The sequence below is a fragment of the Marmota marmota genome, unplaced genomic scaffold, assembly GCF_001458135.2.
Source record: "Marmota marmota marmota unplaced genomic scaffold, marMar, whole genome shotgun sequence".
Taxonomy (NCBI): Eukaryota; Metazoa; Chordata; class Mammalia; order Rodentia; family Sciuridae; genus Marmota; species Marmota marmota.
Window position 1 is genome coordinate 16,814,456 of NW_025999977.1, and position 136,635 is coordinate 16,951,090.

The 136,635-nt window shown below is 38.1% G+C and overlaps 3 protein-coding genes and 1 long non-coding RNA gene across 10 annotated transcripts in view; 2 read left to right on the forward strand and 2 right to left on the reverse strand.

Annotated features, from left to right (window-relative positions):
- Nucleotides 1–46,478: 46,478 nt before the first annotated feature.
- Nucleotides 46,479–116,384, forward strand: LOC125617170. The gene is made up of 3 exons (XR_007348072.1): nt 46,479–46,616; nt 47,816–47,877; nt 113,754–116,384. It is a non-coding gene; the product is annotated as an uncharacterized LOC125617170 (long non-coding RNA).
- CUNH2orf73 (chromosome unknown C2orf73 homolog) lies at nt 70,666–105,836 on the reverse strand. Its single transcript, XM_015479464.2, has 5 exons — nt 105,390–105,836; nt 101,540–101,750; nt 92,758–92,911; nt 72,314–72,429; nt 70,666–71,009 (listed from the first exon to the last, which is right to left on the reverse strand). The coding sequence occupies exons 1-5, from the start codon at nt 105,413–105,415 to the stop codon at nt 70,809–70,811; spliced, it is 708 nt and encodes a 235-aa protein (XP_015334950.1). The 5' UTR covers nt 105,416–105,836; the 3' UTR covers nt 70,666–70,808.
- On the forward strand, nt 78,530–79,267 carry LOC107137107 (uncharacterized protein KIAA1143 homolog). Its single transcript, XM_015479465.2, has one exon. The coding sequence runs from the start codon at nt 78,589–78,591 to the stop codon at nt 79,054–79,056; it is 468 nt and encodes a 155-aa protein (XP_015334951.1). The 5' UTR covers nt 78,530–78,588; the 3' UTR covers nt 79,057–79,267.
- Nucleotides 116,385–127,787: 11,403 nt separating the features above from the next.
- Acyp2 (acylphosphatase 2) overlaps nt 127,788–136,635 on the reverse strand; it is a 155,179-nt gene continuing 146,331 nt past the window's right edge. For 4 of the 7 annotated variants that reach the window (XM_048804347.1, XM_048804345.1, XM_048804349.1 and 1 more), the window contains one exon: nt 127,788–128,441. In XM_048804347.1, coding sequence (XP_048660304.1) covers nt 128,327–128,441 — 115 coding nt within the window. In that variant the 3' untranslated portion in view covers nt 127,788–128,326. The remainder of the gene's footprint in view (nt 128,442–136,635) is intronic. The other 3 variants (XR_007348070.1, XR_007348071.1, XM_048804346.1) reach the window with 1 other exon arrangement.

The window sequence follows — 136,635 nt, forward strand, 5'->3', positions numbered from 1 at the left end:
GGGAGATATAAAACAAGGGCTGTGTAAATCTGGAGTTTTAGTTCAGTAGAGAAAGAGGTACACACATGTTCTAAAGGCCAATTGATTTAATCTCTCCCTTACCATTCTGCCAGACAGGTTGAGGTCTATTGGGAATGAGCTGTGAAGGAAATGTTTATTAGGAGGATAAAGGAATTATAATTATTTTCTTATCCATCTTCCATGAGTAGTCAATCAGTTTGCTGCTTTGTCTTTTTCCTTTTTTTTTTTTCTTAAAGGAGAAAAAAGTGTTGGCTTGAATTCCTAGTGCTTTCTTATGTAACAAAAAAGTCAAGCAAAAGGCATTCTTGGTTTGGCTTGGACTCGGCAGACTGCCTGCACGATTACAAGTGCTAGGAGCTGGAGGCTCTTTGTTCCTTGAGGATTATCATGTAATTCCTCCTCAATGTTAAGCCTTTTTCCATACAGAAGGGGCCTTTCTCAGGGCAGGCCATTATGAGGGCTGCTCTATTGTTGATGTTCAGTAAGGGTTAAATAAATCTTCAGAGTTTTGTGGTAAGAGTAGTGAATGTGATGCCAAGATTTCCAAAAACCAGTTCTCCTTCCACCTGATTATGGGTATGTCACCTAGCCCATTGGGGTCCAGTTGTTCATCTGTAAAAAGATGATTGTGTGATCTTCAAGATCTCCTCCAGCTCAAACTCTCCAACTATGATTAATATAAACCATAGTTGGTATCTAGCTAATAATTGGAAATCTATGAAACCAGATAAGATATTCTAGAAATGAATGTATTGGTATTCCACAACAATCATAGAAATAATTAGAGTTTAGCCTGGATAGGAAATCAGATTCTTCTCCTATAAATAAGCAAGATTAAATGAGATAATATACATATCGGAATATCTAACATGGAGAAGCATGTTTCTAGTTCAAGAGGCACTCTTGCTGCTAGCATTTCCCAAAATATAATCTTAGAAATACTACTTTGTCACCTAGATTCACAAGAGCACTTATATCTCAATAAAGTCCTTCATAATGTCTCTTTGTGTTTGTGAATTCATAATGCAATCAAAGATCACTTATTACATTTAACTGTCTTGTCTTTTTTTAGTTTTTTTTTTTTTTTTTTGTACGAGGGATAAAACTCATGGGCGCCTTACTACCGAGCTACATCCCCAGCCCTTTTTTTGAGACATTATACTAAGTTGCTGAAGTCCTTGCTAAATTGCTGAGGTTGGCCTTGAACTTGTGATCCTCCTGCCTCAGTCTCCAGAGCCTCTGAGATTATAGATGTGCACCACTACACCTGGCTCTTTAGTTGTTTTTAATCTAGAACACTCTCCCTGACTCCTTATTTTTTTATAACGTAGATAAATTTTAATTATCTTATAGAACATCAAATAACCTGGATTTATCCAACTGTTGTTTCCTATGTTATTTCGATTTAACATGTTCAGTAAGAAAACTACATGGCAGTTATCTTAACATGGTTGTGCTGTTACTTATAAAATTATTTTGATTTTACCTTTGATATATGATCAACTATTGTAGAAATACATAGGATATAAATGGAAGATACTCTAAAATACCAACCCTCAGGAATAGTTAGTATTTTGAGACAGGGTCTTGCTAAGTTGCTTAGGGCATTGCTAAATTGCTGAGCCTGGCTTTGAACTTGCAGTCCTCCTGCCTCTGCCTCTTGAGCCACTGGGATTATGGGCATGCACCACTGTGCCTGGCTGTGATTTTTATACCTTGCTTTCTTTGCTCGCTGCTATATTTTGGAACAATTTCTGTATGTGTACATATAGTCCTACCACATTCTTTTCAATGGTTTGTTTCCAGTTTTTAGCAGTGTTAGCAACTGTTGTGTGTGTACATTTGTCTTTGTGCACTTAATTGTTTCCTTAGATTACACTCAAAGTAAATTTTAGGAGGTTGATTTTAATGGATATTACAAAATTGCCAGCATAAAACATTATACAATTAACCTCCTCACCAGCAATGCATGAGTGACTGTTTCCTCACATCCTGGTTTTCCACTCTTTTAAATCTGTGCCAACTGGAAGTGAAAACTTCTATCTCATCACCATTTGAACTTGAATTTTTAGGCTGTGAGTGAGGTGGGTTATATTTTCAAATGCCTATTTCCTGTTTTTTTGTTCCTTTCCCTGAACTGTATATATCTTTTGCCTATTTTTCTATTGGGTTGTTTATCCTTTTCTTATTGATTTGTAAGACTCATTTTCAGATTTCGGAAATTAGCCATTTCTTCCCTATCGGTGTAATAATTTTGTTGTCCAGTTAATTGGAGCCCACAATAACATTCTGTGAAACATGTTTCAAAGGCTATAAAACTCAGAGAAAAGCCATGCTCAGACCCTGCTCTTTGAATCTTCCACGTAGGAATCAGGGCCAGGGCACCTGCTGGAGTCCAAGCTCTATGTGAGCGAAAAGTATGTTGTAGTCTCATACACATATAGGTATACACTGTATGTATAACCAGAAAGTGATATTTTAAAAATGTTTTCTCACCACTTATAGTGAGCATGCTTGTAATCCCAGCTACTCAGGAGGCTGAGGCAGGAGAATCGCAAGTTCAAGGCCAGCCTCAGCAAATTAGTGAGATTCTTGTCTCAAAAATTAAAGGGGTTAAGTATATAATTCAGTGGTAGAATACTTAGTTAGCATACATGAGGCCCTGGATTTGATCCCCAGTACTGCCAAAAAAGAAAAAAAAAATCCTCTGTAGTAATTTTCTTTCAAGGAAAAAAAACCCAACCACATTAAGATAAAAGATAACTTAATGTAAGATTCTTAAGCTCCTGGGCTATGGTGGGCTATAAGGTAGAAGCAGAAATTGTTCTAAAGATGGAAACAGGTTTCAGATAGGTAATGTCCACAGGTGGATTTTCTCCCTATGGCTATTCATAATTTGGAACTCATTATTCCAGAAGTTCTCTGGAAGCTCTGATAAGAAGACCATCTTCAGAAGGGTAGGCTCTGTTCAGTTAATTTTCTCTCCTCCTGAGCTGCAGGATTCACTTGAATGGCTGCTGAGAGGCAGCCAGCAGGTTGCAATAGTAGGTGCACAATGGGCCTGAGTTCCATCTTTGGATATCTTTCCAAACAGAAAGAGTCTTTGTTTTTGTTTTGTCTGTCTTATCCTGACCACGTTGGATTCCTTCTCTCACAATGTGAGCCTTATCATTGCCTTTCATCTGAGCAAGAGAGCTGGCTCCAGAGGTTCCTATATTTAGTGATAGTGAGTTATGTTCAGCAGTTTTACAAAGTCCTTCTTAATCATTTATTCTGGTTAACTGGATGTTCTGGCTCTGTGCCTGGTACAAAAATTAAAGATTAGTTAGCTGGATGCACTAGGTATAGCACTGCTAGCTCCATTTAGGGCACATTATTAACTCTTAGCTGCTCTAAGTGCTGCCCTTACCCTCTGCCCAAAAATGATGCAGTTTTTCCTTGCTCAATATATTGATGTCTCTGTAGAAAGAAACAAGAAAAAAAGTCTTTGATTCTTGATATCCTTAGGCTGTCATTGCCAGTAAGCTCAGATACATTTAGTTTCCAATAATAAAGCATTTTCCTATTTGCTTTGAGGGAGTTGGGATATATTTTCTCAGAATTTGATCGCACATATGTTTCAAGTGATGTTTCGTGGAGGTGAAAGTAAGCTCTCTACTCCCAGCCCCCAACATTGCCAAGAAATAGGGGAGACAGAGAAATAAACTCTCACAGCCAAGAAATAGGAGATAGGAAAATAAACACTCTGAGCATTAAACTATGAAATCAATACATAATGGCACTGGGCAGAGATAATGTTTTAAAGGGGCAGAAATCAATGGTCTGTCTCAGGTCTTTAAAGTTTGACTGCTACTGGACTCAAGAATAAAATGCATATTCAAAGGAAACACAAATGTCACATGGCAACTGTTATGGTTGTTACATAAGATAGCTATATTAATTTTGTTCCACCATTGCTATTCTTCTCATCTGCATTTTTCCCCCAGTAGATAATACTCAATGGAATAAAAATCACCCCCTGCCCATTTTAAATGCTCCAATTACTAACAGTGGATCTGCCTCAAAGTGTGCTGTGATTAAGCACACTCTGACTTTGTTGGGACAGAACCCTCCTATACACAGTCCATTTGTTAAATTACAGCTGAAATATTGTGATAAGAGAAACCGGAAAGCAGCTCTGCAAACAAACAGAAGTACATTCGGAGTGGAATCAAAACTTTTCCTCCATGGGAAATAAACTAACAATATCACTGTTTACTTCTGAGCAGAGAAAAGCTGGCACAGAATATGGTTTATTGTACCGATGACACATTCATTGAAATGGGGTATCATGGGTGGAACACATGGACTATCATACCTTTTGGTTCAGCTCCTCAGCAGTTGTCCAACCAACCAGGTTTCCTAAACAGAAAGTTGAGAAAAATAGTTCTGCTGCCTCATGGACACACCCAGAGCCCAGGCTTACAAAGCTCCAGGCCATGCCCCAGAATTACAGACTCATCCTGTACTAGCCAAAAAACAGCGTTCACATACATGTTAACTTGATTGTACCACAAGGATATTCATCCTTGTCAATCATCTGTGTGCGACATCAGTTTTTTCTAAAAACGAATAACTGAAGATTTTGAATGAGTTTTAACAATCAGAAATTGGTATTTCCCTATCCCCACTAGTTATTAAAAACAAACAAACAAACAAAGGGTTGAGGTTGTGGCTCAGTGGTAGAGCACTTGCCTGGCATGTGTGAGGCACTGGGTTCAAACCTCAGCTCCACATAAAAATAAATAAAATAAAGGTATTGTGTCTCTCTACAAAAAAAAAAAACAAAAAAAAAACAAAAAAAAAACAAGCAAAAACAAAACAAACAACAACAAAAAACCCTCAACAACAAAACTACTGCACTTCTCATTTTTCTGATTTGAGTGCTTGTGCCACGATTACTTAATTTGTTTTTCAAATTTTGCAGAGGAATTTAAATAGCTCAGATATTTAACTCTTTCAAAAGTGGCTACTAATCACACATAGCAACTACTCCCTTTAACAAATGTCACAAGCAGCTCAGGAGGCTGAGGCAGTAGGATCGCAAGTTCAAAGCCAGCCTCAGGCAACCTAGCAAGGCCCAAAGCAAATTAGTGAGACCCTGTCTCAAATGAAACACACACACACACACACACACACACACAGGCTGGGGTGTGGCACAGTGCTCAAGGACCACTGGGTTCAATCCCCAGCATATACATACACATACAAAAAAAGTCAAAGGATGTTTTTAGTTTATTGTGGGGCTTGTTCAACGTAGCATGCAAAACAACAAACATATTTACATCCTGCATCAAATATGATCTTAAAAACAAATTCAAAGGTGTTATAGCTCAGTGGTAGAGCACTTGCCTCGCACATGTGAGGCACTGGGTTTGATCCTTAGCACCACATAAAAATAAATAAAATAAATAAAGATATTATTTTTATCTTAAAAGAAATCTTTAAAAAAATTCAAGGGGGGAGATGGTAGAATGAGATGGACATTATTATCCCTATGTATGGATATGATTGCAAAAATGGTGTGACTCTACATCATGTACAACCAGAGAAATGAAAAGTTGTGCTCCATTTGTGTAAAAACTAAAATAAAATTAATTAAAAATATTTTTTAAATGAAGTACTTAAAAAAAGACAAACAAACACACTAAATAAATTCAAGGCTCAAGCCAAAGTACCACCATGGTACTGTTTTTCCTCATTCCCGTATGTAAAAATGGTCCCATTTCTATGGCATATGAGTGCCCTATGTGATCAGAACCACCAAATAAAAGGTGGTCAGGGCACCATTCAGTGACCAACTCCAGAACTCAGAACTGTTGGCCATAAGGGGAAGGGAACTCTAAAGCAAGGTGCTGACAGAAACCATAGCCATGAGACATTTAGCAGTCACCGCTCATGAGCCCCTGGGGATAGCTGTACAAACAGCCCCAAGCCACAGTGATGCCATCCAATTATTGGAATTGAGCCCTAACATCATACATGAAGCCCCAGGCCACAAAACATGGAGGCTGAAAAAAACAGATTCCAAGATGAAGGGACTTTGGAAGAGGATTGTCATTCTCCAGAACCACCCCCTGACAAAAATTTCCAGCTTCTGACTATTGTCGGAAATTGTGCAGGTAGATCTACTTTCTTTAACTTAAGGCTTCCTTAAGTGTTTTAAAAATGACAATATTTAAATAGATGTAATATCATATGCTAATATTATTTTGTCTTAATTTGAATTCCTAAGATGAAATGTGCCTACAGGGAGGAGACCTGGGAAGAACCTGCTGCTGATGAGGGTCTGGGTGCTTGACGCCTAACAGTGGGCCAGTGGTCAGAACTCTGGTGTCTAAGCTGCTGTTGGTGATCCCAGACCTGGGCGACCTGGGTGCTGAACAGGAGACAGCTGCTGACTCACAGAGGCAGAGCTGTGTAGTAGAAAGAACCCGGGGTATGGCTAGGAAAGACTTCAAAGTTTCTTATGGTTTATTTGTCTTTCTGTGTGATCAAGTCTCCTCTTAGGGAGGCTCAACTCTCTCTAGATATTTACAAAATTAACATTTCAAGTTAATTTCCAAATCCCCGCCCAGGCCTGAGAGCCTGCCAAGGGCTGCAGAAACTCTTCCACAGTGAAGAATGGCAATCGGTGGATCTAAGGAGAGGGGCCAACATCCCTCCCCCATTCTTCACTCTCTGCCACCACCTTGTCTCTGCCCAGAGTAAGATGTATTTTGCACCTTTCTGAGTGGATCTCAAAGTCCTTTAGACACAAGAATGGGGGTTATCCCAGGACAGAACTCTTAGTTTGTATTCATCAGATTACACTTGGCTAAAGTAACAGTCGCAGTTGGAAGCAGGAACAGGGCTTCATGCTTCCTAAGAAGTCTGGTTGGGATTTTGTAATCACAGGATGTGTCTAGAGTATGAAGCAAATCTTAAATAAGCTCAGAAATATGGCAGAGGTGTGCCTCACTGTGACCTACATGCTGCATGTGCTGTTTCCTGTAATCCAACCAGCCAAGTGGTGGTACTGGGTTGTAGACACTAACAACAACTACCATTGACATAGCATTTACTATGGACAGACACTGTTCTAAGGTCTTTACATACATTACTTGATATACTCCATTGGGAAGATGAGAAAACTGAGTCCCAAAGAAATGAACTTGTCCAAAGGTGCACAATAATAATTAGAATTAATTACACTTTAAATGTTCACATTGTCATCCTCACTTTGCAGGTAAGGAAACTGAGGTTCAGAGGCCCAGAATACTTATCTAAGTTTGTGCAGTGTTGAAGTGGTGGGAAGGCCCTCCCCTAATATTTGGGGAGCTTGGGCAAGGCCTGTATTCCACATGAATAAATATGCAAAAGATACATATCAAGCTAACAGTTAAACAAAAAATTTCCCTCTCCTTCTAATTTGACAGGTGAATCTTTATAACAACCTAAAAGGACAGATTCAGAGGAAGAGTTTTCAGACTCTTTGGTGTGAACCACAATGAAATTGTATACCCCAGAGTCAGGCACTAGCCCCTGGCCTAGTACCATTCTGTGCCCATCCCTGAAACTTGTGCATGGATACTCCAGGGTGGACCATCTAACCCTTGTCCCATACTCTCTGCCAATAGCTGTCCCTAGGCCATCCTGAAATCTAGGAGATACACATCCTTGGGAAGATGAAATTAGGAAGAGGCTTAACAAGTACTGGAAATGGGCTCAGGGTCCCCAGAACTGCAAATTCTGAAGTCTCTACAACTGGACCATGGTCTTAAGTGGGAGATATGGACTCCAAGGGGATGTTCCTTTGACTTGGGGGACTCCTCACTTCATGGACTAAAGTGAGCATCAAGGAGGATCAGAGCAGAGCCCTGGAGAGGTTCCAACCTAGGGCGGAGCCCCTCTTGTCTGGGTTTGAGAGATACTGGTGAGAGTACCAGGCCTTTATTCACACCTAATCAAGTCCAGCGTCCTTGATGTATGGAACCCCTATTAATGTCACTCCCCACTTCTGCCCCTGCCCCCAGCTTTCATGTCACTGGAACTTGACATGAGTAAAGGAAACTCCATGGGAAGGAGAGAACCTTAGAAGAGAGGGGTGGGATGGGTGTGGGGAAGGAGCTGGAGAGATTTCGCCTCACTCCCTTTCACACTTCCCCTTTCCTACTGGGTCCTGCCTCTGACCATGGCTGCACAAACACTGTCCAGAGCAAATCCAAGTCACGTCCACACCCTTTCCTTGTTTACAGACACAAAGCAGGGAGAGAATAGGAACTGCCCTGAAAATGATTCTTTCAAAAACTGTTCATTCCTCCTAACTTGGAAGAGGAGACTTTTGAAAAAAATAAGCATATCCAGAGAAAAGCTCTTTTTCTTCCTTGAGATTAGGCCAGTGAGGGGCCTGCCAGCCCTGCCAGCCTCTGCTACTGCAGCTATGGGTACTTCCTAGCACCTGGCATGGGCTATTTACACGGACTTAGGAGAGATCCTGTCATCAATCTGTCCAGGCTTCTAAATTTAGTTTCCATACATAAATGCAATTTCCTGTGTTAGGTATCATAATTAAAATTTTCCACAAGCTTAATTTTGTATTGGTGATGTTCAAATGTCATCATCCACAGTGTCAAGCTTCCGTTTTTAAAGAGCCAAATTAACACCCTTATTCATAAGCATCTCCCAAGCCTCCAACATTCAGGGCTGAAATGCTGGAGGCACTGACCACAGATCCAGGTTGCTTTCTTTAGTCCAGTTATACTCAGTCACTACTCACCCTTTTCTCCTCCTCTTCTTCGTCCTCTTTTTTTTTTAATATTTATTTTTAGTTGTTGATGGATCTTTATTTTATTTACTTATATGTGGTGCTGAGAATCGAACCCAGTGCCTCATGCATGCTAGGCAAGCGCACTACCACTGAGCTACAACCCCAGCCCACTTTGTCCTCTTTTGATGACAACAAAGTGGTACCAGGGGAATGAATACCTGACCAAATACCAGAGCATCCAAATCCTAGGCCAGGGACCTCAGAAATCCCCCAAACTAATAAAGAAAAAAACATGGTGTTTGGGTATAAAAACCAGGGAGACTTGGTCAGAGACTGTATCAGATCTCAGAAAGCTGTGGGGAATGGAGCTTTCCTCCTACTCCCCACACCCGACCATAATAGTTTTCTATATCTTGGCTTTCTCCTTGCAGATCACTTCTTCTTGCATTTCCACTCTTTTGGGCTCTAAACGGCTACCCAGGCAGCCTTAAGTCCTCTCATTTGGACCACTGGTTTAACCTGCGGCTCAATTACAAATTGATAGCATCTTATTGGCTCAGCTTAAGTCGGGTATTCATGTCAGATCCAATCAGCTATTACTCAAGGGGATGGGTGGAGTCAGGACATTACAAATAAGCCTGCTGGGCCTATCCTTGGGGTGAGAGGGAGAATATCCTCAGCCATGTGGGAGTGCACCACTCCAAAGAAGAACCTAGTATATCTAGTTCAATATCTAGATCGTAAAAGTACTTAAAAAGTTAGACCACTATGCTTTACCTTTGTTTTAATTTTTTTTGGATGATAAGCAATCTGAGGTCAGGTTTCATATCTGTGCTTGTGCTGTTGCACACAGTGCAGCCTTATCTGTCACCATCATCATCATGACAATATCCTCACCATCCTACCTCTTATCATTAAGGCCTTTTCTGGCCTTTTATTATGGAAAACTAACAGAAGCCCAACCTAGGAAGTTGGAAGAGACATTGCTGAGAATCCATTATGATTATTACTTAGCATTGTGTTTGGCTGAAGCCTAATTGGAACAGGCATAGAAAATGGCTGTTGTCAAACTAGGTCACTTTTTAGGCCCAGGGCCCAATCACAGCTTTCGCTGCATTTTCTTCACTTGTCTAATGTAAAACAATAGCCAGTTCTACCCTCTGAAATAGCATAAACCTCTCAGTCTGTAAATCCTAGACTGGGATATCTGAGGAATTTCTGGCAGATCCACCAAGAAACATGGCCAATCTAGATGTTAGAGGAATTCCTTGAGTCTCTAGCCAACCAAGAACATTAACACTTCACCCATATTTCAGAGGAATGCAATAATTTTGTATGGTTGGATAGTCTTTAGGGAATGGGCACTTTTACTATTGTGCATTTTAAGAAATATGCATTTGATTTCCTTGATATGTATATTCATGGGGGAACAAAGCACTCATTGCAAACTTAATTTTGGGCATGGTATAATATGTGCTGCCAGATTAGTTTTCATTTTTTTAAAGAGTTTTTTCTCGCTAGAATAAGAAAAGTTCTGTATCAAAATCAAGGTGTAAACTAAATTTCATTAACCTTTTTATTTATTCACTGGCTGTTCATTGGGCATCTGCTGTGTGCTGGGAACTTCAGGAGATGCTCTTTATCTCTACATGCAGAGATGACAGATGCGATTCTCACCCTCAGACACTCTCCAGTCCAGCAGCAAAGACAGATTTGTAAACCAACAACAGTAGTGCCATATACTAAAGGTTAAAATACACATAGAATGTTAAGGGAGATCAGAGAAGAAATTCAGCCCGGCTGTGTGGAGTGAGGGAATACTTCTGGTGGAGAATGAAGTCTGAGTGGACTTTTACCCTTTAAAACACAGTTAACCAAGTAGATGAAGTGAGAAGGGAATTTAGTCCCTGGGTGGGGGATGTTGGGGCATGAAAGAGCACAAAGCATTGTAGATGTTGTCAATGGCTTGTTTTGGCTGGGGTAGGTCAGGAGTGGTAGGAATAGACCTGGAAACGTGGTCCTGGGGCCAGGTCACAAAGGGCCTTTGGATGAAGTATTAGGCCTTTATTCAAGGATGATGTACAGTCTACAGAGTCTTTATTTTTTAAAGGAAACTTTTTATTGAAGTGTAAAATATGTACAGAAACATGCACATATGATAAATATTCAGCTCAATGAATTTTCATGAACTGAACACAGCTGTGTAGTCAGAAGCCAGATCATAACAACCAGTGTCCCTGAAGCCATCCCCCCACACCCCACTTCCTTCTACTCATTACTTCCCTTTCCAAGGGTGACTGCGGGCCTGACTTCTAACACTATAAGATGTGTTTTGCCTGGTTTTGAACTTTATTTAAGTGGGATTTTAAAGTGTACCCTTTTGTGTCTGGCTTCTCAGCCTTATGTTCATGAGCTTCAGCCTTGCCACCATATAGAGGGAGATGTGGTTCATTTGGTCTCATGATTGTATAATATCCCATTGTAAGAGCATGCCATCATTTATTTATCCCCCCCATTATGTGTCAACATTTGAGTTCTTTCCAACTTAAGGCCATTATGAATAGTGCTCTTGTGAGTGATCTTGTAGTATCTTTTATTGAGTACACACATACACACACACGCACACACGCACACACACACACATATATATGAAGCATATTCTTTTTAAAATATTTTTTAGCTATAGATGGACACAATACCTTTATTTTATTTGTTTATTTTTATATGGTGCCACATTTTTATATGTGCTTCACACATGCGAGACAAGTGCTCTACCTCTGAGCCACAATCCCAGCCCCTATTATGCATATTCTTTTAAAAAGTATTTTTCAGTTGTTGATGGACCTTTATTTTTATTTATTTGTTTGTTTCTATGTGGTGCTAAGAGTTGAACCCAGTGCCTCCCATGTGCTAGGTAAGTGGTCTACCACTGAACTACAACCCCAGCCCCTACATGCAATTTCATAGGATAAAACACCTAGGAGTAGACTCTCCAGATCATAGGCTAAGCATGTATTAATCTTTGTTAGATTCTGCTAAACTAGATATTTTTTTTCTTCTCTTCCCCCCTCTCCTTTTTTGTGGTACCCAGTGCTAAACAATTTTATAAAGTAATTAAGGTTAAGGTTCCAACAGCGGTGTATAAGAGCTCCTATAATTCCAGGTTCCAACATTTGATATTGTTTGTTTTTCATTTTAGCCATTCTTTTGAGTTGTGTCCTTGGCCAACGTGTCCTTGGCCAACCCTTACTTTCAATCATTTGTTGAGTCTCTAACCTCCCGTGTGACTATGTTTGGAGGTAGGAGCTTTAAAAAAGAAATGGGGTTACCAGGGACTAACATTCTTACAAGAAGAGGAAGAGATACCTTCAAGGAAGGTAGGAAAAATGTCAGAAGTGCCCTTCCATATCTAGATGACGGTGCATTGGATGTAGGAGGGGAGTGTGAGATGAATCTAGAAGATTGTTCTTTCTTTGTACAATCCCAGAAAGATAAGATAGCTGTCTGTAAGCCTGGAAGAAACTTCAATAGACACCAATAAGAGTAAAATAAAAGTTCATTATGATAACTCACTTTAAACACAATGCAGGATCTGTCCTTTCTGTGACATTAGCTCTGGGCAGAACATGTGCACTCTGTAAACATTAGCTGTCATCATCATCACCATCATCACCACCACTACCACTACCACCACCACATTATTGTTGTGGAGGTTGCTAGGGTTATGTTTGCAATAAATTGCAACAGTGACCACACTTCTCCAATCCGCTCTGTATTCAAACTTCTTAGAATATGACTTTGAAGATTTTCCATATTTCTCCACCCCTTGACCCTGGACTGGCTTTGTGACTTCTGACCAATAGAATGCAGTATATGTGATATGGTGTGTTAATTCTGATCCTAGAACTCAAGAGGCCTTGAGTGACTTTCTCTCTTGGGACTTTGCCCATCTGTCATGTGAATGCACCAAAGCTAGCCTGTTGGAGAATGAGAGACAATATACATCCAGTCATCCTAGTTGTGCTAGCTGAGGCTCCAGGCATGGAGGCCCAGCCAAGAGAGGCTGAGTCTGGCTCAGGTCAGCAGAAATGCCCAGTTACCCTAAAGACTTATGAGCAATAATAAATGGCTGCATAGTAAGCCACTGCTTTGAGATTGATTTATTGGGCAGATACAGATAACTGCTGTGACTTCCAATCAGAGACATCCATGGAGACAGAGTATATAGGAAGGAAAATGCAGGTGGATGTGGGAGTATGATCAGCTTTGGAGTTTAAGACAGCTAAGTGATATTCTGTGGGGGTGTTATAAAGAGCAGTCTGATCAAGAAGCAAAAATTTAGGAGAATTCAGTATTAGGTAGGAGATGCAGCACCAGGAATGTGTGCCTTTTCCCAGGAAGATAGAAAAGTGGGTTAAGTACTGAACTTTGGAGAAAACCAACATTTAAGAAATGAGTAGAGGAAGATGGTGAGAAGGAAAAACCAGATATGGGAAAGGAAAACCACAAATTAGTAGTGTAATGGAAGAAAGGCATGGAAATTTAAAACTACATTATTATGGTTGAGAGGAAGGTAGGAAAAATGTCGGAAGTGCTCTTCCATGTATAGATGACGATGCATTGGATGTAGGAGGGCAGTGTGAGATGAATCTAGAAAGGGAGTAGAGAAGACAACCATGAAATATCTTAAACAACACTCCAAGGAGTCTGGATTTTATCATGAAGAATTTTTAGCATAGGGGTAACTTTAGCAAGTTTCTCATTGAAGATCACTCTGTAGGATTTCAGTGGATAGGCTGATTGCAAAGAACAAGACAGAAGTCAGAGGTACTGGTTGGGAGACTCTGCAGGTGACATAGGGTGAGGGCCTGAGCTGAGGGAATGTCTATGAGCATAAAGAGAAAAGATGGATTCAATTGGGAGATAGAACTGGCAGGACTTTGTGACTAAGTGTATGTGGAAAGTCAGAGAATACAGGTATGAGTATTAGTTTGGGGGCTTAGGTGGCTGGTTAGATTTTTAAAAATAAATAGAAGTAAGTGTGATCCAGGGCAATACCCTGGCCACACTAGCCTGTGACTACAACATATAGTTATTCTTCCTTGGTATACCCAAGTTATCACAGTACAGAGCCTGCAATGGAACTCCTTATTGGAAATCCACACTTGTTGGTGTGCTGTCAGTTGTTTCTGGAAGTGTCAGAGCATCACTCAAAAAACAAGTTCCTTGGATTTTTACCTCTAACATTCTTGCTTTGCCTCTGGGCTGCCGCTGCTGAAACCCTTGAATCTCCCTTCTGAGATTCACCACTCTGGGATCAGCTGATTTTAGAGTGACTGCTTGTTAGAGTCTGTAAACAAGTCTGGATGGCGCCTGGCAAAATGCCAGAGGGAGTGGTTTGTGAAGTAAGGCCAGCGAGCCATTAAGTGTGGAGATTTCTTATTGGTTGACTGATGTATCTAGTTTATGCTAATTAAGATAAGCTGTGTGGAATGTATAAATACCGCTCCTGTCCTGTAATAAACGGCTCCCACTCCTGCTGTATCAATGTACACAAGTTGTTCGTCACCCCCCGGTTATTTTGCTGCAGCCGGACTGCGGCAACTGCTGCCAATGGATCACCATTCCAGCCTTGGAAATAGCATATGCCCTCTGAAGCCTAACCAGGTCCATGGTTGCTGTCACAGTACAGAAATGGGCCCAGTTTGGGTCTTAATTTTTCAGCCTCCATATTGTTGCTTGGTTGGATACCTGATGTTGCCATTCACTGACTCCATGTGACAGCAGGATATATAAGGGCAGTGGAATGACTCTAGGCTTCTTTGTGTCTTCAAATCCAACTCATTTGGTCTCAGGCCCTAGATCTTCTCTCCTCCAGTTCAAAGCATGCCTATTTCCATTCCTTGTCCCAAGAGAAACCACTTCAGAGGATGATTGACAGCAGAAACATCCATTCTCTTCAGGGAAAAACTCCATCCCCACTCACCAGCATGCACTCTTGTTCCATTGCTCAAAAGATGCAATCACAAAATAGTTCAAAGTTGGTATATTTTCCAAAGGCTGGGGCACTCATTGTTGTCCCTATGGGAGAACACACTGTGTCCTGCTCTAAGTTACTCCCTGATGAGTAGAAGAGTAGTATTTGGATTATGCCTAATCCCTAGTTACTCTACTTTATAAAGTAGTAGTTTACCACCAATCACTCGATTTTGCTGAGATAGAATGCCTCTACAGATTCTGCAAGTAAATAACAGTCATCTTCCCAGCACAGCTATAAGGCATAAACTGATATATTAATTGTGCTAATAAAATGATCACCTATGGGGGCTGGGAACATGGCTTAGTGGTAGAGCACTAGCCTGACATGGGTGAGGCACAGGGTTCGATTCTCAGCACCACGTATAAATAAATAAAGATCCATTGACAACTAAAAAATATTTTTAAAAAATGATCACCTATGAACTTATGGAATTAATCAGAAGCACATGAATGCAAGGGCATAGCAATATCATAGAAAAACCAAGCACTCCAGGACACTGAAAGAAGCACCCCCCTCACTTGAGGCCCATAAAAGGAAGAGAACCCCAAGACTGGACCCAGCAGCACACCAGCCTCATCACCAGGTTACTTGTCATAAGCCTTGCCTAGAAAGATTGCCACAGTGATGAACCTCCAAATCTCTGTCTTTGGGCTTTAGCAGTGCATGATTTCTCTTGCCCACCATGCTCACACACAGCCTTCTCCAAGCAGACATCTCAAGCTGATACTCCAAAACTTCCATCCATCTGGACCCTGACAACCCTGTGCCCTGAACAATTTCTTAGACTGGTTTGGAATCTTACCTGGTCACCACCTATAATGATTCTTTGCATTCATACACTCATATCTGTGCTCTACCTTTACTCTCAGTTCAGCCTCCTGAGCCCCTATGGCTGCCTTAACCCTTTCTTAGCCTTTCTTTCATATATATATATATATATATATATATATATATATNTATATATATATATATATATATATATATATATATATATATATATATGAAATGTATATATATATAAATATATTTATTGTGTATATATATAATTATATATATAATTTTATAAAGTGTGATGTGTGACTTGAGTGTTATAGAATTAGTAGTTAAGATTGGAATTTTGTAGAAAAAACTGTTTGCCCAGTTTATGACTATCTAGTTACCCATTCATTTATTGAACTACCGCCACTGAAAGTGGTATAGACTGTGAATTTATTCTTATTTAATAAATTCTGGCATTGAGAAAAGATAACATGTTTGGTCTATGTTGCTGGCATAGCTCGCTCATGACACCATAGTCACCCTGATAAACTGGGTTTAGAGAGATGGTTCCTAGGAAGATCGTGTGTTCATTTTATCCATGATTATATTCACAATATGCAACATTCAAGTGGATACAAGTCTATAACAACAGAGGGGACAGGGATCAGCTGCAGATCAGCATGTAGATGGTAGTAGGGGTGATGGATAAAGTGGTGTGCTAGAGCTGGCTCATGTGGTTGGACCACTTTTGTGCATTTCTTCCCAACTCAAGGATCAGTGACTGGTAACTTAATGTTGGCCATACTAAGAGTATTTACACCATAGAAATCAGCATACACCATAAATCATCCCCTCCCCCCCAGCACTGTTAAATATTTACTAACACATCTTTGTGGATGGGGATGAATTATTCAAGGAGAGAAGGTACAGGAGAGAGGAAAAAGACAGGGAATGTTAAGGAAGTCACATTTAAGGAGTGAGCAGAGATAGAGGAGTTGTAAATAGAACAAACAAACAAACTAAAAGAGTCTTGGAGGCAGCAACAAAAGATTGTGCTATAGACACTAAAGGAGCAGAATTCGCAAAATAATCTTGGGATATGTGTCTCGAGATATCCATAAATAAGGCTAGAGTATGTGATGGAATCCATTTTCTCAAATATGACTATTCTTGTTTTGTACAGCTGTTTTATCTACAGTATTTTTAAAGGCAATTTTAAGTAATCAAAAGGGCTATTTCATGATCAAGCTGGTAAGCAGTAAATGTTGTAGAAATAACCAGCCAGTGATTTTTCAACCTAGTTATCTTAGTCTTTTCAACAGCTAAATTATATAACCTGTCTATTGTTGGACAATTTGTCTATTCAAACTTTCTGTTCAATCACACAGATTTAGCTATGAACATCGAATCATAATATTTTGGAAACAGAAAAGAACTTCTTGATCATTAATACCCTAATTAGCCAGATAAGGAAATGAACATTCAGAGAAGTTGAGTGACATGGCATGATCATGAAGAACACACAAATCCGCTAATGATATAGACAGTGTTGAATTCAGGTGTCTTATCTCCTCTCCCAGTCTTCCTCCCTCTTCACAGTCTCTTCCTATGAGTGAAAAGACTAACGTCTGAGATGAGTTTTGAACCAAAGTCTGGCGTATCTGTAACCTTTTTATTGAAATTCAAGCCAACCAGGGTCATCGTGCCTATTTTCTTCTGCTTGGGGATATATTTCCAATAATGCACAGGATTTAACCCACCCAGGCTCTGACTGCTGTAACCAGGGGAAACTAGAGTATCTGAAGCCATTCTGTGTTCAAGTTACTTCCAGGGTTATTGTGTTGGGCAGAAATTCTCTGGTCAAGAAAGCTTGATACTAGTCTCTTTTGCTTGTCCTGAGTAACAGGAAAAGATTTGACTGCTTGTTGCATCCAAAGATTAGGTTTTGAATCTGACTCTAAATCACAGATATTGTACAATATAAATTTAAAATAAAAATATACCTAATAGAAATAAGAACAAAGAATAACCTAGGTTATATGAGGAATTCAACTCTATTCCCTAGTATTACTTTCTTTAGAGCTCTTCAGAGGAACTGGTGTTCATCGTATCAACTTACTGAACAAACTCATTTCCTGACTGCTGTTCAGAAGCTCAGGAGATTCCTCCATGGCTTAGGGAGTGTGTGGGAGAAAATTTGACTCCCTTCCCTCATCAGAGTGGAGCAGAGGGAGGAGAGCTGCTAATTGAGTTTTCTTACTTTTTGACTTGAGTGGAGTTTTAGTTAGCTTTTTCGGTGCTGTGACTAAAGGACCTAATCAGAACAATTGTAGAGGAGGAAAAGTTTATTTGAGGGCCCACGGTTTCAGGGGTCTTAGTCCATAGAAGGTTGACTCTATATCTCAGGGCTTGAGGTGAGACTGAACATCATGGCTGAGGGAAGCAGCTCACATGATGATCAGAAAGCAGAGAGACTTCTCCACCTGCCCCTACAAATTTTTACCCCAAAGCCATGCCCCTAATGCCCACCTCCTCCAGCCACACCCTACAACTTCAATTACTGCGCAGTCAATCCCTATCAGGGGATTAATTCACCGATTGGGTCAAGACTCTTACAACCCAATCATTTCTCCTCTGAACCTTCTTGCATTGTCTCACACATGAGCTTTGGGGGGGGGACACCTCACATCCAAACCATAACAAGTGGGGATGTGGATGTCACCTGCACCGCTAGTGTTCCAAACCTGGACGATTCTGATTCCCCTTATTACTGCTGTTTATCTCTGAGCCAGACATGCAGCCCCTATTTACTGCCCTCCAGTGACACATAGATCAGCCACTCCTTCTTCTTTCAGGTACTGACTGATTAATGCCCTTTGGCCCAGAATCTTTCTCCCCTTCTTCCTTTAAAATTTTGTTTCTTTTCACTGTCATTTGCATTCTGCATATTCTCTGGGAGCAGATTTTCCTCTTTTCAAATGATGTAAGTCATCTAAGGAAATTATTCACATTTCCATTTTTCAAAATATATTCGCCTTCTCATGTGGGTGTTATTCCTGAATAAATTGGTTCGGCAGTAAGTGTGAATAATGCTTGAAGTCATCTGCCTCACTTGGTTTTGTTTCTCAGTTTCTCTAGTAGACTAAACATTTTTTTTTTCAGTTGCTTCTTATTATTTGTACCTTTTTATCTTAATCTTTAAAAAATATTTATTTTATAAACAATTCATAATAAAATAATAAGAAATTATACATGGTGTTCTATGTGACATATGTCTTGGTTATTAGTTTTAGGAGGCACAATTAATCTTTTTCACATATTAAAACTGTTGATCCATTAGTTTCTTCCTTAATGCATCTCTCTCTCTCTCTCTCTCTCTCTCTCTCTCGCACACATACACTTTTTTCAGACATTTTACCTTTTTTGTATGCTAAAATTGGTTTTATAATTGGTTAATATATGAGAAAAATTCGAAGGAACATTTCAATTCCAAGTTTCTGAGTTCACTTAAATATTAAAGTACCCCACAAGAGAGTATTTATCAGACAGCTTTAATTTGTCATAGACAATATGTTGAGAGGTAAAGATTTGGACAACTTGACAATGATTGTTCTTTGACCTTGAGTCAGGTGTCTAAGTCAGTGATTCCCCACAATGTCAGGTTGACGTTTCTAAAGGTCCATGGCACAACCAGAGAAATAATTTCAATATAAGGAGTTTTCATAAAGCAAATTCATCCAATCTAAAAAAAAAAAAAGAATCTGGGAAAGTTAATGTTTTTTCAACTTTTTGAAAGCTAAAAGTTCTTTATTTTATGACATAATGGTAATGTGACAGTAAATGATAAATTTCCCCCATAATATCTTTACTTGGCAAAACAAAAATAATAATAATCCTGCTATGTCAGTCTCCCTAAGTTTTTCTGGACACTTCAGGACTATTGGGAACTCAAAAATCTGGAAACTAAACAGTTTAATTCCCTGTGTTCATCTATTTGCTAACAATATTCCCCCCCCTCCACATCTCCAACTCTCCCCAGCATCTCAATGGAATGTACTATTTTCCAAATCAATTTAGAAATTCAAGGTCATGACTCAATTCTTATCGTCTTCCTTCCCATTTATCATGCATGCTTTTTGTGATAATTGCCCTCAGGTTTTATAGGAAAACAGATCCCAGAGATGCATTCGTGCATGCATGTATGTACTCAATAAAAATTCACCGAGTGTCTAAGTGGTGGAGAAACAGCAGTGACTAAAACAGATGAGTCTCAGCTCCCTTGAGTCTCCTTTCCTATTGGGGGAGAGGGTACATCTGTGTGTGAGGGTAAGGTTGGGGAAAGATTAATAATGAGAAAGCCATTACTTAAGTAAGCTCATTACTTAGCAACAGAATTTCATGTAGTGACATATGAGATTGTGGATCAGCTTCCCAGTTATCTTCATAACCACTGGAATGACTGCTGGTAGGTGCTGAGGAAGGAAGGAGACATTTCAAATTGAGGGTGGGATGGGTCAGGGACAGCTCTAGAAGTAGGTGGTGTTTTGAACAGAGATCTGAATAACTAAGAAAAGCTGTCCCTCAATTGATTGGGGGAAGAGTACTCCAGACCCAGAGAATGACATGTACAAAGACCCTGTAGAATTTGACTTTTGGGGGACCAAGGATGAAGAATGAGGGCACAGAATGAAACATTCTGTTTTGAATATATTAAATTTAAGTTGTTTGCTGACATCCAAGTTGACATTTTACCTATGTAGCTGGATGTATTAGTTCTGAGATTATAGGTAAAATTTGGGAAGCATCAGCATATGGATGCCATGGTGAAGAGATAGGGCCAAGAAATGAATGATCCATGTGTGAATCCAATATTTACACATTGAGGAATCGAGGATGAGCAATCAGCAAAGGAGACTGAAAAGGAGCTGCTAGAGAGACAGGAGGAAATCCAGGGAAATTTACAGATGAAAGGATTTCAAAGATGAAGAGCAACTGTGCCAAAATGCAATGTGGGTGGAGCTTTTTTAATACAAATAATTTTTTCCTACTTCATGTTGTTGTTCTTTATTATTATTATTATTATTTGAAATGGGGTCTCACTATGGTGCCCAGGCTGGTCTCTAACTTCTGGGCTGGGGTAATCCTCTTGCCTCAGCCTCCTGAGTAGCTGGGACCATAGGTGTGCATCACCATACCTGACTCTGTTTTTTTTTTTTTTAAATAAGCCTGCAGTTGTAATAAATGCAAAGGTAGCTCCTTTCGCTTGACTCAGCACTGTTAATTTAAACTAACCCTGGTTTCACACCCACCTCCATTGCTTGGCGGAGCTCAGATCTTGGTTTGCAGTTTCTGCCTTCGGACTGGGCCCCAGGACCCTGAGCTACTTTTAGTGACTTTCCCCATCTAGAACATAACAGGGAATTCAGGCCCTGACATAGAGCTCCCTCTTAATCACTCCCCAACTCCAAAGGCTTTCTTTCCTCTCAGGCAAATAAAAGAGAATATAAAGTTTTTTAACACTCTAGTCTGCTCAGATTCCAAGATAGATCCAACACTGTCTCCATCTAACTAACCAACATCGACTAAATTATTTTGCACAGAATACTTTTGAGTTCCTATTCATCAAGTTAGTGAATGATCAGATTCCTCACCCCACCCCTCTTTTAGACCATTGCTTGTTTTGAAAAAGTGTCCCCTTTTCTTCTAAGGGGATGAAAAACACATTTAGAGAAGCAGAACATTTGGGACGCAGCTTCATAGGATGCTTCTCACATTCCTCTATGATTGAGTGATGGCTGGAAACTGCTAGAGTCTGCCAGAAGAGATTTGCCTTCTGTTCTTTTGTCTGACATTCTTTATTGCTATTATACTGGGTTTTTTTTGGTATATTGTTTGGGCAGAGGCAAAAGATGGAACAGATATTGGACTAGAATTTGGGATTACTTAATTCTGCTCCTAGTTCTGGGCAAAATCTCTGTTAAGTTTCAGCGTCCCTCAAGCAAAAGGGACAGTCTACCTGTATTAGCATCTGATGTGTTTCAGTTCTCAAAAGGGCAAAGTCATCTTAGACAAATTCAATATGAATACAGGTCAAAGATTTTGTTTATTGAGGAAAATATTAAAATGTTAAAGCTGGCCCAAAGAGCATTTGAAATTATGTGTATAAAGTTTTGATAAAGAAATATAAGTTTGATGAGTTGGATACAAAACTAGTTAATGTCCAACAGGATAAAAAACTGTAATTTTTGTACTTCTCTGCTGTATTGGACAGAAATTATTTTCATCTGCATCAGAGAAAAATTTTCATATTAACTCTCTCCACATATATTTCCAATGTAATACTGGTTGACTTTCTTGAGCACTTAGCACATGCTGGGCAATGCTTAACAAGCATTATCTCTTTGGATGCTCACTGAAACCCTCTGAAGGTATACATTTTTATTAATCCCATGTTGTAAGAGAGAAGACTGAGGCCCTGAATAGTTAATACAACCATCAAAGGTCACAAAAAGCTCTTTAGTGACAGGGATGGCCATCAATCTAAAGTCTGACTCCAAAATCTTTGAGCTCTTATTATTATTAATATTATTAAAGTCAAGAGGAATAATGAATGTGAAATCAATTTACAGATTGTGACTATACTGTAAAATGTAAGGTATTATTTCTACATCTACATCACTATTAAAAAGTAAGGCAGTAAGAGTTCTTGCCATACCAGTGTGGAAGGAGAACCGTGAATCACAGGAAAGGTCTGTTAGGCTGGGGTGCCTCTGAGACTCGGTTAAATTGATCTGAACAGCTTCTACTTAACTTCAGTTTTCTTCTTTCTTCTTAGTGGATGGATTTCATTGAAGGGGTTTCTTGGCCCATTTTTTATTCATTGGTGGAGAGGTATCCATTCTGAAATCCTTCTTCATTTCCTTTTGTCTCTCTCTGTGTGTTTTCCTGGCTTAGAGTGGAAAGGGCACCATCAGTATGCCTGGGTCTGCACTCGAGCACCATGATTGACTACTGGAAGACTTTGGACAAATAACAGTTTCAAAGACAACTGCATCCAAATCCCTTGAGGGAGAGGGAAAAGGCTCATTAAATCTGCAGGGGAGGGCACTGAAGAATCTGATATGTTCTGTTCCTCATCAAAGCCATTACTGATACCTACCTCGTAGGTAGATTTGTGAATTGCTATTTAATAAGACATTAGAAATATTAGTTCTATTCCCATCTTCTTTCCAATGAAGTTCTACTAATATGCTACTCTTCTCTCCTCCTGTCCTCTCTCACTTCTGTGCCCTCCCCTCCATTCCCTTTCTCACCTCTCCTGTCCATCTGTTCCCTCCTTTCCTGTCCCTTTCCTCCCTTTCCCTTCTCCTCTCATCCCCTCCTGTGCCCTTTCCTTCTCTCCCCTTCTGTCCTTTCTCATCTCTTGTCTTCTTTCCTTTCAGCAGGACCCTGAGATCAGACATCTCCTAAACATAAGATCTTATTCTCACCTTGCTAATTTGGGAAACCATAGTATTTAAATCTGGAAGGAACTGTTGTGACTTCTTTCTATTCCAACCTTTGGTTTATTGCAGAAGGGACTGAGAACCAGAGGTTAAACCCAAACTCAGACATCCTGACTCCTGATCAGTGCTCCTCCCAACACGTCACCAATTTTCTCTGTGTCTGTGGTATCAGGACAATGCTATGGTTCATCCCCATCGTTGTTAGCTGTGTGTTGAGGGACTTGGAAATAAGCCAAGGTGAATCCTTACTGTAATTTGTTCATGAAGAGTGAAGTAAGTTCCTGTAAGCTCAGGCCACCAAAGAGAATGTTTCATGGTGCACAAAATAAAAAAGCCAGATTTCACCATCGGCTGTGCAGTGTCCTCCTTCGCTGGTCAGGAAAACACAGCAAACACAAATTGCAAGGAAAATCGTCTGTGTCTATTTCCACAGAGAACCACAGCTTTTATAGTCAATGTCCTTGAGAAAGAAATAAAACAGCGTACTGCCAGAGATAAGGCTGGTGAGGAAGAAGGATAATGAGCCTGGTGAGGGCAGCCAGAGACCTGGCCATCACACTAACAATGCCTTCTCCAAGTTCCTTAGTGGAAAAATTAAATGCAACACCAGATTTCCTTTGCGTGCTGTAGCCAAGGAAGGTAAACTTCCTGACCCTCCCCTACTGGTCCTGCTGCCTTGGCCCTAGATGTCAAGGAGTTGAGCAGGAGCCAGTAGCTCAGATGGCATTCACCTCACCTCAGGGAGGGACAGTGGGCCTTGAGAGCCCCACCAAGAAAGCTATTTATTCTGTGAGGTAGATTCTTTAGTTTAACAAGAATCCCTGCATCTTTATGGAGTAGTGTTGTGTTCAGTCAGAAGCATCAAATAGAGGGGGCGAGAGCATCAAATAGGGTGTTGCCCCTGCTCACTCAGGCCTGAGGAGGACAGCAGAGATTAGGAAGGGGAAGGGGAAAAGTAGGCAATTCTGTAGACAGAAGGAAGATTTGTGGTTTGTCAAAGACTGGGAGCAATGAGGAATGAATGCTAATAGGTTTCTTTCTGGGACAACGAAAACATTCTGAAACTGGGTCGTGGGGATGGTTGTACAATTTTGTGAATGTATTAAAACCACTGATTTATACATTTTAAATGGATGAATTTTATACTGTGTAAATTACATTTTAATAGAAGGAATTTGCAGATAAAAAGGGGAAACGGTGAGTTTTGGGGAAGTGCTCAGTGCCATCAGGTCAGGACCAGCTAATTTCCCCCAGGTATCCTGCCTGCATATCTTATATCTTTTCATAGTTTTCATTCTTGTGGTGGAATAATGTGCACAGTGTACTACGATTCATAAAGAGTCATCGCCAATGCTGACCATTTACCAGTATTCCATTTTTTTTGCTATCATAGATGACAAGGGCATTCTGCCACAAATCTTGTTTTTTCCCATAAGCTTCCTCCTACAATCTATATTCCTACAGTAATGAAATACTTGTGGTTCTGTGTTTTAACTCTGTTGCTTTCTTCCCTATAATGTCACCTTGTTCCCTTAGCAAGCTTTCCTTAACCCTGCCTGCTCTCTGCTTGCCTACTCGACTTACCTCCATCATAAAAATCCAGCTCTTCTGACTTCATCTATATTTCTACTGTAGGACCTACCATACCATTTTGTAATGTATTTATTTGTCTACCTGTCTCCTTTGCCAGGCTGTGAGTCACCCTGAGGTCAGACACAGTGTCTTATTAATTTCTGATTCCCAGTTGCCTCTGCTTGGCAGGTGGAAGGTGTAAAATATATGTTAATTGGATTTAATTGAATTGCTGAGGCTCTGAAGAGCAGTGCAGAGTGTGTCTCTGCTTCTGTTGAATTACTCCCCTTAGTGCTAATTGGAAGAACTGGAATCACTGGGCCAAAGGGCACAAATGTTTCTCTGTGCTTGCCATATTGCTTTCTCAAAGGTCGTGCTAATTTGTAGTGCCAACTGAAATGAATGAGTGAGCCAATATTGCTGTCACCTTGCCAGCTCATCATTTTAAAAAATGTTAATTTAGTAGGTGTCAAATGATATTTCAAGGTTACTTTAATTTGCATTTCTTTGATTACTACTAGGGCTGAACATTTTTCTCAGGTGTCTATTTCCTGTCTCTATTTCTCCTTGAGGGAACTGCATGGTCATATTCTTTGACCATTTATCTATCCCAGTGATAAGATATAGCTAATACATTTGAGAGGCTCCTTTTACATTTTATTTATGAGACTATCATTTGATATATTTGTATAGATTTTTCACATGCAGTTTTTCTTGTTTTTTTGCTGGTTTTCATTGCACAGAAGTTTAAAACCTGCAGACGTATTTACCATTCTTTTTCTTTCTTTACAATTTCTCAAAAAGTTTCAAGAAAAGGAAAGGTTTTCCTCATAGATGTGCTAAATCTTTTATTCTATGTTCTGTTCTTTCTTCACAATAATAATAATAATAAAAAATCTCACTCGTTAATCCATCTGGAGTATACTGAGTACTCAGCTATTTTTTAAAAAATTGCTATTACTAATTCTAATAACTCTTATCAAATATTCCTTGAATCAGTCATGAGTATTTGACTCCAGCTAACAAAAATCTAAGTGAGATGGCTCAAGCAAATAGATTTTTAATCTTCTCACTTTACAAGAAGTTCAGAGGGTATTGGTAGTTGCTGGATCATTAAATGTTTCTATGAGGTTGGTGCAGGAAACTCAGATTCTCTTGGCCTTTCCCTCAAGCTTATCACCTCACAATTCCAAGATGGCGGAATCACTGTGTTCAAAGCAGAGAGGAAAGACAATGAGAGCCACATTGGTCTCTCTTGTCAGGAAAATAAAAACTTTCTCAGAAATGTACCAGCAGATTTTTCCTGAGGTCTTATTATTGAGAACGGTGTCATTTGGTCACACTTAGCTGCAATGGTGGCTAGGAAAGAATTAGACTCTTCCTGTTTCTATAGCAGAAAACAGAAGGAAGAAGAGGGGTAGGAAAGATCACTCACTGAATCTGCCAACCAGAAGTGTCTATACACACCTTCCTTCCTCCTTATATTTTAAAAAGGTATTTTGTGATAGAGACATAGATTTTAAATACACATTTAATTTACTTATTAGCTATATTTCATTCACAAAAATACTTCATAAATTAATAGAGTTTTTAAAGTCCCTTCATTTGGTTTCACTAATCTGTGATCTTGTCAGTGCATTATTTTAATCCTCATTCTATTGTATAGTATGTTTTAATGTCTGATATTGATAGAAACTTTTCACAGTTTTTCTTTTCTACATTCTCTGTTAATGGTTTTCTCACAATTTTTACACATATATTTTAAAATGCATTTGTGGAATTAAAAATACTTATTGGGTTTTTAGATCAAAACAACATTAAACTATGAATTTAACGAAATTAAAATACTCTTCTATTTGTTAACACAGGCATTTTAATGTTATTAAGTCTCTTCATCTTGGAGTTGATTGCATTTTTCCATTTATCTGAATCATCTCTTAAACGTTCTAACAAAGTTTTGAAGTTTTTAAAATTTATCTTATTTTATTTAAGAATCACGTTATATAGTTCCCAATCATTCTAAGTTTGGAAACTGAGTGTGTGTGTATGCATGTGGGGGGAGTTGTAAATCAGATGTCTTTTCTCATTATGTTATCTAACTGGTAGTCAAGGGTATATGGAAGTTGTCAAGTACTTCATGAAAATCAGACTGCTTTGTTTAAATGTACTTCTGTGGGTGGTAGATCTGGTACTTGCCTGACCCTCTCTCAAGGTTACTGGCTACATCATTGATCAGACCTTGTTTCTTTGTTATGTTGGGTTGGATGGCAAGTAACAGCTAAAGCTACCACTTTAGATAACTGAGCTGTACAGCTTATAAGTGTTCTGTTTCTTTTTAGTTCTTCACTTTGTGGGCAACATAGCCTTCCTGTTGAGGCTGGTGGTCCTCATGGTGATCAGATTGATGGCCAATCAAATGTGTTTCTTTCCCAGACTCCCCCCTCCACCCCCGCCACCACTCCCAAAGCATCAGTGTCACTGGCTCAGCTTAGGTTCTCTATCACCATGATCCAGTAACTATGCTCGGGTGAATGAAACTGTACTAATCAGCTTAGGCTTGAACTGTGGAATCATCTCCCCCTAAAGCATGCGGGTTTATGTAGAAGGCATTAGTATACCCCACACCCACCTCCTCCACCCAATTAGGACAGTTACCAAGAGTTGAACAATGGGTTCTGAGGAAGCGACCATAACACCCACCACACTAACGATGTCACTTTTTCCTGGACACCTGCCCTGTTGCCCTAAGTCCAGTTTCAAAGTCCTTCCTTTGTAGTCTTCTAACACAGGGGATCAAACCATAGTAGAACTGCCTGTTTACTTATGAAACCAGAAGAAAAATAACTTATTTGTAATCTTCTAGTCATCTCCTAAGAGGGGATATTTTGCTAATAGGAAATTTTTTTTTTAATGCCTGAGATACAAGGCTTAGTGGTCTGCATAAAGGAGAGACATGAATGGCCTGAGAGGAGATCCTGGGCCCAGGACCTGTCTCTGGGCTGGGAAACTGAGCATAGAGTAGGGTGGGGTGAAGACATTAAGTATTGAGGTGGTGGGGAGGACACAGATGGTTATGGGGAGAGGAATCAGATGTTGTGGAGAATAAATTCTATATCCTAATAACATCCCCCTCATACATTCTTCGGTAATATATCCTTTTTTTCTTTGATCTAACAGGGCAGATTTGTTTGTTTGTTTATTTTTGTGGAGCTGAGGATGTTACCTGGGGCTTCACACATGACAGGCAAGTGCTGTACCACACAGAGCCACACCCCCAACAGCAGGGTGGATTTGAGAGGTTTGTGTTCAGGAGGCAGGGCAAGAATGGGGGCTGGCTTCGAGGCTTCGTGACAGATGGGTTTCACCTGTCTGTACCCATCTCTATACTCTAAATCCTATGAGAGCTGGGATCAGTTATATCTTGTTCTCTGTGTCTGCTGCAGTTCTGAGTACACAGGGACTTGGTAAGTATTTGGTGAATGATTGAACAAGTTTGGCAAAATCAGGGAAACCGTTGTCATCCCACGCCTGCCACTTTCTCAGCTCTGAAATAGGGGGACTGATAATCACTTTGTATACTTATCATGAGATTTAAATCTAATTTGATAAATAGTAACTATGGTTATTAGTTCTTTCCAAATTCCACCAGCTAACCTACAAATACTAACATTTACTGAACATTTTCTTTGAGCAAGACCCCTTTGCTAAGCACTTCACAGATGTTACCACCTTTGATTCTAGTCCTAACAACCACCTTGTAATTGCCCTGATGTTAGCTCTTCCTTCATGACATTCTATATGAACAGCATCTAGCAACATTTCCTTACCACACATGAGCACCAAAATCTAGATAGGGAAATGTGGATTCCTTTGCTAGTATGCTTCTTGCTACTTCATTCTCTAGAGATGCACAACTCAGTTGTTCTCACAAGATTGGACAGAACATAAGTGATGGATAATTTAAGAGCTACCCCAGAGTGAAATGCGATGGATTTGCAGTTGCTGTTGCAACCACATGACCGTAGAGTCAGGCAAAGGCTGAGCCTGTGGTCACTAGTGATGGGAAAAGTCGGGGGGTGGATTTGTGAGCACCAGGAATCAGTAGGCTTTCTTTTCTGGCAGGGTCTATTCCTGGAACAGCTGAAAATACAGAGGCTAAATTCGGACTTCTGGATAAGACTCAAAGATTGACTGGTGAGAAGGAGAGGGGAGAAAGGGACTTTGTTCCTGTTCATATAGGTCCTCTGTGCATATTTAACATTTTGGGATGTTAGTTTTCTCATTTCTAAAATAGGAATAATAATATCTGATTAGTCATCTCTCATAGGAGGATTTGGGAAGGTTTAATGAAGTGATGTTCAGAATTTCTGCATGGAAAAATACTATAGAGATTCTAATTATTTCAATAAATAAATATATATGAGCTCCATGCAGACTCTGAAGAACTTAAGGAAGGGTAACACTCATTTAAAATTAATTTATTCATAAGTTGCAGATCTGCATTATGCACTGAAAACTCCATAATAAGATCTATAATTCTATACATATAATATAAATGTATACTTATAATCATGGATGCTCTTATGTGAAGAACCAGATGCTTTTTGCTGTTTTTAACTCCTTGGATTTCTGTCCTTCCAGAAAATACCAAGTGATGAACTTGACAATATTGTAATACTATCAAATGAAATTGTCATTTGCTTTGCAAGCCAAAGGAACTTCTCAAAGTATGAAGCAACTGGTAAAGAATTAAGGTAACATGAAGAGCTTAAGTTAAGATTGCATGTTCTCTAGACTAGAATAACTCCATTGTGGAGAAGCATTTTAATCAAAAGCAGAAAGCTCTAATCAAAAGTAATAATGATTGTTATTAAGTTTGGTGGTTAAAAGGAATAAACTTCATTTAAAAAAGATCCCCTGACATGGACTGTTCAGTTTTCTACTCATGAAATTTACTGTAATTAACTCCAAAGGACTCAGCTCTGGGAGACCCAGACTCTGGTCTGAGACCTACTGCTACCATGGTGAATGACCTTGAGAAGTCCTCCAGTCTTGTTGGATCTCTGTTTTCTTATCTGCCAGCTGAAGAGAATGGAGTAATTTCTACACTCCTTTCAGTTCTAAGACGTTGTGATTACTTTAAATCATTTCCAGAAAACTCAGTGCTTATCTTTGGAATAACTGCTAAGCAACAGCCTGAAATAAGAGCTAAAAATGAAGCGAGACTCACCAGAGTAGTGACTAAAGCTTATGCCAACATCATTGTGCGATTATAGTGCCCTAGACCCTGTGCCTCACACATTGCATTTATCATCCACTTAAGCCTTCAGACAATCTCAGGCATACCCAAGTATGACAGCTAGAACATGTCTCAAACAAGGGATGACAGCAAACTGTCGAACGTCCAGGTCTCAGCCAATGGGTCCTTACTTACTTTAAAGATAGATCTAAATCCCTTCAACATCAATATGAAATAATCCAGGGAGAGATGGTTGCTGGTATCGCTGTACATGGCTTTTTTTTTTTTTTTTAAATCTTATCTCCCTGAGGCATTTGGTTGTTTACCAAGGTCCACGGCATAATTAAAGACCAATTCTTAGTCTTCCTATTACTAGACTTTTGGGCAACATTTGATATGAAACAATTGAAACAATTTCTGATCATGGGGCTCCCAGGACCCCAAACTTATCTGGCAAAGATGTGTGACCTAATGAGGAGGGTCTGAACAGGTCACCAGAACAAGAAGAGCCTAAGATAGGAATACAAAAATGAATATAAGCCAAGTCTGTTCACCTTGGTGAACTCATGCAGGCTGAAGCTTTACATACTGATGGTTCTAAAATTAAAACTTGACGCCAGATCTCTGCTCTGAACTTTAAAACAGATATGTCCAACTGCCAACTCAGTATTTTCACTTGGATACCTAATCTCAATGTGAGAATAGAACTTTTGGTTTTTTTCTCTAAACCTGCTCCTCCCCTAGTGTTCTAAAACGTAGAAAAGGCAATTATCAATCACCTAGTTGCTTGGAGGAGGGCAGGGTGGAATGATAGATCCTTAATACTTGGTGGCATCAAAGGTCACTGAAGGAACTCAAGGACAGACTGCCTCAAGACTTCTTAATAACTAAACACAAAAATGTGCTTGGGGTTTGAATCCTCTATTACATTTTCTGCTTCTTGCAGCTCAATGCAACCTTATTGATACAACCAGACAAAAATAAGACTCACTGGCACACAGAGCTGTCCAAGTATATAGAAACCACACAATGATAGGAAACATCCCAATGTGCATACAGACAATTTACAGAATATTTTACTTTTATAGAATGAAGTAATAAAGAGGTAATTCAAAAAATACTTGCTTCCAGTTTTCTTGAATTTGTTAATATTTCTTGGTAGAAAAAAATATTATTTAATATTTCTAATCAAAACAAAGCAAGGACCCAGTTACCCTCTTTGACTTGTAATCTTTTTCAAGTTTGTATGACTTGGGAAGTGGTCTATTAGTTATGATACAGTGGTTGTTTTTCTTTCTCTCTACATCCTCCACTTTCTTTTGTTAACATACAATACAACTAAATTATGTAAGATAGAGCTCCCTGGGATTGGAGGATGCACTACCTAGGAGGTAAGAGTGTGATTTGTTTATTGACCTACTATTGGGAGTCTCTTCAATTCAGCTTCTGTCTCTGCTCAATATAAATCTAGTTCTGAAGATGATAACGAGTTATTGAATTTGCTGAGAAGGGAATTGATTGCCTAAGGGCTGGAGAAGTTGGTGGGAAAATAGCTTGTTATAAATGGAATCTTTATTAAAAACACAATTCTCACCATATTTTTTTTTCAAATGGTAGATGATGGGTGATGTTAACTGACCCTTAGGTTTAAAAAGAGAGCCAGGAGAACGGACTCTGTGATTATTGTCAATGAAGTTGTGAATCCTAGGCTTGTGTAGGCAGTGAGTGGAATCTAAATAGGAGTGAAGTGATAGGAGTGCTCAGAGTGAAGACACAGGCTCTGCTGCAAGGTGCTGGGAAATGATGACAGGGAGGGGGACAGGTGGCCACAGTGTGTTTCATCTCTGTGACTTCCAGTGTTACTTTGGATGTTCTGGCTGCCTGGGCTTGGGGGTCAGGAAGCGTGAGCATCCTCCTTGATCCTTTATTGCTTCATGCAGGGTCCTCCTGAAGCTGTTTGGGGGAACCAGGGTTGGTATCAGTTCAGATTGCAAGTATCTGCAAGTAACAGAAAATCCGTCTAAAGATGTCTTATACACATGTCCTTCAATTTTGTTTTTTGACACCCCACACAACAAGAAACCCAGAATTAGGCTAATGATTGTTCAGTGCCACAAGGCATCTAGGGTTTAGTATCTGCCGTGCCATCCTTAATGTGCCAGAGTTTGCCTTCATCTTTGACTACCCATGATTGCAAGACGACTAGAACTCCATCATTTCTAATTCAAGGCAGGAGGAGGGGAATAGGAAGGGAAGACACTACCATTATTTTTTAAAATCTGGAAATCAAAATATTCTACAGAAAATCTCAGGAAACCTCTGTTTATGTGTCATTATTTCAAATTGTGTTCCATGGTCATCCCTTGGTGGGGAGGGAAGCTAGGAAAGAAAATATTTACCTTGGTACTTTGATAAATGTTTTATAATTAATATTTAGCTTGAGTAAAATTGTTAGCAAAATACTGCCATAAAAATATAAGATAAAATTAATGAAACCTCTTTACTGCTTTGCCAAAGATCACTCTTAGTTCCTTGAAGTCTCCAGAGCTCCAGAGCCACTGTTGGTCCTGGCAGGAGACAGCAGCAGAGACCAGGAAGGGCAGCAGAAACTAAATGCAGGAACTGCCCTACTCTTTTACCCATGAGAGGAAGAGTAACTTCCCTGATAGGGTATTTTGGAAGAAGGAACAAGGCTTTCTCAGCTCCCTCCCTCCCTCTCTCCTCCCTCCCTTCCTCCCTTTCTCCCTCCCTCCCTCCTCTCCTTTGGGATCTCCTGACTCATCCATTTCTGACCATTCAGAAAGCCTACTGGGACAGACTTTGACCCTATGGACCCTATGTCCATCTGTGCCTGTAACCTGGGGCAGTATGGGTAAACTGCCTATTGTTGTTTATAGAATTAATCTCTGTTCTCTAATTTAGACTTTCTCAATAATAAAGCTGATAATTTTTATTTTTATCTGATACTTGTGTCTAGCTCGTCAATGGGCTCAGGTGGGTGAAAGATAAGTAATATGTATGAATGTCCTGGCAGCCCTACAAGTATGTGCATCTCAGTCTGGCATGACCTGGGGATACTCAAGACTCTAAAGATCCATACAGATAAATCTGATTGTGGTAGACAACATCAAAACATGTAATCTCCTTTACTTGGGTCATGCTGGTTTCCATTTCTATGACCTTTCCCTGGTAGAACTATACAGCTGATCGCTTGAAGACCTGTATGGATTGATTTGACTCTATTTGCTTGAACTATTTGCAGGGTGAATCCAGCATAATTTTGTGAAGGTTTTGAGGATAATTAAGACAGTCAGATTGCCCCCAAATTACTTCCAGGGTGGATATTTAGAGTCAAAACAAAACAAAACAAAACAAAAACAAAAAACAAGTCTTCATCCTTGGAGGAAAGAAAAACAGATTTCTGGAAATATCTTTTCCTTCTCACAGAAAGAACATTGGCAATCTCCATTGTCAAGCAGCTGTGTTTGGAAAGTGCTCTTATTTGTCTAGGTTTGGGGTTATTTAAGATCCTGTTACAAGTCATGACCTGTATATCTAAGTTTGATCCAAAAGAAACTCTTATATTAAAAAAAAAATAGGAAAGTTCAGCACTGGGAACAATATGAAGAACTTCTTAAAGTGTGTTTCAGGTCTCATCTGCATAAGCATGTATGTCACCAAAATGTATTTTTGGGGTTTCTGGACTACTCTTACAATTAAAAATATAGCCTTTAAAATCAACAGTCTCACCCACACAGAAGAGTCAAATAGATCTTATTGCTTGGCCCCCCCCAGGGGTATTATTACTTTCCCCAAGAAGGCGTCTTCTTAATGTGACTTATGACCTATGAAGAGTACCTCAGTGTGTCCTGAACTACCCAGGTCTGCTGGAAGACCAGCAGCAGGGCACTCCCAAAGGTAAAGGTTATATCTTGTCTACCCAACGTTCTGGGCTTGTTCATGTTCAAGAACCTAAAGCCATGCTGCTCAAAAAATCTTAAGCTGCTCTGAGCACGAGGCTGAAAGTCGATGGCACTGTTGGTCCTAATCCCAGGTATTTGACCCAACTAGATATTAATAATTGTGTTTGGGGGTTTTCCATCCAGATGGGGCCAAGGGACAGTTAACCCTGACCTTAACAGTTGTAGCCTAAATCCTTCTTCCTAAATTTCACAAAATGTACGCAAACAAGTAAAGCTGGTGTATCCATCATTTTTCTCCAAGAAGCAGTAGGGATTTAACTGTATGCAATCATGGGAGCTAATGATATATTCACAACCGTTTCTGTGAGGCTGTTGCTTCTGCCTCCGGTGCTGCAGCTTGAAGTCAGCAGGACAAGTAGTCAGGAAGCAAAGATGGGTTGAAACAAGGGAAGCACAGATGGAGGGAGCATGTAAGAATGAGGGGGAGACATGAGGATGGGTGAGACCTCACATTGAACTCTCACCCACCTACAAACTTTAACCTATACGATGGAGGTGTCTTGCAGAAGAAGCTGGTGCCTTCCCTCCCATGGAGAGGAGTGCCCCTGCCTCTAGAGTCACAAAAGCTGATGGAGGAGACTTGGTAGGCCCAGCTGCAGTCCCAAGCCTGGCAGTGGAGCCCCCAGATCAGCAATAGCATGTGTGAGCAGCAATAGCATCCTGTGCCCACAATGACCCTCTGAGCATAAAGGAATATGGCCATTTCATTTCTCTTCCCATGCAAGCCAATTGTGCATAAAAGAATATTCTGGAAAATGTAGTCCCAGCTTAGCTAAACTGGCACAATATGAATCCATCATAGAGAGGAAGAAGGTGGCCAAACAGGCTGCAGAAATATTAGTGTCTCATTGCTTTATGCTTCCTCATGGACAACTGAACAGGCTTTATAGTCGAATAGCCAGATCTATTAATTGAGGGTAGAAAATGTGAGCGTTTTAACTTTATGTGACAAAAGAATCTGAGATGGTGCATATAAAGCTAAAAGCCCAGTATAAATCACTCAAACTATAAGAAGATACAGAGAAAAATTAATAGACACCTTGGGCAAACTAAGAATGTTAAAGGCCTATGACCCCTCCCCAGGGAAGGAGGAAGGTTTCCTGATGGGTCTCTAGTAGCAACAGAGGTAACAGCACTAGCAGAAGGACATTTAGATCTTTGCTGACAATGTTTGAGTGGAAATCAGGGAGCTGCAGGTGAGAAAACTAGAGAGTCTGTGCTTCACAATTCCCTGTAAAGGAAAGAGATTCAGCTCCCCCAGTTAATTCTCAGTATCTCTAGAGAAGCTGCCTCTGCTCATCTACCCAAAGGGTTAAGATGAGGTGAGGTAATGTGCCAGGATCCATGATCTATCAATATCATCACATCATTAGCAAGTCAGGGGTCCCAGTGGTGGATATCTGAGTGGGTTCCTAGAATTTTTAACACATTTTCTCTTTTACATTTTTTGACTCCCATAATTTTCTCCCATGGCAAATTGGATCCTTGAGTCATATCCAGATGGATCGAATGAACCAACAACTCCCTTCTACAGAGGGACCCAGCCATTGTTTAAAGCCATCATAGTGATAACTGCTAATGACAGACATCCTGAATCTTTCAGAGTCACCTGGAAGATGTCTATTTAGCTAGAGAGGCTATGTTATTTGGAACTGTCACTTGTTCTATACATCAGTAGGCTGTGCATTCTGCTAATTGCATACGTACAATCACCCTCAAGTGCACTTATCCTTGACCTACCCATGTTATAAATATTTCAGTGCTTCTTGTCTGAGGAGATGATTGATTATTCATCCTTCCTTCTGTGGATTGCAGACCAGATTTCTCCATACAATTTAAACATCATTTATATTTTGTTTCTTTTGCTATATTTTAAAGGGAGAAGAATATTAATGAGAGTGAATGACACAAGACACAAAGAATGAATGCACATTTGAAAGGGAAATTAATATGAAATCTTAAACCAAGGGGAAAAAGTAAAGTAAATACATGATTTAACTGGCAAAAAGACAGGCATCTTGTTGACCCTATAAAAATACAAAATCTCTCCCTGGATATCCTGCATTACTCTCAAAATGTTATTTTCAATGTTTGAAGGAAGCGGAGCCTCTACATGTACAAGATGTAAGTGCTATTTAGAGTGACCAGATTTCAGTTCCGTAAGTTCCAATTGATGTGAACAGGAAACATCTCCAGAGCAAAGAACCCATTAATTTATTGAGCATCTCAGCAACATAAAAATATCCAAATTGCATTAATACATGGAATGTAGTGCCCAAAGTAGTCCATGAATTATTGCAAGATGAATACAGCTTAAATCAATTTCTGTCCAGAGATATTTGATACTGACTACAGAATTTGAGGTAAGAGTCCACAAGGAATGGAGCCTTAACTGCTTAATCTCTAAAATTGAATAGGTGTAAGATGTGGCAATTTTTATATGAAATGGAAGGTCTCTGAACTGGTCCAAAGAGCCAGCCAAACTTGACATTTGATGTGGATAATGCTGTCTTTAAAGACAGCAATCCTTCTGGGGTAGAATGCTCACAGTTTCCTTGGTAAATTAAAGCCTCCAACACCGGTCAGCCTCAGGCAGAATCACTACAAGAAGAGGCTATGAGGAGTGGACATGGTCCCTTTCTCCAGAAGTCAACTTATTTGTGAACCTTTTTCTTTAAAGAAAAAAGTTCTTTAGAGCAAGCTTGCCTTCCTTCTCCTCTGCTCGTCCTTCCTCCCTGCAGCCAGAGAGGACAAAATGGTTGTGAATGAATACTTTGGGTGCCTCCTCTTTTACCTTTAGACATTAACAACATTTCCCCTTTTCCTTCTTTCCTTACATCACCACTGAAAAGAATCTTTATGCAGTTACTGATCAAATATCCATTGGGACTCATTGACAAGTCTTTAATAGGAGAACAGATTCATCTCAGAGTAAAAGCAAGGCGACAGTGGAAGCTATACTCAATCAGGGAGAACATCCTGGTGCCTGTAGGTACTTGCACAGCAGGTGAGCCTGGAAACATGCACAGGGATATAGCACCTGCTCTCCAACAGTCTGCTCCCTACAGTGCCCTTGGCTTTGAGGAACTCACTTGGAGAACTTGCACTCTTCCTATGGATGTCTTGGGGGAGGGCAAGACATGGTATAAAACATTTCCAGCTCCCAGTTCCCAAAGTTTTCCTTGTAGGCAACCTATTTCTAATCAGCCCAGGCACCATATGGTTTCTTAGTGGTCCTGAAATTGAGAGAGGCCTCCAGTTTCAGAAAGAAACACAAGCCAGTGTGATATTGGCATCTCCACTCCCATAGCCACAGAAGCACGTCTCCTCAGTCTCCTGTTCTGTTTGCAAGCCCCCACACAATAAGGGAGCTAGGCTCTGGGAGCCAGGTCCTCACACCACACACACACACACACACACACCCTCCAAGCCAACGCTGGAGAAGGAGAGGAAAGCTTTGAATTCCTTATGAGATTAATTTGTACCAACTTTAATAACTAAAAGTGACCTGAGAGAAGTCACATCTGCTTAAAATGACACTAACATTTAGAAAGGGTGATTTGACCAAACAGGGTTGAAAGCAGTGACTCAAAGGATAGAGAGAACCACTTTCTTAGATTTCCTTCAACAAGTTGAGTCTCTTGAAATTAAGTGGTTCCCTAAAAGGCATAATAGTTTAGTTTCTGTTCATTTTAAAGGTAGTGATAAGGCAACACCACTGGGGAAAGAAATGGGTGAATAGTTTCAAGGTTTTTCAAGTTTTCTCCCCTGAGGATGTTAAATCTGTTTATAAAAAGGAACACCTTGGCAGCCTGGGGTCCCAAGCTCTCAACAGGGAGTCCAGCTGAGAACACATGGCCCAGCTCAGCCTCAGCAGCAGAGCTGTAAGTTCTGATCAAGGGCCATTCCCTCCCTCATCTCAGTTTCCTCATCCAGCAGATGTTTACTCCCCACCCCCCACCAGTTCTGGTCCCCAGCTGCTCCCAATTTCTCCTCAACTTGCTTATGTATGACTCAATCTGACTTTTTTATAGGGGCCAGAGCATTTGGAACACGTCAAATGTAGGTTAAGTACCACCCAAATAGTGATTCCACATAAAATACCAATTATACAGCAAAGAGTTTCCTTTATTCCTAGATTTGTGTGTTACTCTGGAAGTCAGCTGTTAATCCCTCATGTTCCAAGGGGAAGTTACTGAATGGATATTGAGGATGTATTAGGAGCTTGATGTAGTGGCTCTGGGATGGGTCACCTGGGATCTTGGAAGGCTGTGCTCACATCAGTAAGTGGATCCTAGCCACCAGTGACTGGCTTTTCCACTGAAGGAAAGAGACCAAAGCTGCTATAAAAGGAGACAACCATGGCTGCTTTTTCCTCCTTACAAGACTTTTAGAAGTTAATTATTAAATATTTCAAAAATAAAATAAAATATAGATAAAATATAATAGCACAAATTAATCTATACTCAGACTTTTAAATTGTTAACAATTGGCCATAATTGCTTCATATTAAAAGACAACAACAACCAAAAAAGAAAAAGAGAAAGAAAGAGAGAGAGAGAGAGAGAGAGAGAGAGAATCTTAGCTACAGTTGAAATGCCTGCCTGTTGTCAATTGAGGAGTCATTACCTCTCCCCGGAGACAATAAATCTTTTATTGTTGATGTTATTAAATATGAATTTGTCCTGCCATGTTTTTATGCTTTCTCTATATATTTATTCATATATACAACTGTTCTCATCCATTATATCTATATATTTTTGTGTGTTTTAATATTTTACACAAAGATAGCCTATCAAACATGACTTTTTCTAACTTACTCTTTTCATTCAACTATACTTTTTCTATTAAACTGTGTTTAAAGTTTAATAGAAACATTAATGATATAATGTTTTATTGTATGATTATGAAACCATAATTTCCTGTTGTACTATTGACTGACATTGGTGCTCCTCGCATGTCCACATTATAAACAAGGCTGCAATGGACACCTGGATGTGTACCTTGTCCTTTTCCTCTCTGAGCAACATATAACTGAAGGTGAAAGTTTTTCCTGGAAGGATGTGAGCATCACTGACATCAACAGATATTGCAAAATTGCTCTTCTAAATGGTCATGCAAATTTACACCCTGTCATATTGCAGACTTCCTGTTATTCAACATCCTGACTAGCCTTTGGTATTAACAGATTTTAGTCATGCTGGTAATTGTGAAATGCTACTTCACTTGTGATTATAACTGGCACTTCATGATTGATAGAGAGGGTGGGAATCTGTTCAGATGTTTATAGGTCTTTAGAGGATGCTCTTCTATTTAGTGAATATTCCTATCCTTTGCTTTTTTTCCATTGGGGTGTGGCTTTTTCTTGTTGATTTGTTGTATTTTCTTCTATTTCGATATACTAATCTTTTCTTTGTTAACATGATGAATTGCAAATATCTCCTCCTGCTGTGTCCTTTCACTTTATACATGGCATTTTTCGTCATACAATAATCTCACATTTTAATGGAGCATGAATTAATCTTTTCCTGTATGGTTGGTACATTTTCTCTGTTATTTAAGAAGCCCTTCCCAATTCATCAGACATAGAGACAGAGGCAGTTTTGTGACAGATGAGAGTCTATACTTGGAATCAGAATGCTTAGATTTGAATCTCATATTTTATTAGCACCTTGAATGATGGGGAACTTATTCTTTTCTAATTCCTGGAATCATTTGTGTTGGGTCAGGGTTATCTGTACTTTCAAGTCACCTGGGCCTTGTACATTTTGCTGTTGTTATTGTCTAAGGATTCTTTGAATAACTTTATTGCAATATTATTTATATGCCAGATAATTCACCCATTGTTAGTGTACAGTTCAATCATATTTAGTGCAACCATCACCACAATTTAATTTTAGAACATTTTTATCATCCCCTAAAGTTCCCTTGTAACCATTTTCTGTCAGTCTTAGCTCTCTCAGTGTCAGGCCATCTGCTAATAGAGATGTCATATAAATGGAGTCCTACAATACGCAGTCTTTCATGTCTTTCTCTTACATAATGATTTTGAGGGTTATTCATGTAGCATTAGTTTATTCCTTTTCATTGCTGAATAGTATTTTATTCATAGATATACCAGTGTTGTCTCATTTAGCAGTTCATGAACATTTGGATTGTTTCAAGTTTTTGGTTATTATGAGCAATGTTGATATAAACATTTGCTTACAAGCCTCGCTACTTGTTATTACTTTGTAGGTGCTTCATTATTTCTTTCTGATTTGTTTTAAGATTTTATTTTTGTTTTCTGCTATTTCATTGCAAAATTTCTAAGGGTGGATTCATTTGTATTTATCTTTCCAATACTTGCTATGCTTCTTGAGTCTGAGGTCTTCCTATAATTCAGGGAAATTCTCAGTTATTAACTCTTCTAATGTCTGATATTTTCCACTTTCTTTCTTCTCTTTCCAGAATTAACATGATATAAGACATAATTTTTCATTGTTGTCTAGAAAGTTTCTTTGCCTCTACCTTCGAGATCAAGAATTTATTTTCTCTTCTGTCAGGTTACATTTTCTGTTTAACTAGTTCATTAAATTCTTAATTTCAATGCACCATATTTTTTATTTCTGAACAATCTCTTTGGTTCACTTTCAAACCTGTCTTTCCCTCTACTCATCATGTTTTTCTCTCACTCTTCTGGTATCTGTTCCTTTAAAATGGACAAATTTTATACAAAATTACATATAAGAGGATGTGAGGGGAAAGGGAAAAAAACAAGAGAGAGAAATGAATTACAGTAGATGGGGTAGAGAGAGAAGATGGGAGGGGAGGGGAGGGGAGGGGGGNGGGGGGGGGGGGGGGGGGGGGGGGGGGGGGGGGGGGGGGGGGGGGGAGGGGGGATAGTAGGGGATAGGAAAGGCAGCAGAATACAACAGACACTAGTATGGCAGTATGTATAAACGTGGATGTGTAACCAATGTGAATCTGCAATCTGTACATGTGGTAAAAATGGGAGTTCATAACCCACTTGAATCAAATGTATGAAATATGATATGTCAAGAGCATTGTAATGTTTTGAACAACCAATAAAAAAATTAAAAGAAAGCAAGCAAACCAAAATATTCCAAAAAATGTCTAACATCCAATAAAAATTACTGTACATGTGAAATAAAATAAAATAAAATAAAATGGACAAATTTTTTACTCATTTTAAATATGTAATTTTTTAAAGTTTGTCTTATTACTTGTGTTCTAACAGTATGGTTTCTCCCATGTATGGCCTCTTCGGACTCTCCCTTTTTATGGTTTCTTATCTTGTGTGCCTTATCAACTTTTATCAGGGGACAAGTTTAGCAGGTGCTAGTTATCACATTTAAGATACTTGTGCTTCCTGGTTTGTGGAGGTATCACTTTGGGTCAGTTTTGTGTTTGTTTCTGTAAGACGAGGAGTTTGATGTACCTAATCCAGGTTTCTGGTTTTATTCTTTAGCTTGGGATCCTTAAAACATAGATAATGTAACCTAGAACTTACACCTCCATAGACTTGTGGTTTTATTTATTAGACACTTTTTGTTTGTATCCCTTATTGATATTTTTTTCCTACTCATTGCAGAGGCAGACTTCCTTTTTCCTCTCTGGCCTAGCAGATTATTTTTTGAAGCCTATTAGAAGGAAGGGGGCAGCTCTTTGAGGATTCCGGTTGTGTATTGATTCCTGGTCTTAGGCCTTGGGTTGCATCGGATCCTGCCCTCATTACCAATGCAATAAGGGTTCAGTACACCTCAGGACTACCGTAGTGTCAGCTCATGGGCCTGCATCTCCAGTTTTAGAACTTTCTTGGCTGCTAGCTTCAACTTTCTTTAGAGTTTGCCTGCACATTAAAATTTCCTTTTACCTGTATCTTATCCAGTTTTTCCATGTGTTTTGAGCTGTGTCAAGATCAGCTTCAGTTTGGTGTGCCACGGAGCTGGATGTCTTTCTCTTTCTATCCTTGAGCCTGCATGTCCTTTGGCTGTGTATCTAGCCAGAGCCATGACAGATTGGTTCCCCTCTTTGAAGAAGCCTAGGCTTCTCTTCTGTTCACTGCCTCTCCTTGGCCTCCATCTTCCTTTCTTTGGGAACCTAGAGTCTGACCTGGTTGCTTCCGTAGAGGAGTCCCATCTGTCTTCTCTTCATCTGGAATTAAGCAAAATACTTCTGGAGGAGCACCCCAGAGGACTAGTGTCCCTTTTGTCCCTTTCTATATCCTTCTCCCCACTGTCTACCTAGGAGAGGCCCAGGTCAGCACCACTCTAGGTCTTGAGAATGAGTCTCTGGTTTACCTTGTGTTTTTTCTCCCACTTCTCATTGATAAGTATGACTGTCACTCTTACTACAGTGATCAAGAGCCAGGCTTGAATTTGGAGATGGGAGTGGAGAGAAAGAACTAGCCTTTCAGCTGGTTTTGGTTTGGGTATTTAGGCACAAGCAAAGGCCTTCCTTACTAAGAAAATGTTTCTTACTTTGTTTGCTTCTCTGTGCCCCTCACAGGAAGGGGTGATTATTGAGGAAGGGATCAGGATCCCAAGGATCCTGAATCTGTTAGATCTCTGCCTCTCACATATATCTGCTCATTCAAATCACCTATGGAACTTCTAAAAGTAATATGGATAAACTTCCCTTACCCCAGAATAATCAAGTCAGAATTCCTGAGGATGGGTTCTAGGTATCGATATTTTGAAACTCTTCAGATTATTCAAATATGCAGCCAGACTAGAGGACTGTCAGACCACGGCTTCAGATACACGGCCACCACTGGATTCATGTCCCATGATTATTTCCAACACCTTGAAGTTTAAGTCAAGACTCCTGGTCTCTTTAAGAATAATAATTAGCTATGGGGGAAGGTTAAGAGAACTCTAAGTAGATATGAAATAACTGTGAGCACATGTATTTTCATAGGCCAAGAGACTGCTTACTCTGTGATACAACAAAGCTTCTGAATCACATGCTCTTGTTAAGGTCAGGGAGCCAGGGTGTTCTCTACTCCCACTCTCCACCCCCTGGATTATTTGATCTTTGTTCTGGTCTCCTTGGAAGACAAAGACGCTCAGTCTATAACATTTTTGCAGCTGGAACGGTGGTCCCTGGAGTCTGAAGCCTCCTCTTTATTCTGGGGGTTACAGTGGTGACCCCGCAGGGTTATGAATGTTTTTCTGTCCTGACTTCTTCCTTTTCCAGTTGCTGGCTAATACCTCTCCTAAGTATCTTCTCTGCTATGTTGGGCCACTTTTAGGTCCTCCAATGGACCCAGTTAGCACTGGCTACTCTGGATCTTGTTCTACAGAACAACTGTGAAGTTTCCTTGGCTTTGAGCTCTTTTTTGAATGTTGGGCCAAATTTCTCTTGCACACATTGCAGGGGAGAATATAGGTTCTTTATTCTGCATCTCAGCGGACAAACTGTTTCCAGATTTCCCTTTGAGGTTATTGAAGTCCTCTCTCCAGGGAGGAGGGACGAGATTTCCTTTTGGCGTTAGCGGAATGTTCAACCACAATCCCAAGAATTCTTAGGGTAGAGCAGAAGGTGACTGGATCATTTTCAAAGGACAAGTGACTCAATTCTTGAGAGGAAATATCTGTTGAAACGAACTCTTGGGTGCTTGCTATTTCTCTGTAACAGTGGAAACTCACTGATCAATTATGAATGGTCTGAATTTTCAAATACTTCCTTCTACCATCTCCCTAGGTCTGTATCCACTTAATAGTCCTTCACCATTCCTACCTCAACAGCATTAATTTAAAAATTCAGCTACATGTTAGCTTTTCATCACTGTAACAAAATACCTGAGAAAAAAATCAGTTTAAAAGGAGGAAAGATTTAGTTTGGCTCATAGTTTTAGGGTTTTCAGTCCCTGGTTTCTTTGCTTTGTTGCCTTTGGCCCTGTGGTGAGGCAGCTCATCATGGTGGAAGCATGTGGAGGAAGAAATGCTCACCTCATGGTGGCCAGGAAGGAGGGGGAGAGAGGAGGATGGGATCCCAATATACCCTTCAAGAGTTAAGTTCCCAATCACCTACTTCCTTCAACGAGGCTCCACCTCCTGCAGTGTCCACCACTTCCCAATAGCACCATTAACTGGGGACCAAGCCTTTAGCAGGTGGACTTTGGGGACATTTAAGATCTAAACCATAACAACCTACAGCTGTGCTACTTAACACTCTTTCCATGCTGAGGACATGAGTCTTTCCTTTATTGTGTTTTTCTCCTTCATTTCTTAATTATTTCTTTTCTTAAAAGAATGCTGTTCTTGGGCTGGGATTGTGGCTCAGAGGGAGAGCGCTTGCCTACCATGCGTGAGGCACTGGGTTCAATCCTCAGCACTACATAAAAATAAAATAAGGATATTATGTTCACCTATAACTAAAAAGTAAATATTAAAAATTTTTTTTAAAAAAGAATACCATTCTTTATCTCATTCTAATCAGTTTGCCTTGAGTTTGGTTTCTTTTTAAAACTGTTTTTTAGAACTCCCTTCAGGAGGCTTTACCCTGCATATTGGCAAATATCGGTGTTAACCTCGTGAGGGACTGGGAAGGGGACAAGATTATTCACTTTTTCTTCATAAAACTTTGTTTACTTTCTTAAAATGGGCATATATTATTTCAGCAATTAAAAATATTAAAAAATAAATTTGGTCACAGAGAAACTAAAAAGACTGTTCCCTTTATTGGGATTTATGTGACCTTTTACCATATGTACAATTTCTTTCTTTCTTTTTTGGTACCAGGGATTGAAACTAGGGGTGCTTAACCACTGAGTGATATCCCCAGCCCTTTTTGGATTCTTTGTTTTCTTCCTTCCTTCCTTCTTTTCTTTCTTTCTTTTTTGTGGTGCTGAGGAATTGAACCTAGGGCTCTCTGCATATGAGGTAAGTACTCTACCAGCTGAGCTATATCCCAAATATTTTGGTATTTTATTTGGAGATAGCTTTTCACTGAGTTGCTGAGTGCCTCGCTTTTGCTGAGGCTGGCCTTGAACTCACAATCTTCCTGCCTCAGCCTCCCAAACTTCTGGGGTTATAGGCGTGCACCACTGCGCTTGGCTATACGTACAATTTCTTATAAATGTACATGCTGCACATAAGTACCTTTACAAACACATACATACATAAGTATATTTATAAATAAATTAGCATTTATAAAGAACTTAGGATATTACCCTGCATTTAGTGAATCAGGACACAGTAAATTAAAAAAAAATGTGCTGTGATTTAACAAAACAAAGGATTTGCTTTAAATCTGTAAGTGAAAGGAAATTCTGAGTTAAGGGTGAAAATACAGCACTCAGTTGAATGTGGAGTGAAAACACTGCTGGTGGAAAACTTCTGATGTTTTTTTGTTCTCTTTGAGAAACTGGAATGAGTTAAAGTTGAGGAGCATGCTGAGGTTTAACTCATTCCATCGTTTCAGAGTGACACGAAACGTGATTTAAGGCCAGCAAGCCTGCCCAGGTTTTTAGTTCTTAGTGGAAGTTGTCTGTCTTTGATTGATTATAGAGGACCAGGGGTTCTGAACACCTATTGTGACTGACCCAAGGCTGAATACAGCCAGGGGGATGGTTTGCTGCATTCCTGTGGTTTTTCTGGTTCTAGCCAAAGCCCTTGGACTTGAGTAGCTATTGGATTGATCTGAGACTCTTGCACTGGACCCTGTATCCATCCTACGGCCTCAAGGGGTCTAGGCTATTTCCAGGTCAGACCAGGGAAACTCAAAACTCAAAAAAGGATAGTAGTTGTCTCCAAACTTGGCCAGAGTCTTTGGTTGCCTGTAGAACTGGAGGTGGGCTCTGATCTGAAAACTTGGGGAACAGGAGGCCGGGCCAACCAAAGCATTCACCACCAGGATGGCCTGAGATAGCAGCCAGAATCCTACTCAATCTCCTGCCCAACAGGGCGGCCAGGCTGCCTTGACCTTAGCTCAGAGGGTTCAGCCAGCCCTGAACCAGCTTTGCTTTTTGCCCAGATTATCCACTGGTGTCAATATGATCTTCCACCTTAAAACTTTCCTTGAAGGCACCCCCCCCCCAAAAAAAAATAAACAGAATTACATTTGCATTGTATTTTTGCAAATATATTTTTCTGATCTTAGTGCATGGTAGCTTTTTTTCTTTCTTGTTAAAAAAAAATCTTTTTGAATTATAAAAAATGCTGTTACCAAGTATTGATGTTCTTGCTAAAAAAAAAAACCAAAAAAAGTGTAACCTGCTTTTATTGGAATGGGAAATTCCACAGAGACTTATGAAAAAGTGCAGGGGCTTCTTTTGTGTTCTTAGGCACTAAGTTATAGAATTCAATTGTTCATGGATCGATAATGCTACAACTTTTAAAGCTGAGGTTTCTTTAGGTTTAAGAGGAAGTAATTTCAGGAGGAATTAAAAGTAGATTCATCACTACATAGGGAGGGAGAGGTCGGGACTTTTCTAATGACTCTATTCCAAGTTGAGGAGCCAAGTTCAGCCCCTGGAACTAAACACCAGCGTCCTTCCGGCTATTCTAGCTGTGGAGGGAAGTCCAGGAGAACCTCTTGTCCTAAGACAACTGGGTAGGGTGGAGACCAGTCAGAATTTACGAGGGTAAAGTACCAGAAGCTCTCGATATCCAGGTTATAGGTCTAAATTCTTACTTGGCTTGTTAAGCCTTTTTTAGTCCCATGAATTAGAACCCCATGAGGACCTGGCTTTGCTGAAGAGGTAAGAGTTTATTTATAATTAATGCATGACAAAATCAGTCCTCCTGGCAGTTAATTATATGCACATTTAATTTATAAGGTACCTAAGCATTTCAGTTTTATTCTCATTTCACTTCAGTTCTTCAAAGACCTATCCTGGCCAAATATTGATTGTAATATTTAGAAAAAGTCTGGCCACTTCTTTTTCTGATTACGAACAAGTCTGATCATGGTTGAAGAGCCACTTTTTTTTTTTTTTTTTGGTGAGGAGGGTGGGGAGCTACCAGGGATTGAACTCAGGGGCACTCGCCCACTGAGCCACATCCCCAGCCCTATTTTGTATTTTATTTAGAAACAGGGTCTCACTAAGCTGCTTAGTGCCTCCCTTTTACTGAGGCTGGCTTTGAAATCTTCCTGCTTCAGTCTCCCAAATCGCTGGGATTATAGGCATGCACTGCACCTGGCCAAAGAGCCACTTCTTTTAAAAGCTTTGTCTACCTGTTTGTTAGTAGAGATTTAACAAATATTTGTTAAATAAATGAAAAAAGAATCAAAGATCAATTCTATTTCACAGCATTTAGCCAATTCATTTCTGTCCAGGAAGAATGGGCATAAACACTTGTCTTCTAATGTGGCTAATCTCAGCATTACACGTGATGTGTCATCCAAACATCCAAACGAATTACCATCCCCCATTTTATTAATTAATCTGTGAGCACAACTTTAGGGTGAATTTCTATGTTGTATAATGGACCCATTATATCTATATCAGGATTTCCTAATATGGGAAATATTGAAATTTTGGACCAGATAATTCTTTGCTATGAGGGACCCGCCTGTACACTGGAGGATGTTTAGTAGCATTCTGACCTTTGTCTACTAGATACCAGGAGGAACCTCTTCCCTTGCCCCATACCCAGTTATGACAATGCAAAATGTTTTTAGATATTACCAAATGTCTTCTGCTGAGAATCATCCTCAGTTAGGAAAAACTCTTTTATATTTTATATAGAAGCATAATATGTGGGTTGGGGATATAGCTCAGTAGTAGAGCACTTACCTAACATGTGCCAAGTCCTGGGTTCAATTCCCAGTACCGCAAAAGTAAAAAAATTAAAAAAGAGTAATATGTGATTATGCCATTTTAAACAATACTAAAATTGGGGGGGGGAACAATAATCTTTGTTGTTGTTGTTTTGTTTTATTTTGTTTTCTGTTTAGAGAAGGTGTTCTGTAACATTCTGCTCCAAGGAACACATGCCGAATGGATTTTTCTCTGAGAAGTAAGGCTTTTGTTTATGGGGATAATAAGTGTTGTTTGGGAGTAGAGATTTATAGTTATGAAGGTTTACAAAAATAATATTTGATTTGATTACTTTTGGAACAGAATAAGAGGAAAACAAAGACCCAAATGGTCGTAACCCTTACCTTGATGAACTCTTAAGATATTGAAAGCAAAATTAATAAGTGCACATAGTAAAAAATTGGTACAAGAGGATAAAAATGAAAAAAGATGTCTTTCTTCTTCTGTTCCAATCCCCATTTCTCCCCAAAGTGAATTATGTTCATCATTTTTCATTTCAGAAAAAAAAAATGTTTACCGTCAGTAAAATTCAAGTTTCCCTTTGGGAGAACTGGAATAGACCTAGGTGTGATGTGACCCTGGGGTGGAAACAGGGTGGTGGCTTGAGCCTGACGCCAATTCTAAGCAAATCAGAAAGGAAGACCTGGCTTTGCTTCATTAAATGGGTGTGAGATTATTCGTTACTTATTCACCCTCCCTAGGAAGGGAGAGTCTTCTTTTTCCCAGGGTGCACTGGCCACATATTTTGGAAATTTAGCTGTTTTTAGCTTAAATCTGATAGAGTTTTAACTCATGGAGCAAGCCAGCCGGGACCATTTCTTTGGCAGAGAGCTCTGTCCCCGTCTTTGTTAAGGCTGACCTGTTGTGTCGGCCCCAGGGACTCATTTACTGCCTTTTTCCTTGGTACACAGGGCACCCACTCTTTCCCTGCATTATCATGTTGTTCTGGAGGGAACAATTCCTCTTTGTTATGCGGCTGAGGTTCCCCAGCCAGGCTCCCGTGAATGGATACAGGTTCCTAGTGAAAAAGCACCCGTGGGTACTGTCACTGTCTTGTCCTTAAAAGGTGCCTGTGGGTTCCAACAGCTTTCCTTAATGAGTCGGCTATTCAGAAAAGTTCTGAATTTGTTTGATGTCCTGAAGCATTTGAGGCTCTTGATCTAAAAAATGAAGAAATTCTCAGTATTCTGTAAGCATGCTTTTCTTCCAGTGAATGAATCTCTTTATGCGTTCTAGTCACTAACACCCTAAAGTTCAGACACATACAAATAAAAAGGGCCATTTGTATGGGGAAAGAATATTGCAGGACAACAGAATTTTTTGGTTATTTGTGAACTTTCATGACATTTCCCTTCTAAATATATTGCTGTTTGCTCATTCACTTATTCAAGCAGAAACAGACATCAATTAAGTGATAACAGTATGTAAGAGACTTTAAGGCACTGTGTGGGATATACTGGGAGGGAGCATAGCAGAGTGACTAACAGCTCAAGTCTGGGAATAAAAATATTTGTCAGTTTTGCCTCTGTGTGCTATGAGGAAGTCACTTAACCTCCAGCCCAGATTCTTCATCCAAGAATGAGAATAGTGATAGTATTGAAAGCATTAGTTGAGACATGACAAGGCATATCCTGTCAAATATCTTCTAATTACTAATTTGATGTTCATTTTTTTAAAAAAAGCAACTTTCAGATTAAAAGGACAGTTCTGGAAATAAATTAAATCATACATAGTAAAGAGAAGTAAAAAGGAAGATCTATTGCAGAAAATAAGTAGCATTAGCTGCTATAACAAGCAAGCCCCAAGTTAATGATAGGGATAGTTTTCTAGGGTATTGATACTCCTAGTGACCAAGGGATCCTGTTTCCTTCCACTGTGGCCTTCTAGAGTTTCAGAATCAGTCAATTCAAAGTTCATGAATAGGAAAAAAGAGTTTGTGTGAAATCCTGCATGGAATGTTTTGTAGGAGGGCATGGTGGCACACGCCTCTGATCCCAGCAACTTAAATCACTACAGTCTGGAAGTGATGAATATCACCTCTGTCTACATTCTACTGCTGTAAAGCAGCGGCACAGTCCAATTAAATGATTGCCCAGCTTGGAGTCTTTTAATTAGTTTTAATGTTTTATAATTATTTCTTCATTGTTTAGATTACTTTCCTGGACGTGTTCTATAATGGTGACATTATTAATGATTTTTATAAGTAAATGTCTTACTGTACTAGCACAGTTTTACTCTTCTCAATTTCTAGTGAATATTAATTCTTACAGCCCTCTGGACATTGATAATAATATTGCAATATAAAAATTGTGTTGAGCCAGGAGTGATGACCCACGCCTATAATCCCAGCAGCTCGAAAGGCTGAGGCAGAAGGATGACAGATTCGAAGTCAGCCTTAGAAACTTGGTGAGGCTCTAAACAAGTTAGCAAGACCCTGTCTGAAAATAAAAAACAAAAAGTGGGCAGGGGATATGTCTCAGTGGTTAAACACCTTTGGGTTCAATTCCTGGTACCAACAAACAAACCAAAAACCAAACCAACAACAATACCTAAATTTAATTGAATACCTAAATGGTATTTAGAGGAATAGCTAAAAGAGAAAGAAAATTATGCTTGTTGTGTTTTCAGTCAGCTCTTTCACTGCTGTGACCAAAAGACCTGAAAAGAACAATTTTAGAGAAGGAAAAGTTTCTTTGGTGTTTACCATTTCAGAGGACTTAGTCTACAGTAGCTGACTCTGTTTCTCTGGGCCAGAGGTGAGGCAGAACATCATGGCGAAAGGGTGTGGAAGAGGAAAAATGCTAAGGACGTGGCCACTAGGAAGCAGGGAGAGTTCTCGCTCACCAGGGACAAAATATAAACCCCAAAAGCACATCCCCAGTGACCCACCTCCTCTAGCCATAACCTACCTGCCCACAGTTACTTCCCAGTTAATCCTTATCAGGGTATTAATGCACTGATGGATTAAGGCTCTCGTAACCCAATCATTTCATTTCTGAAATTCCTGGCATTGTCTCACACATGAGCTTTTGGGAGATACTTCATATTTAAATCATAACAGTAGTCTTTCACAGGTTTCGATTTTTTTTTTTTAGTTGTCAATGGACCCTTATTTTATTTTATTTATATGTGGTCTGAGAATTGAATCCTGTGCCTCACACATGCTAGCAAGCTCTCTACCACTGACCACAGCCACAGTCACAGTTCCAATTTTAACAGTAGAAAATTTGTGCTTTGCGATCAGACTAGTAAATTCCGTTCAGCCATTTTTTGGAGTACGGTTTTTACCCTCTCTTGGCCTCAGCTTCCTCCACTTATAAAAATAACCACTAAAACTTACTGTGATTATGTCTTAGGAAGTAGATGAGATACCTGAAAACCACAGTTCTTGATATAGAGCCTGTGCTACATAAATGGCAGCTGCTTCTCTGTCCTTCTCTTCCTGCATTCTACAGCCTAGGACCAGCCATGACCAGCCCTGGCTTCTTTCCTTAGAGTTTAATCTGGAGGGAGCACCCACTGAAAATCACAGGAAAATATCTAATGGTCCACAAATCAGGTGGAATTCTGAGATAGGGAGATCACAGAAAAGTCATTTGAAGACTCAGAGGGCAGATGGTTTGTAAGCTGGGGGAAGCGGAAGGCAGGATAGATTATCTAAAGTCACCAATTTCAGGGTTGGAGAGGTCTTTGAAGAACAGCATGGCATGTAATTGAAAGCATGGGGTTGGACATTAGACCAAGCAGGTTCTAACTCTCTCATAGCTCTTCACTGTGTACCACTGGGCAATTCACTTAGTCTTCTCAGTCTCTGTTTTCTCATCTGGAAAATAGGAACAATAGTGTCTCCTTTAGTGGCAGTTTATTTGCAAAAATCTGTAAAATACTTAGAGCCTCAGTAAGTGAGGTCCATGGAGCCCCTGCGGGGTGAGTGAGGAAACAGGCCCAGAGAGTATTAACAGCTTGCTCCAAATCATTTAGGCAGCTAGTTAGGTACTGGATTAGAACCTTGCATTAGAACCAGTGTGAACCAAGTCAGAGAGCTTGCAAATGTCACATGGGCCTAGGACAGAGGTAGCAAAGGAGGGTTTGGGTAGAGAGAGAAGGGGTAACACCAGCCCTTGAAAGCAGAGAAGGAGCTCAATGGATGCAAAGAGGAAGGGAATATGATCCTCACTTCTTGGGCAGGGAGGTATTTCATGCAAACACATTCTGAAATTCCATTGCAAAGAGATGAATGATAGAATTAATACAATATACTTTGACTCAAGACCAGGAATACAGTCATTCAGCCACAGAACCCAGCGGAGACAGACCTACTAAAAGGCACCCAGAGGCTTTGCATCATTCTCAATCTGTAGTCAAGGAAACAGGAGGCTAAAAAAGACATTGCCACAGAAACACTGATTTGAAAATATCTACCAGAGAAAGAGGAGAACCAGTTATGTATTTTGTGCCCACGTTCCCATGGTAGCACGTGTATGTACAGAATGCCTAGTGAGGAACAGGTGTAATTGTATGTATATATGCATGCACACATGTGTGCATACATGTAGTGTGTGTGGTGTGTGTGCATGTGGGTGCATGGGTGTGTATGTGTTGGTGATGGGTGTGGAGGATACACAGCCCCAGCTCAACCTGAGACAGTTGGGAGAGAAGGAATAAGCACACAGTCTATCCATGAATGGACAAGGAATTCCCAAGAGCTTTTGAATTTTTAACTGTTGTGCCAAATGAGCAGTGGCATAGCATCTCAGAGTTCACTTGAGGTCAATAGAGAAAATTATCAGCTAAAACCTGGGTCCTTGAATGCATGCAAATGGGTAGACACTGGGTGGGAGTAGGGTGGGCGGTGTGATGTCATGGGAAGAATGGAGGCTGTGGGGTCAGATGCACTTGCTTTGGAATCCAGGCTTTGTAATAATAATTCATTGTGGAGCCCTTGGCAATTTGTTACACAAACACTCCAGTGTCTGAGACTCATCACTGAAAGAGAATAATAAAAGCTACCTTTAATGGTTTTGTGAAAATCATAGGAGGTGTTATAAACACATGTACCTAGCATATAGGAGACACTCAGCACTATTATTTTCCTCCTCACTCTTCTCTTTTAAATAAGAGAGTTTTAAACCTTAGAATAAATAAGAATCACCTGGAAGCTGCAGTCTTGCTTCACCCCCAGGAATCTGCCCTAAAAGTCTACAAAGGGGACTCAGGAATCCGTCATCTAACTAGGGTCACAGGGATCTATTGAGATGACCCAGCAACTGTATGTGAAGAAACATTGTCCTAAAAACATGAGAAACTAGAGAAAAAACAGAAGTCAAAGAATAAAATCTACAATAAGTAACAGACATCCTTTTTGGATACTTTATTTTCCCATGTGGCTGAGGAGGTATGGCAGCCAGGTCACTTCCAGAGATGTCAGTCATGGTGGCCCAAGTCAATAAACCACACTGATGGCAAAAGCCTTGTTTGTAAGTTGAATCGGGGTAGTTTCAAGACCAGGTGATGGAGCAGAGGGCCCCAGAAGTTGTGTGGCCCATCTCCATAGTTGTTTGCTCATTTGTTGCTTCACTGCTTTCTTTATCTATTCATGAGTTGAGTGCCTGCTACGTGAGGCTTACAGGACATGCTCACGGCCCTCAAAAATCAGAAGATGCTAAAATATGACACCTTAAATCTCAACCAAGGACAACAGATCAGAATGTGATGGAAGTACAAACTTAGTACTAGACATAAGTTCTACAACTATGGGGACCTAGAGATACGGGTCCAAAAAGGCTTATTGGAGCCTTTGGGAATTAGGCTGGCACTTGAAAAGGGAGTTTGAGTTTTGAATATATAGAGCCAAGGGCAGGACATTCCAGTTTTTTCCTTTCATTGAATGCTTCTTTTTATAGTCATTTTGTGGATTGTTGTATATCCTTTAGCTATTATTGTTGCTGTTCAGACTGGTGCCTCTGTACTTTGCTAATTATAACATGCTCTGTTTCCTAGGAAAGAGGAGCATTCCTGTACTTCTTTATCAGACAATCCTTTGGTTAATTTCGCCTGCATATTTCCCCAAATCTATTTTAGAACAAAATTTTGATATTCTAGAAAAAACTCCATTAACGTGTATAAAGCATATGGCTTGATCAATTAATTAGGGAAGAAATTAAAATAGCTTGCAATAGTTTTTCTGTTTAAAAATGCTGTTTCAAACTCTTTTGGAACTTGCTTAGGTGCAGGCCCAGCACCCTGCCCTTTTGTAGGCTGCAAAGCTGTGTGGCGCTGGGATAACCCCCCAGAATGACCAGCACTGGTTATCTGCCCTTGGTAACCCTGAGCAGTGTTGTCACCACTAAGCCAGGAGAGTTCTGCCTCACAATGGCAACTCTAATTGAGCGGGTTAAGCTACAGACTTTGCCAGGCACCAGAATGATAATGTTTCCCTCAGCCCAATTCTCAAATCAAGTAAAAAGGAAGGGAGAGCCAGGTCCAGCCTCCTAGGTCCCAATGCTGCTGGCTTTGTTGGTTTCTCCAAATAGTTCCTATTGATTAACTGGGGATCTATGGGACACCTGTTAAAGAGAAAAGGTACTAACAGGTATTGAGCACTGGTAATGTACATCTGCCAATCCTTAAACCTGATACTAGCTCCGTGTTTAAGTACATTCTCTACCTGCTTTATCTTTTTTTTCTTTTTTATAACAATCCCATAAGTAATAACTATTATTAAATTACTAAGTAAAGGGCCAAGTTAATTGTTAAACTATACTTGCACAGTGACATGGAACAGTCACTAGTCTATTTAACACCAACATTTATGACTTTTTTGGTATAGCACACATTGTCCAGCTGCTTAATATCCAAACTCTTTAATGGTTTTGTGAAAATCATAGGAGGTGTCATAAGCACATGTACCTAACATATAGGAAACACTCAGCCCTATTATTTCCTTCCTCACCCTTCTCTTCTAAATAAGAGAGTTTTAAACCTTACAGTATATAAGTTCAAAGAGGTATGAGTGCAGATATCTGCTGTTACCATGCAAACTACATAGGTACTGCCAAAACATAGGGAAATCTGGGTTTCCATTAAGGAAATAATAAATGTAGTTTTCCCAGGAAAACTAATATCTGTAGCATCTTGCAGTGTAGCCATCTCAGGGGTGTGCTGCAGCCAGGCTGTTTGTCATGTAAAAGCCAGTTGTTAAACTTTCAGGAATATTCTGAGTCAGTTGTTAAACCTAGCTATTAGTAGAAATTAAATTACATAACTTATGATTAAGCAGTGTTAAAAAACAAAGGTCATAATTATTCATAATCTGTCACTGCCTAACCATTATTACTACACTTTATTATTACCTCTGCTCTTGAGGTAGAAATACTATAAAATGGTACTATACACTGTGTGCATCTCTTCAAAGCAGATATTCAGAGATGTTCTGTTGATTTTGTTGAAATCAGCCATGAGAATTGTAGCTACACTATTGGCAAATACTATGAACCCAGGGTGTTCCTCCAGGGAACCAGTTGTGAAAACACCAGCATACTATAGGCAGTCTGCAGATGAGTGTTTCCTTCATAAGGAAATAAACAGTCCTAATGAATATCTTTAGTAAGCTCAAAAATGCCGTCCCATCACTAGGGTCTTGGCCGAGAGAGCAGAAATCAGGAAGACAGAAAGGGTCAAACTGTGACTGAGCACTAAAGACTCCTTACAACACAGGGATTCTGGGCCATTCGCCCAATTCTGGCATGCATGAGCTTCCCCAGGGTCCTGGAAGCCATTGCCCCAAAGGAAACCCAGGCTGAATTTATTGTGCTTCTAGTGCCCAACCAATGAAAGCCCTGGTCTGTGGCTTTTTCCAGAACACTTCTGCTTTCTGGGTCTCAGTGCAAATGGCCAAGCAGTGGCAGCCCTGGCTGGGGAGGTGTATGATCGTGACATTCACAGAAGGTGGTGGGGCTGGTACCTCATTGGCTTTCTTTCACTCTCTGTTACTCCTGTTTCTGGGCACTGCCAGCCCATTGCCCCAGTGAGTGCATAATGCTGTACCTTGGCCAACCATCCCCACAGAGTCAGATTTATCCTTGGGAGTAGGTGTCTGGAAACAAGTAAGACCGAGACATTGGGAAGAGGATCAAAAATGAAACTCATGGCAAGAGAAGAGACTATAAAGTGAAGTTGAGATTTTAAGGTAAACATGAACTTTTAGGATCCTGGAAACTTGGTGGGTGGATACTCATGACAGAAATATAGTTAAAATTTCTTTGGATGTTATTTTTTCTTTACCTCTTTTAAAAAATTTTAAATCGATGCTGGGTGTGATGTTGCATGTCTATATTTCCAGCAACTCAGGAGGCTGAGGCAGGAGGATTGAAAGTTCAAAGTCAGTCTCAGCAACTTAGTGAGGTCCTAGGTAACTTAGCAAGAACCTGTCTTGAAATAAAAAGGACTAGGGATGTGGCTAAGTCCCCCTGAGTTCAATACTAAGTTCTAAAAAAAATAATAATAATAATAATAATAATAAAATTTTAAATCAATTCATGTCACTGAAAAGTATTGAAGAGGAGAAGATCTGGCCCATGTCTTATTGCATAGTAGAAAATTACATTGTGCAGATGTGCCATAATGTATTTAAAGAGTTCTCTATTGATGAACAGTGAAGTATTTTGTTGTTGTTGTTGTTGTTTTGTGTGTGTGTGTGTGTGTATGTGTGGTGCTGGGAATCCAACCCAGGGCCTTGTGCATGTGAGGAAGTACTCTGCCAGCTGAGCTATATCCCCAGCCCCAAAGTTTCTTTTCAATTATTTCCAATTAAAATACTATAAAAAATGAATATCCTTGTAAATATATTTAGTCTACTTGTACAGTTATTTCTGTAGGAAAGATAGTAAGTGGTAAAGTTGTACAGTAAATGGTATGTGCACTTACAATTTCAATAACTTTTCAAATTGTCCTTCTAAAATATTTTACTTGTGTATACTCCTACAACATTAAAATATCTACTTTCCCCCTCATTTTTATCAACATGGTGAATGCACAATCTTTTTAATTTTGGCCCATCTCATAGCTGAAAACTTGTATCTTGTTCTTACTTTGCAATTATTTGACAGTATTTAATCTGTATTTTTCCTGTGCATAGCCTGTTTGCTAACTATCTGCTAATTTGATTGACTTTCTCTTACTGATTTCACTTTTATTGTTTTTTTTAAAAAAAACTTTTAATTTATTCTTTTTAGTTATACATGACAGTAGAATTATTTTGATATACATATATGGTTGTATGAGTTAACGTAAAACTTTTTATATCTTTATATATGAGGAATATTCATACTTTGTTATGTGTTATATTTTCTCAGTCTTCCATTTATCTTTTGTCCTTATTTAATTTACATTTTATACCATATCAACATTTTACATTTTTTCATAGATAAACCTGCTGATCTATTTTCTTCGCAGTTTCTGGGTTTGGGTCTTGTTTTGGATATTTTCAAACACTGGTAAGATGAATATAAAGCCTCAAGGAAAAAAATAAGCTTTAAAATTTTGATGAATGTCATAAAAAGAAAGCAGCATTTATTTAATAATTCATTAGATATTCTCTTATGTGTGGAAGCAAAACAAGAAGCATTTCTCCAACAAGATGAATAAATATTTTTTGCAGATCAGGGAAGAAAACTGTAGAAAGCTGTGCTGAGCCTTCTGCACACACTGGAACAGGCAGGGGATGCAGCGAGGGAGCCGGCAGGAAGACCGGAAACGTGTCTTGACATATATATTTCATTACTGGCTCTACAGGCAACGTTTAGCATTGGTTTATTCTGTCTTTATTTTGCTAAGGAGAAAATTTAAAAGAGAGAGAGAGAGAGAGAGAGAGAGAGAGAGAGGAGAGAGAGAATTACAAGTTTATCAAATGTTTGGAGTGACCATTACATTCAAGCTCAGGTTTATCCCACCCAGGTTTTTCTTTCTATCATGAATTTTAAATTATGCATATAATATTCCTCTAAAGAGACCAAGCAATTAGTTGGTAATGAAATTCATTAAGTGGGAACAAAACTATCCAGATGTTTTGGACAGAATTCATTAATCCTGAGAAACTAAGGATGCTTTTATTGGCTCATAGCATCATTTTACCTTCACTTGAGATATTAAAATTCTTATGCTCTTTTCCCCCATAGTTTTTCTTGTTACTTTAAAATATTATCAATGACTAAAGGAACTGTGGATATCTTAATAATTCAAAAAAAAATTTAAAAAAATCAGATCACTCAAATTTAATGACTCAAAATACCTTGTTTGCAAAAGGACTCCCAGTACTTTTGGCTACATAGTTGCTTGAAATAGCTCATAAAGGAATAGGAGAGAAAAAAAAAAAGTCTTCCATGTTCAGCATTTTAGGATTCCATCTGTATGAATTACAGGGTTGAACAAGAAGAAATACTCAGCTAACTGGAAAATCCGTTACTATGGAGAGTATGGTATATGAGAGAGAAAGGAGAATTGCAGGAAAGCCTGTTGCACAGTGAGATCCAGGTCAGGGTCACTGGAAAGGAGGCAAGAAACAACGGTGCTGATCTCAGGTGTCTATATGCCATTGCCTGAGCAATGGGTAATAGACAAGCAAATTTGCTATTCTAACACCCAGAAATAAATATGATCTCATGGATATGTTCCGGAGACTTGATACAGAGACTCAATGACAAGATAGAGGAATGGAAGAATAGACTTTGTCTAAGAAACATAACCTATAGGAAGATAGATATGTGAAGAATTCATCAATTGAAGATGGTGCTATGCTGGACAGTCAATGGATACAGACAGGAAAAGAGAGGTCAAGAGCAGCACAGAGCTGAGTAAGACGCTAGCTCACCTTACTTACTGAGGGGCTTCTCTGGTCTCAAGTTTCTCTTGGCCCCAAACCATTTGTGTATGTCACTGAAGTCATGCCTAAGAGTTCTGTCTTCATTGAAGGAGGAACCACCAAGAATTTCTGAGAGATAGGACTTGTTGGGGACTGAATTTTAAAGAAGACAATTTTTATTAGTGTGGCAATCACCCTCTGAATGAGGTCAATAAAACCTGGGACCCTAGAGGCATTTATAGGCCACATGGCAAACCCTGGACTAACAGAGTATAGAGACAAACAAGCACCTCAGAAATTACAGGCAAATTAGGAGACAGAAAGATGTATGTGAAGGAACATTATTTCTGCCTAGGGTTGTTGGGAGGGAGCTGCACAGAAGGTGGTATCCCAGTTAGGCCCTGGAAGCAGAATAAAAAGCTAGAGACTTGGGAGAGGCATGAGGGCATGGGCAGCCCAGGCAAAAGGAAGCCTGGCACGTTCTGGGAAGAGTGGGTAGCTCTGATGTGAGCACAGGGAAATGGGCTGGGATCATGGCTGGCTGCAGAGAGGCAACCCAATTGTGAAAGCTGGGTAAATCCTAGCAGCAATGAAGAACCATTACAGAACTTTAAACAAGGCTCAGACTGAGCAGACTGAGGTATCTCTGGAAAGACCAATTGCAGCAGTAGTGCAGAGAATGGACAGCATATGAGAGGGTAAAGGTAGAGAGATCACTCAGGAGTCCATTGCCTGTGGGCCATGGGAGCTGAGAGGTCCTGAACAGGGTAAGGCTGGGCAGTGGATATGGAAAGGAAGAAGCAGTCAGAATAGAACTCAGTGGATACTGATTGGTCAGAGTCTGAAAGTTTGATTCATTGGGTGACCTAAGACGCTATTAACTGAAAGGCAGAACTAGAGGAGCAGGGACATGGGAGGCAGAGATGACTCTGACTTGGGACATCTTAAGTATACCAGTTACCTATTGTAGTACAATAAATGACCCCAAACACAGTGGCAAAAACAACCATTTTATTATGCAGTGAGGATGGCATGCCTCTGCTCCCCACTCAAGGCCTTAACTGGAAAGACTGGGGGTGACCCAAAAAGTGGGGAACTGGAGCAGCTGTAGCTGCAGGAGCCACTTCCAAGATGACTTGGTCACTCACGTTCCTGACCCCTTGGTGGGCAAGACCAGCAGGCTGAACTCAGCCAGCACTGCCACTTGGCAGGCCACAGGGCGGTCAGACTTCTTACCTGGGCAGGAAGACCATCAAACCATCAAACAATGGCCTTGGAGGACCTGGCCTTCGAAGACTCCTGTCATCACTTCTGCCTTACTCTGTTGGTCTAAGTAGTCACAGGTCTTGCCGCTTCGAGAAGAGGAGGACACAGATTCCATCTCTCAATATAAGAGCCCAAAAGTTTGAGGCCATGTGTTAAAACTGCCATCAGAAGGATGAGATTAAACACAAGAGGACAGATGGGAGACTTTAATAGGGTTCCATGGATCTCAGAAACCAAATGAATATTAAGCTAAGGAGGAAGGAAGTCTCCAAGATGAATATTGACATTGAAATTTCCCACATTAAATATTGGTGGTAGTGATTGGGAAGGTGGGCTGGGGTTGAACACCAGCGCCACATAGTGTATTTGCAGTTTGATCATAGACAAGTTTCTTAATCTCTCTGTGCTCCACTTATCTGTTATTCCATTTTACTGGGTATAATAATTGTATAATAATAATAATTGTAAGCTACTTGTAAGAGTTGGTGAGGATTCTAGTAAAGACATGTAAAAGAAGCTAGGAGTGGTGGCACATGACAGCTTCTTTTGCATACCTTAACTAGAATCCTAATCCCAGCTATTTGGGAGGTTGAGGCAGCAGGATAGTACATTTGAAGCTAACCTGGGCCACTTAGTGAACCCTGTCACATAATAATAAAAAAAGACATAAATTTCCTAGTACAGCACCAGGCACACATTCACACTCCAACTCTTAGCTATTACTGTTTACAAAACACATGCACATGCATTATCTCATTTATTCCTCACTAGGACCATCTGATGTAACTTTTCACATTATCGTCATTTAACAGATAAAGAGCAATGACCCTGAGAGGTCAGGTAACATTTTGAAAAGTCACACAGCTGGGAAGTGACAGAGCTGCGACTCTCAAATCTGCTTTCCTGCTTCCAGAGACTCAGTTCTTCCCACGGCTGCACAGCTGCTCCCCAAACAGGAGCATGCTCGGGACCACTCCTGGGCCCACCCACACTGTGGAATTAGCTTCCTGGCAAAGCCACTGTGTTTCTAGCACTGATGCGGTCCTCCTGGGAGACGCAGCGGCACCTGCCTCTGCCTTCGCCCACCACCGGCATGTCTGAAATTTACTAGAAGCAAGATGCCGACAACTGTGACAGCAGGTGTGACGCCCGTGGGCATCCAGCCTCCCTGCCTGAGATCTTCAGACTGCTGCCTTTGCTCTGGAATGGGAGTGGGGTGGGAAGCAAGCAAGGCCAAGAAGAACTCAGGACTGGACACATCATACACAGACATTCCTTTGGGACCAGCACCAGTTCAGATGCCAGGTCCAGAAGTGCCTGCCCAAGACAGCTGTGGGAGAATGCTGAATAAGGATGGGCCTGCCTTTCCCATGACCCTTAGGGCCCCTCTCATTTCCTGGACGCCCCTATTCGGCTGAGCCATAGCTCCTCCCTATCTCACCCTGCTGCATTTTTTTTCTATCTGGGGGGCTCAAAAATCAAACAAGGAAATACTCAAAACAGTGACACATTTCCTTTGACTCCTTTAACAGTTTAAAACATGGACACATCTGTGAGAATATTAATCTTCAAACCCTGCAATAGTCCGGAAAGGAATAACAATGTCCGCTGCTTTCTGTTAAAGGTCACCCTCTAGGCTCTGAGGAATTTTTCCTGAATTACAAAAGAGGGACAGATCAAATGCCTGTCATAACACACTCAGAAAACAAGGAGCAACCAGAAGTTCCCATTCATCTAAGGAATCTTTGAAAATCCTGCCTTGGGTGGGGCAACATTTGCTAACAATAAAAAACAGTTCACTTGGCAGTCAGCCCTGGGTACAGCCAAAGCTAACCAGCCCAACTGTCCCTCCAGGACTGTGTCTCACCTCTCAAGACTTCCAGGAAGTTCCTGAGAACATCAGGAACTATGTCCCAGCTTTGGAGTGTCACAGCACATACCTTCCATCCCTGTTTCCCCTGCACCCACGTCACAAGGGAATTTTCCTCTGAAGGCCAGTGGGGCTGTTTCACCTTTCCCCACAGTTAAGCTGACCAGAGTCAGACTAGGCCAAAGTCATCAGGCAGAACTACTCGCATATTTATGTGATTCCTACTGGTTCCTTGGCTTCCTGCCTAGTGCAGATTCTGAGTGATGGGGTACTGTATGGCAAAACCAAACACATCCTATCAACCACGCAGCCACAGGGCTATTTCCAGGTGCACTCGTCTTCTTTGCATGGGTTTGTTAAAAAGCACTAAAAGAACAGTTGTCATACAACTTCAAAGTCATTTGCTAAATCCTTTTTATAATCAACATTTTGCAATTTCCACAATACTCTTGTAGAGGTGGCAGGGAATTTCATTTTCTCTTTTTTCTCTGAAAATATGATTGTGACTTAAAAAAAATTGGTGACCCTGAAATATAATCTAGGACTAAGTGGTATAGAATTACTACATGTTTTTGTTTTGGGTGATATCGCTGGCAATAGTGTTGGAAGCAAGCTGAAGAAACCTTCTGCCTGGCATTGTGTAGTGAGGACACCCTTTATACTTTCACTGAATTCTTTTAATAACTCCAGCAGCTTTGGTGTGACTGGTGTGAGGAGACATGTGAGCATGACATACAAACTACCCCGTGGCCTGGGAAGACAAATGTCACAAGTGTTAGGAAACAAACGCACTCAGTCATCGTCTTTTCCTCCCTTTGTAACAGCGTTTCTCTGTAACCAAAGAATTGTCCTAGTTATTTAAACAATCATTTTCATTTGTCTATTAAATAATCTTCCTAGGATCAAGACTTCAAAAATGAGATAAGGAAACCCTATATCTGTCAATTTACTAATTTTAAAGCACGTTCAAATCAACTGTTGTGTCTTTTCTTGGTCCATAATACCATCTGCGACTTGGGCAGAGCTGCTGTAATTGTTGTTGCTTCATGAACTGGAAAACTGATGTTTATAAAGACAACATGACCTGCTCCAAGCCCTGCCTTGGTGTTACAGATTCGCCAGCATTTGGTTGTGTTTGGTCCAAGCTGTCTTCCCAGTGATTCTTGGGATTTTTAAAATTTCCCGAGAGGGGATGACTGTTAGATGATGGGAGTCAAAACGTCTCCAAGTCCATAATCGTTTTATGTCAGACACACATTCACACCACACACACTCCACATAAATTGCTGAAATGTTTTGCCTATGCATGTTTTTGGGTTTTTTTTGCGGGGGAGAGCGGTAAACTGAGAGTATAAGTGCTTATTATAAGAGGAATATTGTTCTGTGACGTGATGCGATGGTTGAAGTTTCTTGTGGCGAGGTGTGCTTTGTGTACACAATGTACACAAACTTGATTGTGTACAATTCAAACTTGAGGCCCCCATGATCACTTTTACATTTGATTTTTTTTTTTTTTTTTTTTTTACAGTACTGGGAATAGAACCCAGGGCTTTGTGCATGCTTGGCAAATATTCTACCACTAAGCTACATCCCCAGCCTCGAATTTGATAATTTGCTAGGATTCCAGAATCACCAAATCTCTTACAGTCACTATTACAGTTTATTATAGTAAAAGGATAAGATTAAAACAGCAAAGAAGGAGGACATGGGCTGGGCCCACAAGAGTTTCAAGCAGGAACTTCCGGTTGTCTCTCCCAGTAGAATCATGGACAGCGCTAACTTCTCTCAGAAAGAATATATGACAATATGCATGGAGTGTTGCCAATCAGGGACCTGAGCCTTGACATCCAGAGTTTTAACTGTTACCTTTGTTATATAGACATGGCTGATTACCTATGTGATGATTTTAGTCCCCAGCCCCTCCTGAAGCCATGCTAACACCACGTGGCCCAAGATCCCCACCATAAACATCATATGTGTAGAATAGACTTTCTGGCATGGCCCAAGGCCCCTGGTAAATAAGACACTCTTACCAGGCAGGGAATTCCAAGATTTTAGAATTTACTTCACAGGAGCGAAGGGCAAAGACCAGCCTCTTTTACTGCACAAACATGTACTGGAGTTACAGAAGCCTAATAAAACAAAATGGAGGAAACTAGGCAGGCAAGCAGATATCTAATAGGGATTTTCCTATTGTCCTTCCGGCTCAGTGATACTTCAGAATTACTAGACACGAAACCGCATACTGGACATCATGGGCTATATAAGGGACTTTCAAGGGAATTTCAACTGTAAAGTTTGACTTTTAAAAATTATTTTCTCACTAACCCCTGTTCCCACCACAGCTAAATATATAAGCTGCTCTGCTACTACTACCAAAAAGAAAAAAAAAAGTAGGTAAACAACTCCCCCCCCCCAAATAAATTATTTTAGTAGAAGAACTAAATCTGGAAATTCAGTTTCTGTTATTGCTACAATTAATATTCTAGCCATGAAAACTGTGTTAGGTTGTAAGTTTCTTTTGCTTATGATTGTGAAACACAGAGCTAGGAATGTTGGGGACTATTTTTGGAGTGTCTCCTTCTAGTGTAAAGTTGACTCAACAATGAGGAAATTATGTGACCTGTAAGATTACTTAACAGTAAAACACAGCCTGCCCTCTGTGTCCATGGGTCTGCATCCATGAAGTCAATCAACCATGGATCAAAAATGTTTGGAAAAAAATTGCATCTATAAGGAAGAGACTTTATTTTCTTCTCATTATTCCCTAAATAATTCAGTATAATGGCTATTTACATAACACTTACCTTGTATTAGATATTATAAGCAACCTAGAGATAATTTGCATATGTTATAGGCAAATACTCTGCCGTTTTATATTAGGGACTTGAGCATCTGTAGATTTTGTTATCTGTGGGAGTTCTAGAACCAACCCCTGGTGGAAACTAGGAATGACAATTTTAGGCTTTTAAATCTACAGAACTTAAAAAAAAATAGAAGACAGAGTAATTGGAGGAAATTTTTATAATAAAGAAATTAATACAAATAAAAAGCAACATGTTTTCTCTGTCACAAAATCTATCCTTGACGTTGGTGGGTACATACCAGCACTGGGGGCTCTGTCTTCATGTTGAAATATTGCAGATCATCTTATATAATTCATCAACCAAAAGCATTCCATCTGTGAATCTTAATAAGTTGGCAATGAATTTCTGTGGTGGAAATCGGTTATTTTTTCTCCTCTCTTACATCTTGATTTATGGCATGCCCTTTGCGGGGGGTGGGGGGGGGCCATGCCCCAGCACAGCAATTCTAATGGTTTCATGTAGCCTGTCATGAACACAATTACCCAACAAAATATCCTATTACCAATAAGCATAGATTTTTGGTATGACACATTAGCAATAGATCTTGCAAATCTGCTTTAAAAAAAAAAAACCCTTTTGCACAGTAGATAGGATCAATAATTTCCAGACTTTAGGATTTCACAGACTAGATAAATTAGCATAGTTTTTGAAGGAACTGACATAGAGTTGTCAAATATTTTCTTTCGCCAAATAAAGACAATGTGAGGGGGAAAAAATCTCCTAGAACATTATCTAAAACATTTCACAAAAGAACAATTTTTCAGTTAACACTCAGGTTAATCAATTACTGATTTATTTGCCTTGTTTTTCTGTTTATATTCTACTTTTTCTGTCTAGATTTGACATCAATCTTTTAAATGACATCTTTTAGTAGTTATTTCAATGAAGATCTGTGGGTAGCTAACTCTGTTAGTCATGGAGATAGAGTAACGGAGTGAATAACCATGGACTCTGGAGCCAAATGCCTGGGCCTGAGTCCCAATTTGGCCACACGAGAGTTGTGTGACCTTGGACAAATATTTAAATACTTAACCTCCCTGTATCTTGGTTTTATTATCTCTAAGATGGTAATATTGTAGTATCTACATCAGAGGGTTGTCATGGGGATTATGAGTTAAAATATATAAAGTATGTAAAATAGTGCCTTGTATAATTGTATTATATATAAATGCTTAATATTATAATTAATCTGTGCATGTTTGAAAATGTTCATATTTTGCTTCCATTCTTGAATTATAGTTTAGTTTGTCAGGAAATTCAGTGTTGGCCATCATTATCTTCATTACTTTTGATATCACTCCATTCTCGCATCTATTTTTGTGAATAAAGAGTCTGCTATCGTGATTGTCTTTCCTTTATAAATAAGAATCTCTTTTATTTCTGATTTGTCTTAAAGGCGTTTCTCTTTACATTTGATGCTCAGTGGTTTTACTCTGTGTGTCTATGTGAGGATCTAATTTTATTTTTTTAGTTCAATATTCAGATTACTCCTGAAAGACATGAAGACTAGAAAAAATTTTTTTTCTTTGATCCTAGAAAATTCTCAGTCATTGTATAATTTAGGACTAGTTTTGACTGTAAGTGACTTTTAAAAAAGCTAAATTAGAGTGGTTTGTATGAGATAGAAGGGTTTTTTTTTACACAAATTATGTCATCCAGTGGTGTGTGATGATGATGTCAGGGGCTCAGGGAAACTTCTATTTATTTTCAGGAAGCTAGTTAAAACCTTAAATCATCACATCTGCATTTCAGCTACCAGGAAGGAAAAACTAAAGAGAGGGGTCCACCTCCTTCCTTTTAATGATGTTTCTGGATGTTGCCCCAGGACCATAATATGGTCAACCCAGCTGCAAGAGAAGCTAGGAAATGTTGTCTTTATTCTGGTTAGACAAATTTCCAGCTAAAGATAGGTAATTCTATTAATAAGGAAGAAGAGGAGACTGGCTATTGGGGAATAAGTAGTAGATCTGTCACAGCTATTTATTTTCAAATTTCTATTTCTCAAGTTCCCCTATTATGTCCTTCTGGAACTTTAGTACCATTCTATTCTTTCTTCTCCTTCTTTTTAAATTGCTTTTATTTTTTAAATACATGACAGCGGAATGCATCACAATTCTTATTACACACATAGAACACAATTTTTCATATCTCTGTATATGAAGTATGTTCACACCAATTCATGTCTTCATACATGTACTTTGGATAATTATGAGCATCACATTCCACCATCATTGCTAACCCCCTTCCTCCTCCATTCCCCTTCCACCCCTCTTCTCCTTCTTTCTCTCTTTTTGGTGGTAGTACTGGAGATAGAATCCAGAGCTTTGTGCATGCTAGAAAAGTACCTGTGGCCATCATGAGCTATGTGCATCTTCTTTTTAATATTTTATCTGCTGTATTCTGTGAGATTTCTTCATTCCTATCTCCAACTTACTGAACTCTTAATTTGTGGTTAGTCTACAGAACTGGTTTTTTTTTTAATGGTATATTTTTGTCTTTATGTACTCCCCTATGTCTATTTCTTTATGTTGTTCTGGTTTCTCTATATAGTTTTTATTCTTTTTAAATTTTTTTTAGTTGTTGATGGACCTTTATTGAATCAATTTATTTATATGTGGTGCTGAATATCGAACCCAGTGCCTCACACATACTAGGCAAGTGCTCCTCCACTGAGCTACACCCCAGACCCGTTTTTATTCTTTTATGTCATGTTATTAGGTATACTTACTTTGCAGTCTGTTTGTGTTCTTTTCTGTAATTCCTGAGGTCTGAATTTTGCTAACTCCCTTCCCTGGATAGTTTTTTCCTTGACTCTTATGTTTTTGTCCTGTTTTTGTTTTAATCCTATCATCTTGGTGTCTCATGCATTCAGGATTATACAGTGTCACTATGGGACAGCTTCATATTTGCTTGAGTTCCTTGCTGTGTTAGTCAGCTTTCTGTTACTATGACAAAATACCAGAAAAAAAAAAATAAATCCACTTAAAGGAAGGGAAGATTTATGTTGTTTCACAGTTTCAGGGATTTTATTCATGGTCATTTGGCTCTGTTCTTAGGGCCTGTGGCCATCATGGCAGGGAGTACAAGGTGGCAGAGTCTGCTCACCTTATGGCAGCCAGGCAGCAAAAAAAGGAGAAGAAAGGATCAGGATCCTAATATTCCTCTCAAGGGTGTACCCCAATGGCCTAACTTCTTTTACTGGGCCCTACCTCCTAAGGGTCCCACCTCCTCCTAATAGCACCACAGGCTGGTGACCAAGCCCTTAAGACATGTACCTCTGGGGGACACTTCAGAACCAAAGCATAGTACCTGTACTACTCATGAAAGCACTTTTGGACCCCACCCATGCACACAGCTCAGTTTGGTAGACAGGTTGCTGGGTGGTAATCAGTCAGCCTCATCCACTGATTCCCAAGGTCATGGGAGGCGATAGTCTAGGATCCTCTTCATGGCAGCAAAGCTCCTCTAGGATCCAAGCTCTATGATCGGTTCCAACTCCACAGCACATGCAGCCTCCACCCATTCCAGTTCAGGCATGAAGGTCACAGCCCCTAAATTAATCTTCTGATTCTAATTCTTCAGTTCCCTGTTCAGCTTGCTTTTAAAAACATGTTTGTTTTTTTAGTTATAGATGGACACAATACATTTATTTTGCTTATTTTTATGTGGTACTGGAAATTGAAGCCAGTGCCTCATACGTACCAGTAGAGCTCTCTACCCCATAACTCTAGCCCCTACCTTGCCTTTTTTTTTTTTTTTTTTGGTACCAGGGATTGAACTCAGGGGCACTTGACCAATGAGTCACACCCTCAGCCCTATTTTGTATTTTATTTAGAGACAGGGTCTCACTGAGTTGCTTAGCCCTTCGCCCTTGCTGAGGCTGGCTCAAGATCCTCCTATCTCAGCCTCCAGAGCCGCTGGGATTATAGGTGTGTCACTGTGCCAGGTGCCTAGACTCACTTTTTGATCAGTGTTTTTTTGTTTGTTTGTTTTTCACTTCTGACCTGAGGGATTTAATTTGTTTTAGTATTTAGCTGAATACATTTTAATGTTTTTGTTATATTTTATACAGTATTTATTTATCTGTTAGGAATGATGGGTTTTCCCCACATTCATTTAGTCCATCATAGTGATAATAAGTCCAACAGAACATTTTAAATCCCCAAAAGCAGTAAAATTAGTCTCTCAATAAAAATATTGAAATTATTTGTTTTGATACTTCTTGCATTGACCTTGTATTTTCATTTGTAATGGGCTAGCATTTTCCTGTGGGTTGACATCTGTGAGTTAATGAACTAGACTGGGCATTGAGAAACTCTGGTTCTGGTCGTAGCTCTGTTAACTATACAGTTGGAGAAATCATTTATGTTCTCTGAGCTTATTATTAGCTGTAAAATTGGAATGCTATTATTTCCCCTGCTTTATAGGATTTATTTTAAGGATCAAATGAGTTAATAAATTTGAACATAACACTTAAACCATATTGCACAAATTTTTGTTATTAACCATATTACACAAATTTTGTTATTATTAATAGCACTGTTAGGGTTGAAAAGCATTAATACATTCACTAAGGTGTTTTAAAATACTAAATTATATGGACTTGATTTGTTTTTTGTTTTTTTGATAATTCAGAAAAAATCCTATATCCTTGTAAAAGCTATCATTCTATGAAAATACTTGATGAGGGAATTACACGGAGACATTCAAATATTCTTGTGAAATTAAGAGCATTATTTGTATTGACAGGCAGTTATGACTTTAATATAGACTATGGAATTCATTTTGGACAGAAACACCCTTCACAGTTAAAAAAAAAAAAAAGAATTGAACATGGCAGTAATCACTGCATTTTGTTATTATGCATTTTCTCAAACTATGGATATTGAAAATTCAATTACTATTTTGTGAGGAGCCAGAAACATTTTTTAATATAGAAAAGATGTTCTTTGCTGCACCAATTTGCAGTCCCACCAATAGTGTATGAGTGTACCTTTTTTCCCACATCCTCGCCAACACTTATTGTTGTTTGTCTTCAAAATGGCTGCCATTCTGACTGGAGTGAGTTGAAATCTTAGAGTAGTTTTGATTTGCATTTCTCTAATTGACAGCGATGCTGAACATTTTTTCATGTAAAGTGGCATTTATACACAATGGAATATTACTCAGCAATAAAAGAGAATAAAATCATGGCATTTGCAGGTAAATAGATGGGAGTTGGAGGAGATAATGTTAAGTGAAGTTAGCCAATCCCCCAAAATAAAAATAAACACAACATATAGTGGATACACTATGGCACATCAAATACACCAAATTAGAATAGCTGGTAGAGTTCATCCTTACCAAACTCAGCCAAAAATTAAAGGCTGAATTAGTGTTAGAAATGATCTATGTAAAATAGAAAACAATTTAGGAAATATTTTTATATCCTAAGTACCCATGTAATCTATAAAGAAAGGCAGGGTGTGTTTGTATGTGTATATCTTGTACTGGCAGAAATGTTTTTAGATTGTTCACACTCTTAATTGTGAAACACATAGGAGTTCTAAGTTTAGAAAAAGGAGGAAAACTTAAATTTATAGGAAAATTTAAATTTATAATTTACATTATCCTTAAGTTGAAATTTTAATTTAGTAATAGTAATAATGTGATTACGGGACCACGTTTTGATCAACGTACATTATTATCTCATGCTCAACAATTTTAGGAAATTGCTATTTTCTTCATGTTACAGATGAGAAAACCGAAGTCTAGAGAGGTTAAGTAATTTATTCTAGGTTACACAGCTCCTATGAAGTGGAACCAATATCCAACCCCAGTTCGTTTTGATTCTAGAGCTATAACTAATGAATGTCTCATAGGGCCTCTCCTTTAACAATTTTATATTATTTAATAACATTAATTTTGTACAAAACAAAGTTTTTTTGTTTATAAATAATGTGATAGAAATAATGTCTCATAATCTGTCGCTTATGGAGTTCACTCTTAACATTTGGAGGTATTTTATCTTTTTTTTTTTTCTTTTTCCTATTTATGTAAACTATATGTTCTGAGGCACCAGGGCCTGCATGATAATTGCGAAATTTCTCTACGTTCCAGTGATTATGTTTTTATCTAAAGAAGGCAACTTATCCTGATTTTTTATTGGTGGCTTTAAAGGCTTTGGCCTGGTGAGAAGAGAATGTCTTATAGTTGCGTCTTCTCTCCTCTCAGGGCTTCTGGGGCATGCCTTGGCTGCCTGTCCGACGTCTGTTTCTGATAAGTGAGTTTTAAGTCTCTAACAGCTCTTGGGAATTTTGTTGGCAGAGACCTGGTGAGATCATTCTGCTTCCCGCTGGATTTCCTTTCTCTGTTTTTTCGGGCTGTTCTGATGAACACCGCCCCGGAGCATTCAGTAATACCTCTGTTCCCTTAGGAACTATTGGCCTACTCCCTGGTTTTATCTCTCTCTGCACAAAAGTTCCAAGTCTCTGGAAAGGAAAACAAAGTTGACATTAACAGGGGAACACAAATCACCGGAAGACGCAGCTGAGTTTGTTGGTTAGGTCAAGTCCTGGTGAGGCAGGCACTTACTTCTCTGCTTCTTCATTGGCTGTCTCCTTCGTCCAAAACTAAAGACATCACCATAATATTTATTGGCTAAACTTGTAAATAAATTACAAAATAGGGTGTGCCAGAAAATGAGCAGGAAGGAAAAAGCAGTAGAAAGTCAAAGAAGAAATATTTCATTATCTCCCATTTCTCAGCTTTTCTGTCATTTGGATTGTTTAAGGCTGTTCATATCAAATATTATTTCTTGTTGTATAGGTTACTATGGATACAACAGAAACAGTTCATAGATCTAAGAATTTATGATCATGTCCCAAATGTCTATTAGTTCCAACAAAAGGTTTACTTATAATGAAATATAAAAGCAAACATCTGTAGTTGAAAAAAATCCAACTACTCACTATTACATTTCTATCTGGATTTATAACCTGATTTGCATCCCCCTGCCCCACATGCACATTAAGAATATCAAAAATTGTTTATTAACTGCTTTGATATTATCTTAAGCAAATAATTTTAATTATTTAAATAAATTAAATTCCCAAACTATGATTCCAAATTATGACATCATTCCTTGCTTTTTACTATGCATGTGGTTGGGATTCTATCCTACTAACAACTAGGTTAGTTTGTTTAAATAACTTTTTAGAAAGATGATTATGACTTCCAAAGGCTTTATATTCTACCATAAATCTATTCTGCTTTAATGTATTGTCATGAGCTGTCCATGGGTTGCATGTGGGTCACCGCCCATGGAAGCCTAGTGAATGGAAACATCTGGTGTCTGGGAATGACCAGTGGACATTTTCTCTGGTCAATTGCTCAGGGACAGTGTGAATTTCTGTTCCACTCTGCCATGGCTCCCACGGCACCTGAGATGGGTGTGACCTGCCAAGATGTCGATCAACCTGCTGACTGCAAGACATCTCAAGGCAAAACTCCACCCTTGAAACCTTATCCTTGCCTTTAATGTACCCCCTTAAATAAACCACTGGAGCCATCTTTTGTCTGTCTAGCTCCAGAACCCATGTGGACTAGATCAATCAGGGGCTTCACTATCGTAAATATATTTCTGAATATTTGTGTTTTGTTATTCATTAAGTATTAGACTTTTAAGTTTTAGGGTGGCTTACATTCTCCTCGGCAGGAAGAAGAACCACCCAATGAGACGCTGGCCATCACACCTGTTAATGTATTAAATAACTGATTCTAAATAAAGTCTTACCTTTCCCCGGATGGGCTCATTGGGAGTTTTCCTGGAATCATATTGGTGTATAAAAGACATGTATTCTGTAAACTTGTTTTGAAGTTCTGCTGATGCATCTGGAGAGGCAAGTGGAACTAAGAAAAAGAATAGAGTTTTTTGGGAAGTCAAAATAAAAATTAGATTTGTCTATAGAATTATAATCAGTATTCATAGTATCCAAGCTTTATAAAAATGCCCACAGAATGATATATTCTCTAAGTATGCAAGGTTACTTACCCATATCTACACAATAAATATAATGGATTCACCATGATTTTTCCATGAAAAGGACCAAAGCAAAACAACCAAATTTGCCCCACATGTGAAATTATTAATTTTTACATCTAATATTAATACTAATACAGTCATATTAAAAAAACTATTGGCCTTAAAAATCTGTTAGATATGCTCTTTTACACAGAAAACAATAAGTTTTAGAGAAAACTTAAGTCTAACTTATTTGTCAAATTATTTTTTACTATTAGAAAGAGTATGAGAAATTTTATGCTGAATCTGTAGTCGGGACCAAGTGGCTAAGGTGACACACAAGGAATTCCATACTCAAGTTCCTCCCAGCTATCTTCACAGAATGCACCGGAAGACCCTGGGGCTGCTGCACTTGTAGCTGAATACACAATCCTTTTTATTTCACCCAATGACGGAGATTCTGAATATTTGCAAGAGCATAAGACACTTTAGAAATCATTTTTAAGTATCTTTAAATCAAGGTGATGAGTATATATTCATTTTGTGGGTCTCTACTTCACATATGTTTAACATTTTAAATACTTTAAAAACTCATTTTAGTTTTATTTTTAGCAGGCAAAGTTATTTAAAGAACCAGAGCAATTTCTAATGGCTGCTGACAATCACAAAAGTTTAATGTAGTAATTCTGTCAAGGAAAAAATTAATCTTTTAAAAAATATGAACTAGTATGAAATATGAGCAGCAGTTTGGGCTGGAGGATAGGAAAGGTCATATTCTGTCAAAAGAGAATAGGCTGTGAGGAAGCGTTTCTAAGAGTTTACATATATTAGCATATCTGTGGAATGATATATAAGAAACTGATATCAAAGACTACTGTAGAAGGAAGACTTGGGTTACTGAAGGACAGAAGTGGAGAGAGGTAGATTCACTTTTCACTGACCTTTGTATTCTTTGAATTCTGTACTATATGCATATATAACTATGAAAAATAAAGTAAAATCTATTTTTAATTACATCTTTACATATGAGAGAATATTATATTAGTAAATTCACATTTATTAACCATTCATGAATTCAATTTTATATTCAAATATAGACATAAGTTAATTTTACTAGCATGAATGATGAGTATTCAAATATTTACACATCAAATGTATAAATACATTACATGATATGAATGGCAATCTTTCCCCAGTTAGCAGGAAACAAAAGTTAACTGATAACATTTTCTTGATTTCTAATTGAAATCAGCTGCTCAAAACTAATTTTTTGTTTTGTTTGTTTGTTTGTTTTACTTGTTTTTTTTTTAACCTAGTCATTACCTTTCTTTTAGAACTTGCTAGCACACAAAGAACAGCAGGTGCTAAAAATTTAATAACCACAACACTGAGAAAATCCTATCCATAATTCATATTGTTTTTCTGCAAATTGAGAAAGGACTACCATTTTTTTGAATGAATAACAAGTTTCAGCTCACAGAACATTAATGTTTTCTGGGGCCTCGTTTGATAACTTCTTGAATAAAATAAGGCAATTCTAAATTTAAGCATTAATCATACAAGGTTAATGGATTAAACCATTTTTGGGTTTAATTGAACCATTTTGGTTTTGATAGAAGATTGATATATTTTCAAATTCTGGCACCACTACATTTCCTACCCATGTGACTTTGGAAAAATCATTTTGTTGAGATTCAATTTCCTCTTCTCTAAAATGGGGATAATGATAATTTGTTTTCAGAATTGTCAGGATTAAGGGCAACATTTATAAAGTCTCTAGGATGTTGGGGTCAAATTATGGGGGGTCTCAGCAAGGGTCTAGGTCTTTTCTATTCTGGGGAAAATCCAGAAGGGAAAGAAAAGCATGAATCCAATGAACTATCAAAGAAAAAAAAAAAAAAAAAGACAAAACAGCTGTGAGAAACCCAAAGGCTTCAGTAGACGGGTATGAAGGCTTTAGTGAACTGGTGTGACGGGTGAGCAGCAGCTCGAGGATAGAAAGGTTCAAATGCAGTCAAGAGAGAATAGGTTGAGAGAGACCTTTTAAATTTGCTCCAGGCCTTGCCTCACATTGCCTTGGGAAGATCATGACTTGCCCCAGAGCCACAGAAACTGGCATTCACTTATCAGCCATCTGTTGTCAACACAGTAACATCAGCCAGCACAGCAGTCCCCCCAGGATAAGAAACTGGTGGCAATGGGTGCATGCTGTCCCCTTGGGCTTCTCTGCTCAACTTTTCCTCCAGCAATTGTCAGCATCGGTGGATGTGAAACACCAAGAGAGTGCCTTCCCTCAGTGATGCCTCTTTCAAAGAGTTTAAGGGTAGCAGGAGTGGATTCCTGACTTTAGGACTGGCCTAGTACAGTGATAGCAACTGGTGATGGTCAAAACTGATTTTGTAATGTCAGAAGCTCTACAGCCTAGGTCTCGTTTTCTTTCCTTAAATTCACTGGGAGGTATGCAAACCAGAGCCTGGTCTTAACCATTTGTCCACACAAGGCCACTGATCGCCTTTGGGGAGCATGATCTAAGATAAATTACATACCCTGGAACAGAAAGAAAAGTTTAACATATACCATGGGAAGCAGTACACCAATAATTAAAAGAAGCTTAACAGATAACTTCGAATATACATAGACGTTGTCAGTAATGTGAGGCAAGAGTAAAGATCATTAAAAAATCATGCAAAATGTTAGAAATGAAAATAGAGACACCTCCACCAGCGGGGTAGACACCTGCCAGAGCCTCACCTCTGGCACAGGACCACCTCTTCTGACCAGCAGACTACCTAGGGAGGTCAAACCCTGTGGCTCAGATCCACCCACACCCACCAGAGCCCACCTTCCAGCACAGGTCTGCCTCTTCAGAACAGAAGACTACTTCAGGAATAGGTCCCACCCACATCTGTCCACACCGACTTGGGCAGGAACCATGTCCAGGGTAGGTCGGAGTTCAACCCCCTCCCACCTGGGAGCTTAAGCCTAACCCACTTCCATTTTGAGACACTGCAGTCATCGACATAGCCCTTCCCACCCCACACAGTAGCCCCTAACTTTTTGACAACAGACAGGGTCTATAAGCAGCTGCATCTCAGAGCAGGCATCCCAAAGGGAGTGTGAGGCCCACTCTTACAGCCCCATCTCTGTAAGACATAGCTTTCATCTTTGGCACCTTAACTATTATCTCGAGTTACCTCTGCTATTGCCACCACCAACCTTAGATGCAGTAGCATATACTGAGGGACACCAGCAGGGTCTGGAAGCCCAACATCAAGGTGAGGTACAGACAATCTGCATGGATACTACAAGAATATAGGGAAGAACTGTAACATCTCAGATCCACACTGCAAGAAAGGAAGACACATAGACAACATGAAAAAACAAGGGAGGAAAGTTCCCCAAACAAACCAGGACACTATACTAACAGAACCCATGGACAGCAAAATTGATGAAATGTCAGAGAATTAAAATGATCTGTGAATTAAAGAATGACCTAAATGAACAAATACAGGCAAAAAATGATCACTCCAACAAAGAGATAAGAGAACAAACACAGGTAGCAAAAGATACTTCAAGAGAGAGATAGAGACACTAAAAAAAAGTCAGAAATCCTTGAAATGAAGGATACAATAAATCAAATTAAAAACTCAATAGAAAGCATAACCAACAGACAAGATCACTTGGAAGAAAGAATGTCAGATAATGAAGACAAAGTATACAGTCTGGAAAATAAAGCAGATCACTCAGTGAAGATAGTAAGAAACCATGAACAGAACACACAAGAATTATGGGACAGCATCAAAAGACCAAATTTAGGAGTTATTTGGGTAGAGGAAGGCACAGAGTTTCAAACCAAAGGAATGCACAATCTCTTCAATGAGATAATACCAGAAAATTTCCCAAGCATGAAGAACAAATTGGAAAACCAAATACAAGAGGCTTAAAGGACACCAAATATACAAAATTACAACAGATCTACACCAAGGCACATTATAATGAAAATACCTAGCATACAGAATAAGGATAGAATCTTAAAAGCCTCAAGAGAGAGGAATCAGATCACATATAGGGGGAGACCAATTTGTATCTCAGCAGATTTTTCAACCCAGACCCTCAAAGCCAGGAGATAATGGAAAAACATATACCAAGCTCTGAAAGAAATGGATACCAACCAAGAATCTTATACCCAGAAAAACTAAGCTTTAGATGTGATGATGAAACAAAAACCTTCCATGATAAACAAAAGTTAAAAGAATTTACAACTAGAAAGCCTGCTCTACAGAACATCCTCAGCAAAATATTCCAAGAAGAGGAAATGAAAAACAATAGTGAAAATCAGCAGAGAGAGGTATTATACTAAAGTAAAATCTAATCAGAGGTGAAATCAAGTCACATTAAATACCAAAAATAAACAAATCATGTCTCAATAATAACCCTGAATGTTAGTGACCTAAACTCACTAATCAAAAGACATAGTCTAGCAGATTGGATTAAAAAAATAAAAATAAAAAAAGACCCAACAATATGCTGCCTTCAAGAGACACATCTCATAGGAAAAGATATCCACACATTGAAGGTGAAGAGTTAGGAAAAATCATCACTCCCATGGACTGTGGAAGCAAGCATGGGTTTCCACCCCCATATCAAATAAAGTAGACTTCAAACTAAAGTCAATCAAAAAGGATAAAGAAGGACACAACATACTGCTCAAGAGAACCATACACCAACAAGACTTAACAATTATAAATATGTATGCCCCCAGAAATGGAGCCTCTATGCTCATCAAACAAACTCTTCTCAAGTTCAAGTCAAATAGACCACAACACAATAATTTTGATGACTTTAACACACCTCTTTCATCACTAGATAGACTTTGCAAACAAAAGCTGAACAAAGAAACTATAGAACTCAATAATAAAATTAATAACTTGACATACGTAGAATATTTCATCCTTCAATGAGAGAATACACTTTCTTCTCAGTAGCACATGAATCCTTCTCTAAAATAGACCATATACTATGCCACAAAGCAACCCTTAGCAAATATAAAAAAAAAAATAGAGATACTACCCTGCATTCTATCAGATTATAATGGAATGAAATTAGAAATCAATGATAAAATAAGAAATAAAAGCTACTCTAACACCTGGAAACTAAATAATATGCTACTGAATGAACAATGGGTTGCAGAAGACATCAAGGAGGAGATTAAAAAATTTTTAGAGGTGAATGAGAACACAGATACAACATATCAAAATCTCTGGGACACTATGAAAGCAATTCTAAGAGGAAAGTTCATTGCATGGAGTTCATTCCTTAAAAGAAGAAAAAGTCAACAAATGAATGACGTAACATTACCTCTCAAAGCCCTAGAAAAAGAAGAACAAATCTATACCAAAAGTAGTAGAAGACAGGAAATAATTAAAATCAGAGCCGAAATCAATGAAATTGAAACAAAAGAAACAATTGAAAAAATTGACAGAACAAAAAGTAGGTTCTTTAAAAAAATTAAAAAAAATTGACAGACCTTTAGCCATGCTAATAAAGAGAAGGAAAGAGAAAACTGAAATCACTAACATGTGATGAAATAGGAAATATCACAACAGACACTACAGAAACACAGAAGATAATTAGAAATTATTTTGAAAACTTGTACTCCAATAAAACAGAAAATATTGAAGGCATCAACAAATTTCTAGAGTCATATAGACAACATGAAAAAACAAGGGAGGAGAGACTCTGTGTCTAATAGAAGAAAAAGTAGGCCCCAATCTCCATCATGTGGGATTAGGCCCCAACTTCCTTAATAAGACTCCTTTCTTTGGTGCAAGAATTAAAATCAAGAATCAATAAATGGTATGGACTCAAACTAAAAAATTTCTTCTCAACAAAAGAAACTGACTCAATTGCCCAAATTGAGTCAGGATGACATATACAACTTAAACAGATCAATTTCAAGTGACGAAATAGAAGACACCATCAGAAGTCTATCAATCACATCTGGGGACTGTCAGAGAGCCCTCGAAAGGGTTTTACCCAGATCCGCCATGAGCAAGCGGAACCAGGTGTCCTACGTGAGGCCCGCCGAACCCGCCTTCCTGTCTCGCTTTAAGGAGCGAGTCGGGTACAGGGAAGGGCCCACCATAGAGAGCAAGAGAATCCAGCCTCAGCTCCCAGATGAAGATGCTGATCACAGTGACCAAGAAGATGAACGGCCCCAAGTGGTGGTTTTAAAAAAGGGAGACTTGACAGCTGAAGAAGTCATGAAAATTAAAGCAGAAATAAAGGCTGCAAAAACAGATGAAGAACCAGCTCCAGCTGATGGAAGAATCATGTATCGAAAACCAGTCAAGCGTCCCTCAGATGAAAAATATTCAGGTTTAACAGCAAGCTCAAAAAAGAAGATAACAAGTGAAGACAAAATAAATAAGCAGGACTTAGTTAAAAAGAACTCACAAAAGCAAATAAAAAACACCAGCCTCCTTTCTTTTGACAATGAAGAGGAAAACGAATAAAGAATCACCTCACAAGGCATAATCCCAGTGACTCCGGAGGCTGAGGCAGAAGGATCACAAGTTCCAGGCCAGCCTCAGCAACTTAAGGAAACCCTATCTCAAAATGAAAAGTAAAAATGGCTGGTGGTATAGCTCAGTGGTAGAGTGCCCTGGGTTCAGTCCCCAGTATCAAAAAAACTATCACCTTTAATCGCTTATTCTTTGTTTCATTNTTAAAAAAAAAAAAAAAAAAAAAAAAAGAAGCCCAAAACTGGATGGATACACAGCCAAGTTCTACAAGACCTTTAATGAAGAATTAATACCAATACTCTTCAATTTATTTCAGGAAATAGAAAGAGAGGGAGCACTTCCAAACTCATTCTGTGAGGCTAATTCACCCTGATTCCAAAACCAGGCAAAGACACATCAAAAAAGAAAAACTTCAGACCAATATCTCTAATGAACATAGATGCAAAAATTCTCAATAAAATTCTGGCAAATCAAATACAAAAACATCAAAAAGATGGTGCACCATGATCAAGTGGGATTTATCCCAGGGATGCAAGGTTGGTTCAACATACGGAAATGTAATTCATCATATCAATAAACTTAAAGAATCCTATGATCATCTCAATAGATGCAGAAAAAGCATTTGACAAAATACAGTATCTCTTTATGTTCAAAACACTAGAAAAATGAGGGATAACAGGAACAAATCTCAACATCATAAAGGCTATCTATGCTAAGCCTCAGGCCAACAACATTCTAAATGGAGAAAAATTGAAGGCATTCCATCTAAAAACTGGAACAAGACAGGGATGCCCTCTTTCATCACTTCTATTTAACATAGTTCTTGAAACACTGGCCAGAGCAATTAGACAAAAGAAATTAAAGGGATACACATAGGAAAAGAACTCAAACTGGCACTATTTGCTGATGATATCATTCTATACCTAGAAGACCCAAAAAGTTCCACCAGAAAACTTCTAGAACTAGTAAATGAATTCAGCAAAGTAGCAGGATATAAATCAACACTCATAAATCAAAGGCATTTCTGTATATCAGTGACAAATCTTCAGAAAGGGAAACAAGGAAAAATACCCCATTTATAATAGCCTCAAAATAAATAAATAGATAGATAAATAAATAAATAAATAAATAAATAAATAGATAGATAGATAAATAAAAAAAATACTTGGGAATCAACTTAATGAAAGAGGTGAAAGATCTATATAATGAAAATTACAGAACCCTAAAGAAAGAAGCCAAAGAAGACTTTAGAAGATGGAAAGATCTACCTTGCTCTTGGAAAGGCAGAATTAATATTATCAAAATGACTATACTACCAACAGCACTATACAGATTTAATGTAATTCCAATCAAAATCCCAATGACATTCCTCATAGAAATAGAAAAAAGCATTCATGAAATTCATCTGAAAAAATAAGAGACCCAGAAGAGCTAAAGCAATCCTTAGGAGGAAGAGTGAAGCAGGTGGCATCACTATACCAGACCTTACTGCAGAACAATAGTAAAGAAAACAGCATGGTATTGGCACCAAAGCAGACTGGTAGACCAATGGTACAGAATAGAGGACACAGAGACTAACCCACAAAATTATAATTACTTATATTAGACTAAGGTGCCAAAAACAGGCATTAGAGAAAAGATAGCCTCTTCAACAAATGGCACTGGGAAAACTAGAAATCCATATGCAACAAAATGAAATTAAATCCCTATCTCTCACAAAACTCAACTCAAAATGGATCAAGGATTTAGGAATAAAACCAGAGACCCTGTGTCTAATAGAAGAAAAAGTGGGCCCCAATTTCCATCATGTGGGATTAGGCCCCAACTTCCTTAATAAGACTCCTTTGGTGCAAGAATTAAAATCAAGAATCAATAAATGGGATGGACTCAAACTAAAAAATTTCTTCTCAGCAAAAGAAACAATCTGTGAGGTGAATAGGGAACCTACATCTTGGGAGCAAATCTTTACCCCTCGTGTTATACACATCAGATAGAGCACTAATCTCTAGGGTATATAAAGAACTCAAAAAGTTAAACAGCAAAAAAAACCCAAATAACCCAATCAATAAATGGGCCAAGGATCTGAACAGACACTTCTCAGAAGAGGATATACAATCAATCAACAAATATATGAAAAAATGTTCATCATGGTTAGCAATTAGAGAAATGCAAATCAAAACTACTGTAAGATATCATCTCACTCCAGTCAGAATGGCAGCTATTAAGAAGACAAACCACAATAAGTACTGGCGAGGATGTGGGAAAAAAGGTACACTCATACACTGCTGGTGGGACTGCAAATTGGTGCAGCCAATATGGAAAGCAGTATGGAGATTTCTTGGGAAATTGGGACTGGAACCACCATTTGACCCAGCTATCCCTCTCCTCAGTCTATACCTAAAGGACTTAAAAATAGCATACTACAGGGAACACAGCCATATCAATGTTTATAGCAGCACAATTCACAATAGCTAAACTGTGGAACCAACCTAGATGCCCTTTAATAAATGAAAGGATAAAAAATTGTGGCATTTATACACAATGGAATATTACTCAGCAATAAAAGAGAATAAAATCGTGGCATTTGCAGGTAAATGGATTGAGGTGGAGGAGATAATGCCAAGTGAAGCTAGCCAATCCCAAAAAACCAAATGCTGAATGTTTTCTTTGATATAAGGAGGCTGATTCATAGTGGGGTAGGGAGTGGGAACATAGGAGGAATAGACGAACTCTAGATAGGGCAGAGGGGTGGGAGGGGAAGGGAGGGGGCATGGGGTTAGAAATGATGGTGGAACGTGATGATCATTATTATCCAAAGTACATGTATGAAGACACGAATTGGTGTGACTATACTTTGTATACAACCAGAGATATGAAAAAATGTGTTTATATGTGTAATAAGAATTGTAATGCATTCCACTGTCATATGTAGGTAAAAAAAATCAACTGTTAAAAAAAAAGAAAACAGGAACAATTGAAATGGAACAAACAACAACAAAAAAGACACAATAAACCATGAGATTCATGAACTAGAAAATTAGATTGAGAAGCTATCCCAGAATATAGGAGGAAAGAAGAAAGAAAAAACAAAATTCAAGAGACATGGAAGGTGGAAATACCAACACCAGATTTAAAAGAAAAAGAAGGAAATATCCAAAGAAATAATGAGGCTAAATACCTAACAATTTAAAGGAAGAGCACAGATCTCAGATTGCAAGAGCTCACAGAATACTAAAAAGGCAAGGGAAGTACGAGGGATGCCAGATTTAAGGAGGTACCTGCATGACCTGGGGAGCGAGTGGCTCTTTAAAGTTTGCACCGTAGGCCTCTCACTTGCTCCACTCTGCACCCTGTCCTACAGGGTGCATAAGGAAAACCTCATGTCTAAGACACTTTGTACAGAAATTTAAGGTCATCTGAGACAAAGAAAAAATTATAAATACTTTCATAGAGAAGACATACATTATCTCCAAAGGAGTAGGAAGCAGATTAGTGTTAAATATCTGAATACCAACACTGGACCAAAGATAACTGGGTAATATTTTGAAAATATTAAAAGAAAAATTAGAATGTTAAATTAAATTTTAAATTAGAATTTTAATTAAAAGGAAATTAGAAGGCTGGGTGCAGTGGTGCCCACTTGTAATCCCAGTGGTTCAGGAGGCTAAGACAGGAGGATCACCAGTTCAAAGCCAGCCTCAGCAATGGCAAGGCATCAAGCAACTCAGTGAGACTCTGTCTCTAAATAAAATACAAAATAAGGCTGGGGATGTGGCTCAGTGGTTGAGTGCCCCTGAGTTCAATCCTCAGTACCAAAATGAATAATAAATAAAAATAAAAGGAACCTAGAATTTTAATATCTAACCAAATTATCATTTAACTATAAAGCCAAAATAAAAAAAATTGGGAGGTTACAAAATCAGATTTTCCCATTTAAAAAAAATCTACTTGGAAGAACTTCTAGAAGAAGTACTCAAATAAGACTAAGTAAGAAATAAACCAAGGAGAGTACCTAAGATATATGAAGGAAAATAACAAAGCTTTTATTTCCTGAAAAAGACAAGGAGTACAGAACAGAAAAAAAAAATAGCATTATACCCATAAACACGCAGAGCATATTATCAATGAATAATATTATCAATGGGCTGGCCTTATGCTTAGCTTTAGCCAAAATAATGAGGCAGCAGTATCACTGTGTCAGTTCCAGGCAAAAATCCTTAAGAAAACCTTGCAACTTCTGCTTTTTGTTTTCTTAGAAGCCCTGAGCTGCCAGGTTAAGAAATCCATCCACTCTGCAGGAGAAACCACAGGGAGAAGACCCAGACATCTCAGTGCCCTAGCTGAACCCAGTCCTAGATACCTGTCAGCCGAACACAGCCATACAAATGACCCTCCCCAAGACCAGAACTGCCCAGCTGAACCCAGCAAAGAGTGAAGAACACTGAGCAAATCAGATGATTGTTGTTTTAAACAACTAAATTTGAGGGAGCTTGTTATACAGATAATTGAAAGAGAAATAGTTCCAAAGAAAGCCAATAAAATAAATCATCTTTTAAATGGAGATGAAGAACTTCCTAGAATCTCAAAAATAATAACATGAAAGCATTCATTTCTTTATGGAGGAACAAAAGGGAGAGGAAAGTATTCTGAGCTATGATAGAGGGGAATTCCTCACCCAGACATTACATCTATTAGACATAAATACTATGTTCATTTATGCAAACACATGAGACTTTCTTTAAAAAAGCTAACAATAGTGGGGGCTTAGGTTGTAGCTCAGTGGTAGAGCTCCTGACTCGCATGTGTGAGGCACTGGGTTCAATCCTCAGCACCATTTAAAAATAAATAAAGGTGTTATGCTCATCTACAACTAAAAAAACATTTAAAAAAAAACTTGAAATAGTGGAGATTATCTAAGTGGGACAACCTGAGAGAAGATATTCAGGTTCTTAGTGGTTTCTCTACTTAATAATTCAAATGGACCCCAGTGATTACTTAAAAGAAGTGTTATTAGATGAAAGCTACAAACATAAGGCAAAGTACATGAAAAATGTTGGAAATCCACAGTTTCTTGGAAATTTGATCTAATTAAAATAAGAATTTTCTAAACAAGTTGGTATCTAGCCATTCAAGTTTTATCAACAAAGCCAGGATTCATTCAAACCCACAATTTGCTCCTTATATAGGTGAGAACTTAGCAGTTTTACTTTGAGAAATTTTCTTAACCTTTTGTTTGTGTCTACTTAAGAAACATTGCCAGTAATATTTTCTCTTAGAAATTCTACTCAATAGTATTTATTTTGAGGGGCTGGGATTGTGGCTTAGCGGTAGAGCGCTCGCCTAGCATGCACGGGGCCCTGGGTTCAATCCTCAGCACCACATAAAAATAAATGAATGGAATAAAGGTATTGTGTCCAGCTATAACTAAAAAAAATAAATATTAAAAAAATAGTATTTATTTTGATCTGTATAAAAAAGATTGTTAATATAAAAATACTATAGATCTTCAAAAACACTTAAAAAATCCACAAACATAACTATAGCAAGAAGTCAGTCCTATGCTATACCTTGGTGCAAAAGAAGCAACTTAGACTAAAACCAACTTTATAAAATTAATTTGACCACTACATCTAGATTTGCAATGCAAAAGAACATTAAAATATCAAGTAGTCCGATAAACAGCCAGAGTTTCATTTAAATATGAAATACAACCCCTTCGCTAATTAGATCAGCCTTTCCAATTTATAAAGTTTTATTATATAAAATCAAATGTGAAGACTTATTCTTACTGGACTCAGATATGATGAAGCATAGCCATTTGTTAACTAACCATGGATGGCAGCCAGGAAATTGTGTGGTGGTACAAGACATAAAGGGCACTTTTATTGTCAGCACAAGATAAAATTGCTGAAATACCAAAGACCAGGCGTAATTAAGTGGGCTGACAGAACGGAATGACTATGAAATGACTTTTAATTGGCATTAACACATTTTTTTTTCTGTTTGAATGCATATATAAAAATCTGGCACATTCAGACTAGTTTTATACATATTTTAAAATGTTACATTAAAATATTTTTCTTTTTAAAAAATCCTTTTTATCTGGTATCCACACACCACCTAAAATAGGAATTAATTACAGGCCTATGTTGTTTTTCATGTTAGTTTAAATTACATTGACTTTAAACATTTTTTTCTGAGTAGTATGTAATTATCATTCAATTATTCAATAAATATTATTGAGTTTGGGAATTATACTTGGCCCAAGGATGTAATAATGAACATAGTAATGGGAAATACCAATAACTGAGGAGAAAGAGGGAGGTGGAGAGGTCTGGAGGGAGGGAGGGAGGGAGAGAAAGAGAGGTTCAATGCCAGCTTTCCAAAACTAAATTTCACTTAATACCTAACTTAGCAGTGATTAATAATAGAAATAGCTACCATTTATTGCCTAGTACGTACAAGAACTGAGGTAGGCACTTTTCATGTTATTTCATTTAGTTCTCATAACAGTCCTTCAACGTAGGAAGTATTATTCTCATTTCATAAATTGACTAAACAAAATGATGAATTTTAGTAAGGGGCCCAGGATCAGACAATTCTAAGTACTGAAGCAATACTAAATAGCAGTGACAGTCACAGGGCTGATTTCCAATTAAATGTGGCGATCAACCTGTGTATTACCTGCCATATCTTCCCTAACTCCCAAAAAATAACAATAAAGAAATTAAGAGGGCCTATGTCCTTAAGGGAAAAAAAGAACTAAATGGGAACTAAGATGTTAACAAATTTTGAAACTGGAAAGCTGATGGATAAATGGCAATTGGCTTGATTAGACCTCAGAAAACTGGAAATTAGTGCATATGGGGATGAAAGTGGGGTAAAAATCATGCCAGCTCATGTCACAGTATTGTAGTAAGATCAGGAACTTGGAGGTTCTGAAGCAGGGAGCATGGGGCATTGGTACTGAAGTTGCAAACAGGATTGTTTGAGGGATTCTTGGATAATCTGTCTTCCACCTCAAGCAGAGGTTTGGAGGATTTCTCTCTGGAAAAGTTGTTTAGCCCAACAGAACAGATCCACAAACCCTAATTTAAAGGATCCCTTATGAAATGACTGGACTTTCCTGACCAGCCTGGAACAAAATGCATCTGTCCAGTCTCATTTTTAACCACTCTTCCACATCCCTTCAACCAGATTAGAAGTGACTCCTCCTTATATGAAGAGGACTAGTTGTTTAACCAAAATAAGTCAGTTAAAGCAAAGAATCTTATACCATACTTATACCTTTAATTTTTATCAGCTCATTGCTCAAATTCTTACTGGAGTACCAAGTCATTTTTCTTTATGTATGCACTGATTGGAATTTCATTTTGTTTCTTGTACAAACTACATCTCTAATGCACCCTTTCCATTTTCTGTTTCTTTAACACAGAATGAAATATAAATACACATTTGAAGCAAAATGAGTATACAATGCTTCAAGACTTAAAAAAATCATTCCAGCTCCTCTTTTTTTTAAGGCTATCTTGCCTATACCTAATCATCATTTTCTAAGTTAATGACTGACTATTTCTCAAGTCTTTCCAAAGCACTCAACTTTGAATGTTTTATAGAAATAACTGCTTTATTATCATGCTCAGTTTTAATTTACAAGGACATGTAATTAAATTACAGAAATGCAATAACAAGTAAGCAAACATAAATTGGTTTGGAACAAGCCTGACTTTCAGAGTTTTCCTACCTCCTTGGTCTGAGTTGTATCTCTAAATCTCCATATTATATGCAATAGAAGAGAAAGCAGATTTGGCAGATTGACTGGGGCCATGTAGGTTACTGTAAAGAATTTGAAATTTGTTCTATGAACAATGAGAAATAACCGAAGAACCTAAAGTAAGAGGGGGATTTCATTGGTGTTTTAAAAATATCCTTCTGTTGATGATGCAGAAAACACATCATAGCAGAGGAAGAAAGGCAGGAGGTTGTAATGGTTGCACTACATTCATTACAATGACGATGGAAATGAATAGATTTGGATGTATTTGGAGCTCAAAATATCAAGATTCACCAATAGATCGAACATAGAGGAAGGAAAGGGAAAGTTTTAGAATGACTTCTAGATTATCAAAACATGAGCACCTGGGGGAATGGAGATGGCACTCCTTGAACACGGGGATACTACTGGGGACATTGGTTTAGATGGGGGAAATGAAACCTTCTGTCCTAGCCTTATCATACTTAAAAATGTGATTATATATCCAAGAGGAGATTTTTGAGTAGGTGGTTGACAATGTGAGCTTGAGCTCAGTGAAGAGGCTAAGGTTCTTAACCTGATTCCTTTGACCTTTAAAGAGCCTCCCTCTCCCACCACTGCCCCACTGCCAGCGCTGGGGACTGAACCCAGGACCTCGTGCATGATACACAAGCACTCTACCACTGATGTACTCCCAGCCCTTGACTTTTAAATTTCTCCTCTTGGGCTGGGATTGTGGCTCAGCGGTAGAGCACACGGTAGGCAAGCTCTCTATGAGCTACACCCTCAGCCCCCTACTTCCCATCTTCTATCAACTGTTTATTTACTCTTCTTATTAAGGCTGTTAACACAAATTCTGTTATGTAATCATATTTGAACTTCCCATACTGTGTGTATACATTGATCCTAAAAGTTGAGAACTACTAAACAGCATTCATAATATTATGTAACTATATGAATTTTGCTCACTTAAGGGTCAAATAGTGTGCTGGGACTTCATTTCCTTCTCAGTGGGTTTAATGCCCAGTGCCACTTGAAGAAAGTGGTTGGAATATCCATGCCAAGTAAATCCTCTTTTCTAAGTTAAAAATTATTTCCCCTGAGAACTTTAAAGACATAAACTCTATTGTTCCCTTGCATCAGTGATTTTTTTTAATTGATTCTTATTCCTTAGGTGGTGACATTTTTCTTTCTCTTTATGGAAACTTTTAGAATCTTCTCTTCATGATTGTTTTACCATTTCATAATGATGTCTAGGAATGTATATTTTTTCCCCTTCACACCTGGAAACACTCAGTGGACCCTTTCAATACAGAGAAACCCTTTGATACAAGGAAACTTTCTTAATACTTTAAAGGCTATGCAGAGTTATGAGTACAGATATTGAGAGATCAGGCTATTGGGGGTTAAATAACAATCATTCACTGTGTAGCTCTGTAGCTTTGAGCAAGTTATTTAAAATTTGTGCTTTCTTTTTTTAATGTGGTGATTTGTATTTAGCTAATTTATTTTCTTAAAATTACACCCAAAATGCAAATGAAGTTGTTTAATTGCTCAAAAATTATTTTGAACAGTGTATGTATTTCTTTATCCAACAAATCAGCTAACACACACACACACACACACACACACACACACCCCTATATATCCAGAAACTTTTCCTTGAATATATGTATATATTTGTGCAATAAAGAATACTTTTGCTTAAACATGAAGCCTTTCTCAATTCTAGATTTTGCTTTCAAAAATTAATATGCATACCAGGCAGTGGTGCACACCTATAATCCTGGTGGCTCAGGAGGCTGAGGCAGGAGGATTGCAAGTTCAAAGCCAGCCTCAGCAACTGCAAGGCACTAAGCAACTCAGTGAGACCCTGTCTCTAAATAAAATACAAAATAGGGCTAGGGATGTGGCTCATTGGTTGAGTGTCCCTGAGTTCAATCCCCAGTATCCCCCCACAAAAAATTAGTACATGGCTCTTAAGATAGTTGATGTTGTCATTAAAAAATCATAACACTTTTGTGACCTAATTTATATGCCTACTATTAATGTTATAGCCATGCCTAAGCTTAATTTTTCCCACATTTAATTGGTACATTGTAATTGTACATACAGATGGGATTTGTTGTTACATATTTGCACTGCACATAATATGTCCATATAATTTGGCCAATATCAATTCCCCCTCTTGGTCCCTTTCCTCTACTGATCTCCTTTTGATTTTTATGAGATTTGCCCCATAACATATATCCCTTAACCTTCTGAGATTGACTTATTTCATTTAACGTAATGGTCTTTAGCTCCACCCATTTTCCAAAAATGACATGATTTCTTTTTTTTTTTTATGACTGAAGAGAACTCCATTGTGTATATATACCACATTTTCTCTATCCATTCATCTGCTGTTGATGGACACGTAGGCTGGTTCCATAGTTTGGCTATTGTGAATTGTGCTGCTATAAACAAGGGTATGCATGTATCACTGATGACTTTAATTATTTAGGATAAATACCAAGGAGTGGTATAGCTGGGTCATATGATGGTTCCATGCCTAGCCTTTTGAGGAAACTCAATGCTGATTCCATAGTGGTTATACTAATTTACAATCCCACCAAAAGGTGTTCCTTTTTTTCCACATCCTCTCCATCATTTATTATTTGTATTCTTGATGACTGCTATTCTGACTGGTATGAGATGAACTCTCAGTGAAGTTTTTTTTTCTTTAATTAAAATTTTTTTAGTTGTTGATGGGCATGACACCTTTATTTTATTTATTTATGTGGTGCTGAGGTTCAAACCCAGTGCCTCACACATGCTAGGCAATCGTTCTACCACTGAACCACAGCCCCAACCCCTCAGTGTAGTTTTGATTTGCATTTCCCTAATTGCTAATGATGTCAAACATTTTTTCATATATTTGTCAGCCATTCGTATTTCTTCTTTTGAGAAGTGTCTGTTTAATTCATGTGCTCATTTATTAATTTACTTGATTTTTTTTGGCATAAAGTCTTTTGAGTTCTTTGTCTATTCCAGATATTCGTCCTCTGTCAAAAGAGTAGCTAGCAAAGAGTTTCTCCCATTCTGTAGGTTCTCTCTTCACATTCCTAATTGTTTCCTTTGCTGTTCAGAAGCCTAATGCCATTCCATTTGTTAGCTCTTGACATTATTTCCTGAGCTTTAGAGGTCCTATTGAGAAAGTTGTTGCCTGTACTTATATGCTGTAGTGTTAACCCTATGTTTTCTCCTAGGAGTTGCATAAACTTTGTGCTTTCTTTTGAAGGAGTTCAAAGCATACCACACCAAATATACTGGTATCTTGACCATATTGAGTTAAAGACACTTGAAAAACAGTGGGTGCAAATAAATAAAGCAAAACAAAAACAAACAAACAAGCAAACAAAAACATTCTGATCTTCCTTCTTTTTCTTAAAAGCTGAAGATGAAATTCCTGTAAAAGATGTTCTATCTCTGCCACAAGGAAGTATCATTCTTATCATCAAGCCCAGGAAATGAGCCTGAGGGAAATCTGTACCAGTAAACCTTGTTAAATTAACCCTTCTCCAACAGTTACTCAGTTCTCTACCCAGTTAACTACCCGGTCCAAGTGCCTTTGCCTTTTTACATTTTCACAGTGTACAGCTTTGTCCAATTCAGTATATAACTCTGTGTCTTTGGATCTTCATTTTCTTATGAAGGCACTTGTGCTACATAAAGCTTGCTTTAACTAAATTTCTGTTTTTCTCTTGTTGATCTTTGAGTCAATTTAATTCTCAGACCCAGCCAAAAACTCCTAAGAGGGTAGAAATAAAAGTTTGTCTCCCTACCCGTTCTTATCTGAAATATGAGAATAGTAAGAGTATTTCTACACTATTATGTTACAAAGGATTTGTGTAAGAATTAAAGTTTATATTTAGAAAGCTTTATAAAGTGCCTGGCAAATAACACATAATCAATAAATGTCACATTATGTTTTCATGATTACCTTGTTTTTGTTTTTACTCCTCTTTTTTGGAGCTCTAGAAAAGTTGGACCTCCCAAACTGATCCTCCATTTTGCTTTTATTCTCCCATATTTTCTAAGTTTCTGATTTTCTAAAATAACTGTTTTAGTAGTTGGAATCTGGCTAAAATATTGAGTTCTAATGCTTTTATTTTTAGTACCCAGGGACACTGAGCTACATCCACAACCCTTTTAGTTTTTTATTTTGATATAGGGTCTCCTTAAATTGCCTAGATTGGCTTTGAACTTGTGATCCTCCTGCCTCAGCCTCCTGAGTGGCTGGGATTACAGATGTGCACCATCCCACCCAGCTCTAATAGTCTTAATGTAAAGACAGGTGGAGAGCTCATGACTGAAGCTGCTAATTGAGACAGACTTTTGAGCAACCCTGACTTCCATCCCCTCTTTGTTCTTGTCTTCCCCAGTGTCTGCTAACTGAACCCATCGGGGTCTAGTCAAATGGATTGATTCTTCTTCACTGAATTTCCTTTCTGGTATTACTTCTTTTCTCTTTTTTATCCATCAATAGGCTTCCATTCTTTCCCACATTCCAGAAAGCTTTTCCTTCCATTCCCTTTACCTTTAACAGTTTATTGGTTGGGTGTTATTTATATGTTTGTGCAAATTTATGTTTGTGCTCTGTCTACTATCCTGAATTAGAAACTTTATCTTTCCAAAGTCATTGATACAGAGTATTTAATTAGTTAACCCTCTTTGTTAACTATTTCCCTTGAGGTAGAAATCATGCTGGATAGGATCATTTTTTAATGTCCTGACCCTCAGTCTAGTTGCCCTGTATATCCTTGATTAGACTGACCAAATCACAGCAATCAGAAGTGAGGTACTCTTGATCTCTAAAAGCAAGCTTCCATTGATTACTGTCCTGTGTTACAATATCTTATTTAAAGTTTAGTTTTGAACTTTTGTAGGGGGTGAGGACCAGAGTAGGTATTCAATAAATGCATTTTAATCTTGACTTCATTCTGGACTTGTTTAAGACTTAGTAAAACCTACTTCAGAGGTAGAGATGACTAGGAATGGACTAACAAACAGATAATGACTTTCATAAAATGTGACTTAGTTTATTATAATGACATTGTCAGGCCAAATTGATTTTAGATATGAAAATGTTTTAATAATCTACATAACAGTATTTCCTAAATTATGTTTTGTGGGTCACCAGACATGAAAGATAATGTAAAAAAAAAAAAGTGAAATGAACAGAAAGTGGGGAAAACAGCATTCTTTACTCTCCTGCTTGGAAATTCATCATGCTTATCTTGGAATAAGGGTGTTGAGAGTGCTACAGGTTAAAAAATTTTGTGTAACTTAACTTTTGCAAAACATATGTAACCACTCCCCCTGTTTATTTGATCAGTTATCCACAAACATTATACAAAACTAGTGTTCCTCAGAGTACACTTTGAGAAATACTGCCATTTAGTGTTATCTACTATTGGGTGGAGGGGCACTCAACCACTGAGCAACATCCCCAGCCCTATTTGTATTTTACTTAGAGACAGGGTCTCACTAAGTTGCTTAGCACCTCACCATTGCTGAGTCTGGCTTTGAACTTGTGATTCTCCTTTCTCAGCCTCAGGAGCCACTGGGATTACAGGTGTGTACCACCATGCCCAGCTATCTATTATTTTAATAGTAAGGATTTTTAAAATTTGGTGGCAGCAATGAGAAGAATGCAACTAAGTTTATGACTTGAGGCTCGTGTTATTAATAATCTGTACAATTGTCATTATGTTATATTAAACACACTTGGAGTCGAGCTATCCACTAGGGAAGGATAACAAGTTTGTCAGGGGCTGCCCATTGTTGTGTGTATATTTTTAACTGTTAAAGAGAAGTAATTTTCTCAGGAGGTGTCAGCACCTCCAATATATCTTAATTTGATAGCAAGAAAGAGGTTTTACCACTGCTAACCTTACCTATTCCAGAAGAAGCCTTTTGCATCTTGCTGTGTTTGACAGGCAAAGTCAATGGACATGTTGGTTTTTGGAAGTCACTCCTCTGGGTGCTCTTAGTATCATAGGGTGGTTGGAAGACATGTTCCAGTGCTTTACTATATGACCACCAGTCACTCTTTATAGAAAAAAATTGGAAACACAAAATTGAATACCATAGGACATTTTCATGTGTTATTTGATGTTTATGGATGTTCAGTAATTCAACAAGTTATTGTCTATTCTAGAACTAAAAACGAGTTATAAAATCCAGGAATATCTTTTCACAGGGACACTATTTCTTAAAAGACAGCTAAAAAAAATCATCATATTTTTAGTTAAAATACAGCTGCTCAATACTTAAACTACCTTCTATTAACAGATGAAGTGCTAAAAATCAACAAAATAATTTTATCTGTTTTGCACATAATTTTAATATAATACGTACACACACACATAAAAACATGATTTATTTATTTATTTATTTAATTTATTTTATTTTGGGATTGAACAAAGGCCCTCTTTTATATGCTAGTGCTATACCACTGAGTTACATTCCCAGCTCTTAAACATGATTTAATCTAAAAATTATATTCTATACTTTTTTTAGAGAGAGAGAGAAGAGAGAGAGAGAGAGAGAGAATTTTTTAATATTTATTTTTCAGTTTTCAGTGGACACAACATCTTTATTTTATTTTTATGTGGTGCTGAGGATCGAACCCAGCGCCCCGCACATGCCAGGCCAGCGCGCTTTCCGCTTAAGCCACATCTCCAGCCCAATATTCTATACTTTTTAATCATGACAATACAAATAAGGTGTCATCATCTAAAAATGGCAGTTTTCAAAGTTTTTAGTCCATGATCCACACCATGACATAAATTTTATATCATACAAGGACACACAATACTATACATACATAAAAGTGAAAAAAATTTCATAAAATATTTATTTCTATTAGTTTTCAGGGTACTCAGCCATTTTTCTATTATGTTATTTCTCTTCTATTCATTTCATAGTGCTGACTACAATTCACATCGATTTATAATTCACTAATAACTCAGTTTGAATGTTTCCAATAATACTGAATTTTTGGTATAAAAACCTACCTAAGTACCTAGGAAAGTGATAGATTTTTCATTAGTACATACACACCATTTCATTAATACATACACAACTCTTAGAAGTTGGGAAAGCAGTGAGGGAAACTGTTACTCAGGTTAATTCTGATCAAAAATTTTAAAACTGTTTGATGGGGTAGAAAGAAAACTTTGGGGAAAAGGAACTGTGACAACTGAGTTCCTGGGAATTATTAGGGAATATTCCTTGGGCTAAGAAAGTAGATCTGCCTGGGCTGGGGATGTAGCTGAGTGGTAGAACCCTTGACTAGAAAGTAGTTCTGCCTTAAAAAACAGCGATGATTCCATAATCAAAGACTTTTAAAATGTGAATTAAGTGAAATGAATATGTGATTCTAATAATAAAATTTAGACAATACAATTGAGGCTACATTGATTCAAAAAGAATAGGCATCTAAAGAAACCTATGTGGGTTCAAAGAGAGTCATCTCTCAAATGAGATTAGTTTCTAAAAAGACAAGCACATGTAAGAGGTACAATATCAAACTTAAAATAAAATGTAATGGAGTCGACTTGTTAGAAGACTCCAGCAGCTTAGAAATAGAAGAAATTCATGAAATATGCTAAAGACACCAAAAATAAGTTTTGGGTTTTTTTTTTTTAACTTTTTAGAGCAAGAAATCAAAGAAATGCTAACAATTTGGAAAGGAGTACACTATTCAAAGCTAAAAAGTCAGAACAACTCAACTTAAGGTCCTTTGTTAATGAAAACTACCTTAAGACTGAAAATGACAGGATGAACAAATACCAAAGAGGGAACTAAGAACTGAATAGTTGTTACTTTATTTAGTGCCCGTTTTTAGGCCAATGACAAATGGTAACTAGGAGTAATGGAAGAACAGGTAATTGTAAATAGTTGATTTCTGCAGAGATCATAGAAATTTTAGGAACTAGGAAATTTTGGAGAACAGGAAATATTGGCTAATGCCTCATGTATTTTCAGAATGGGCTAAAAGGTGGATTTTTAAAACTGAGACAAATTAATATGGATCCTAAGAAAATTCTAGAGCAGATTACTAAACAGATGGTGCCTTCTCACTATCTGGCTAAAAATAGTCACATTTTACTGTTGTCAGAGTGCCTGATTCTTGTAGCTCTTTCTCCTCCACTCCAATTCATAATTATGACAGTGCTTAATATGTTTCAAGGTATAAGATTTATAGGCCTTATCTTACCACAATTCTGCAAGGCAGATACATCCACTTTACAATGAGAAAGCTGGCAGATTAAGTAACTTTCCCAAGGCACATCACCAGCAGGCAGCAGCAGTACCACAATTCAATCCCCCACCCATCTGGACATAACCCTAATTTCTGTGCTCCATTGCTACATCAAATCTCCTGTAGAATGCTAAACCAAATAAGCATAGACTTAATTACATTATTTCAAAAGTGACTTTAAGTATCTTAATCTATTTTGTGCAGCTTTAATGAATATAATTTTATTGGCTCACAGTTCTGTAGGCTCATAAGTCTGATATCAAGGACCCATAGTGTGGGCAGGTTTGACAATTCTAATTCCGAGTTGGCCTCTAGAATGCTCATGTAGTTGGGAGATGTAAGAGTAAAAGGAAGGCAAAGGGGAGTTGACCTTGTCCTTTTATTACAGAATTAATCCCAGTCATGAAGGTGAATGGTCTAATCACCTCTTAACAGTCTTACCTCTTAATACTGTTACAATGGCAATTACATTTCTACATATGTTTTGTAAACTTTCGAACCATAGCAGTCAGTATTCTAAGAAAGTTCTATGAAAGGTTATAAGGCATACACTTTGTGGTATAGTATATCTACATTTATTGATCAGAAATTTGTTTTACTAATATCCAAGTTACTGGGAAAGGGATACTGGGTAAGCAAACTACTAGAAGATGCTTGATGGACTCCAATTTTTTTCTCAAATGAATATAATACAAAAACTATTCCTTTTTTAAAAAAATTTTGTAATTGTAGATGGACAGCATGCCTTTATTTATTTTTGTATGCAATGCTAAAGATTGAACCCAGTACCTCACACATGCTAGACAAGTGCTCTGCCACTGAGTCACAGCCTCAGTCTACAAAACTATTCTTAAAGCAGAGAACCAGTAAACCTTTCAAGCAAAATTTGTTTAATTGAGAGTATTATTACAATTGTCCCTTTAGTTTCACAGATATAAAGGAAATAACGAATAATTTTTCCTAAAATTTGATGGATGACTTTAAGATGCTGTAATTGGTAAAAGAGTTCTGATGAGTGTTAAAACTAGATGCATATTCACTTCAACTGAATGAAATATTACAATTCAAAGGATATTATTTTTCCTATTTCTGGAGAGTCTTCCCTATGCTTGGAAAGTATGGGTTGTCCCTGAAGAGTGAGAGCATGACTCCCATGCACGGGCACACGCCTTTTTGGTCCAAGCACTTATGCATAAGAGTTTATGAGATCAAAGAAACAGATGGAGCTTGCTTTTGTCTTCACCTCACACTGAAGAGAAAGACTAATAAAATATTTACTGTTCTGTGGCTCATCACTAACATTGGATTTGAGAGGGGTTGATATGGAAATATTTAAGACAAAATAAGCCAAATTGAGAAGTCATCTAGTGTGATGGGTAGGCCTTGGGGGACAGATTACATTTGCAGATTATAAAAGGGGGCTTTGCCTAAAGAGACAGTTGTTCCCAAATCAAAACTTTGGACCCAGAGAGAAAAAGAAGCCTGCACTCAGGTCTGTACTCCCTCCCCACCCCCACCCCCCACATTTTAAGGCCGATTCTCTTTCCTAGGTTAGGACTGATAGTCACTAGGGTTCCCTGATTAGGACATGCCTGGAGATTCCTGGGTAGAACTCCTTCTAACCCCTCAATATTGGAAAGTCTAATGTCCACTGCACTGTGGGCCCATCAGTTACATTTAGAAGCCAGTGTGAGGGAATCTATGTAATACACCTGTTATCTCCAAGTTATCAGAAATGTTTTAGTAAACACTATTTTATTTTTCATTCTTTGGGAAATTATTGGAGAATCCTCAGAAGAGAAGTGGTAAAATCAAGAGGAGAATCCTGGAGAAATCAGTTAAGAGAAAGCAAGAGGTAGTAAGCTGGGTAGCCAGGAGTAGCTTGGCCAAGACGGTTGTGGTGATAGCAGTCATCTGTGATACATAAAATCCTCCTCTGGGGATTCCTAAATATAGTGAAACTAAAATTGTTTTGCTATAGATATCAGGAATGCTAAAAATGTCTCTTTTAAAGCAATTTATAATGTCTCCCATAACAGTTACTTACCTGTGTTCTGTGAAACACTAGGTCCCGGGCATATTAGTAGATGTTATGCAAAAAGAGGTTCCCATAGTTAAATAAATATGGGAACTAGTCAGATAAGCAAAGTTAAACAAGTTTATCACAGAATTTCTCAGAACCTTTATACACCAATGTAAACTATGAAGCACTAAGAAAGGTAAATAAAAGTACATGTTTTATAAAACATTTGATTTTGGAAATTTATTTTTTCAAGCATGTAGGCAAGGGTTAGTGCTCTGAAAAATGCACTTTTGAAAATATCAACTTACTACAATTTCTTTTAAATAATATCAATATTTAGAAAAACCAAGATAACTGGGCTAAAATATTCCATTTCACTTTTTCCAGTGCCACCAATTTTATGTCTTTAGTTAGAAATGTATAAAGGATAATTTCATTTAAAAATCTTATAAACAAATAAAACCAACCAATCTACTGTTGAGTTCTAAAGATATTATCTTAGCAAAATGTATAAAACAGATGTCAGTAAATATATTTAGACAACTTCATTTTATTTCTTAAAGCCAGCTATACTATATATATATACTTATATATTTTAACCAAGCTAATTCTTAAAAAAAGGAACCTGTCATCTTAAATAAAAGAACAAAGTTTACATACATGTGAAATAGCATTCTTTATTGCTTCTTGGGTACATGGAAATGAATACATTAAAAAGTTCATTTTTAGTTTTGTTTTTGAAACAAACTTTTCCTTCACTGCTCATCCAAACCACATGACTTTGTGATGCATCTCTTGTCTTTGTCTGTAACTCTTTATTCATATCTCCTATTAGCCTCTCTTACCTGTGCTCTTACTTCATTTCAAACTTCCTTTCACCATCTCTGAAGGTCTATCACATTTCTATTCTTGAACTAGCTTTTCTTTAGTGTCCCCAGTGTAGGGATGGGTGGAGTTAACAGTTTCCCTTAGATTAAACCCTGAATAGAGCTCAGGAAAGTTACTCGTTAAGAAATATGAGAACTACACTCACCTGGATTTCTGTACCAGATTTATTTCCCCAGTGTAGGTCTGGTTTAATAATTTAATAATGGATTTCTTTTAAATCCCAAATAAAGGATACAAGAGCACCTACAAGAGCAAGTTTATAAAATCAAGTGCCTCAAACAATCCTTGCATCGGTTTACAACTGATATTAAAGCATATTTGACCATGAGAATTCTTTCCCCGAGATCTCACGTTTTGCATACAATAGCAGGGTGTATAGTTTTATGACAAGAACTGTTGATATCATAGATGTGGAGAGCTCACAAAATAGCCTCTTCACACTAGTATGGCAATATGTAAATCAATGGATGTGTAACTGATGTGATTCTGCAATCTGTATTTGGGGTAAAAATGGGAGCTCATAACCCACTTGAATCAAAGTGTGAAATATGATATATCAAGAATTATGTAATGTTTTGAACAGCCAACAATAAAAAATTAAAAAAAAAATAGCCTCTTCAACAAATGGTGCTGAGAAAACTGGAAATCCATATGCAACAAAATGAAATTAAACCCCTATCTCTCACCACGCACAAAACTCAACTCAAAGTAGATCAAGGACCTAGGAATTAAACCAGAGACTCTGCATCTAATAGAAGAAAAAGTAGGCCCTAATCTCATCATGTGGAATTAGGCCTCAACTTCCTTAATAAGATTCCTATAGCACAAGAATTAAAACCAAGAATCAATAAATGGGATGGACTCAAACTAAAATGTTTTTCTCAGCAAAAGAAACAGTCTGTGAGGTGAATAGAGAGCCTACATCTTGGGAGCAAATTTTTACCCCTCACGCATCAGATAGAGCACTAATCTCTAGGGTATATAAAGTACTCAAAAAGCTAAACACCAAAAAAACAAATAACCCAATCAACAAATGGGCCAAGGACCTGAACAGACACTTCTCAGAAGAGGATATACAATCAATCAACAAATATATGAAAAAATGTTCATCATCTCTAGCAATTAGAGAAATCCAAATCAAAACTACTCTAGGATATCATCTCACTCCAGTCAGAATGGTGACTTCCATTAAACATCAAGTAAAATCTCAACTCCACCTAATGCACACTGGCAGAGATGAGAAAACTGGAATAGAGCAAGCTGACATTGCTGCAATGGTCTGAGACCATTTGGATAGTACACATTTCCTTCTTCAAATGTCATGCTGGAAATTATGATTACCTCTGCCTTGGCATATTTTGCATACCATCTGTTGATCACTTTCTGAGCCCAGTATTGTATTAGGCCTCGCATCATAGAATCCTGTTCTCCATGGGGAGTGGTGGGCTTTTCAGTCCCCACAACTGTACAGGAGCAGTAGATTAGGATTCTACTACTGCCAAGAGCTAATGCTTATCGAGTGTTCCCTTTGTGCACCATGAATCCTCTTCTGCCAGGTTACTATGTGGTCCTTCCCCAGTTCCTTTCAGGTCTTCACTCAAAAGTCACCTTGGTGAGGCTTTCTCTGATCACCTATTTAAAGTTGCAGTTCTCCCTTCTTACCTCCTCTTCCATGCTAACTCTTACCACCATCTAGTATCCTAGTACAGTGTATTGTGCTTATTTTTCCACCAGAATGTAAGTAAGGAGCTACCCTCTATTTATTTTATTGACTGCTATATCCCAAGTGCCTCGAATAGGACCTGACAAAAATATCTATTTTAATTCTCTCAAAAATTCTATGAGAGAGAATGACTACTAATTCTATTTTATATATAATAAAACTGAAGCTTTGAAAAAGTAATTATTTGCCCAAATCACATGACAAGGGTACAGTAGCAACAAAAAGGAATGAACAAATGGTATATGCAACAATCTAGAGAAATCCCAACTGCAAGAAAAGGATTCAGAAAATTCCAAACTGTCTAATTCCATTTTATGACTTTCTAGAAAAGGCAAGGCCTCAGAAAACAAATCAGTGGTTCCCTGGGCTGAAGCAGAGGAAAAGGATAACTACAAAAGAACAAGGGAGAACTTCTGGGAATGATGGAACTGTTCCATAGCTTGACTGTGGTCAGGTGAATGACCACATCGTCATCAAAACTCACAGACTTGTACATTTAAGAAAGGTGAATCTACTGTGCAAATGCTCCCCCACCTCCAAAGATGTTCGTGTCTTACTCTCTGAACCTGTAAATGTATTAATTTAAATAGCAAAGGGACCTTGCAGATGTGATTCCAGATCCTGAGATGGGAGATTAGCTTGGGTCATTTGGGTATATATGTGATTACTATGAGACCTATGCAATCACAGGGTCCTACAAGAAGGAGGCAGGAGAGTCAGTCAGTACACAGTTTGAAATGCTATGATGCTGGCTTTGAAGAGGAAAGTGCCAAAAGCCCAGGAATGTGGGCAGTCTCTGGAAGCTGGGAAAGGCAAAGAAACAGATTCTCCCTAAGGGCCTCTAGAAGGAACCCACCCTGCCAATGGCCAGTGAGACTGATTTTGGACTTCTGAATTCCAGAACTAGAAAAGAATAGACTTATGTTAAGCAAGTGTTTAAGTTTATGGTAATTTTTAACAGCCACAATAAGGAAGCAAATATAATAAATCAAACCTAAATAAATCTGACTTTTTGAAAAAAAAAAGTTTTGTAGTTGTAGATAGACAGCATGTCTTTATTTTATTTGGTTATTTTTATGTGGTGCTGATGATTGAACCCAGGTCCGCACATGTGCTAGGCAAGCACTCTGCCACTGAGCCCTGTCCCCAGACCCAAATCTGACTTTTAAAAAAAGAAACTGAATGTATTTAGCATGGTACAGCAAATAAAAGGGGTTTGGCTAAGCTAACAATCCTGGGTCAGAAACATGAGTGTGATTATTTGCTTACTCTCTAACTGACATGTTAATTAACCTCACTGGAGTATTATTATTGCCTTTAAAATATTTCCAATAATATGTCATAGAAATTAAATTCAGGGATTAAAAGATATAATTTATACAAAAACTTTGCTAATTCCTAGCACTTTATATGCTGTCAATAAGTTGTAGCTATTATTTTAGCTGATTATCATGGGAAATTTTCATATTAGAATATACATAAAAATATAACATTATAGCAGAAATAAGCCTCCAATCATTATTTAGTGGCTACAATCTAGAAAAATTAGATGCAATCTAGAAAAATGATTATTTGGATTCCTTCCTAATAGACAATTGCTTGTATGCCAAAGTTCTCTACCAGAATAGGTCCGAGTTACTTCTTTTAACTATTGGATTATAAACAGTAGTACTCTGAGATGTGTCACATCCTTTAAATAAGTATGTGACCAAACTGTCCTGCAAAACAGTTTCCAAATCTAAATCTATATTTGTATGTAACAAACATCTGTCCAACCTGGTCCTCTGTCTTGTTTTTGGAATCTATGTAGGGAATTGGTTCATAGAATGTTCTTGCATTTGTGATAATGAATTTGGCATAATCTACACGTCCTCTCCTCACACATGGTTTTGAACGTTGTATGCTTTTCCCAGGTTTTTTTTCATGTATGATTTCTTCTTCTTTCTCAGTTACATATACTATACCATCATCTTCTATTTTATGCTGCCTGAAAGACATAATTAAATAGTAAATAATTTACCCAATAAGCAAGCAGTCGTAATTAAATAAGATTCAAATATATTTCAGGTATTAGTCAAGACAATTTAAGTTTTATTAATAGTTTTTGACAGCTTGTGCTATTAAAATTTAGGGTGGCATCTTCTCATTCTAAATATATGAGATAAAGGAACTATGTGTCAATAATGATTATTCATTATGACCAGTGTAGTATACAGACTCTAATTGGCTTGCAGTAAAGAGTAGTAATTTGATTATGCTTATAAGTCATGTTTGCAATATTTATACCTGTGGATAAATTATATGCTAATCTGAACATATTTTTTTTCCAAATTTTATTACCAGGAGATGACCCCCCCCCCTACACACTTTACCTCATAAATTCAGCCATCTAGACAAAGATAACCACTTAATTTTAAAAACTTACCTAGAAAATTTATAAAAGCAGGCTGGGAATATAGCTCAGTTGGTAGAGTACTTGCCTCATATGCACAAGGCCTTGGGTTCAATCCCCAGCACCACAAAAAAAAAAAAAAAAAAAAAAAGCTACCCAATGATCAGCAATATTTATCTTTTTGAGGGAGAAAAGATACTGTGTAGACAAAACAATTAAGTCTTATTATTTTATGCTTCTAATGATTATACTGCTACAAAAAGTAGAATTACTGAAATGAAAAACATTAAAGAGATTTAAAGTTCATAGAACATTTTCCTTTTAAATAAGGAAAAACAGATATTATGAAAGTCTATTAAAATTTCATATACTTGAAAAATAAAGAATATGGTAATCTGAATAATTTTCACACCCAGAGGCTTGTAAAATCAAAGCTCTGACCCCACAAAAGGTGAATTAGGAAGATGCCAAATTTATAAGAAATTCTGTTTAGCCTGATACTCAGACCATAAAATATAACTCCTACCTTACTTCAAACCACAGCCAGGCCCATCTCTTCTGTCATGTCATTTTTCAATTAAAATCCTCATGTAGCTCTCCACTGCATTTAAAACAAACCACTGTCTCTTGACTGGAGCTCATGTGTGACTTGCTCATCTCTTCATCCTCATTCAAGCCTCTCTGCCTCACTCCTGCAGCTTTTCCTTTTCTTTTCTCCTCAGGGCCTTTGCACATGTTGTGCTCTCAACCTGCACTTCTCTTCCCCAACTCGCTGCATAGCTTGCTGGCGATCATTTAGATCTCAGTCTACAAGTCATTTTCTCAGAAGCTTTGTATCTATTTTCCCCTCCTGACTCTCTATATTCACTATTTTAGTGACTTGTCCTTTTATTTCATGACACTTACCACGGTTTATAATGCATGTACCTAGTTTTTTGTTTACTTGCTTTTAGTAAGCACCAGAAATACCCTACTAGTCATAGTCAATAAGTTCCATGAGGTAGGGATTGTTTCACTTATTATTTACCCAATATCCGGGCAAGGGGTTCTGTTCCCTGCAGATGAATAAAGTGCCATTTATATTGACATATTTCTGGTGACTCTGATGGGATTTTTTTCTGAACTCTGGGTTTGTTTTAGCTGTGTATCCTCTGCAGTCCCTCCACTACACAAATAACATTCAATCCTTGTGACTGATTTGAAAAAATTGATTACTGGTAAAGTGTAAATAACTTCTAAGCCTTTTCTACTATCTTTCCGGAAACATAAGTATTTATTTCAAGATTGTGACTTTGAGGTTAATTAATTTATCATTGTAGAATCCTGGCATCAGTCTTTCCCCATCTGCTTCTCATGGTTGTAACCCAGCAATACATTGGTACTAGAACCAGGTCTTCAAAGGACAATAGCTATTTGTTTACACACTTATGCACTCCTTCAGTTAAGCACTTGTGTAAATGACTATAGATAAAGAAATGTGGGACGTTGTCGCTCAGTGGTAGAGCCTTTGCCTCACATGTGTGAGGCACTGGGTTCAATTCTCAGCACTGTGTATAAATCAATCAATCAACAAAAAAAAAATTTAAAAAAAAAGAAATGTGAAACATGACTCTTCAGTAATTTCTTGTAGAAGGAAAACAAATAAAAACCCTAATGCGCTCTGTGATTAGTCAGATCTGGATTGGAATCACAATTCTGCCATTTAATATCTGAACTTCATTTTCCTCATTGGCCTGATAAGAACAATATCTATTATGACAGATGTGAGAATAACCCTGAATAATTCATTCTTCCAATAAATAGTCACTATGTGCCACATGCTGTTTGAGGTATGGAGGATACAGCAGTGAAAACAGAAAAATCACTGCCCTCATAGAGCTTACATTCTAGCAGGGGAAGGCAGATGATGTATAAAATAACAAAGGCACAGTCTTTTAGATGGTGTTAAGTGGTGAGGACAACAATAAAGCAGGGAAAAGGAGTGCATGCATGTGGGAGGTAGGCTGCATTTTTAGGTAGGGTGGAGGCTGCTTTGTGAAGGTGGCAATTGGAAAAAGAAACAGGGGAGGGAGAGAGCTAAGTGCATATTTGAGGGAAGAGCATTCCAAACCAGTGAACTGTAACTGTAAAGCCTTGCAGCAGGAATGTCCCCATCCTTAGCACCACGGTGCTTCCTGAAGTGTGATTGCTGGAGTAAGCTTCATTGGCATCAATGTGACTTCATTAGAACTACAACTTTAAAGGCATCATTTCAATACTAAATCATCATCTCTGGGGCTGGTTCCCAGGAACCTGTTTTAACCAGCTGTCTAGCTGACTCATACATGTTTAAGTTTGAGAACCACTCTTCCACCAACAAAAATGCAGGTTTTGGTTCCACTGATTCTACATCACTCTTAACTAGCTGTGCTACCTTGATTCACTGGATCACAAAACATCCATACATGGGAAGGCTTGCTAAAGCCCAGATTATTGGGCCCCACACCCAAAGTTTCAGATTCAGTGTGTTTGGACGGGGGATCCCCTATGATTCTGCATTTCTACAAGTTCTCAGGTGATGCTAAGATGGTCTGGGAATCACTTTGAGAATCTCTGGAGAAAACAGCAAGGCCTATATACTAGAGCAGGGTCCTGCCAGAAGGAGGTAAGCAGTAGACAAGGTCAAGTAAGGAGAGAGAGGCAAATTGTGTAGGCCTCAAGTAGAAGCCTTGGCTTTTGCTGTGCTATGCACGATGGAGGATGGTGATCTAACCTACCTTGTAAAAAGACCATTCTGACTGCTATGTTGAGTTGCTGCAGAGGGGAAAGGAACCAAAGCTATTGCAGTCTCCAAGAGTGAGAAGCTGGGGCTTGGGACAGGGTGGGGATGATAGTGGAAATGATTAACAGTGTAGAGTCTGGATACTTTGCAAGGGTAAAGCCTACAGAATTTGCTAATAAGTTAAATGTGGGAAGTGAAAAGGAGTGGATGATTTCAAGATGCCTTCAAGAGTTTTAGGCCAGGCAATGCATGTGAAGTTGCTGACACACAATACTGTGAGCAGTAAACGGTGCATTTTAAAAATTGTTATGGTCAGCATTCAGCTCCCAGAAACCGCAATTAGGAAGGGAACTGGATGAGGTTTGGCATGGACAGTGCTGGGGACCACCCCTGGGGTTTCATCTAACTCTCCCTCTTAAGGAGGAAAATAATTTTCGGAAGGGAGAAATAAAAATCCAAACCCCTGCACTTACTGCAGCTTTTCCTCCTTTCCTTCCATGGGCTCCTACGGCCTGGCACGTGGCAACGAAGAGCCTCTACCAGAAGAACGGGGACGTAGCCTTGCTAGGAATGAGGCCCGAGAGCGAGGCAACTGTGACTCTTGCGTTGCGTTGCTAAGCGACGGCGGCCTGGCAACGCCGCCGCAGAAAGGGGAGTGAGCTGGACCCGGACGCGCAGGCGCAGTGATCGCGGTCGGCTCCGCTCTGTTGGCCGCGGCTGAGCTGCGCAGAGCCTGGCCGGGTGTCTAGGCGTCCGCTCCACCAACCCGCTGTAGGGTGGATACCCTGCGCTTGAACTCGCCCTTCCCCGGTAGAGCCAGGACTGGTGTTTATCACCGTGACTAGGTCCTGGGTGGGAGGGATCAGCGAGGGTCGGTTTCCGGAGCTTCCCCCGCCGCGGGAAGTGCTGCTCTGGTCTGCTCATCGTCCTCCCTCCAGAGCCCGGCAGGACGTTGCCCCGGTGTCCGCAGCTGCCAGAGCTGGCTCCAAAAGTGCGGGCAGGGGCGGGAAGAAAACGTGTTTACTCGTGAGCCATTAAATACTGTGCAAGTCGTGATTCGCTTTCTCCGGTGAAGGAGAAAGCTTGGCTATCACTGTTTACCACCAATTTCAAGCAAAACCTTTCCCGACCCTGTGGCAATGGTTAAAATAGAACAAGGGAACACTCATCTGCTGCAAATGAGGCTCCCTGTGGAGTGTGCATCTGCCCAAGGCTGAGCGGCCTTCAGAATCAGGCGCAGGGGTTTGTAGGCTTAGGCAGCCAGCTGGTTGGGACTTGTTCGTGTAGCACTTATCCAAAAAGAGCAAGCTCCTGGGAGAAACCGACAATTACTTGCGTCCATGTCAGACCCTGGAATTTCTTACCTCATTTTACCGTTGCCTTCCACTTTCCACTAACCAGAGCCAAACGTCTTTGGCATCTACCATGATAACTGTTACGCATTTTCCTGCATAAGGAAGGAAATGGGAAGGAAAAGTCCTCACTGAGTCGAATTCTTCTACATATCCGGCTGTGTGCAAGTGCATACGTTTTGTAATCCAGAGTCAATTTGTATATTTGCGTATTCCTTGGAGAGGTGTAGGAAAGTGAAGGTTGGTCCTAATATCCATTGTACACATGTGAGCTAAAGTCCTGGCAGGACGAATGTATGAATAGATTTGACACTCAGTGACCTAACATCTACTTCTCTGGTTTTATCTTAACCATTGTAGACACTGGATACCTGGAAGTAATGGGACTTTGAATGGTGGCTCCACCACTTAAACCAGTTAGAGGGAAGTGGCTTAAACTCCCAGAGCCTCCATGTCTTCATTCACAAAATGTGAAAACACTAGGGTTGTTATGAAGTATAATTTGATACAGGCAGAATACCAAGAGCAGTGTGTGATGCTTAGTACTTGCTTGGTCACGATTAGCTTTCATTATTTTTTATTTGAGCAATTCAACCTGCCTATGCCACTACATGTCCTTGAGGTTTAGTTGACATCCTTATCATTCCTTCTGATTTCTATTTTAACCTTCACCAATCTCTTTGATTTGATTATTCAAATCACTTATCTTCAGGGACAGTCTCTACTACTTGTTAAAAAGAAATGAAAACATTTTCTCAACTTTCTGTCTCTCAAATTGACAAATTCACCTGAACCCATGTGGAATGAGTTGTTTGCCTCTATTTTGAAAGTATTAGTCTAAAATAAATACATTTATGTCACTATCGGAAACTGTTATGCATTTTGCATATGCCTAGGATTTATTAAAGGCCATGAGAAACTTTAAAACAAATTGTGCCACAAGGAAGTCACAATCTAGTTAGGAATACAAGAGAATCACACACAAAAAAAATTGTGAACAAAACAGCAATGAACATATTATATAGCTGATAGTCACAAGTGTTAAATTTCAGTGCTGATGATAATATTCTATTATAATGATACATCATTTATTCTTGTTGTATTCTCTGTAGGGCGATGGCATAATTGTGTGGATTTTACAAAAATTATTGACTTTTTATATAGAAAAGCACTGGACTACTTTAGTAGTTTTTTACTAATAACTATCTGACCTAAAATACATACTTAAAAATTCTCCATGATGTAGATTCTCACTTGTAAAAAAAAAAAACTGAAAAAAAAATCAGTAAAAGATGTGATTTGTGATAAGTAGTCTGAATGTTTACCAAAAAAGTAGTTAGTTTACTAACATTGTTCAAGTTTAAAAATACCAGTGCTGTTTGAGCTAGCTAGCATACCTTCTGTGAGGGACCACAAGAGAATGGAAAGTGCTCATGCAAAATGTTATAGATTCAGAAAATTATCAATATGTTTTGGACCACAGGAAAATATCAAAAGAACAGTACAGTTGTATATCCTTGTAGGAAAGCTGAGGTTCAGGGAGATTCAGTTTCCTCTGAGTCTTTTTTTAAGTGATGTCGTTGAAAAGGAAAGGATTGCAAACATATGGCATAAACAAAAGCTAGCCCAAATTCTATTTTTTAAAAAAACAGATCATTTATTTGCCTCATACACGTGTTGCAAGGATTAAATGAGAAAATTCATTCAGTGAACTTATCCCAGCACATGGTAGCACTATTAAAAGCTAGCTGTTAGTATTCTTCCAATTTTTATAATTGGTAGGGTGGAAGTTTCATTGAGTGCACACATTTTATTGCCTTTGTTTCATTACCTTAGACTGTAAGACATTAATAAACCAAAATAAACATTAGTCGAGGGCCATGGAATGAGAAATGTTAGTGTTAGTTTTGCCTATCTTTGAGAAAGGATGGGTTCAAACAAGTCACAGATGTGAGAGGGTCCCTGAGTTTTTCTCATGTCTAAGTTCAAAGCTAATTAATTTTTATCATACTTTAAAGAGAGACATATTAAAAAAAACAAGAATGAGTTGTTGCATCTCCAGAAAGGTAAAAATCTCTAAATTTAAGGATAGGTTGGAGACTGGGGATGAAGCTCAAAATTTGGCAGCAAAATGCTTGCCTAACATGTGTGCCTAGCATCCCTGAATTCAAGACCCTAGCATGGCAAAAACAAAATGAAAAAGAAAAAAAGCCCATATTTAATGTAAATAAACAATTCATATAGATATATAAACAAAAAATTTTTAAATTTTCTAGAAATAACTAAAAATAATTCTATTATACCATAGAGTTGTGCAAAATCATTATTAGAAATTACTAATTCAGAAATTTACCTTATTGAGAGAAGAAACCTATATTTTATGATTTCGCAATTCAAAGTTCATTTTAAAATAATCCCAACTACCATTGCCTATATAGAAGCTGTATAACCAAAGGATGAATGAAAAGCTAGTCTCAGCTGGGCAGAACAACGAAGGGCCATTTTACGCTATAGTGGTATCGTGAATAAAGACTGGTTGAAGGAAGAACGTTGCAAAAGAAAGTATTGTTGGAATGTTATCCATCCTCAAAAGGTCAGAAATCACTAACTGAGCTGTCTAATTTTAAAGGTTTTCTGTCTCCTAGTTTCCTTTTCAATGTATTTTTTTTTTGTTCTGTCTGAAGAATTCCAGAAATGTGATCATCTCTGTGCAAGCCATTGCCATACTTTATTATCTAATTATTAAGCAACACATTCTGAGCAACTTTCATATTCTGATCTATTCTTACTGGGCTGTGATATTTTAATTCATTGATTTGAGATTCGAGTACCTAGAAAAGTATCTTCCAAATAAAAGTTCTGTGAGTAAGACTAACCCAGAAAAATCGTTCCTTATATCCTGCAAAATATATACTACTTCTAATATTTTCAGTAGTGTTTTCTTTTTTATTTTTTTTATTGTTGGTTGTTCAAAACATTACATAGTTCTTGATATATCATCTTTCACACTTTGCTTCAAGTGGGTTATGAACTCCCATTTTTAGCCCATATACAGATTGCAGAATCACATCAATTACACATCCATTGATTTACATATTGCCATACTAGTGACTGTCGTGTTCTGCTACCTTTCCTATCCTCTACTATCCCCCCTCCCCTCCCCTCCCCTCTTCTCTCTCTACCCCCTCTACTGACCTTCATTTCTCCCCCTTGTATTATTTTTCCCTTTCCCCTCATTTCCTCTTGTATGTTCTTTTGTATAACCCTGAGGGTCTCCTTCCATTTCCATGCAATTTCCCTTTTCTCTCCCTTTCCCTCCCACCTCTCATCTCTGTTTAATGTTAATCTTCTTCTCATGCTCTTCGTCCCTACTCTGTTCTTAGTTACTCTCCTTATATCAAAGAAGACATTTGGCATTTGTTTTTTAGGGATTGGCTAGCTTCACTTAGCATAATCTGCTCTAATGCCATCCATTTCCCTGCAAATTCTATGATTTTGTCATTTTTTAATGCAGAGTAATACTCCATTGTGTATAAATGCCACATTTTTTTTATCCATTCGTCTATTGAAGGGCATCTAGGTTGGTTCCACAGTCTTGCTATTGTGAATTGTGCTGCTATGAACATCGATGTAGCAGTGTCCCTGTAGCATGCTCTTTTTAGGTCTTTAGGGAATAGACCAAGAAGGGGAATAGCTGGGTCAAATGGTGGCTCCATTCCCAGCTTTCCAAGAAATCTCCATACTGCTTTCCAAATTGGCTGCACCAATCTGCAGTCCCACCAGCAATGTACAAGTGTACCCTTTTCCCCACATCCTCGCCAGCACTTGTTGTTGTTTGACTTCCTAATGGCTGCCAATCTTACTGGAGTGAGATGGTATCTTAGGGTGGTTTTGATTTGCATTTCTCTGACTGCTAGAGATGGTGAGCATTTTTTCATGTACTTGTTGATTGATTGTATGTCCTCCTCTGAGAAGTGTCTGTTCAGGTCCTTGGCCCATTTGTTGATGGACACCAATTAAAACTGTTCAACACACTCCTTAGAGAAATGCCACATTTTAAAAATGGTAATTAAAACACCCTTTTAAGCTAAACAATTTAAGTTCTTCAACTTCTGCCCATAAAATCTACTTTGATCCTTTTGATGATACAAATTGCCATCCTCTGTGCTTCCCCTAAGGGAGAATTAATACATATTGAATTTTGGGATTAGACCTGTGTTTAAATCCTAGTGCTGTGACTCTGGCAAGTTATTTAAAGTTTTAAATTTTGAATATATTGCTTGTTAATCTTTAAAAGTAAATGAAAAATAAAGCTCCTGAAGAATAGGAATAAAAAAAACCTGTAAGGTGGTTGGTTGTGTTCAATGGTATGCATAATCACCTGGCGCACAGTAGGTACCCGGTAAGTGTTTTCTACCACTCTTGTACTTCCTTACCCATTGTCTAAGGTCAATCGCCTTGAAAGTGATTCTGCTAGGATTTGATTTTGGAACTACTTCTCTTTTTCTATCTCTCATGGCCTCTACATCTAATTTCTCTACCTCTTATTTTAAACCATGGTGATAAAAACTGAATATAAACTTCCAAATGGGGGCTTCCTAATGTAGAATAGTTGGAAAGATTAGAAACAGGAGATTGGGTGGAAATACCTAGAAAGGGTAAAATCAGATCCCTTGACAGGAGTCCATGGGAGTGGAAGACTTTGATACAGAAAGGTCACAATAGGGGAGGAGAATATTATTATTATTTAGTGATGGAGTGGGTGCAAAGGGAGAGAATGTGCCCCCATCTGCTTTTAAAATGTCACCATACCTTATGCATTCTGGCAAATGCATGATGTTAGGTTCCATGATTTGATAAAGCAGAAACAATAACTTTCTAAGAATAAGCACATCATCACCAACCACCATGACTCCAACTCATGACTTAAGTGGCGCCATGATTTGGAACTGTGATATGTATGGATAGACCTATGATAAATTTTTTTTTAAAAAATGCTTTCCTTCTGTAGCACAAATGAAGAACCCAGAGATGTTAAGATTACATTTGAAGAAAAATGAGGGTTCTGACCTAAAAACTTGAATATGCCTAAAAAGAAATCACAGTTGAGGTTTTTAATAGAAAAGTATTACAACACTTTTAATTAGTGAGGGAGTTTAGTTTACCTCAAATACCTCCTAATCTGAAGTCACTGTCTTCAAAACAGTATGGTAAAGAATGCTTTTACGAGCCATCACTTTTAAACTATTCTTCTAACCTACACTTTTTCCCTTATGTAATTATAATGGTATTATGTGTTTCGAGTTATAGTTAATTACTGCAGCATTTATAAGCTTTTCCAGAGTTTGGAAACTTAGCCATGTTTTTAATCCTCTTACGGTAAGCCTGGAAGCAAACTACTTACCTGATTTAAGCTTCCCTTTTCATTGTGTTCTCTGCCAAACTTTGAGGCTTTAATAATGGGTTGTAAGATTCAGGAAAAGAAATATTACAGGATTTTTTTTTATATTTAAAGAGAAGTAAAGCAGCATCCAAAAGAAATGTGGCATTTCTACAGTTTTTTGCTATAGAGAGCATAGATATGGGAGGTATCTCTATCCTTGATTCATCTGTGTCATGGCTAGTCAACCTCACTGGGGACTGCAGGGAAGCCTAGCAGGTCACTGTTGTCTAGGCCACTGCAAAGAACAAAGGATTTCCGCATTGGAACTGCAGATTTGAGGCTTGCTTTTTTGCTTACCATTCAGGAGACCCATGGCAAGTCTTTGTCTGCACACTGGGATGCCAACACCTACCCTCTCTCAGCAAGGTTAGAGAAGCAGTCATGTGAAAAAGTGCTTCGTTAAACTGCCCTTGCTTAATAATTACAAAGCATCGTATTTATTAAATCCAATTGCTGGACTGTTCTAGTGTCCCAACCTCACCCTCTTGGGATTCACTTCATAAGAGAAGTCCACTCCCTTTTTATAAAATATAGTTTCCATCTGTATGCAATTTGGTGGCAGCCACCCCTGCAAAACTCTTACTTGCTTTTTGTTTATATTTTAGATTCTGTTTGTTTGTTGACCCTGCTGTTAATTCTCACTTTAAACCAGATTTCATCTCTGTAAGAATATTAGTTTGAGAAGCCCACCCATGCACAACATGATCTACTCCAAAATCTTATTTCTCTAAACATGGGCCTAAGTAGTACAGAAGTTAGGACCAAGTAACTAATTTTAGACTTTTGCTCCAATTTGGTTGTGGTTTGATTATTTTGGATGACAACACAAAGCCTCAATAATAGGGAAATAGAATGATTCTAAGTATGTTGTTTTCCTAATGAATACTTGAGGTTACTTAAAATATATAGAAGACATATAATTTTTCTTGGGCATACTTCATGGAATTATAAAACAGACATTTTTTCTATAATTCTATTAATATTTGGTAATGCGAGACTTATGTTACTTCTTATGGTTTCTACTCTTTTTAAACTTTTTATTTTTATCTTCTCTATGAAAGTTATTATGTGTTGTTACCTAGATTCATTACAATTTTTTTTCTGACTTGAATATAAATTGAACCAAATTTTTGCTTCCTATTTTTAATATCCTCTTTGCTTCTCATTCAGTATTTGAAGGACTATAGCATTGTAGTTATAAGCCAGGAACGGGAACTGGAGCCATTTCTTAGCCACAAGACCTTAAACAATGTCTTTCCCATATTTCCTTATCTGGAAAATGGTGAAAACTGTACTATCTGACTTCCTCAGCTTTTGTAATGATCAAATAAGATGGTCCACATTATGGTGCTTGGCATATAGTAAGTGCTCATTCACTTGTTCTCCCCCAGCATTAACATCAGAATATAACTGTTTTGAAAGCTGAGATTACTTTTCTCTGCTCTGTTGTACCTGGCAGATTCTCAGTGGCTACTTCCCAAATGAATGGCAAAAACATCTAGTAAGTTTTATGCAGTCTTCTGTTCTTCTACCAACCCACTGGTATCTCCCTGCTCTCTGGAAGTTAAAGGTACCAGAGACAGTCTCACCAGTATAGCTGGAGACCTTAGAGTTGAGCAAAAGGGTTCATTTTTTTTTCAAACTGCAACTTTTCTTGTTCAGTCCTCATTTTTCTTTGGACTTTGAACTCTCAGAAAAGCCAACAGGTCCCCAGTTTGGATCCTTTTCTCCAAACAGTGCATTCTTTTCCCACGAACCATCCTTGTCTCTGCTTTACTCTGTTTGTTGATCTAGTTAAACTTATCTGGAATACTTTCCATCCAATTTGGGGAAAGGAACTTATCCTTGCCTTAGCTCATGGGTTAGAAGGAAATTGTTATTCCCTTTGTGGCATCCCTCTCACCACCCACTTCCATTCCACTGGAGAAAAATCTTGCTAATCAGCTTGTCAGAATTGAACTCTGATAGACTTTGGGCTTTAATAGCACTCAGTGCTTAGGCATGCTCTACAACCTTGCCTTCCTTGTACTTCCTTTCTCTAGGGATTGGACAAAGTAGGCAGGGCCTGTCTCAGCTGGCCTCACCATGTCAATTCTGTCTACCTGCATGCAGCATGGGAGAGCTAATGGACCACTCATTCACAGGTATGTAGCTACTTGGAGAGAGGGTACAGAATTCAAGAGAGAAGGTATAGAAAATAAGAAGGTTCACTTTGGCCTCCTATGCTAATTCAGTTTCTGTGATCTAGCTTTCACTTAAGTTTTCTATTGTTGAACTGGATCTTTCTCTAGCTATGGAAATCAGAGCTTTGTTTGCTATTTGCCATCATTTCTTTTCAATATGTTCTTTTAGCAGAGAACCCCTGAAATAAGACCAAAGCCACATGCATAACCAGTCCCTAATACCATTCTTCATCCAGACCAACCTACTTTACAAAACTATAAAAATTTTTTTCCCTTCTTATTCTAAAACTGGAACTCTTATCATATTAAGAGATACCCTGATTAGAACAGGCTACATTCACTCCATCTATGAGGGAGAGATTCCTGCCCTAGTTTATGGGGATGGCCAAACACATGACTTTCAATACTGTGAAGAAGAAATTGGCAGCACTTTATTAGTCACATATTCATAGCAGAGGGGATGAGCATACTACACACAAGGCCACATGAGGGTTACCCTTGACAACGAATGAACAGCCAGAGGCTGTGGAAAACAGGCTTTGTAGTATCAAGATGGTTTGAACCCTGGTTTCCATCAGAGGATGTGACTAGCTTGTTTGAATGATTCTGCAGGTTGGCAGGGAACTGAAACCTGCTACTCAGTGATAAGGAGGAAGCACATCTAAGTCCCTTGAAAAGGAGGTCTCTTTGGTTAGGGGACTTTTCTCATGGGAGCAGAGTTGGAGGGGAGGAGAATTTGTATTTAAGCCATTTGAAGCCCAGATGTCAAGGTAACACATAATACTGGGCTTTAATTTTAGGATTTTTACTACACTGTTTATACTACCATAACATCAGTTGTTTTATTACCTTAGAATTTCACATTAGACATGTTAATAATGTCTTACTTTCCTGTCAAATTGTGGACTACTTAGGGATAGAGAGCATCTAAGTCCTCCACTTTAAAAACAATGTACATTATGATTTGAAAAAACATGATTAGCATTAAAATGATCTGTTATATCTCAAACCAAAACTTTCTAATTTAATCATATGAATAGTATTTAATATACCCAAGATTTGTCTTTGCACATGGTTAATTAGTAGCGATATTTTAGTACTAAAGGATGCACTAAGTAGAATTCAATTTGTATTAGTAAAGTCTGAACTGTTGACTGGCAATGACGCCCATGTATTCCCATACTGCTGAATTAAACCTCTGTGATGCAACGGGTACTGACAGCTCTAAACATTTAGAGTTACCCAGGTTTGCTGACATTTGAAAATAGCTAATTTTTCCCCCACTCTGTTTTCAAACAGCTGTTGAAACAATAAAATGAATGGGATTGGCATTCTTTCTAAAATCAGAGTTAAGCTACAGCCTAGATACCAGAATGCTGATGTCTCAAATGTATTATTCACACTACATATTGTAAGCACTAATGGGGCCCATTAAGAGAATTCTTACTGTTGCTAATTCAAGCAAATTGATATGGGGGAGGGCTGATAAGGAGGTCATAGACAAATAGGAAGAATTTATAATAAATCCTCCCAGTTTTCTAAAAACATGATGTTAATCCTTTTTTTTTTTCATTTCAATTTAGGTCCATTAGATTATTTTACTTTTTACTTTATTAGAATATTTGTTAAATTGTCTGCAACCACAAATATAAAGTTCTTTTCCTTTTAAAATTGTAATATACAATAGACAAATGAGTGAAAGTTTTAACATTTAACTTATTTTTACCCTTTCAGAGTAATTCATTATATCTCTGAGATGGAATGTCTTTTCTTACATTTCTTACAAATAATCCTACCTAAATCCATTGCAGTATGAAATATTGGTATAGAGAAACTACTGATTTTACTACATGAAAAATAAACTGATTTACTTAAATTAAAATGAAGTCTCCATTGCAAAACTTTTTTCAAGTACTTTGAAGTATTGTCTTAGTTCAGTTTCTATATTACAAGAATTTAATTCAAAAATATTTTCTATGAAATAAACTACTTCTTTCAAATTAGATATTAGGAAATATATATTTTATCAATAATTTTGACTTTATAAAAGGAATACATGCTTATTGTAGAAAATTTGGTAAACATTGTTATAAATAAAGCAAAATTTTATCAGCTAGACCACTGCTCAATTTCAATGAATTTTTCTCTATTTTTCTTCCATCAATCTATAACAGTTTTGGCCACTGTGCTATCTACCAACCACATGTAACTATTTAAATTTAAATGAATTAAAATTAAATTAAACTAAAAATTTAGTTTAATGGTTATTTTAATAGCCACATGTAACTAATGATAATGTTAGCCCAAATATAAAACATTTTTATCATCACAGAAAGTTCTATTGATAGAGCTGTTAGAGGTGTATGTATTTCATATGTATAAATCCATATGAAACTTAATTGTGTTTATATATGTACCATATATGTATATTAAATTCAGTTTTCTGAAAATGTCTCCATTCTTTATTCTTTAGCATTTTAAAAAGATCTAGTTGATAGTTACTCTTTGTTAGGTCTTGACATAATAGTACTGTTTTGGGGCTTCCACTGTTGCTGTTGAGCAATCAGCTATAAAACTAATAGCTGTTTGGATTTCTATCTTTTCTCTCTCGCTGCTTTTAAATATCCTTTCTTTGCTATTTAAGCTTTATGATAACTTTACACCATGTTTATGTGTGAATTTTTAAAATGTTATTCTTCATGGAGTATGCTATGCATGCTGTGTAAAGTCGTGTTTTTGGTTTTTTTTCGTCAATTTTTCAAAATTATCTGTTAACTATCACCATGATTACTACTGCTTTCTTTCTTCAACTCTTTTCTTCCCGAGAATGTGGTGACATTTTAAAGATTTTGCATTCTATCTACTGTGTTTCTAATGTCTTTCGTATTTTCAATGTCTTTCACTATTTCAGCAATTTTTCAATTTTCAGTATTTCAGCAATTTTCTCAAACTTACTTGCAGCTCATTAATGTTCTCTTCAGCCCTATCAGCCGTATCTAATCTGCTGTTTAATAAAAGGTATACATTTGTAACTTAAGCAATTATGTTTTTTTGTTTTTAAAAGTTTTATTGCAGGCTGGGGTTGTGGCTCAGTGGTAGAACCATTGCCTAGCACGTATGAGGCACTGGGTTCGATCCTCAGCACAACATAAAAATAAAAAAATAATGGTTATTGTGTCCATCTACAACTAAACAAATATAAAAAAAATTTTATTGGGTCTTTTTTAAATCCTGCCTGTCCACGTAGTAAAAAATTCAGCATTACTGAGATCTAATTTGTATACAATAAAATGCACCTATTTTATGATTATAATTTAATGAATTTTGACAGATATACATACCACTTTCTTTCCCCCCCCCAAATTTTAATACTCAATGTTCTAAAAGTTTAAGGTTTTAGAATTTAAATTCTTTTTTCTTTAAGGATTGCTGTACTTTGTTTTGGCCAGCAAATAAGTTACTTGCTGATGGGTTTGATCCCTCTGAGTGCTATTTTTAAGCTTTCCTGGTGTGGACCTAGAATAATCAATGAGAACTATCTGCTCTGGCTTGAACTTCTTTTTAGCCCCGTTAAGATTTTCTTTTCTTAATACACCTTTATACCACAATTTATCAAATCTCTGTTTGTGTATAAGGTATGTTGACACCAAATTCACATCTTCATACTTAAAGGTGTATTAAGAATTGCAATGCAAAAAAAAAAATGAATGTAATGCACTCCTCTATTGTGATGTATGTAAGAAATAATAAAAAAATTAAAAAAGAGATTTTCTTTTTACAATTCTCTAAGAGTTTTTGCACAACTTTGTGACATTTCGCTCTACATATGCATGGCTTAGTAACCAGGAAAAACTGGAGGGAATATCTGTGCCCATATATGAATTTTTTTTTCTATGTACTTTGTTTCTTTCCAGAACTCTGTCCTGCAATTGCCAGCTGCTTTAACCTCCCTAAACTCCATTCTCTTTCTCTTCCCTTTAGTGGGACCTCCAGGAGCCATCAGTTCTCTCTTTCTGCTCCTACAGTCTGGAAATTGCCTCTAGGCAGAAAACTGGGGCAACCAAGGGCTCTTTTGCTTCCCTTTCCCTCAGGGATCATAGTCCTATAATGCTGTGCCCAGTTTCTGAAAACAATTGTTCCATATATTTTGTCCTGCGTTCCATTGTTTACCATGGGAAGTTAAGTCAAGGGTTTGTTATCATGGATATAGTGGAAGTTTTTGTTTTCTTTTTGTCACTTTATTTATTTTATGTCTCTTGTAATCTTTACATGCTTGGCTTGTGTGAAGAATTATAGAGGAATTTTAGCCATTTTTTATTTATTATCATGAATATATGAACTGACTTCTGTCATCTTAGCTCAAGCCCGTGGAGGAATATGGTGTTTCTTTTCTTATATTTAATTCAACACACATACTGCTGAGCACTGTGGCCATGCACGGTTTTGAGTGTCAAAGACATCAGAGGACACACATAAATTCGTGCTCCACTGCAACTTGTATTGGGGTGAAAAGCAACAAAATAAATAAATGAAATGTAGGTGACCATTAGTTAGATGATGGTAAACACCAGAGAGAAAGTAAAGAAATAGATAGGGGGGTTGAGGAGTGAGTGAGTGTGTGACAATTTAAAGTCATCAGGGTAGGGCTCATTGATAAAGTGACATGCATCCCTAGGTCAGATGAAAGTGGAGATACCTGTGGATATCCAGGAGAAGAGCACTCAGGTGAGAGACAATAGAAAAGTGGAAAGGAGGGGCAGCACATGCCTGGGATATTCGAGGTAGGGGTTCCAGATGACAGGAGCAGCTTGAACAGGGGACAGAAGCAGGGAGAGAGATTTAAGAGGAAAGGGAGGCCTCATCAGCCTTTGCAATGGTTTCGGCATTTACTGAGAGTGAGAAAGATGGTAATGAGGAGGTTTTAAATGGAGGCATGGCATGGCATGATTTAATCATTTTTTTTTTTAACAGTGTCACTCAATGCAGTGTAAAGAACAGACTGAAGAAGGGCAAAGGCAGAGGCGGAGAGTCCTGGCAGGAAGCTATATAATGATGGGAGTATCTGGGGTCAGGGCTGACACCTTAGCAGTAGAAGTGGTTGGATTCAAGCACATTTTACTTTTTTTTTTTTTTCCTTTATTCTGTGTAGCATTAGGGATTGATCCCAGGAGCATTCTGCCTCTGAGTGACATCCCCAGCCCTTTAAAAAATATATATTTATTTTGAGACAGGGTCTCCTTAAATTGCCAGGCTGCCCTTGAACTTGTGATCTTCTTGCCTGAACCTCCAGATTAGCTAGGATTACAGGTGTGTGCCACTGTGCCCCAAAAACTTACTATTAAAAATATAAAAGAATAAGGAATAGCCTACTGTACCTTGATGTACTCCCTTTAATTAGCTGTATACTCATATTCAATCTTGTTTCATCTGCTTCCTGTTTATCCTCTTACTCCTTCCCCTTGCTCTCCTCCATAACTGCCCCCCACTTATTTATTTTAAAAATATTTCTACACTTTTTATTTTATTCATTTATTTTTTTATGTGGTGCTGAGGATCGAACCCAGTGCCTCACACGTGCTAAGCAAGCGCTCTACCACTGAGCCACAACCCCAGGCCTCCCCTCCCCCATTTATTTTTAAGCAAATTCTAGACCTTTGAAATAGAGACAACCGGGAGACATGAATGCAGGAGAAAGTCTAAGATGACTTCAAGGCTTTTGCACCAAACAACTCAAAAGGTGGTGCTGCCACCAACTGAGGTGGAAGAGTTGGTGAGAAGAGCCATCAGTTAAGGTGGGGAAGTCTAAGAGGAAAAAGTTTGGAATGAAGGGGGCCTAGTTTGGGACATTGAAGTTTGAGATGCCTACTAGATGTTTAATTGTAAATGTCGAGTTGGCTTTTGGTTATGTGAATCTGGATTGAGAAAATAACTCCGGGTGGGAGATGGACATTTTGGAGTTGTCAATATATACATGATATTTAAAATTGCAGGCTGGACATTATTCACAAAGAGAAAAAAGATGTCCCGGGCCTGAGCTCTGGAGCCCTCCAATATTCAGAGGTTAGAGAGAGGAGGAGGAATCACCAGAGAACACTAAATAAATAGATGTGAATACAAAGTAATCCAGGAAGTGTGATATCCAGGAAGCCAAGTGAAAAAGTGCCTCTGTGTTTAAATAAGAGAAAGACCAAAAATTGACTGGTTGGGTTAGCAACAATGAGATGTAATCATTAGCCATAGTAAGAGGAATGCTGTAGACTGGGGATGGGGGCGATGGCATGATGCAGACAGGTTCAAGAAGCATGGGGGGCACAGCAAATATAGATGGCTGCTGCAAAAATTTATGTGTAAAAGGGAGAGAGATGAATCCAAGGCTGGTGAGGCTAAGTGGGGGAGAAATAATAGTATGTTTGTAGACTGAAAGGAAAGATTCACTCAAAAGAAACTAAAATTGATGCTGGCGGAGTGATGGGGGAGAAAGGTGGGAGTGGAGTCCTTGAGGGTGGGGGATCCGGGCATTGCCTTTACGGGGATCAGAAATAGTCCAGCTATGGTAATAGGCAGGAAGCTAGAGCAAGCATTTGGGCACAGATAGAGGTGGGTGGGTAGAGGCAAGGTAGGAGCTGTGGAAGTTCTGAAGGAAAGTGGAAAGAGAGTTATGGTGAGAGTCAGAAAAAGGAATAAGAAGTGAGGTCCAGAAGGTGGGGACACAAAATAGTTGCTGGGATCAATTGGGTTCTGTATGGGCCTCTTTCCAGTCAGTTTTGCTTATAGACCTCTATGCTGTATAATTTATACCATCTACTTTATAGCTATCTGTTTCAACTCAAATTTTCTATTGTAACTGATTTTCCCTTCTGTTTCAATTATCCTGACTTTTCCCCATGAATCACTGTTATTGATGTACTGGTGGATTATACATATGCTCTCTTTTCTTCCCATGAACCATTTTCTCTCATTTTCATTTCCTTGTTTTCTCTTCAACTCTCAGTCGAAGAGAACCTTTCAGGTTTATTCTCTACATTAGTGTTTCCTACGCCTGCCGGATTGTCAAACCTTCCTGGAAATTTTTTGAATGTGCAGCTTAAAAACAAAAACCATGGTAGATCCTGATTCATTAGGTCTTGGGTGGGGTCTAATGAGGAGTCTATTTAAAACATCCCTCTTGGGGGACTGGGGTTGTGGCTCAGCGATACAGCACTTGCCTGGCATGTGTGAGGCCCTAGGTTTGATCCTCAGTACCACATATCAATAAACAAATAAAGTGAAAAATCCATTGGCAACTAAAAATATTTTTTTTAAAAATCCCTCAGGTAATACTGATAAACAGCTGGGTTTGGCAGCCACAGTTCTATGTCAGTAATGCAATTTTCTGGTTACTAATTCCAGAACGGATTGTAATTCTGTTCCCTTTTGGGTTTCCCACAGTTTGTTCATATAGATACCACATTTCAAAAATAGTAGTACACAGTATGCCAATTTTCTAGTTAGGCATTGCAGGCATGTTCTTAATTCAGATCAATCTGCACTAAATATATTTTAAGTGTGTGTGTGTGTATGTGTGTGTGTGTGTGTTTTCCTGCTCTTCAGATGTAATCTTTACCTCTCAGCTAATTTTTCTTAATCTATATGCTGTAGTTTAATCTGCACAGGTTCTCTGCCAAGCCTCCTGCTTCCCTTCCACAAAGGTCAATTTTCATTGTATGTTATTGAGGACATCAGCAGATGTTTCCTGAAATTTTATTTTCTTCCTATAAAAAATAATTTTTAGAAGTATGTACTTCCTTGGTTCTAAAGTATAATGCACGCTTTACCTTGAGCTGCAGTGCTTTCTGTGAATTGTAAGGCTTGTTTTTGTTTCCTGTATATTCATTTTTTAAAAAAAGGAATGTTTGTTTAAATACTGGTATTTGCCAACAGACAAGTATATTTCTCTCAAGTCTAAAGCCTGAGAATGGCTGATCTACCCTAAGCCAGAGTTTTGTCATGAAATTTCTAGGAGCATTACATTTTTTTAAATTATGAAATATATATAAAAATATGTAACTTTTCTTGTAGAGCTTAAATAATTGTAAAGTGAACAATTATGAAGCTACCTGCTCATAAATAAACATAAGATCACCAGCTGGTAAGGAGACCTTCATTGTGCCTGTCTTGGACCGCAGGTCATTTCCTGTCACTTGGATGTGACCGCTGACCTTGTTTTGTAACAATCACTGCCTTGCTAGTGTGTAGTCTCGCTATTGCTGCTGGCCTCCCTCAACACAATTTCTACTATGCTCTGCCACTGAGGCTCTTTCCTTGCCTCTGCTCCCAAGCTTTAAGTACAGGGACTACCCACTAGGCCACTGCCTGTGTCCTCTTCCTTGTGTGTGGTGACTTGGCAGTTATCCTAGTCAATGGAGAAAGAGTGGTAGCTGGGATCAGGGAAGAGAAAGAAAAGTTGATTCTTCTTTTGTTCCCTCAGAAAATTGTTCCTGAGCGCAGAAAGATTCCCATTCCATTTTTTTTTTTCCTGATTGGTGTAGGTACTACATCTCAAAAATAATAGTACACGGTATCTGCTCACTTCATGCCAACTTCCTGGGTGGGCCTTGCAAGCATGTTCTTAATCCAGATTAATCTGAATTAAATTTGGTGGAAATTCTGCTTTGACATTTGTAAATGCCAAATACTATGATCCTTGATTTTTAGAATTGTTTTTAAATAGAAACTCAATTTCCAAAACAATCTCTTGCATCTTCTGTTTCTCTATATGGCTTCTAATATTTGTAAAAAAAAAAAAAAATATGAGAGAGAGAAAGAGGGAGAGAAGCCATATTAGAGGATTTTATCAGCTGCTACTTGCCCAGCAGCAAATGGAAAAGGAAAGAAAAATGTAGTTTGAGGATAAAGAAGTATCTTGGCTGGGCTTGGTGGCAGATGCCTGTAATCCCAGCGGCTAGGGTTGGGGTGCTGAGGAAGGAGGATCTCGAGTTCAAAGCCAGCCTCAGCAAAAGTGAGATGCTAAACCTGTGAGTCCCTGTCTCTAAATACAATACAAAATAGGGCTCAGTGGTTGAGTTCAATCCCTAGTACTTGGACATTCAACAAAAAAATGTACATTTACATTTCCAAGAGAGGAGAGAGCATAAGTCATGTTTTCTAGTAAGGGAAAAAATTACCCACTTGCTTTAGAAAAACCCAATAATCTAAAAGGAAAAAAACCTGATAATAAGATCGTTGTAATTAGCATTTCAAAATAAATGTGAATGTCTTATGATATTATAGTAAAATAAACATTGGAGTTTTATCAGTTTAATTTAGCTTTTCTATTTTATTTCCTCTACATTTGGTCCACACTTATATTAGTGTGTTAACTGAAAGCCTAAACTTAAAAAAAAATACATTAACTAGTCTTTTTAATTCTAAATTAATTTTTTATTAGACTTCAGTTTTATACAAAACCATGAACCATATAAATAAATAAAATAAAGGTCCATTAACAACTAAAAATATTTTTTAAATAAAGAAAAAAAGAAAAGGAAAATTATCTCTTAAATATGATCTTATTTTTAAAAAATATATTTATTTTTTAGTTGTAGTTGAACACAATACCTTTATTTCACTTATTTATTTTTATGTGGTGCTGAGGATGGAACCCAGTGCCTCACACATGCCAGGTGAGCGCTACCACTTGAGCCACATCCCCAGCCCCTATTTTTAAAAATTTTTAAAAATATTTATTTTTTAGTTGTAGTTGGACACAATATCTTTATTTATTTATTTATTTTTATGTGGTGCTAAGGATTGAACCCAGGGTTTCACATGTGCTAGGTGAGCGCTCTACCACTGAGCCACAACCCCAGACCTTACACATGATTTTAAACATTAGTTTAAAATCTCCAAAATTGCTTATAAAGTATATGTTAATGAAATCACTAATTATATATTTACATTTTCTCCTTTATATTTTTTACCTGGGTAAGACAAAAATAGAAACAAAGGACAACAGAACATCAGTTTCAGAAATATGTTAGCCACCATGCACCTTTACGGAGGCCACCATGAAGAATAAGAACTTATTTCCAATAGTAATTCTCACTATATATTTTTGATGGAAATGAATTGAGGTTAGTATACTTGCCATGCTGGCTTGAAAGAAGTAATCATGAGAATGGAGGATATATTTGAGTTCATCATTTATGGAAATTTAGAAAAGAACACCCCATATATTAAACTTGGTGTCTTTGTTGTTATTTTTTTTAATTTATTTTTTTCAGTTGTAGTTGGACACAATACCTATATTTTATTTATTTATTTTTATGTGGTGCTGAGGATTGAACCCGGCCTTGCATGTACTGGGCACTGAGCCACAACCCCAACCCTGTTGTTATTTTTTATTTTGTTTCTTTGAGGCAGAATTTTTCTTTTTTCAGTGCTGGGATAGAACCCTGGGCCTCATGCATTCTAGGCAAATGCTTTACCACTGAGCTATTTCCCAGCCCTAAAATTCTTAAAAGATGTCTTACAGATGATTGGAGTGAAGATCACAGACCTGGGCCAAGATCAAACTGCCTGTCTCTCTCCTTGGCCTTCTTAACTCTCCTGGCATCATCCCCTGAAGTCCTCTGGCTCACTGGAACCTTGTAAGAATTCCTTCCTTAGTCTAACTTCTTGATTTTGCACATTGCTAATCAGTGGTTGGCTGACCCAGAGTGTGGGTCTCCAGAGTCTTCAAGCAGTCTTCCATACCATGCCACCTGCATTTAGTTCCTGAAATTAGTTACAGATGTGAATAATTAGTCCTTTTAACTAGAGACAGAATGTTCTTTGATATCTACATTAACAGAGACTATAGAGGGTTACAGTATATAAAATATATTTGTGGCCTATATATTCCAAAAACAAACTAGTTTTTAGAAGTGAATTGTTTTTCTATGAGTTTAAAGAGACATATTTCCTTCACTAGATAAAGTTGAAAAAATATTTAATCATTGCCAGGTGCAGTGGTACACACCTGTGGTCCTAGCTATTGGGAGGTGAGGTTCACTTGAGTCCAGGAGTTTGAGATCAATCTGAGCATCTATAGTGAGATCCCATTTCAAAACTTTTTTTTTTTTTAAGTCTTAAAAATGGTGAACCACTTCCAGCAAAGTTAAACTAAATGGATATTGTTGCCCATATTCACCAGCCATCTATTCATCCCTTCTTTGGGTCTTATCTGCCCTTTGGCAACACAAAGATCTACTGTGAATTCTTCTAGTCATAGGGTGTTCCCCTGTACTTAGAGATTTCCAGTCTCAGATGAAACTTGGATTGCTTCTTCTCTGGCTTAGAAGTCTATACCCTTCCCAAAAGAAAAATCCCGTATCTTTCCCACACCTCTGTCCCTTCTGTGTGCCCAGCTGGGTAAGAATCTGTCTTTTGCACATACTCTCTAGCCAAGAAGATTCTACTGAGCTTCACTTCTTGAGCTAGCTTTTTAAAAAAGATAGGCACATTTATACAAATTTGAAAAATAATATGCATTTACAAATCATGCCCCTTGGAATTCTGGTCGTTTCTTGAGGGGTGATGTGTACGGGTATGTGGAATGTTGAGACCCCTCATTGATAGTTACTGAATTGGGTATCAATCTTTTTTTTCTCTCTCCTTGTGGTGCTGGGGATTGAACCCAGGCGTTGTGCATGTGAGGCAGGCACTCTACCAACTGAGCTATATCCCCAGCTGGTATCAATCTTTTGCTTAATTTTTTCTTGGTTTTTAAAAATAATTCTGACAAAAATAAGCCTATCAAGACATTTTATTATATATAATATAATATGTAAATCAAAAATTTCTTATGTAAATTCAATATGAAATTTGAAATATCAAGTTTACTATTAAGTTATGTTATCTGGTCTACCTAACACATTTTTTTTTTTTTTAATTTAGAGACAGGGTCTCACAGAGTTGCTTAGTGCCTCACAGTTGCTGAAGCTGATTTTCAACTCAAGATCCTCCTGCCTCAGCTGAGATTACAGGTGTGCGCCACCGCATCTGGCCTAACACATTTTTATATTGCTTTATATTTATTTCTCTTGCTTTCTACCTTTCACAACACCTATTTTTTCAATCATCTTAAACAATATTTTCCACCCAGCAATAGAATGATCTATTAATTATTCAATACTCTTGGTTAGTGTGATTCATTTTGTGTAGTTAGAAGAGTGTTCCAGCAAAGCATGATTTTTTCTATAAAGAAAGTTGAGAAGGAAATTACAAAAGGCCATCAGGACAATAGAAAGTGAATGTATCAGTGTTAATTCTGAGATCATATTTCTTTTAAAAAATCACTTAGCCTTTTTATATGTAGACAATAAGACTGTATCCAAACTTGAGTGTGAAAAAAATGTCTGTTTCATTTTCCCAAAATCAAATCGAGCCTTCAAGGCCCCTCTGACTTGGAGTTGGGAAGTGAAATCTTAGTTCTCTCTGGTGCATTGGACCCTCTCAGAAAGACCACACAGAGGGTCTTATACAGAGAAAACATTTGGGAAGGACCTGATATCCACTATATGCCAGCTACTATCCAAGGGACTATTACTGTGGTCCCTTGTAGCCACTGTGGTGTTTGTAGAATGCTTTCCAGCACTTTGGGGGACAGAACCTTGCTAGGACTGAGAGCCCCTAAGCCTGGGATCCTGCTTCTCTGGGTGCCACAGCTGCTCCCTTCTCAGCTTAGCCACCCCTAGAGGTGTTACAAGAAAGAAAGGTGCAGTTCTCCAAGGCTTGGAAAAGGTACAGCCTTTGCTCTTTTTCTAAAGTCCTGAACAATTTCCTTGTGCCCTTGGCTCTCATCATTTCTGCTTCTCTTTTACTTGCTTAGAGGCCCAATGTTTATCTTTCTTCTCAACACACAACAAAAGTCACTCTTTGAAATAAAACCTTGGAAGAAAAAATGTCTTCAGGAGCATTTGACACCAAAACCTCTGAAGTAAGGGAACACAAAGACTTGTTCACCTTCCTGGAACCTGGAGTGAGCAAGTAGAAGGAGAGCAAAATTCAGATAAATATCTTAATAGAGTCTCCTGCATTATGTTCAACACATATACTAAACAACAGCAATGTTCTCTGTCCCTTTAAGTATATTTGGAATGCCATTCCCTATGTTGTATTGTCTTATATGTATTTGGTGTCTGTTTTATTATTTTCCATGGAGTTAACTTTTGCAGTGAACAAATCCAGCCCACTGTTCACCTCTTAATTCTTACCTTGCAGCAGGTAGAGGGGAGAGGCCTGAATTTTTTTCTCCATGACATAGAGTATAGTAGTGGACATTTGTTTCATAGATAAAATGATAATTTACAACCTGCACTCCCAAGGGAAATAGAAAAGAGAGAAGGAGGGGGAGATCAATGTGCAGGGCCCAAGGGTTTGCTCCCTCATCCCCATTTCAATTACACCAGTTATGCTATTTCTTCTTTTATATATTAAATTCCACACCAATTTTTATTTTCATGAAAGATTCCATTGTTATTAAAAAAAAATTGGAAATCATTGAAGATATGCACTACTACATACCTACAACATTTGAATTTTCCTTAGTGTTTTCCATGATAGGTCTTTCTTCTTCAATATTATAATTCTATGATACAGAAATAAACTTCCCTGTTAAAATACTCTGTTGTTAATAATCACTTACATTTGAAGACTCCCCCAGATGATAGCCCAACTTTAGGGGATAATATTGTATGATTTGTTCAGATTTTAGTTCGTTTTCTGATTACTAGGATAACCATTGAGGGTAGTAGATAAGAATCTTGCTACTTACTATGCTGTAATTGTGAGCTCTTACTGGTGCCATCACCAAGGCTGATTCTTCAGGATACAGAAAAATGTAGTTCAAAGAAGACAATAAGTAGTTCCCACTTAAGAACTGAAACATGTTTATGTTTAATCAGAATTTTAAAAATTAATTCTTTATTGATATGATCTTATATTGATCATCACATACATTTATTTTAACCAGTGGTTCTTTTAAAGGCTCCAATAACAGATTGCTCAGCTTTAATAAATTATATTTAGAAGGCATTGGAATTTTCTCAGACACTCAATTCAAGCTTGTCTCATGGAATTTTTAATTTCAGTGAACATTAGCATACATGTTATTTAGCTAGATTTAAGAGTTAACCATTTAAAATTATTTTAAAAATTCCATGAGACAAGCTTGAGTTGAGTGTTCATATTAAGTATTTTATAACTAGAATATTATATTTTTGCTTGCTAAAAACATACTTGAGCAAAATTATTTCAGTGTCAGACATTTTTAGTTACCTACAGTTCTACAGCTTTCAGAACAGAAAGTTCCTGTTTTTATATCTGACTCTGGTACTATTGTTCTAGAATATGGACTTAAGAATATATGGTATCTTGTGCAAAGTAAGCATTACAATTTTATTTCTCTTCCATTAGTAGCGAATACTAAAATTAGAGTATTCAAGTTTAGAGATGGCTTTCTCATTAGAAAATTCCGTGCGGTCAATGCGAGAACTAGGACTCCCAATTTTGCTCAGCCAGGACTTCCTACAAAAAAACAAAAACAAAAACAAGAGTAATTAGCATATAAAATATATGTGGATCAATTAAAATGATCCCACATTAGGTATTAATGGGAGTTCACACTTACTAAGTAACTTTTGCATATAATGTAATATATAAATTTGTTTACATTTTGTATATTATTCTAAGAATACCACAGAGCATAATATATAATTAAACATAGATGAAGAAAAGCTAATAATGTATTATCAAGATTAATTCCTGATTATTTCATATTAAAATTATTTTCCCTCTCTTAAAACACTCTAAAGTCACTATTATCTAGCTCTTATGCACAAAAAGATCAAAATATTTTTACAAAGAGGTTAAGTAATAAAGCAATTCACCATTACCTAGCATTATATGTATATATACATGTACGTGTACGTATGTGTGTGTCTCTGTGTGTGTATGTGTGTATATATATGTATGCATATGTATGTGTATGTATGTTGAGACAATTACTGAACAAATAAATAATAAATATGATTTTCCAAAATCATTAAAATCAAATTAGATTATTTTTCTTACCTATTCAAATACTGTATTTCCTGTGTATCTTAGTAAAGTGACTGCATTAAAGAACAAGCTAAATCTTCTGAAAACATTTTTTGCTTTTTCAGAGCAATGGATTAATCCTAATTTATTAGTGTATCCATGTGTTTAATTTATGTGTTTGAGTACTCACCTGAGATGTTTTATACATAATTCATACTTATCATATATTGCTAACACCTCAGGCAATACTGTTGTGGATTTTCCAGAATCCTTTTACCTATTAATAATGACTTGGGATGATAGATTTAGTGGGTACTTTGGGTTAATAATATGAGGCTGTTTGTTTTATCAAAGTGATGGCTATTAGGCCAGCTGCTGTTGTAGAAATATCCTGTGAGTTTCCTCCTATCCCCCAAATTATTTCAGACTGTGAAGCCAGTGCTGTATCCTTCTATGCAATAATCTCTTATGACCTTGGATTAGAAATATATTCTGAGCCAAAGCTTTCTGATCTGTTGAAAATTACTCTTAATCAGGCTAGAGAAGAATTCGAATGATAAAAATTGTCGTGCTTCTTCAATCCTTTTTTGGCTCTTATTTGTGACTGTTCTAGAGTGAAGTTAATTTTGACTTTTCTTCTCTTTGGAAACCATCAACACAGTAACACATTTCATTCTTTAACTCATTTAGTCGAAAACTTGAAAATGGAAATTTCATTTGTTGAACAATAACATTCAGTTGTTATGAAAAAGAGCTTATGGCTTCAATTTTACTAGTCAAATCTTGAAAGCTTGCAGAAAACAAAAGGCAGAAATAATAAGGAGAGCTAACATTTAATGAGCACTAACTGTTTGCTCAGCACTATGTTAAGTGCTTTATGTGTGTTATTTCTTCTATCCCACAAAAGTCACAATCTATCGCTCAGGTGAAAGAGGAGGAAAGAAAGAACATAAGAAATAATCGCTTAGGGTGAGCAGTGGTGGAAAGAAGTGGTCAGATTCTGAATGAACTTTGAAGGTATAGTGAGTAGATTTGCTGACAGATTGGATGTGGGTGTGGGAAAGGGAGAGGCGGGAAGGATGACACTAGAGTTTTTGGTTTGAGTAACTAGTTGGATAGAGTTGTCATTTACTGAAGTGGAGAGACTGTGAGAGGAGCAGACTCTGGGAGAAGATCGGAAATTCAGTTTTGGGACATTAAACTTGAGATGTCTATTAAAATCCAAATGAAATATTGAGTCGGCAGTTGGATCTGTGAATCCGGTTAGAGGACATTTAGAATTTGTCAGCAAAGAGATTTGTATTAGAAACCAAGAGAATGACTAGGATCATCAAGAAAATGAATACAGATAGAAAAGAGAAGAGGTCCCATGACCACACTTTGGGTCCTCTAATGTTAAGAAGGCAAGAAACTGAGGAAAAACCAGCACAGGAGGAGGAACATCATTTAGCGAGGTCTGAGAAGAACTGAGGGAGTGCAGTATCCTGGGAGCCAAATGGAGCCCCCAGGGAGCAAAAAGAAATCAATCAGGCCAATGCTGCTGGCAGATAAGTGAGATGAGAACTCAGAATCAACCATTACATTTAGCAAAGTGGAGCTCACTGGTGACCTTGATAAAAGCAGTTTTGGTGGAATGAAAGCCATATTTAAATAGGCTCAAGAGAGAATGAGAGGAGAGGAATTGGAGCCAGCAAATCCAAGACTAGGACTAGTGGGAACTTCAATGACTAATTCATCTGAGCTGGTAACTCAGTGTACTGTTAATGAGAGACTTAACTATCTACCTGTATCTGGTCCTCAACACCAAGAACTTCTTCACTGGCTAACTGTATGGCCAAGGAGGAATTTGTGTTACACATAGGAACAGAATAGTTGTGGCACTGGGAGGTTTAGCTCCATTTACACTGTGGGGAGGATGGCCACTTCGTATCATGGCTCCACACTTACCACCCCTGCTACTAGGGACCACCTTCCTGGACTTGCCTACTCATCTGGGAATATTCTGGTTACCTGTCTCATTCCCTGAGACCTCACTCTTCATGTGCTGCTCTTACAGTCAGCCCTTGACAAGAATGGCTCAGGTCTGGAGATGGAGGAACTAAGTTTATCTAGCAAAAGAAAATAACTAGTTGGGAAAAAAATCCCACAAATGTATGTCTTATTAATGAGAACTGATTGGGAAACAGAACCACATAAACAATCCATACCGGTTAATCAATTCACTCAACATTTATGTATCACTTTATGCAAGGGCTATTCCAGGTACTGAAGGGCATACATGAATATTTAAAGTGGAATTCCTTCCCTCAATAAGTTTCAGTCTAATATATGAGTTTGGAAAATAAAAATAACTAGAATGTAAGGCAGAATATGTTGTGCAATGTGCTTTATATAAAGGAAGAGAAGAATTAGAGGGTTTGGCATTAGTCAAAGGCATTAAAATACATCTTTGTGATAGCAATGGAATTTGAACTAAGTTCTGAAGAAAATATTAGTGAATTTTGCAAGCCCTAGAACAAGGAATGCCAATTTATGCATGACAGAAACAAAGAGGCATAGGGAAAATATCGATACCATTAACTAATGACAAACAGAATTATTGAATGACCAAAAGAAACCCACAAAGCCAAAATCAGCAGCAAACTGGAAAACGTATTACAATTTTCTTATTATACAAAGAATAATTAAAGATTGATATACACACACATACAAATCAATTTACAAGATGGTCATACAATATAAAATGGGCAAAGAACATTGGCAGATGAGAGGGAAAGAAATATAAATAGCCAATATATATTTGAAAATATTTTCACTCTTTCTCAATTTAAAAAATACATATAAAGCAAAAATGAGACACTATCTGTTGAAATGGTAAAGATTTAAAAGTACGATGGTATCTACCAGAGCCAGGGTATGGGAAAAGAGGCACTTCTCATTGTTGATGGAAATACAAATTTGTGCAGTTTTTTAAAGCACAGCTTGGTACCACCTAACAAATTATTAAATGCCCCTATTACACAGACACACTGGAAAGGACCCTGGGATGCAGACTCTGAGATAGAGATTAGCATAGAGGAAGATAATTAGGGAAGGCTGTAGAGTTTAACAATTTGTAAGAGGTAAGGAAAGGAGACAGGATTGGGCTGAGGGAGTCACCAGGCAGTGATACAGTCTCAATGAAGACCTTGGTCAATTTGTGAGAAGCTCTGAAGCTGGGAAGACCCTTTAGAATTGTCCCAAATAAAGGTACAAGGGCTGGATCTTTATCTCCTAAATGAACCCCTCATTAGAGAAGTGCTGCCCAGAGAAGGAGGTGTGACCTCCAGTAAGGTGACTGTCTTCTGTTGCAGCAATTCCTGGAGAGGGCTGATGGCTGAGGGCATCTGGGTGAATGAGTCTTTCAGTCCTGAAGGGGAATCTGAGTGGCCCATGGTATTCACTACACATACTCTCATATGTGGGCAAAGGGAATGAATTAAGCATGCAACACAAGGGAGTGACAATTGGTGGGACAAGGTCCAGGACAAGTTGGATGAAACAGGATCAAGAGATAGTTACACGGGCTGGGGATATGGCTCAAGCGGTAGTGTGATCGCCTGGCATGCATGCGGCCCGGGTTTGATCCTCAGCACCACATACAAACAAAGATGTTGTGTCCGCCGAGAACTAAAAAATAAATATTAAAATTCTCTATCTCTCTCTCTCTCTCTCTAAAAAAAAAGAGAGAGAGAGATAGTTACACTCATTATATTTAGACAACAAAGAGGAAAAATCTCCTCTATCTAGAAGAGAAGACAATGGGCAGAAAAAATTGAAGGGCAATTTGTATATGAACAAACATCCATATGAGATAGCATTCATTTTCTCAGTAATGTAGGAGGCAAGGTAATTTACTGAGAATAAGGGAGGTGGAGGTAGAGTTCAGGGATTAAATAAGTGAAAAAGATGTAATAATTGCTATGGGAGTAAACAAATGTTAACTGAAAGGAAAGCAACACTAAAGAGCAATGAGAGCCCTTTTATTTTAGACTTGTGTCTCCTTAGACCTCAATTCTGCAAGGCTGGTCAAAACCAGGGGAGCCAGGGGCCAATGCCTGGGCCAAAGGTTTCTCAATAGGGACAATCCCTCTGAGAGTAGATTTAACAATTCAGTTAGATGTTTCCTGGACTGAATGATGGAATATGAGACTCTCCCACCCTCAATCTGCAATGGACCTTTATCTTGGCTTTCTTCTGAGTTGTGGTTCTAGGCTTACAAGGGTGAGCTGAATAACCCATTTCACTGGGAAGCCTCTGAGTTTGGTATCTTAACATTTTTTCTTTGACTGGTCAGATTCTTCAGGGAATTCACATCAGATTTTCTGCCTGAAGATAAAAATCTGGCAATGTATTTTCTGGGAATCTGGGAATGTTAAGGCCTGCTATAGTTTGGATCTTAATTGTCCCCAAAGGTCTACGCATTTAAAGCTTGGCCCCGGGGTGGCACTATGGGAGGAAGTAGAACTTTTAGGAGGCGGGGCCTATTGTGATGTCGTTAGGTCATTTAGAGTGTGCCCTTGAAGGTATTGTGAGACTCCTGTCTCTTCCTCTCTTGCTTCCTAATCATGAAGTGAATGATCTAACACATACTCCTACCATGATGTGGTGCCTCCCAACAGGCCCAAAATAACTGGGTGAATCAATCAAAGAGTAAAACATCCAAAACCATGAAGTTTATAAATTCTCTTTATAAATTGATTAACTCAGATATTTCATTACAATGCCAGAAAGCTGGCTAATATAATATCTCAATATTCAGTGACTCCTTTTCACTGAATTCCTATTTTCAGCAGAATATCTTTCTCAGATATGCCCATAAAAACCACTCTGGAGAATGAAACTCTGACTTCTGCCTGGGTTGCTTTGCTGCTATTAAATAGATTTGGAATCAGCCCCAACTTTGTGCCCAGTGGCCTGAGCCTTAGAAGGTTTCCACTATGTTACCTGGGCTATTTCTTAGCTTTCCTCACTACAGGCTTACAACTCTGGTCTGCACTACCTCCTGCTCAACTGCTTTCTAGTTCCCAGAGTTTTGTTGCTGTAGCTTTCTCTCCCATTCTTTGTCCTTGTTAACTGTTCAAGCCTCTTAAAAATATTTTTTATTGGTAAGTAGAGTTTTCAGGGAAGCAGAGGTAAATGCACATGTTCAAAATATTACATCTTGATTTTATCATTATATCTTTAGTCCATCTGGAATTATGTGATTGCTTTGTATAAAAAAGATGCCTTAATTCTGAATGGTGAGATGTTTTACCTAGCATCTTCACTTAATAACTTATGTTTTCCTACAGATTTCAAATGCAGCTCTTCTCATATTCTAAATTTGTGTATATGTCTCGACCTTTTTCTAGACATTCTACTTGGCTCCATTGATCTTTGGTTGATCTTTGAGCCAGTACAAAGCTATTTAATTATTAGGGCTTTAAAATATATCTTAAATTTCCATCAGTTCCTACATTTCTACCTCATTATTCTTCAGTTTTTAAAAGTCCTGTTTATCTCATATAGTCTACTAAATCTTAGCACAATTTTATCCAATTCCTTCACGTCCTCTTTTAAATCTAAAAGTAATTCAGAGAGAACTGACATACTAATAACATTTAATCTTGTCATCAACAACAAAAATTTTCTCTATTTTTTTCACATCATTAAGTTCATTTCTAAAATTTTGTGGTCTTTCTTAATTCAGGTCCTATACATTTCTTGACAAAATTTCACTCAGTTATGTTCTCTTTTTCTTGCTATTTTGAACAAGACTTTTCTTAGTCATCATGCTTTTAAACTACTATACAAGTAATGTAATTATATTGTTATAATCAATTGTCTCACTGAACTTCATCAGTAGTACAATAGTTTTCTTGGGGGTTCTTATAGTTCACCTAGGAACCATTCCCATGTATTTTTCCTGAATTAATTCTGTTAGTCACTTTTATCACATCAACTGAATAATTTCAAATTGCTCCTTTAGGTTACTAGGCTGTTTAGCCATGTTTTCCAACTTACCTGTATGGCAGGGAATTGCTACAATAACTCCGTAGAGAGAAGGAACATGGAGAGGGCTCACCCCAGCCATAAGGCAAGCACAAGCATGATGTGCTGCTCTGGCTCCTGCATATTTGACCTATTAGTTTAGTAGAGCTGATAAATATTGAATGGATGGTTGGATGGATGGATTAATTATAGGTGCTTAAAAGAGGCTGAAGTCTCACATTTCTGCTATTAATCTGAATCTGTTTGTGATCATATATCTTGCAGGTATTTCTATTTAAGACACATAATCCACTGATCAACTCTTTTTTTTTTAAAGAAGGTTTAGCTAGTAAAAGCCAAAGAATAAAAATTTAAATTAGAAAAGTCTGTTGACAGAAGTCGTGTTACTTGATAGCCATGTATCTCTCCCTTTACTGAAATAGATCTTTTTTTTTTCTTTTTTTTTTTTTATTGTTGGTTGTTCAAAACATTACATAGTTCTTGATATATCATCTTTCACACTTTGCTTCAAGTGGGTTATGAACTCCCATGAAATAGATCTTAAAGGTCTTACATAGACATTTTAAAAATGAAACTAAATTTTGCAAAGTCTATTTTATTACTTTACCCAAATCATGTTGTCTTTTAACAATTATAAAGTAACAATATAAGAAAGTATTTCATTATGGATGCATTTCTTATAGGTCTAATGAGGATTATACACAGTTGTAAAAAGAATTTTGTATGGAATGGGCAAGGACAATAATCTTGCACATTTTACTTTTAAGTATCCTTTGGGCTATCTTTGCATTACAAATTTTAAAAAAAACAATGCTTGCTGATTAATGTTAAATGCCTAAGGAGAAATCAATTTATTTAATAAATTAACTATGCTTTTTTTTTTGTACCTATTTAAGCAGTCACCAACTATTGGTCTCCTCAGGGTTTCTACAAATTCTAATTCTTTGGGGCAGATGGGACATATTTAGCCATCAAATACAGTAAAGTGCCACACATGTATGATCTTGGCAGGCAGCAGAGAGGCCAGCTGTGGCCTTCTATAATGCACTTAGGTTACTGCCCTCCCAGGGCCCCTTCTTGACTGCCTCTATGTTAAAAGGCCCCACCTCCACATTGTTGTAGCATCGTGGCCATTATCACATTCTGTAAATTGCTGTTTATGTAATTGCTTCTGTGTTCATTATGCACCTCCCCCACATTAGGATGCAAATTCTAGAAAGGCAGGACCAGAGTCTTTTACTTCCATCAGGGGAAGAGCACTTGCCTAGCATGTGAGAGCCCTGGATTTGATGCCAGCATCCCCTCCACTCCCACCCCACCCCCCAGAAAAACCCTCACTATTAGATCCCTAATATCTAACACAATGCCTAGTGAGAGGGGCTAGTCAACAAATACGTGCTGAATGAATGATCCTCTGTCACCTGTGTGACTTCTTCAGGTCTACAGTTTCCATGCACGGTGGAAGGGCATTTCTAGGGCCTCACATCATCCACATACGAAAAGGAATCTTGAGCATGGCTGTTTATCTTTTTTTTTCTCACTAAATTACTCAATTAATTATTGGAATTAAGAGAAAAATCATGTGAATATCTCAGTACATACAGAGAGTTCAATATCTTCTTCTTCTTTTTTTTTTTTTTTTTTTTTT

Coding starts and splice junctions, on each gene's coding strand:
- LOC107137107 (XM_015479465.2), top strand. CDS start 78,589: ATGAGCAAGCGGAACCAGGTGTCCTACGTGAGGCCCGCCGAACCCGCC.
- CUNH2orf73 (XM_015479464.2), bottom strand. CDS start 105,415: ATGGAAGGAAAGGAGGAAAAGCTGCA. Junction 101,751..105,389: donor GGAAAGGAGGAAAAGCTGCA/GTAAGTGCAGGG, acceptor TATGTCTTTCAG/GCAGCATAAAATAGAAGATG. Junction 72,430..92,757: donor AAAGGCTTCTTCTGGAATAG/GTAAGGTTAGCA, acceptor TCTTTTTCTTAG/TTCCACTTGCCTCTCCAGAT.